General features: G+C 41.9%; 13 protein-coding genes and 1 long non-coding RNA gene across 17 annotated transcripts in view; 9 read left to right on the forward strand and 5 right to left on the reverse strand.

The window, feature by feature from the left end:
* Positions 1-22,364: 22,364 nt before the first annotated feature.
* Positions 22,365-26,899, forward strand: LOC4352633 (TATA-binding protein 2-like). Its single transcript, XM_015763030.2, has 9 exons — positions 22,365-22,666; positions 23,702-23,789; positions 24,375-24,446; positions 25,386-25,436; positions 25,505-25,549; positions 25,651-25,743; positions 25,830-25,931; positions 26,007-26,080; positions 26,526-26,899. Coding segments are annotated over exons 1-9 (627 nt in total). The 5' UTR covers positions 22,365-22,565; the 3' UTR covers positions 26,527-26,899.
* Positions 26,900-28,813: 1,914 nt separating this feature from the next.
* LOC4352634 (probable polyamine transporter At3g19553) lies at positions 28,814-30,702 on the forward strand. The gene has a single exon (XM_015762685.3). The coding sequence runs from the start codon at positions 28,982-28,984 to the stop codon at positions 30,470-30,472; it is 1,491 nt and encodes a 496-aa protein (XP_015618171.1). The 5' UTR covers positions 28,814-28,981; the 3' UTR covers positions 30,473-30,702.
* A 5,684-nt stretch (positions 30,703-36,386) lies between these two features.
* Positions 36,387-38,289, forward strand: LOC4352635 (uncharacterized). The gene is made up of 2 exons (XM_015765230.3): positions 36,387-36,550; positions 36,911-38,289. Exon 2 carries the CDS (start codon positions 36,990-36,992, stop codon positions 38,013-38,015), a length of 1,026 nt encoding a protein of 341 aa, XP_015620716.1. The 5' UTR covers positions 36,387-36,550; positions 36,911-36,989; the 3' UTR covers positions 38,016-38,289.
* A 795-nt stretch (positions 38,290-39,084) lies between these two features.
* On the forward strand, positions 39,085-45,972 carry LOC4352636 (uncharacterized). Of its 4 annotated transcripts, XM_066306293.1 has the most exons (6): positions 39,085-39,200; positions 39,284-41,175; positions 41,256-41,359; positions 41,967-42,078; positions 44,840-45,028; positions 45,154-45,972. In XM_066306293.1, exons 5-6 carry the CDS (start codon positions 44,939-44,941, stop codon positions 45,661-45,663), a joined length of 600 nt encoding a protein of 199 aa, XP_066162390.1. In that variant the 5' UTR covers positions 39,085-39,200; positions 39,284-41,175; positions 41,256-41,359; positions 41,967-42,078; positions 44,840-44,938; the 3' UTR covers positions 45,664-45,972. The 4 variants fall into 4 exon arrangements, with proteins under 4 accessions (XP_066162390.1, XP_025877933.1, XP_015620722.1 ...); XM_026022148.2 differs by lacking the exons at positions 39,085-39,200; positions 41,967-42,078 and having other exon boundaries at positions 39,295-41,175; XM_015765236.3 differs by lacking the exons at positions 39,085-39,200; positions 39,284-41,175; positions 41,256-41,359; positions 41,967-42,078 and adding an exon at positions 43,864-44,577.
* Positions 45,973-51,952: 5,980 nt separating this feature from the next.
* On the forward strand, positions 51,953-55,985 carry LOC4352637 (probable E3 ubiquitin-protein ligase XERICO). The gene is made up of 3 exons (NM_001423593.1): positions 51,953-52,227; positions 54,907-55,112; positions 55,203-55,985. Exons 1-3 carry the CDS (start codon positions 52,084-52,086, stop codon positions 55,627-55,629), a joined length of 777 nt encoding a protein of 258 aa, NP_001410522.1. The 5' UTR covers positions 51,953-52,083; the 3' UTR covers positions 55,630-55,985.
* A 1,584-nt stretch (positions 55,986-57,569) lies between these two features.
* On the forward strand, positions 57,570-60,931 carry LOC4352638 (probable protein phosphatase 2C 78). The gene is made up of 4 exons (NM_001423594.1): positions 57,570-58,004; positions 58,620-58,987; positions 59,854-60,090; positions 60,171-60,931. The coding sequence occupies exons 1-4, from the start codon at positions 57,725-57,727 to the stop codon at positions 60,462-60,464; spliced, it is 1,179 nt and encodes a 392-aa protein (NP_001410523.1). The 5' UTR covers positions 57,570-57,724; the 3' UTR covers positions 60,465-60,931.
* A 1,039-nt stretch (positions 60,932-61,970) lies between these two features.
* On the reverse strand, positions 61,971-63,812 carry LOC112937478 (classical arabinogalactan protein 9). Its single transcript, XM_026022252.2, has 2 exons — positions 63,117-63,812; positions 61,971-62,362 (listed from the first exon to the last, which is right to left on the reverse strand). Exons 1-2 carry the CDS (start codon positions 63,750-63,752, stop codon positions 62,267-62,269), a joined length of 732 nt encoding a protein of 243 aa, XP_025878037.1. The 5' UTR covers positions 63,753-63,812; the 3' UTR covers positions 61,971-62,266.
* A 14,710-nt stretch (positions 63,813-78,522) lies between these two features.
* Positions 78,523-81,273, reverse strand: LOC4352639 (uncharacterized). The gene is made up of 3 exons (XM_015763112.3): positions 80,694-81,273; positions 79,957-80,304; positions 78,523-79,830 (listed from the first exon to the last, which is right to left on the reverse strand). The coding sequence occupies exons 1-3, from the start codon at positions 81,132-81,134 to the stop codon at positions 79,204-79,206; spliced, it is 1,416 nt and encodes a 471-aa protein (XP_015618598.1). The 5' UTR covers positions 81,135-81,273; the 3' UTR covers positions 78,523-79,203.
* Positions 81,274-99,947: 18,674 nt separating this feature from the next.
* Positions 99,948-106,258, reverse strand: LOC107276283 (serine carboxypeptidase-like 3). Its single transcript, XM_066306107.1, has 9 exons — positions 105,649-106,258; positions 104,868-104,970; positions 104,694-104,731; positions 102,681-102,782; positions 102,449-102,532; positions 101,313-101,434; positions 100,641-100,754; positions 100,457-100,502; positions 99,948-100,161 (listed from the first exon to the last, which is right to left on the reverse strand). The coding sequence occupies exons 1-9, from the start codon at positions 106,213-106,215 to the stop codon at positions 100,078-100,080; spliced, it is 1,260 nt and encodes a 419-aa protein (XP_066162204.1). The 5' UTR covers positions 106,216-106,258; the 3' UTR covers positions 99,948-100,077.
* Positions 106,259-111,355: 5,097 nt separating this feature from the next.
* On the reverse strand, positions 111,356-115,219 carry LOC4352640 (metal transporter Nramp6-like). The gene is made up of 4 exons (NM_001423595.1): positions 114,463-115,219; positions 113,066-113,202; positions 112,329-112,978; positions 111,356-111,811 (listed from the first exon to the last, which is right to left on the reverse strand). Exons 1-4 carry the CDS (start codon positions 115,089-115,091, stop codon positions 111,602-111,604), a joined length of 1,626 nt encoding a protein of 541 aa, NP_001410524.1. The 5' UTR covers positions 115,092-115,219; the 3' UTR covers positions 111,356-111,601.
* Positions 115,220-129,269: 14,050 nt separating this feature from the next.
* LOC4352641 (uncharacterized) lies at positions 129,270-133,287 on the forward strand. Its single transcript, NM_001423596.1, has 6 exons — positions 129,270-129,625; positions 130,320-130,525; positions 131,458-131,737; positions 132,082-132,189; positions 132,352-132,605; positions 132,688-133,287. The coding sequence occupies exons 1-6, from the start codon at positions 129,383-129,385 to the stop codon at positions 132,776-132,778; spliced, it is 1,182 nt and encodes a 393-aa protein (NP_001410525.1). The 5' UTR covers positions 129,270-129,382; the 3' UTR covers positions 132,779-133,287.
* An 862-nt stretch (positions 133,288-134,149) lies between these two features.
* Positions 134,150-136,361, forward strand: LOC4352642 (cyclin-A3-2-like). The gene is made up of 7 exons (NM_001423598.1): positions 134,150-134,574; positions 134,653-134,885; positions 134,989-135,141; positions 135,260-135,293; positions 135,404-135,553; positions 135,640-135,774; positions 135,862-136,361. The coding sequence occupies exons 1-7, from the start codon at positions 134,194-134,196 to the stop codon at positions 135,931-135,933; spliced, it is 1,158 nt and encodes a 385-aa protein (NP_001410527.1). The 5' UTR covers positions 134,150-134,193; the 3' UTR covers positions 135,934-136,361.
* A 656-nt stretch (positions 136,362-137,017) lies between these two features.
* On the reverse strand, positions 137,018-138,049 carry LOC4352643 (zinc finger protein 7). The gene has a single exon (NM_001423599.1). It carries the CDS (start codon positions 137,986-137,988, stop codon positions 137,401-137,403), a length of 588 nt encoding a protein of 195 aa, NP_001410528.1. The 5' UTR covers positions 137,989-138,049; the 3' UTR covers positions 137,018-137,400.
* Positions 138,050-140,534: 2,485 nt separating this feature from the next.
* LOC107279789 (uncharacterized) overlaps positions 140,535-141,947 on the forward strand; it is a 1,939-nt gene continuing 526 nt past the window's right edge. The window contains exons 1-2 of the long non-coding RNA XR_003239907.2: positions 140,535-141,486; positions 141,589-141,947. The exon at positions 141,589-141,947 is cut by the window's right edge and continues 526 nt beyond it. This is a non-coding gene — a long non-coding RNA (uncharacterized lncRNA). The remainder of the gene's footprint in view (positions 141,487-141,588) is intronic.

Below are 141,947 nucleotides of genomic sequence, written 5' to 3' on the forward strand. Positions count from 1 at the left end.
CGATACCCTGTATAAGTACCCGACACATTAACTGGATCTAAACAACACATTAACTGCTTTTGCATTCTGCTGCTGCTGCTGCTCTAGCATACACAGGCCTGTCAGAGGAGGAATCAACCAACGACAGCTTCAAGAACCAGGATCTGTTTGATGTTGTTGCGTCCTGTGTGAAACAAACCGCTGATGCTGGTCAGCAGCAGCCGAGTTTCAGTTACCCAGCAGCTAGTACTCCTATTTCAGTACTACAAGTTCTGCGTCCCAGGGATCCTAACCTCAACTTCACTGGTACACTATTTAATTAGCGATGAAGTGTTTATATATTAATTATACAGTTTCAAAATGCATGCCAATATGACCACTGGTATTTGCAAATTAATAAGCTATCGGTTAAACTTGAAAAAGTTTGACGCCACTTATTCATATCAGCTAGCTAGCTCACGCAGTAGTTCTATTAACTCATAATCTGTCAGTCCCTAAATATTTGACGCCGTTGATTTTTTTTAAATATGTTTGACCGTTCATCTTATTCAAAAAGTTTAAGTAATTATTAATTCTTTTCTTATCATTTGATTCATTGTTAAATATACTTTTATGTATACATATAGTTTTACATATTTCACAAAAGTTTTTGAATAAAACAAACGGTCAAACATGTTTAGAAAAGATCAGCGGCGTCGAATATTTAGGGACGGAGGGAGTACGTGTGTATATGTCGGCATGCACACTGGCTAACGCCCATTAATTTCCACCTCCATGACTCCATTTGATCCATGTATTAGCTGTGCTGGTGGGTGAAGGCTCAAGGAAGCGCAAAGATGAGCCAAATGGATGTGGAGCTCATCATTTGGGAAAGGAAAATATGGAGAAAGACCAACCCTCCAAAGACATGGCAACATGCGTCCACTGCTCCAAAGTATATACGGCAAAATCGACTAACGGTACATCTCATCTCAGGAGGCACCTCACAAGCAAGTGCCTCAAGAGAAAAGGGCTCACTGAGGAACTTGCTAAGCTCACCAGTACAAAGAAGGCCCGTAAAATTCGTTAGTGATATATGCGACTTAAATATATTAATTGCAGTTTCAAATTTAAGTAAGGCAAGGGTATGGTATGCTCGAATTGTACTGTCGGTGCTAATATCTGTATTTTTTTTATTTTTAAGGGAGTGGTACTCCGTATTCTTGTGCGTGAGTGTGCTTGTTGCACCTATTTGTGCTTGCGATGTTCAATGTAAGTTTAATAACATTGTTGTTCTCTTTATCTTTAATTTTATTCCGGGCCGTCGATAAGGGTGTTCAAGCTGGAACAGGGCCCAAAAAATTAGGACCCCAAATTTCTTATATTTTAATCTACTAGCAAAAATGCCCGTTCGTTGCAACGGGTGAATAAATTCTAATGATAATATACGTTTTTCATGCATAATCATGTCAATGATAATGTTTGTATTTTAATGAGCGGCTTTTTTTTTATAAACGACGCATTTCTTTCTAACAGTTTCTTCCTAGCATGTTTTTTTGATTTTTTTTACTGACGACAAATACCATAGTTTTCTCCCTTTTTTGCTTTTCTTTTCTCACGCGTTTTTTGCTTTTTTTTAATGTTCTTTTTTTGCTTTTTTTCCCAATACATGAGAATATAAAACGAAATAAAAGCCGTGTAATAGATGGCAAAAAATCGATGGATCCTATCCGACTCAAGCGTCCATCAATTAAGCGTTTTTTTCTGACAGTTTTTTCTAGAGCGATTTATTTTTTAATAGACGGTGTTTTTTCTTGCGCGGTTTTTTCAAATCATTTTTTAGAAATGGCGCATTTTTTCTTACATTTTTTTTCCTTGCATGCTTTTTTGAAAAAATTTACCGATGATGGAAATAGTATTTCTCGCACGTTTTTTTAATGGAAGATGGAAAAAACCTTTTTAGCATTTTTTTGCGTTTTTTTCTCACGCATTATTTTGAACCGTTTTTATTTTTCTCGTGCATTTTCTCTTTTTAAATAGTTAGATTAGATTATAGATAGAGAAGAGATATATACTGATTAGAAATCGGAATTTGTTTCGCCCTTTCCATTTTTTTCTCGCGTGTATTTTTTATTTTGTACGAACCAGCTTTTTATTTTTTACGAACCATTTTTTCGCCACTTTCTTAGGAAATCGGACGAATTTTTTTAGATGTTTTTTCAGATTTTTTCGCCTTTATAGGAATCAGACTTTATTCTTCTGTTTTTAAAGGAATCGGATCTAGCCTTTATTTTTCACCACTTTTTTTTTGCCTTTTATAGGAATCGGATCTGTGGTTTTTTTCGCCACTTAGGAGAAACAAAATTTTATTGTTATTGTTTTTCTCTTTTTCCCTTTTTTTTCTTTTTTTTGCAGTTTTTCTTTTTCTTTTTATGCACCTTTATGCCCTTGTTCTCCTCCTTTTATTATTTTTTCTTCAAAAAAAAACCTCAAGTATCTTATTACAAGATTATAGGGACTCAAATGTAAATATAAAAATTACAGGGACTCACATAGAAAAGTACAAACCCAAAAATTAAAATCATATAAAAATGGAATGCTCTCGACCGGTAGGTTCCGTTTTTGCAAACAGATCTTCAATCCGGCACATCAATTTTTTTCACCAAGATGAATGGGATATCACGGTATAGATTGAAACCGAGAGGAGTGTGCCTAGGATCTCGGACTCAAACCGAGACCGAGAGGAGGGGTGTGTTTTATTTTCCGTTTTTAAGAGGGAATTGGATCTAGAGTTGGACTTTTTTTTTCTCTGAGAGGGAGCCAGACTTTTTTTTGATTTTTTTCGCTATTTATTTTGTTTTCACGGGAGTCGGACCTGAGATGAGAGGGAGTCGGACATTTTTTTTATTTTTTTCGCTATTTATTTTGTTTTGACGGGAGTCGGACATTTTTTTTGCCATTTTTTTTTGACGGACGAAGGAAACTCTTATTTTTCTTAAGTAGTAGAGATAGAGATATATAAGTACCGTGTCAAATATAATATGATTCGACTTTTTTTTTACCTTGTCACATATATTTTTTTTTTTGGGAATCCGACAGATTTGTTTTTCTTTTTTTTTTTTGCTCTTTTTTTACCACGTCCACGCGGATTCTTTTTTTTCTGGCCGGTCTTTTTTTTCACCTTGTTTTTTTTTCGCTCGTTTTTTAGGAATCGGACAGATTCCTTTTTTATTTCTTTCGCTCTTCTTTTTACCGTGGAATCAGATTCGTTTTTCTTTTCCTTTTTTTCGCCCTTTTTTGATCGGACGTTCTTTTCTTTTTTTTTTTGTTCGGATTTTTTCCCGTTTTGTTTTGGATCGGACAGATTTTTTTCGTCCGGTTTTTTTTATGGACGACGGAAGCACCTATTATTTTTTAAGTAGTAGAGATAGAGATTATATTGTGTTTTAATATATTTAAAAACCTATCATATTGTTTCATTTTTTAAATTAACATTTTGGACATGATTTCTGTTGGAATTAATAGATGGGCTAAGGCCCATTCGAAAATTAATTCTTTGGAAAATCACAAAAGCTCACTTCATGGGATGGCATGCATGTGGAGTTTAGTACCACCTTACTTATTCTAGGAAATGGGGACCTCCTTAAAAGGGAGGATGCCCTCCTAGCCATTTGAAGCATGTGTGGTGGAGAGAAGAGGGGAAACACACACGCTCGCTCGCCTGGCCTGGCAAGGCAGGCGGTACGCGTCGAATGGTCCGCAAAATTGGCTCCTCACCCTTGAGCAGATACAGCCTCCTTTTGCAGTTTTATTCCGAAAAAATACGGATTTGTTTTGTTTTGGAAACATTCCGAAAAATCCAGTGCGTGAAAACGGCGTGGTGTCCGGATAACTTACGGCCAGTTCGGTTACGCGGGCGCCCTGATCAAGCGACCTATCTCTATATAAACCGAGCCGTCGCCTTCACGCAACACACGCGAAATCAATCTAGGGTTTGCCTCCTACTCTGTACTGCGCCGTCGCTCGTAGACTACTCCATCCCGCTCGCCGGCGTACACCGGCGATCGGGAGAGCAGGTCTCCGGAACCTCTGTCTTCGACGTCCTGAACCGGGAGAAGGCGGCAATAAGGTTTTTGGGAAGCTTTTCGCGCGACTACTCCTTGTTCGTCCGCGACGGCTCGCCTTCCTCTCCGCTCGCATGCTGCGCGCCTTCGTCGACGCCCGCAACCGCGAGTAGTTCCTGACGAGCAACCGGTCTTTCCGCCACCTCGGTACGTGTTCGACATGTTGCGCATATTTGATCTGTTCATGTTTTACTGCTTAGTTTACATGTGTAGATATAATGATGCGTTCAATCTAGTTTACATCTGCAATGTCATGATTTATTTATGGAATAAATTAAATCATTATGTGCTTATAATTTCAACAATCCAAAAACCTTATTTTAGGCGCTGTGATTTTACTATGGCTGGTTTTGCCGATGCACTGAGGCCAGATAAATTCACCGGTATGCACTTTAAGAGATGGCAGATCAGGGTCACTCTGTGGCTGACGGCTATGAAATGCTTATGGGTAAGTACTGGCAAACCTGAAGGAATTCTTACCGCTGATCAGCAGAAGCAATTTGATGAAGCCACTACTCTCTTTGTGGGATGCAATCTCAGCGTTCTTGGCGATTGTCTGGTCGAGGTGTATATGCATATGACCGACGCTAAGGAGTTATGGAATGCACTGAATACTAAATTCGGTGCTACTGATGCTAGTAATGATCTGTATATCATGGAGCAATTTCATAACTACAAGATGGCTGACAACCATTCTGTAGTCGAACATACTCATGAGATACAATTCATGGCTAAGGAACTGCTCCAGCCTTCACGCAAATACGCAGCCGCACAAAACAGCCAAGCGAGAGCACGGCAAATTTCTGCTCGCCTGCATGTATATATGTGATCATCAGCCTGGCCAGAAGCTTGTCGACTATAGCACATTTCCACTTGCAACCAGCTGCACGAGTCTTCACCTCTCTGATCTCTATGTGCATGCTAACGCAAATAGTACTAATTAACGCAAAAACCTTCCTTGACTATGGTTAAGCTCAGCTAATCCATAATATTTCCATTCCAAGATAAATGCTAAGCCTCCCTAGCACATCCGTGCGCACACATTTAATCGGCTCTCAAACTAACCACTCCAAATCATGACAGCTAAACTAAGTAATCTGGCTTACCCAAATAAAACAAACTAATAGCCAAATTGTGCTACAAACATAAGGCATCAAATAGTATCAGCTTGAGTGAAGATACTTCTACATGTTTGTTTCCTCTAAGATTTAATCTGCTGATTAATGATGTGGCAAATATCATATTCTCATGGTCTTAGGTAGTAATTATATAATGCTTTTGCTAAAATGAAAATACAGTCTATGTTGATTTCTTCGCAAAAGTAACAGGATATATATTCAGTAACTGGAGTAATGCCCCTCTTGTATTGTATATTATAGGCTGTAATTCAACTATCCATGAAGGCAATGTAACACATCATGAATATGAGGTTTGTAAAGGAAGAGATGTCAGAATATGTACAGGGTGAAGGTGTGTCAAATGGAACTGGCCTGGAGAACAAACTCCAAGAAGAGCTTACAAATTAAGGAGATGCAATCATGACAATCCCCTTCAGGTTGCTATTGGTTCGCAGTCTCTGGTCCATCTGGGTTGATCTGATGACCCACCGCAGGATGCTTCGCATGGACCCGATCTCATGTCCCATGGGATGCCATTGGCACGCCGGCCAGAGCTTCAGCCTTAAGCTTCCGGCTACTGCTCTCCCGGCACAGGCCCAGATGCAGGTGGTACATATATAATCCACTTATTAATTACACACACTAATTAAGTTGATTAACTGTAGATGCATACTATCCAGCAGGAATAGTACTGTAGTAATAATGGGAGAGCTAGAGATGGATGACAGCATCAGCGTACTTCTTCCATCGGCTTCCATGCATGAGCAGCTGATCGATGGTGGCCGAGCTAGCTGCACCACCCGCGCTGCCCAGCAACAGCAATTAACTACTACATGTCTCTCTAGCGACACCGCCCGCTCCCGGCTCCCGTACGTGGTCGTGGACAGTTAATGGCCCCGAGACTTCACCGGCCGTACGTACGTATACATGCATGTGAGCTGACCATCCACCGTAGTCCCTCCGTATTTTAATGTATGACGCCGTTGACTTTTTAATCAACGTTTAACCACTCATCTTACTCCAGGATAGAGTTCAACTCTTACTCTAGTCCTAATACCTATTATACAACTCCAAGTCCTAAACTGTAACCAACTAGGTACTTATTCGACACAAAACTCTAACAAATTTCACCTTGGCGAATATGCCACGCCAACCTGAATTTGTTACTTGCTCGAACCTTCGTATACCCAGACTTGAGTTGGTTCCTTTTCGCCGCTCACGCCGAGCTGCCCCGACAAACCTTCACCATACTCACCATAACAGCATACGGACAACTAGCTCCCCTTTCTTCCCCAACCAGATTGGCCATGGTAGGTATCCCTCTCCCTCGAGCCCATCTAGCCCCTTCTGCCTGTCTCCCCACACTCTGCTCGTGGCAAGAGCACAGCGCCAGTAGCCGAAGATCCCTACTGTGAAACCCTGGATGTACATTGGGTGACGGCTGCCGGAGAAGATTCAGAAGGACATGTCGGCGGCGCCATGGGGAAGAGGGTGCGTACAGCTGCGGCGGGGAGTGTTCTGCAGTGGGGAGGGAGACGTCGAACGCGCAGGATTGGGGAAGGAGATGGAGCCACCCACATTGTGGGGCCCTCTCTCTGACACCCTCGAGGGTATACGTATGATATGTATTCGGTATGGGTAGGGCGGTCTGTGTGGGGAGTAGTTGCGTATTTGCTATGAAATATATAAAATTATATGTATACATAAAAGTATATTTAACGATGTATACATAAAAAATTGAATGTAGAGATGGATGATTTTGTGTAATATGTGAACTCACTTGGTATAAATATCTAGTAGTAAGAGATGGATTTACAATAATTTTATTATTAATTTTGTGGACATATCTAGGCGGTTTGGTGGCTGCCACCCCCACGAAATGTATTTGCTGGCTAAAGTAGTGGGAGAAATCATGTTTCGTGACAGCTATTGCCATCACGAAAAGATTTTCCTTACAGTAAACACATTACTCTCAGTAAATTAGCCAAAACAAGGAATAGCCTTTTGGTGACTGCCATACAATCACTAAATAACTTGTGACGGCTTGCCCTCGCCAAATATTGGATTTCGTGACCAATCAAGTGTGACAGGTGTTTCGTGACGGCATGATGCCGCCAAAGTTCTTGGTGACGGCGGCATTATGACTTTTAGTGACAGTAAGGGGCAGTCACCAAAGATCTAATCTCTAGTAGTGCCACTTAACCGTGTTCGTGTGCCATTACTGGAGATATCTAATCTCTAGAACTATAAGCTTAATTTGCATCGATCCTCCGTAATGCGCATGCATGCCCTCTCTTTTTTAAGCTGCAGGGGCACACGTCTCTCTCTCTCTCTCTCTCTCTCTCTCTTCCTGTTGTTTTTTTTTCTTCTCAACCCGATATCGATTTACCTTTTTCCAACCATATTTTGTGGATAGGTCCATGTTTTCTCAATATACTTAACAAGGCTAAGGTGGTGTTTGGATCCAGGGACTTAACTTTAGTCAATGTGTATTTAGACACTAATTTAGAGTATTAAATATAGACTATTTACAAAACTAATTACATAAATGAAAACTAATCCGTGAGACAAATTTTTTAAGCCTAATTAATCTATAATTAGAGAATGTTTACTGTAGCATCACATAGGCTAATCATGAATTAATTAGGCTCAATAGATTCGTCTCACGAATTAGTCCAAGATTATGGATGGGTTTTATTAATAGTCTATGTTCAATATTTATAATTAGTGTCTAAACATCCACGATGTGATAGGGACTTAAAAGTTTTAGTCACATCTAAACAGGTCTAAGATCGTGCCTTGGTTTCCAAGGGTACAAGGGCGCTCGCTCCACCGCGCCTCTCTGCACTCGCGAAAAGCTATATATACTCCATATCCGATCTCGCGAGCTCGAATACGCCATTTAATTAGCTAGGCTGATCGATCCATCCATCCATCCATCGACCGATGGAAGGCAGCAACGGCACTCACTATCCCCAATGCTCAACTGGTACGTCCATGCGTCACTACAATACTAGTTAACCATCTTTTCTTCACTGATGAGTAATATCATGCGTGAAGATGAACATATATGTCGTCTATATATAATCAAGTCAATAGTGTGTGTTCGGATCCTTGTTTTCCCAACTCTCTGATCTCTCGTATTCTACGCACACGCTTTTCAAACTGATAAACGGTGTGTTTTTTTTTAAAAAGTTTCTATACGAAAGTTGCTTAAGAAGGTTATATTGATCCATGTTTTTTTAAAAAAAAATTTGCTGATACTTCACTCATGCAGGGATGGAGACCGGATCGTCGTCCTCACACAATACTTCATCACCTTGCAGCAGCAGCAGCAGCTCAACATCGTCGTCACTCCCGGCGGCGCCACAGCAGCTGAGTCGTAGTCGCCGGAGGCGGGGATGAGGTGTGTATGCGTGCGTGCTAGAGTAGTGTTGCTACTACTACTGCTCCGTTTCAGATTAGAAGACTTTCTAGCATTACCAACATTGATATAAATGTTAATAAATATAGACACGCATATATGTCTAGATTCATTAACATATATATATATATATATATATATATATATATATATATATATATATATATATATATATATATATATATATATATATATATATATGACACTCATATGGGGCACCATGGTGCCCGGGCACCATGGTTTCAAATGCACAAAATTACTCAAATTTTTCAAAATTTTTAAATTGTGAGTATATACCTAGTTATAAGAATTCGATTCATACATATATCTATCAACAAAACAACTCAAATTTAACTTTATTTCACAATTCATGTTTACATACCTAACTAATTATATGTATGGATGCTATATACCTAGAATCAAAATCTAACAAAAACAAGTTCAAATTCAGTTCAAACTTGCTTTGAACTAGTTAGTAAAGTAGTTAATGTTAATACCTAAATAATTGAAAAAGTTTCATACTCATTTGAATTGGTTATATACTCAATTTCAACAATGGTGCCCGGGCACCATGGAGCACCAAACAAATTTACTATATATATATATATATGAACATGGACAACGCTAGAAAGTTTTATAATATGAAACGGTGGAAGTAGTATATACTGTATGCTATACTGTACAACGTACGTCTATATATACGTGCGCGTGTGCGCCGTATACGTATGCATACATGACTTTCATTTGTACTGTATTTGTTTGCCAACTATATATATATATATATATATATATATATATATATATATATATATATATATATATATATATATATATATATATATATATATATATATATATATATATATATATATATATATATATATATATATATATATATATATATATATATATATATATATATATATATATATATATATATATATATATATATATATATATATATATATATATATATATATATATATATATATATATATGTATGTGTGTGTGTGTGTGCATGCAATGCAGGTCACAACATTGGTTCAATTATTGGATCTCGGACCCGACTTCACAGGTAAGCGGTACAACTCAAGCTACTACTCCCTTCGTTTTACAACGTAAATTATTCTAGCATTTTCCACATTCATATTCATATTAATGAATCTAGACATATATATCTATTTAGATTCATTAATATCAATATGAATATAAAAAATACTAAAATGACTTGCGCGGTGAAACGGAGGTAGTATATATATACTTGAATGGTGATGATGTGTTATTGTAGCTAGTTAATATGTACTCCTAAAATATTGTACATACGTAATTACTCCCTCCGTCTTAAAATATAATAACTTCTCCACCAATATTCTCTTTTCAACCAATAACAACCCACCACAATTTATTTTATTTTCCCACCTACCTCCACTACTAATCGAACCACAACCCTCCACTATTCACTTCTACCTATTTTGCTAATAACCGTGTCCAAACTCTAAAACTTCTTATATTCTGGGATGAAGCTAGCGAGTAGTATGTATGTAGCTCAATTATTCTCTTTTATTTAACTTATATAATTAAATATTAATTTTTTGGACTGTAACTAATACGTTCTTGCATGCATGCATATGTACTAGTCCTCCCTGATTCCATGAGATCCATGTTACATGCGATAGAGGACGACGAAGACGACGACGTTACGAGTGGCGGTAACAATAACCCAATTTACAATGAAGCATCAGTCACGGCCGTACGTCGGCCGTCAAGGAGATGGTCAGCCGTATGGGCCCACACTGAATTTGTAGATCCTTCGGAAAATTACGTCAAGTGCAGTTACTGCGCCACGATACTGACGGCTAATTCCAAAGGGGGCACGAGCCACGTCAAGTGCCATGTCATCAGATGCCTGACTAGACTTGGGCGACATAACGAATGTGAAGAACTCATTGCCAAGACCAAAAAAAGAGCGAGAAATTAACGTAAGTCCTGGTGATTCCAATCTCGTGCGAACGAAACGCAAGAATCTTCCACAGCAATAATACGTCTGCACCGTCCTCAATTCTAGCAAAGATCAAGAAGGAAGGAAGAACATGGGTCAAAGCAGAGGCTGCAACCTTACAGGAGTTTGGAATTTTGGGAGATATCGCCTAATTCCTGATTTTTTGCTTTTTTTTCCTTTTACGGGTTATTCTATTGTTTTCGTCGAACCTTTTATATTTCTCGGTATAATTTTTTCTTGCTCTATTAATATACACAAGATAAAGCTTTTGTCTTTCCTTAAAAAAAAAGAAATTCACGTACGTGCATCAATATTTGGCATGGTCGTAGTGCATGTACTCTTACAGTATCTGTCCCTCCATTACATGATAAATTAATCTCGTATAGGATATAACAAATATTATACTACTACGAATTTATCTATGTGCGTAGAACTATAATATATCACATGTTATACTGGTTAACTTATTTTAGGATAGAGAGCAAATATTTATTTTTGTCCTTGTGCGTACTTGCTTGTCATGGATATGAGCTTATATATGAATGTATAGTACGTGTTCATTGGTGGTGATCAGATCTACATCGATCGCTATTGTATATATAATGTAGCTAGTCATATTATTTCCTCTTGGGTTGTGCTTTTATATATAATTAACAAATATATATATATATATATATATATATATATATATATATATATATATATATATATATATATATATATATATATATATGTATGTATGTATGTATGTATGTATGTATGTATGTATGTATGTATGTACGCTTAATTAATACTACATGAACTTAGGCCCATTACTACTTCCTTTTCTTAAAAAATGCTAGCATATAGCTGCATAGGATTAGCGGCAAACAACAACAGATGGATGCACATGTGAAACCCTTTCTCCTGGAGGGAATAGATAGATCAAATAATAGAAGCATCGGTCTAACCTTGTACGCATAACGAACATAAACCAATGGCCTCATCGTTTGGCATATTCATATGCTTATCAGCCAAAATTTAAATTTTCAACGTTAAATTTATAGCTGATTTTAGGATTTTTTTATCGAAGATTATTTTTCAGCCTTTGCTTTTAGATCGCTAAGAACATATATATAAAAGTTTTATTCACAAATTGATTTTCGTTTGTAAATATGCCATTTGGCATATTCAAACGATGAGGCTGCAAGTACGGCCAAGTACGTCACGCATGCATATGCATGGGTTGGGCCAGGACCAAGCGCTAGCGGCGCCCCACATGCATGCAGCAGTGATCGATCAGCCTCCCAATATGCATTTGCATGCGAGGGTTTGATCGATATTGCATGCATATTGGTACGGCACCCGAGACATATTGGTACGCCCCATCTTTTTCTTCGCTTTTTTCTCCCCTCCCTCTCCAGATCCCGACTCCCTCCCGTTTTTTTTTCTTTTTCTTAGCTTTTTTTCTCCCCTTCATTCTCGACGCCCTCCTCGTGTTTTCTTTGCTTTTTCTTCTCCCGTTCCGGTGCCCCCCTATCTATCCGTCTCTTATTTTTTTTCCCATGGAATAAACCTTCATTTTTTTTCTCATTTTTTTAAGAATAATTCAAAACTTGGACACATGATCTCATAGTTCATAGCAAAGCCCTCCTAACCAACTCACCCTACAACACTATGTGTTTTGAGATCATATATTGTTTTTTTTATCTATATATCTGTTCAAATTTTGTGAACCCAAACCCGTTATGTACTGTAGGAATCATATCTTGTTACTACAATTCGGTAGTAACATTATCGAACAAGTGCAGTAACACGACACGTTACTGCGAAATTTACAGGTCGTTGCTATGAAATTTATCGGTCGTTACTGTACTTTTTGCAGTAACATCATGATGAAACTGTAGTAACAGAGAACATATGTTAGTAACGGTAGTACTATAGTACCACTGCTTATGCATTGCTAAATTTTTAAATCTCAATCTTATGTAACATACAAGTTGTTAATATCTATATGAATGTTGGTAATGCTAGAAAGTCTTATAACCTGAAACGGATGTAGTAATTTATAGAAACACCCAGACATGTGTCTATTAACGTATAAAATCTATATGCTTTATAGGTTGATTACATGTTTTCTTGTTTCCATCGTATTATCGTTATGGATGCTTTGCTTAGATTAATTCCCTGCTTTTGATCTATATGCTATGGAGAAAACCGTGTGAGAGAAATCACTAAAATTGATGGGAAATCCTGGATTGGAGACATGCCTAATTCGGTTGAGCCGAATCGGCCGACTCTTCCGCCTCCCTCGCATCTCTCTGTTTCTCTCTTTCTCTAATGACGCCACGCCGGGAACACGGTGACATAGTCTCAGACTGTTTGGCTGGACTTGGAGACATATCGATCGTCGTTCGTCGTCGCTGTTGGGTATGCCGTCGACCTTGTGTCGATGCCATCGTGGGAAACCACCGTCTCGGAGAAAGCCCTAAACCCATGTCGCCGTTGCTGCTGGAGTTAATGTCGAAGCGAGGTGCCGCCACCATTGACCTCCGTGGTGGGAGGATATGGGTCATCGGTTGCCTGCTACTAGATTAACCTCCGCCGAGACAATATGGCCGGATGCAATTTGGTTGTTGTCGTTGAGTTCGCCTCGCCGCCGTCATGAGGATGCGCGGGTTGACGCAGAGCTCCGTCGTATGCCACCGAGCCACCGCCGTCCCAAATTGCCACACGGGAGTGATATCGTAACAATCATATCAAATACTCCCTTAGTAAAAAAAGACGCAATCCTAAGTTTGAACCTGGACACACATATATATACAGGTTTAAACTCAGTATTGGTTTACATTTTTAGGGAGGGAGTACCATACCGTACATACCATGCCAGTTTAACTCAAAGCAAACCATGCATCTTACGGGATATGTGACCCAAATATTCTACTACGGAGTACACTAGAATACCAGACCACAGCTTCAAAATTCGTTGCTACTCGCAATCTGCCACTTTGAGATGCTTGTCAGGAATTAAACACCGGGTGCAGCATCTGCGTTGAGACCCGCCGGTTGATTAGCAGATTCCGGTTATTACCCAAATATATTTTATCTGAAAAATCAAAGATCGATATGATTGAAATACCGCGAGCGATAATTAGTAAACCAAAATAATGCAACGTAACTATATATATATCAGTGGTGTAACTAGAATTTAAAATAAATGTGGTCCATCTATATATAATAGATCAATTAAATGGGTGATCCACTATATAATTTTTATTATATTAACTAGCACATATACTATAGTTTTAACCTCGATTAAATTTTTAGGTGGTCTATGGACCACAGTACCACCTAGTTAGTTACACCACTGATCTATATTTGTATCTATACTAATATAAAAATAAAGAGTTACACCCCTCCATTCCTACTGGCCAAATCACCCGCACCGCATCTAAGAGCAGGGCTAATAAGCCGGTGATTAGCCGGTGGATCTGACGTGGAAGGGAAAAATTCTTCTACAATCGCCTGCTCAGCTCAAGCGCCTAGGCAGACTGACAACCTAAACCCACGTTCAGAGAGGGGAGTAATTAAGAGTGCACACCAGGTTCACAACAAATATAAAAGATTTATTTATTGATATGTATAGCGCTTAATCCATCGGCGATTAATCCATCCATCGCCTGCGCAATCCCCGCCACCCCATGCCCCGGCTCATGCTCCGCCCTATTTAGGCGGCTGTGTTCTTATCTTCAAGTTCCTAACTCCTCTCCCTCATTTTATATGTACACGCTTTTTAAACGACTAAACGATGTGTTTTTTTACTAAAAAAATTCTATACGAAAGTTGCTAAAAAAATCAAATTAATCTATTTTTTTAAAAAAACTAATACTTAATTAATCATGCAATAATGCATGCTCCGTTTTGCGTGTCACTAAGCTCTATACTCCCTCCGTCTCAAAAAAAAAGACAAACCCTAAGTTTCTGTGTCCAACGTTTGACCGTCCGTCTTATTTAAAAAAAATTATAAAAAAATTAAACAGAAAAGTCACGTATAAAGTATTACTATCATATTTTATCATCTAACAACAATGAAAATACTAATTATAAAAAAAATTTCATATAAGACGGACAGTTAAACGTTGGACTTTTTTTGACAGAGGAAGTATATCATTATTGCTGTGCGGCGCACGTTACGGCACGTACCCATCCCCACCGGCAGAGCGTGCAGCTCCTGGAGTACCACGGGATCTCGCGTGAGATTCAGATATATCCGGCTCGAGCAACAGCCAACAGCTAACCAGCCACGCCAATTAAAGCTGCTGCCATTAACAGTGTGAGGTTTTCAAGCTGCTAGTTGATGTAGTATATACCTTTTGAAGAGCTAATTAATTCCTTGTTACCGGCAGCATTTTGACAGCTCATCGAGCCAGTAATCTACATTGATTGTTAATTTGTTCCATGTAGTAATGATTTGAATGATGGTCCTGAGTAATGTAAGGTTGTGCTGTGTTTAATTCACATTAAAATTGCAAGTTTGGTCGAAACTGAAACGATATGTCGGAAAAGTTGAAAATTTGTGTGTGCAGAAAAGTTTTAATGTGATAAAAAAGTTAGAAGTTTAAAAAATTATTTTGGAAGTAAGCACGGCGATAGAATGAGAACATACATTACATATGGCATTCATTTCATATAATAATGCTACTGGATCTCAAACTTGTATATTTCTGATGGTGTGTTTCTCATTTTACTTTTTGCAGCTCAATATTTTTTTCTCCATGCACTCTTATTCTCAGATTGTTTGTCATAAAATTAGTAAAACATCACTCATCCTGTCCAAACATTTGGAAATGAAGCGAACAGATATTAACGGTAGCTGAGGTATGTCGATTACTTTCGCTCTGAATTAACTTGACAGATTCTATAAGGAATTATAAATGCAGCTGTTAATTTGATTTACCTTTGTACATGATTCAAGATTCAAGTGCAGGAGCTGGAAGGTTTTTACCCCTGATCAAGAAGAATATGAACCTTATGGCCAGTGTTCACTGTGGTTTTACATCATGATTCACTTGATTTATGCCAAAGTGTAAATATAAGCCCATCAAATGTGTCGTGTATTTTCCTACGTCGCTCACTGGGATAGGTTCTGAACTTCTGATCATGTCTCTTTAACTACAATTATTTTTGGCATTTATAATTTTTGATAGCCACACTTTAATCATGTAGATAACAAAATTTCTTGGTGATATTGCTAATTTCAGTTGAATTAAGTATAGTAAAGTATGCTAGAGAGAATTATATCTCCCTCACTGCTGACAAAGGGAAGAATTGGTTCAAAAAGAACATGTAGCAGAAGAAGGAAGCATATCTAGAGCAATAAATTTGTCTATCTCTACTTCTATTTGAGGTGAGCTGAAAACAATCTATAATCCCATTTGAATACAATTAGCATATAAATACATGTCATAAACTCATAGTGTTGTGGTATAAGCTTTTGTATTTGAATTCATAATCAACAAGATGATCTGACATGCACATCCTACTACAGGGAGCATAGGACAAGCTTGCAATGAACAAGCTTTCGAAGAAATGCGTCCATTCAATAAGATGATTTTTTTTTCTCTACAGCTAATTCAGGCCGACAACAATGTTGAAATGATTTTTGTAAGCAGGAAATCAATGTCAGCAAGCTGAATTGACAGCCCGCTCCTCCCGTTTACAGAACTCACCAACAAGTAAGAGTATTCATAATTCTTTCTTCTATGTTTAAATTGGAGTTTCGCTCTCTCTCTTATATATGTAACACATGAAAATTTGAAACTATTCCTATGCTGAATGAAAAAGATATCAATGTTATACATGATGCCATTGTATCCTTATATTTACTTTTTCTATGTGCTCGGAAAAATGATCTGTCAATTTTATATTGTTGCGCATTGTTGAGGCACGAAGCCTAAAACAATTTTAAAGTCATTGTTGTTGGCAGGCTTGCCAGGTAAAAAAGATAGAAACCACACGTCATGACTTCAATTTAGTTTGTATAGGCAGTAATAAGTCCCATAAAAGACAATACTAAGAATTTTTTTGGGTAAAAATGCATGTTTTTTCCACATAAAGTTCCCTGTAATAGTAATATGATCGAATTTGATATGGATTTTCACTTGCAACTTTTCTTCTTTTTGCAGCAAACTTATTTGCAAAGCACTCAATTCACTACTTTGCAATTGCTTCACAAGTTAAATTCGTGCTTTGAAATTTATACAACTCATTCATAAATAGCCCACCATCCAGCTGCAATAGTTTCGATGTTGAAATGCTTCAATATAACATTGGAACACTGGGGAAACTTTGATTGGAGGTTGGAAAGTGTGAGGAAAAAATTTTTATGGCATCAACATTTAATCCTACATGTGCTAATGACGGATTAATTAGGCTTAAAAATTCGTCTCGCGGTTTCCATGCAAGCTATAAAATTAGTTTTTTCATTCATGTCCGAAAACATCTTCCGACATCCGGTCAAATATCCGATGTGACATCCATAAATTTTCTTTTCACGAACTAAACATGCCCCTAATCAGGAAAAGGTTAGCGCAAAAGGTATGCGTGTTGTGAAACAAATATGTAGGAGATAAGTCACGGACGAACGACATCACAGATCCGCATGGTGACCTCGGCCTGATGAGACGATCGACGACGACTTTTGATGATGGTGGCGCAACAACGGCGTGCGGGCACCGGGCAGCGGCGCTCCGACTGGCAATCTCCTCTAGCGGCTTGACGATGAGCGTGATAAAAGTAGCAAAGCCGACAGGGGCGAGCGGTAGGGCGTCGCCGACGAGATGATCTCCCAGTTGATAGTGGCTTCTCTCCATCGGGACGGCGCCATCTTGCTTCGTGTTGAGATATCGACCGACGCGGGCGCCGGGCAGAAAGGGGAGAATATGCATGGCAGGCATCACGGACGGATGGTCTGCATACGCAGGCGCGATCCCAGGCCGTCCGGCTCATATGCACGTACATCTGTTGATCTCTTGTTAATTGGTTTAGCACCGGTCTACTTCTGCTGGTCTTGCTAGCTAGTGAAGCATGCATATATATATGCGTACGCATACATGGCCGAATTCACATCACACATCTACCCTCCCAAATGTCAGGCCACCTCTGTACGCACATGCATGCCTGAATCATTTAATTAGCTTGCTAATTAACCTGTTTCCTGCTGCAATCAACCATTAACACACAATATACAAGTGATTATATTTTATAAATATGTACAAAATACCATCAAACATATGCATTGTGATATTAAATTGTAGTGCTGTAAGAGCAAAAAGAAAGATGGAGATATTGCATCTCCTTTTTCGAAAACACACAACAAAGGAGAATGCTTCTAAATTGCCTTCTTTCCCGTCGTGATTGAGGAGCACACTCAACAATAAAATGTTGAAGAAGATGTCTCGCCACCACCAGTGCCTCAGCTTTAAAAAGTTAAGTTGTATGGTAATCTTTTTAAACTTTTATAACCATATAAGCTTCTTCGCTAGTTTTATATGTTTTAAGAAGCTATATATTAATATATCATGATACACTTTTGATGATTTGGTATATTATATTATTTACATTTGCATTGTATATATTACCGTCACTGCGTATGCCCGCCGTGACGCCATCTGCAAGAACGCCGGCATTGCATGTACTCAGGACCGTTGCATGTACACCCGTGCATGGATGGAATTGAATCTCCATCAGCTAGAAGTAGCACAAGGCGGTGGCGGCCAGCCGGACGCGGCAGAGAGATCCATTGCGTGCCCTCAACTTCATCAGCTCGGGCTAATCATGGTAATTAGTAAGCTTAGTTTGTAAACTAATTTACTAATTCATAGATACATCCCGGCACGTATCTATTAAGGTACGCGGTCTATATATGTTTTTATAGATTGATTATATTTTCTCGTTTTTATCATATTATCTAGATGCTTTGCATGCAGTAGATGTGATCCTGCTATTGATCTGGTGGTAAATTAATTTCCTGCTTTTATCTACATGCGTCTATTTTATTTGATGAAAATTAGAGAAAATCGTGTGAGAGAAATCACTAAAATTGATGGGAAACCCTGGACTAGAGACGTATCTAATTCGGTTGGGCCGAATCGGTCGTCTCGCCCACCCTCCCATCTCTCTATTTCTGATGACGCCACGCCAGGAACACAGCGACATATTCTCAGTTCATATAGTCGGACTTGGAGACATGTCCATCGTTCGCCGTCATCACTGTTGGGTGCGCCGTCTCAGAAAAAGCCCTGTTGGGTGAAGATTGACGATGACGGGAGGAGCAGTAGGGCCACGCTGGAGATCAAAACGCGGCGGCGAGCTCGGTATTCACGGCGACGAAGGTCTTCCCGGGGTCTTCGGTTTCGGCGAGATGGCTGCCGGGCTTTCTCTTGTCCTTGCAGAGCCGAGGGAGGTGGTGGCGCGGAGCGGCGACGACCGAGGCGGCAGCTAGGGGCGGCTGGAGCGGCTACCGGCGACGGAGAGAGGGCGCTCGCGGGGAAAAGGTTTCCGGCGACGGCGGAGAGAGGGAGAGGTGGCGCCCGAAAGAGGAGAGGGAGGGGGCTCTATATATAGCCATGGGAGGGAGAGATCGGGCCCAAGACGAACATGGCGACGCCGGGAAAAGCTAAGGTTTTCGCCGGGAAAAAAAAAAGGAATGACTTGATCCGCGAAATTGGAAAGGATTTCCATAGAAACTTTTGGGGATTTATTGGGGAAATTGTAGAGGGGATTGAGAGGATTCCATTCCCGCAACTAATTTGGGATGAGGAGCAACGAGGAGGCCGGATTTGGTGAGAGGTGGTGGCGGCAGTGCACGCGCACGGGCTCTGGACGGCTGGCTGGAGGTTGAAGATGCACTGTAGTGAAAGGGAGAAGAAACAGACTTCCGGCTGGGCTTCTATTCCTCGGCCCGATTGAAGGAGGACTCAGGCTAGACTTTGGAAAGAAAAGGCCGACCAGACAGAGGAAGGAAGGACAGCCAAGGACTGAAAGAGAACTTTTCCTATTTCGGCCCGAAAAGGAAAAGAGGATTTGATTTATTTTTCCAATTAAATTAATCACCGAAATGATATTTGAATTGTTAAAAATAATTCCAATGCTCTAATAATTTCAATAAAAATTCTAAAAATAATTAGACACTCAAAATATATAAAAATAATTAAAACCAGATCATTTAATGATTAATTTATTATTTAAATAATTACTTAAATGTTTCCTAATTTATTAAAATTAGTAATTGAGCTCTGAAAAATCCGAGAAAATTCCAGAGAGTATAATTGATCATGGAGAATTTAATAAAAATTAAATCCAACCATTCTTTACACTTAGAAAATTTTATTTCCCATATTTAACTTCACTTGTAAATTAATAAACATTTAATATAAAATTTATTAATAATTTATTAAATAATTTATAAATCCTGAAACGGAAATTCAGGTTGTGACAAATTCCCCACAATGTGTGTATGTATAGAGTGAGGAAAGGAATAAATTTACCGCAGGTCCCTCAACTTAACAGCGCGATTTTTTGAGATCCCTTAACCATAAAATCAGAAATGTATACCCCTAATCTCACTCAAACCGTTCAAAGAAGGTCCCATGCTAGTATATATGGGTGGTTTCGCTGATGTGGCATCCTAGTCTGCAAAATAAAAAATAAAAAGTTATGAGACCCACATGTAAGTGAGAAGGGAAAAAATGTGGGACCCACATATCTTCTTTCTCTCTTTTTTTTTCTCCTCTCTTCTCCTTTCTTTCCTCTCTCATCTTTTGGTTCTTCTGTTTGCCACAGAAGAGGGGGGAGCGGCAGCGAGCGAGGACGAGCGACCAGAGCAGGCGGGCGAGCGCGTGGCGACCGGCGGAGTGGAGTGGGGTGACAGCGGTAGCGGGCGAGCGCGCATCCAGAGCAGTGTGGCAGCAGCGAGCAGGAGCTGGCGAGTGAGCGCGGGGAGGGGGGTCGGCAGGCTCAGCGTCTCCCCCGGTGGTGAAACACCAAAAACTGTCGCGGCTGCCATTGATGCCATGTCGAGCTCCACCCCGTTGATCTCTTTCTAGGGTAAGTTTCTCGCATAACCTACCGCGTCACAACGTGTTCCCCGTGGTTAGTAGTCTTTACTCTCAACAATGGTGGTGATTCCCTTTCACTTCCATAGTGGTCTTCTTTGGTCGGCCCACTCATTTCACTCTCAAGCTCTCTGAGAAGATTCAAGATGTTTCATATGTGTCCGGATAGCCCAAAGTCTCGATAGTTAGCTCTAGGTCTTCCAGTCAATAGGCAGTTCAAAATGTTGACCTATTTGGGAATCTCCGGATCTATGATTATTTTCAACTCCCCAAAGCATTTCGTCTCTTGCTACGTCCTTCCTCGTCTCTGGGTACCTAGGTATCCACCGCAAGCCTTTCCTCTATAAGGGACAGGCTTACTGAAACTAGCACTAGCAACGCGTCTTGTCCTTAGTCAAATCCAATTCAATAAAGAACAAGAAAATGTAGGTGAACAAAGAAAGAAGGCAACTGCATTTGTCGGGAACACGAGCTTCTTTTCGTGTAGTGTGTTGACCTTTGACCATCGCGTTCCGCGCCAACCAGAGCACCTTCGTCGTCATCGATTTCTTTGTTGGATTCGCACAACCGCGATCTACTTACAGGACATTGTGCCCTCGCTGGATTCCATCGAGTTGCCGTCATGCCATACGCCTGCCTTACGAGCTGACCTCCGGCCTACCTTAGGCACAGCGGTGTCAGGCACCGGAGTCGCGCGCCAAGTTCCTCGGCAACTCTGCCGCTCCAGCGCCCACCCGCCAGCCGGCCACCTCACGCCGTCGTCGCTACTCGAGGCCCCGCCCCGCCGGCACCGGATGAAGATAAGAGAAAGGGGAGAGAGAGATAAGGGAGGCAGAGAGAGGAGGAAGAAGGAAAGGAGAGAGAGCATGACATGTGGGCCCCATAAATTATTGACCCTACATTTTTTTTCTCACTTACACGTGGGTCCTATATATTTATTTATTTTATTTTATTTGTTGACTAGGATGCCACGTTAACAAAATCGGGCGAAAATATAGTCAATACTACCATGTGACCTCCTTTGAACGGTTTAAGTAAGTTTAGGGGTACACATTTCTAGTTTTGTGGTTAAGAGACAAAAAATTATCGTGTTAAGCTAACGAACCTCGGTGAACTTATTTCGTGAGGAAATATGGTGAAACTCATCTAAAAAAAAGACTAACCGTTGTATAACGTGAACATTTTTCTTAAAAAAAGTGGAACACGCCATAATATTAGTTTATTTTATTATTGCCGGCAATAAGCCTATGCTCAATAGTAGTAGTTGTTTACTTGTTTACCATTTGCATGATGATAAGAACGTATTTAACGTTAATTACCTGCTTCACGATGTCCTTGCCCGCCCCCCACCCCTCCTATAGATAAACACATCTTAATTATACCAATCTAAACATGCCGATATCTTAGGACGAATGGAGAAATATACTACTATCATTTTTTTTCCAGGTTTGAAAAGAAAACCTAAAAATAAAAAGAGGTTTAAAAAGAAAACAAAAAAAAACAAAATGCCACACGGCCACCGGCTGCAGCAGGTGACCTCGACCGCCGACCGGCCGCACCCCGTCCACCCATCCGCTGGGCCCCACCCCACCCCACCCATCCGCATCCACATCTCGCCGCGACCTTCTCCCCTCCCCTCCCCTCCTCATCCTCTCCTCGCGATAACCCTAGCTCTCCCCCCCTCTCCCGCTTCCGATTTCCGATCGCTATATAAAAGACCTAGGATTTCGAAATTTTTCCCTCCCCCTCCCCCTTCGCGCGCGCGCTCTCTTCCCGCCCTTTTTTTTTCCTTCTTCTTCACCGGTGGGATTGATTCGTGGGGTGCGGATCTGGTTTTTGGGGGTGTGTATGGCGGCGGCGGAGGCGGCGGCGGAGGCGGCGGCGGCGCTGGAGGGGAGCGAGCCCGTGGACCTGGTCAAGCACCCCTCCGGCATCATCCCCACGCTCCAGTAAGTCCCCCCCGCCCCCGCCCGGATCTGTATGTGCGGGTTCATCGAGCTGGTTGAGTTTGAGGTGGAGCGGTTAACTCGTCGCGCGCTGTTGATTTGGTTTTGTTTTGGGGGCCGGGGATATTATTTGTTGTTGCAAATGATGTGATTGGTGGTAGGTTTAGCTTGGGGGGTTACTACATGTTTGAGGTTCTGATTTGCTTGATTGATGAAAAAGGGGGGCGATCTGAGATCCGCGAGTCCGGTACGAGAAGAAATAGAGGCAGCCGATGTGCTTGTGCTGTGACGGATCCATTGTCCGGTCTTCATAACAACTCTTTTTAGCTGGACAGATGTTTGTTTTCTCATGAATGAATTCATATGGTTGGAGTCTTGGAGAATCAGCTTGTCAGCTGTTCTTTTTTTTAAAAAAAAATTAAGGTTTATAAATAAATAAATAATCAATCAATCAATCATGCATCTAAATTGTAGGATTTAATTCTTTCCCCTCATCACGTATTTCAACCTTAGAGGGAGGTATTGTGTCTGTGGAGAGTTTATGGTGCTCATGTGATACATACAGTTGACAATGGGTCAATGCATGTTTTTAGACAGCATCAAGCTCTGAACAAGTGAACCACATATTTAGGCTTGATCCATGTATAACCCCACTAAGTTTTATACTTGTTTGTACGGGCCAATATGCCCAAACCTGGCTGTTTATTAGCATGCTGTACTTGCTGGTGTGCATCGAAACGTTTTTGGGGTTTGCCTACATTGCTACCAGGCATGTATATTTTGCATGCTGGTGTGCATTGCAGAAAAAGTCGAGCATGCTTATATTGCTGCTTGTCATAGTGTACCTGCTTCCATGTGTTCTCACAAGTGCGCATGCCTGTTTTGCTGCCTTTCTGGGTTGTTTATGTTTCAGCGTTGGGATCATAGCTGGTAGACTGCATGTGTTCCACTCTGTTTTGGCTTATCATGCTTCCTTTGGATACTCTCACCAAGGAAATTGAAGTCCTCATTATGTGTTCTCATCTATTTTGATGGCAGAAACATCGTGTCGACGGTCAATTTGGATTGCAAATTAGACCTCAAAGCTATAGCTTTGCAAGCACGCAATGCAGAATATAATCCAAAGGTATTATGATGGCTTTGGTGTGTTCTTGTGTCTTTGATTTTGCTCGAAAGGATATCTTCTTTGCATGTGAAAATTTTACCTATTTTAATCCTGCTAGCATGTAATATGTAGACAAGTCCATACAATCCTATGGTCTGTTCCTAGGATGATACTTCCTTTGTGTATAACGCAAGTGTGAGTGCAATTTTAGAGGTCGGTATGGATAAATGCATAGCTGGCAGTCCAGTTTTATATTGTAAATCTCAGTTAAGAGAGTGAATACATTCATCACGCTCAGCTTGTCCCATGGATAAGCAAATTGCTTTACAATTAAGATTCTAAAATTGCTCTATTTAGTGCTTATGCACTTTCTAATCTGTGCTGCACGTATCAGATACAGCATGATGTATTGGGGGATTTTGTAATTATATGTAATATCATAATCTAAATCTAGGCTATTATGTTTATTTTAATAATGGATACATTTTGAAAGAAACAGAGATAACTGCACACTGAGGTTATAGCATCTCTATCTACTCCATCCGTTCCAAAATATAAGCACTGTAATATATGTTTTAGTTTGCTAACTCCTCTTTTCACAAACAGCGTTTTGCTGCAGTTATCATGAGAATAAGAGAACCGAAAACTACAGCTCTGATATTTGCATCGGGTAAAATGGTATGGTTCAACCTCTTTGTATAGCTAAGACTGCAAATATTCTGTTTGTTCATCTTCTTATTGACTTGTGAATTGCTTTATCACCTGTCTTTGTTGCTCTTGTAGCTATTATAACGCATATTGATTGATGAACTCTTTTTGCTGATGTGTAACTGCTTTCTATTAGCCTACTATCTTTTTAGTTTTTCTTTGTTTTTTTAACAGCTATCACATCCATACCTGATCCATGCAGCCTGTAGTTCAATGCTGAATCTGTAAATTTAAGTTTGCTCTGATTTTCTGACATGTTTGCTGTTGCATTGCTGTTACATAATAACAGATAAGTAGTGCTCTTTCTGTAAATGTATAGTTTGTCCTTGTTAACTTTTTTATTGTCTTAAAGCATAATCAGAATTGACAATAAATTGAACCTGTCATATTTATTTGTTGATGGATAATCAGCAATGACACATCACATGGACTTCATGTCGCGTCAATATCTTAATTTTAAAAGGCTTGTTTATGAAAATTCACTTGATTTTCCTTTTGGATCAATGTCTTGATCCGAATAAGCTTGTTGAAGGATAATTGGTGGTCAGCATTTTTGGGATAAAATCTTCATTAAAAGTTGCTTTGCTGGTTCTCATCAGGAGGGATAATATCTGTGTTACAGACTTAAAGTAATACATTTTTCTGATAATAAATTCACATTTTAAGCATGAGAACGAAGGAGTTCACAGCCTAGGCTTACTAGTACGCTGTATGGGGCCTGACTATTAGGCAGTGGACTTAAGAAGGGGTTGTCTTGGGTTTGATGCACCGATTTGCTGCGTCTTTGCTTCTTTTTTATAAAAATCAAATTTGCTTGTTAACCAAAATTTCTCTGTGGGCACCATGACCTGCTAGCATTTGTGGTGGAATTAAAAGCATGTTTATAAATCTTTTGTTGTCCTTTACCAGGTATGTACTGGGGCAAAGAGCGAACAACAATCAAAGCTTGCAGCAAGAAAGGTATGGGGAGTATTTATTTTATTTCATTTTATTTTGCTACGTGAAGTCTAACACTTTTTTATTGCCAGTATGCTCGTATTATCCAAAAGCTTGGCTTTGCTGCTAAGTTTAAGGTAACTATTTCAGGCTTGATTAATTTTCATCTGTGCAAATGCCTACCATTTTCATTCTGTAAGATTGTACCTAAATGTTTAACTCATTTGCACTATACCAGGACTTCAAGATTCAGAACATTGTTGGTTCTTGTGATGTTAAATTTCCAATCAGGCTGGAGGGACTTGCATATTCTCATGGTGCTTTCTCAAGTGTAAGTTGAATCCTTGCATGTTTTTTTAGGATATTTCTTTCACATATGTTATGCTATTCTCATGTCTTGTGCCTTTTGTCTTCCAGTATGAGCCTGAACTCTTTCCTGGTCTGATATATCGGATGAAGCAACCGAAGATTGTTCTTCTGATTTTTGTTTCAGGCAAGATTGTTTTGACCGGAGCAAAGGTAAGCAGCCTTTCCTTTTGTATACCCTTGATTGTCTATTCCTTTTTGTATGTCTGAATGTACTTGTCTTTATAGGTGAGGGATGAGACGTATACCGCCTTTGAGAACATATACCCTGTGCTAACAGAGTTCAGAAAAGTCCAGCAATGGTACGTCTTTATTTTGTTGTTTAGGTATGCAGTGTGTGGTAGAAACATCGGAAGTTCGAAGTAAGAATTATACAGTGGATAATTGCACTTGTGTCTTTTGTTATACGTGGGAGTGAACTTTGAGCACACTCCTTACTAAATTGCAATATGTTGAATTTTTTAATATTACAAGCACCTATAAATCTGAACTTTCCAATTTGAATCCAGATGGTCAGCAGAAACTGAAGGAATAAATCATCTCAAGAAAGATTTTAATTTCCACACTACCTTGATCTTAGATAGGATTTGGATACTTGTTTCAGATATGATTCATCACTACCATGTGATGGACTGTTGGCTGCCCTTGCCTACTTACTGTGCTTGACTGCAGTTTACTTCCAATTTAGGAGAACACAATTTTAAATAATAATAATAATGATGGCTCCTTGCACCTTCAAATTTGCAGATAACCTATGGAGGTCACAACTACAACGCTTCCTTGAGGATTTTGCTGCCTTGTAACTGCTAATTTTAATCTGTACATATATGTAGTCTGGAGGGGCGTACAGCATCTTGTAATTTATGTGAGCCCCTGGATGAATGAGCACTGTAGACTTGTAGCTGGGTGAGTATGTTGTTAGTAGTCTCTTGTGGCATGGAGTTCAGTCCAACCGATCTGATGGAGTTTTCGTACGTTTGTAGCCCTTGCCGATCTTTTTCCCTTTTCTTCCCAATAGACATGTTGCTAAACTTTTACTAACTTGTTAACAGACAGACAGAATGATAACATGGACTGTGGATGCTTAGCGTTTGTGGCCGAATAACATGGACTGTTGGGTACTGGAGCTCTTTGACTGTGATTGTGATTGTGATTGCTCTTGGAAACAAAGATTACTTACAATCCCATCCTCTTTTTTATCATAAAATCGCCATGGATGGAGTTACAAGCAATTTTGTTTGATCCATTTTGCTTTAAAAGAATTATTAGTACGCTTGATTATGCAATACTATAGCGTGCTTCAGCTGTAAACAACCAAAGGAATCACCAATCCAATCGAGGAAAAGAAAAACAGATATGAAAGAATCACCAATCGAATCAAGCAAAAGGAAAAAAAAAAACGGAAGCGAAGAAATGAAGAAGCGAGCATCGATTCTCCCATCGGGCACACGCACGGACGTCTCGCTGATGTTGATGCTAAATCCCAAACGTCACACATTTTAATGTATCTTGTGCGTTTTTCCAACTAACAACGTGACAAACGTTAGGTGTACATTATTGCAAAAGGGTGGATATGACGTGGGATTATCATTGACCAATTTTTACTCGAATCTTTTAGACTCGTTTGGTTCTCTATGACTCTATCCTACCAGTAGTGCAAAATTAGCTAGCTCTTGTTTGGTTTGTATCAATATAAAACCAAAAATTAATAGCTAAGCCCCTTGTTATGCGCTCCATTACAAAATAAATTAACTTATGATTAAAGTTTAGATATTACCTACTGCTCACTTTGCTGGCACAACCCACAATGTCATTCCACCTCCTAATGGAATATAGATACACGAATAGATATATGGGACATGCTATCAACATATACCTCGCTCAAGCAAATCAAATCGGTAATGTGGTGCACAACTACGACGGTCCATGAATGATGGACGATATTGGCCACTAGCGAGGTACTACCAAAACAAGGTATCCGCACCCCTCATCGTACTTACGGCGTAGGAATTTTGGAAGGAGAGAAACCAAATAGTGTTCCAACACAACGAACTTTCGACGGTAGCCCTAGTGGCGAAAATCGAGGAGGTCAAAAAACATGAGCCCTAGCAGGAACGAAACGGCTATCCGAACTCATCCCTTAGCTTAATTTTTCTCTACACTTCTTTTCTTTTCGTATTTGCACAACTTTTACTCCTACTAAATTCTATGAAATTGACATACTATAAATATCGATTCGTTAAAAAAAAAGAGTAAAGTGCATTGGCGGTCCTTAAAGTTGTAAGGTTGTGTCATGTAGGTCCTTAAACTCTCAAAATGCATATCTAGGTCCCAGAACTTGTCAAAGTGTATCATCTAGGTCCTAAATTGACACATCCCCTCTAGGATGTTACGTTGTGCTGATGTGGCAATGCCACATGGACGTGACGTGTCCTTCTCTCTTTTTTTCTTTTTCGTTTTCTTCTCATTCTTCTTTTTTTTCCTTTTTTTCTTGCACGGATCACAGAGAAAGGAGAAGAAAGGGGAAAAAGATAAGAAAAAAAAGAAAAAGGAAAAAAATTAAATGGGTCCCATTTGTCAGTCAAAATAATGCCATGTCATGTCCGTGTGGCATGCCACATACACGCCACGTAGGATCCTGAAGGGGTTGTGGTGATTTGGGATCTAGATGACACACTATGACAAGTTCGGAGACTTGGATTTGCATTTTAAGAGTTTAGGGACCTAGATGACATACCGCTACAAGTTTAAGGACCGCCCGTACACTTTACTCTTAAAAAAAATTGCTTATAGTCAGACATTGTTTATTTTATTTGGGAAGGAGTACAATTCCTGCAACCAACCAGCGACAGAGCCGCGCCATGTGCTGCCTTTTGTCAACCATAAAAACTTTAATTTATCAACCATAAAAGAAACAATTAGAAGGCCTATTGGCAAAAATTAATTTAAAGCATCCGACACTGCCACGTGGGCCCACCGACCCGACGCGATTACCCCGCGCGATTCCTCCCATTCCCGCGGGACCAGAAACCCCGTGGGCCCCACCTGTCATTCACTCACCCACCCACCCCCCACAATATCTTCCCCTCCTCCTCACCCACGCCCACGCGACCTCGTCGAACACCTTGTCGCCGTCGCCGTCGCCGTCGCCTCACCGGCGCCCCACCAACCCCCAACCCCCCGCGCGGGCGGCGGCGGCGCCTATGACCGGAGCCTGCGAGGCGGCGCCGGCGCGGCGGCGGGGGCTGACGGTGCTCCCCCTCGTCGCGCTCATCTTCTACGACGTGTCGGGGGGCCCCTTCGGCATCGAGGACTCGGTCCGCGCCGGCGGCGGCGCGCTCCTCCCGATCCTGGGGTTCCTCGTCCTCCCCGTGCTCTGGTCCCTCCCCGAGGCGCTCGTCACCGCCGAGCTCGCCTCCGCGTTCCCCACCAACGCCGGCTACGTCGCCTGGGTCTCCGCCGCGTTCGGCCCCGCCGCGGCGTTCCTCGTCGGGTTCTCCAAGTGGGCGTCGGGGACGCTCGACAACGCGCTCTACCCGGTGCTCTTCCTCGACTACCTCCGCTCCGGCGGGGGGCTCGTGCTCTCCCCGCCGGCCCGCTCCCTCGCCGTGCTCGCGCTCACCGCCGCGCTCACCTACCTCAACTTCCGGGGGCTCCACCTCGTCGGCCTCTCCGCGCTGGCGCTCACCGCGTTCTCGCTCTCCCCGTTCGTCGCGCTCGCCGTGCTCGCCGCCCCCAAGATCCGCCCGTCGCGGTGGCTCGCCGTGAACGTGGCCGCCGTTGAGCCGCGCGCCTACTTCAACTCCATGTTCTGGAACCTCAACTACTGGGACAAGGCGAGCACGCTTGCCGGCGAGGTGGAGGAGCCGAGGAAGACGTTCCCGAAGGCGGTGTTCGGCGCGGTGGGGCTCGTCGTGGGCGCGTACCTCATCCCGCTCCTCGCCGGGACGGGCGCGCTGCCGTCGGAGACGGCGGGGGAGTGGACGGACGGGTTCTTCTCCGTGGTCGGCGACCGGATCGGCGGGCCGTGGCTGCGCGTGTGGATCCAGGCCGCCGCGGCCATGTCCAACATGGGGCTCTTCGAGGCCGAGATGAGCGGCGACTCGTTCCAGCTCCTCGGCATGGCGGAGATGGGCATGATCCCGGCGATCTTCGCGCGCAGGTCGCGCCACGGCACGCCGACGTACAGCATCCTCTGCTCGGCCACCGGCGTCGTCATCCTCTCCTTCATGAGCTTCCAGGAGATCGTCGAGTTCCTCAACTTCCTCTACGGCCTCGGGATGCTCGCCGTGTTCGCCGCCTTCGTCAAGCTCCGCGTCAAGGACCCCGACCTCCCCCGCCCGTACCGGATCCCCGTCGGCGCCGCGGGCGCCGCCGCCATGTGCGTCCCGCCCGTCGTCCTCATCACCACCGTCATGTGCCTCGCCTCCGCCAGGACGCTCGTCGTCAGCGCCGCCGTGGCCGTCGCCGGCGTCGCCATGTACTACGGCGTCGAGCACATGAAGGCCACCGGCTGCGTCGAGTTCTTGACGCCGGTGCCGCCTGACAGCCTCCGTGGATCATCATCATCATCATCCTCATCGGCAGCGTCCGACAACGGCGGCGACGACGACGTCGAGGACGTCTGCGCCCTCCTCCTCGCCGCCGGCGAGCACGCCGGAGAAGGCGTCAGTGTCAGCAAGGAGAATTATTAGTGTACAGTGATTGGAATTTATTACAGTGGCTTCTCTTCAGTTTGAGTAAATATCTACAGAAAATGCAGAAGAATACAGTTTAGTTTTCTGAACTCCTGATGAGCTTTTGTCAGGAAAAAAAACTGTTGTCTTATGTGATCTGAATCCTGAAAACATGGGAGCAAATCTTGCACATGTCAAAGATTAATTTGCCCCCAAAGTGATAAATACAGTTTAGTTTATTAAGTACAGAGATATTCCTGTTTGTGTGATGCAGAATTGCAGAGTAGCAGATCAATCAGAAATGAATTGAGAGACATGGGTTTTGTTGCAGAATTTTCAGTGTCAGCAAGGAGAATTAGTGTACAGTGATTCACATCTGGAAATATCAACAGAAATGCAGAAGAGTACAGTGAGTTTTCTGAACTCCTGATGATCATGTGTTCTTGTCAGGAGATTGTTGTGTTCTGAAACATTGGGAACACATTTTGCAAATATGTCAAAGTGAAAAATACAGGTTAGTTAATTAAGTACAGAGATATTCCTCTGTGTCATGCAAACTGGCAGATCAATCAGAAATTAGTTGAGGAGAAATTGTGGCAATTTAGCGAAGAACATCAACCAATTCTGTTGCAGAGTTACATCACAAATTCATCTTTCAGTAAAGTGTAACAGCTTCAGCTTTCAGAGCTGAGAAGCTGATTCTTTTTACAATTGCAATTAATCTCATCACATTCAAATCAAGAAGCTTGGTCTTTCAGCTTGAAAAATAGTTTCTTCCTTTTTCATGTTCATCTGCAGCAAGTAGCTAGAAAGCCCAATGACACCATCAATCTTGCAGTGCAACTCAAATTCATCTTCAAAGCGCAAAACGGAGCTAATGTTACATTTATCTTGCAGTGCAATTCCTGCTCTTTCGATCCAGTTCATCAAAAAAAAAACTGATAGTTTTTTTTATAGAATTACATAGTACAACGCAGACACTTTTTGATCCAACACATTTCTGAAAACCGACTCAAGATAGCAGCAAGCGGTTAATCACTTCATCAGTAGCAAGCTCACGCCGCAAAATAACAGAGAAGTTCATGATGTGCATCACCCAGCTGGCCGGCCGCCGCCGTCGATCGCCGGTGGCGACGGTGAGGCGGCGGCGGGAGGTTCGCAAAAATTTCCAAAAAGAGCCCTCATTTTCAAGCCTATTTCGAGCGCCCCTCGGGGGTCGGGGGGAAAAAACTGGAACCCCCTGAGGTATTTCGTGCCGTTGGATCACACAAATACACGGTCCTAGATAGCGTTGGTGGAGAGAAGTGGGGTCCACTTGTTTATATCACACTCTCACCCTTCCCATTCCATCCCCCACCACGACCGATTGAGATCCTCTGCAGTCAAATGTACGATACCTTTATCGTTGACATGTGGACTCAGAAATTATCGGGCGCACATGTCAGACTTTGACTACAGAGGATCTTGATCATACCATGAAGAGAGCAAACAATTGGCGAGGCAAAGGCCCCTCTTTTTTTTGTCTTTTTTACCATGGGCATTCTTTTCAGCAGTTTGAAACACAACTTCTCGTTTATTTGTTAGCACATTTCTAAAACTACGTTAATAATGTGTTTATGAAAAAAATATTTTTAATAAATAAATAAATAAATCTTTTTTTAATTTATAATATTTAATATGTTATTAGTTATGCGTTAATGATCCATCCTTTTTCGAGTTAGCTGTAGCCAAACTGCTGATTCCTCTAATCAATGTAGCCCCAAGGCCCCATCAAACTCCCAGTGCAGTTAATTATGCAAAATGCACAATTATTTGCATCTGTTGTTTACAGGTTTTAGTCAATATGCTGTCAGTTTCTGAACTTGTCATGTGTTCTAATCAGTACTAGTAGATTATTGTTATATCTGAAGTTCTGAACCCTGAAACATGGGAGCAAATCTTGTCTTTTGAAATCTTAATTTGACCAAAGTGAAACCTAGTTAGTAAACTACAGAAATAATGCAAGATTCCTCCTGTGATGCAGACTATCAGAGCAATAAGAAATGAAGTAGTAACAAGTACTCTACTAGATGTTATGGCCGTTTCATCAAAGAGCATCAATTTTGTTGTAGATTTTGCGGACTACTTCATCTTTCAGTAAAGTACACCCTACACTAAAAATCCGATTGCAGCCAAATTTACACTGCACGCTTGCTGACCCATACATTGCTGTCAAAATTTAAATTTTAAAACTTAATTTTAGACGTTTTTATTGTAGTTTATTTTGCAGCGTTAGTTTTTAAATCACTAACATAGATACATAATGTAGAAGTTTTATCCGTAAATTATTGTTCTCACCTTCTTCAGTAGCTGTTTCTTGATTCTTCTTTAATTCATGCATCAGAGGTGAACATTAGCTACTTAAAAAAGGATTTTTCTGAGGTTTCAGAGCTTAATGATGCCAAATACATCAGGTGATTAGACAAGAAAGTTAATTGTCTACTCAATCAGAAAGATGTGATATTCAGAAAAGTGTCATCTGCGACTTATTGGTGCATCTGAAAACGATGTTGCCGAATTGCTTTCGGATTTGGGAAGTAAACGCCGGACGTGGGTAAGATGGAGCCTCCAACTTGCTCTCTATTTCTGTTACTGTAAAGAGATCGTGTACTTAGTTTAATTAAGAAATAAATAAATTGCTTGAAGTGATTAAACTAAAAAAGGGTCATTTTACAGTACCTTTACGAGCGATGGCAGTAGGGTAGTATAAATCAAAACTGACCGTTGATTTATACGATAATTTTTACTTTATCCTGTAAATTGTAAGGGTATTTCTGACCATTTATCTATTAGAGAAAGTTATATCGCCGGTGTAGCCGCCGAGAAACCCGGAAGGGTCAACCTCCCATTTGTGCGGCCCGTTGGACGGCGTCGGCATCGCCGAGGATGCTGGCCACATTTCTTGTGTGTGCTCTGCCGGCGAATTACTGCCGCATCGAAGACTGGTCCAGCTGCCGTCTGATAATTTTTGGCCATCGCGGAGACGAATTAACTGGTACTCCATAATAGAACTCCATCACTCATGGTGGCCGGAAGAGCGACGGCCACCATACGGCGACATAGATGCCGATCTCATCACATCCTGCCTTCGCCGCCGCCTTCTCACCGCACATTTCGCGCCCATTCCATCTAATCACCGATAAAGCGTAATATTACTGTGTTTTTTTCTTTACGGTTTTGCCCTCCACGTGGTTTCTACTGCACATACTACTACTGACAGTAGAAGAAGATCAGGTCCATTAGATCGATAAGAGTGGACGGCCAGTATTATTCTAAGGGTACCTTAAAAATATCCCTAAAAAAAGATGCAACATATGAACGAAAAAAAGGGTTGGGCATATTAGCTTATTTGGTCACTTGATTTGCACAATATTGCAGTTTGATACTATTTTTGTTTTCAACTTAATCACTCCCCTAACAATTGAAAATGATGCTACCTCAACTTTTACGAAGGGAGAGTCTTTGTTTCCAACATATAAATAATTCCACCAAAATTTGATTTTTGGGTAGCGGGGATGTACATCGACATCTCTTACTGAGTTGAACTCAGTTTATTTTTTATTAATTTTTGATAAATTTATTATCGTTGTATGAATTTTGTTGTGAGAATTTCTAGATAGACAATATCTTCTGTTGGGGGTAGTGCATTCAAGACGGTGATTGGATTGGAGAAAAGAGGCGGACAACCCAACGTCATCCTATATGCACCAAGAGCTGAAGCGTGACCATATACGACAAAGTTTGCACTCATATAAGGCTGCGTTCTTTCAGGGGAGATAGGAGAGATTGTCCCTCGTTTTTCGCGCGTACGTTTTTCAAACTATTAAATGGTGTGTTTTTCGTAAAAAATTTCTATAGGAAAGTTATTTTAAAAAAAATCATATTAATCCATTTTTAAAGTTTAAAATAGTTAATACTCAATTAATCATGCACTAATGGCTCACCTCGTTTTACGTATCTTTCTAATCTTATCTATTTTCTTCTTCTCAAACACAGCCTAAGTATATATAGCACTTTTTTTTTTCCTTATATAGCATTTAAACAAGGAAACCCTAAACTTACCTTAAGCTGCACGTTAGTTTTGCGCGGGAAGCTGCATATTAATTTATTTTAGCGTAGGAAGCGACACGTAGACCTAATTTTACGTGGGAAGGGTACACCAACTTTTTATTTTTGCACGGGAAACTACATGTTAATTCATTTTAGCATGGGAAGTGACACGTAGACCTAATTTTACGTGGGAATGGTACACATCAACTTTTTATTTTTGCGCGGGAAACTGCATGTTAATTCATTTTAGCGTGGAAAGCCACAAGTTAATACAATAGAATTTCCATGTGAAAACTAATGACTATAATTTAGCTAGTGTTCTATTCCGACACAAACAAATGGGAAATATCCCTATGTTTTAGAATCACATTATGAAATCTCATTTTACAGTTCAATCATCTCACAATGGCTATTAAAAAAATAGACTTTCTCCCTACCAATTACTTTGTCCACTCAATCTCTCTATCTCTCACTATCTCTCTCCTCATCTCTTTAGGAGTAAAGAACCAATCTGTTAGGTAGTGTTTAGTTGAAGGGATGGGATGGGATGAGATGAGACGAACCCACTTTTAGGGGTGTTTGGTTGAGGGGTGAGTGGGATGGGTTGGTCCCTGGAGAGGAATTCTTAGATCCGGGACCAACCGATCCGGAAAAATGTGGCTGACGAACTCGTCCCACCTGGGACGAGCGAACGGCGTGACGACGCCTTCCTACCGCGCTCGCACTGCTCGCCCTCGGGAGCAGCAGCATACGGCTCGTGCGATGGCGACAGCTGCAGGCTCGGCGACGGCGACCATGCAGGGCTCGGCGACGACGACCACGGCGGCGGGGGGCTCAGCGACGGCGACGGCGGATCCAGTGGTGGGGAGGGCGGCGGCGGTGGATCCGGCGATGGGGAGGACTGCGGCGGCGGATTCGGCGACGGGGAGGAGCGGCGGCGGCATGCGAGGAGGAGGTCGAGGGGCGGCAGCAAATCCGGCGATGGGGACTGTGGCGGTTTGCGAGGAGGAGCTCGCGGGGGAGGAGCGGCGGTGGCGTGCGAGGAGGAGGTCTAGGGGCGGCGGCGGATCTGGCGATGGTGCGGCGGCGGATTCGGCGATGGGGAGGAGCTGCGGCGGCTTGCAACGAGGAGCTCGCAGGGGAGGAGCGGCGGCGGCGTGCGAGGAGGAAGTCGAGGGACGGCGGCGGATCCGGCGATGGGAAGGAGCGGCGGCGGCTTTTCCTCTTGCTCTTGCTCGCCGCCGGCTCATCCTCTTGCTCTTCCTCCAGCGATGGGGAGGAATGTGGCGGCAGATCTGGCGATCGGTTGACGGTGATTGCAAACGGCGTCCATCCCTTCCCTCTCTCATCCCTTCAACCAAACAAAAAATTAGGATCGTCCCATCTTACAAACCAAACATGTGAGTGGAATCATCCCAACCCAAAAATCAGGGATGGTTCCATCCCATCCCACTTAGTCCCGAAACCAAACACTACCTTAGTTCTTCTACATTTTACTATCTCCAACTCAAATAAAAGGAGAAATCACACTTATAGAGAGAGAGATAGAGAGTAAAGAACCAAATCTACCATATCTTGTTCATTTAACCATCTTTTACACCCAAACAAAACGGAGAGACCACACTTAACACTTGCATTAGACCACAAGTACTCATCATTAGCCTTAATAAGTCAGTTTTGCATTTCGGCACGTGCGTGTCAGGGGCAGAGGCAAACCTGCCTATCTCCTCTCCTGCCTGTCTCACACACACCTGACGCGTGTGCGTGGGGCCCACCTGTCAGAGAGACATTAGCGCACGAGCCACCGTGACAAACACTGCCTTGTGAGGTCGAGTTCGTCCTCGCGGCCCAGAAAAAAAAAAGAAAAAAAAACCAAAATTTGGGGGAAATATAAACTGCGATTGCGGCGGCCGCAATCCGAAAAAAAAAAGATCCATTTTTTTCTTTTCTTTTCACCCTAATTCTGAGTTCTTGACATCCGGAATCATCACGCTCTTCCCAATCGAGGTTAGTCTCCATCTTGCTGTTCTTCTTCCCCCAAATCCATTCCGTGTTTCGTAATCTAGTTCTATACCCCGTGAAATTCGGGGGCTTTTTTTTTCTGGGTGGTGTTCATCCCGGATTTGGCTGGGGTTTGTCTAAAATTCGAGCTTGGTTTGCTTCCGGTTTCCGATTAGGTTATTACTGTTTAGGTCTGCTTCAGAGATGGGGTTAGGGTTAGATTTGTTCCAACTATTCGGTGAGCTCCTGGATCAGCAGCTTGGGGGATGCGTGTGTTCTTGTGCTGGATTGTGGAGTTCTTGATCCCTGCTAAAGATTGATTGCTTGCTTTCTTTTCTTTTCTTTTTTTTGATCTGGTTTTCGCAGGTTGCCGCTTCGAATCTCGCCGCGCGCCGCGGCGGCTAGGGTTTTGGTCGCCGGTGAGCTGCTGCATTTGGTCTCCAAGATGCAGCCGCCGGTGGCGAAGAAGGTGGCTGCTCGCGTGGACACGATGGAGATCAAGTCGCAGATTGCGAAGAAGCTGGGCGCCGAGCGCTCCGAGCACTACTTCCATAGCCTGAAGAAGTTCCTGGGTGGGCAGCTTGGGAAGGAGGAGTTCGACAAGATCTGCGTGGCTACAATGGGGAGGGATAACATCAAGTATCACAATTTTCTCATCAGGTCGATCCTCAGCAATGCCTACTTGGCGACCGCGCCGCCCCCGCCTCCGCCGCCGAGCAGGCAGGCAACCACCGGGAACTCGCAGACGAGCACCGTGTCCGTGTCCAACGGGGCCGTGGCCAACCATGGCGTGATGGCGGGTGTGATGAGAGGGCCGGCGTTGGCTACCCGGGAGGCGAGGTTCGAGAGGCCGAGCCCGCTCGGGAAGTCGCCGCTTGGTCATCAGGGCACCGGGGAGTTTGTGTCGGCTGGGAGCAAGGCGCCGTTGGAGGTTGTGTCTGTGGAGGATGGCGAGGAGGTTAACCAGGCCGGGGGCAGTCCAGTGTATGCGCAGAGCAGAAGCCCGATTAGGGCTCCTTTGGGTGTTTCGTTTGGAGATCCGAAGGCTCAGAATTCTCGGCCTTCGATTCCTCATCCTTCGTTGATATGCTACAAAAATGGTGAATTGCCAGAAGCTCAGCGCTTGTTGAAGCTACTTGAGAATAAGCTGCAAGCTGAAGGTCTTAGCTTGACTCAGGAGTGTGCTGATGTGCTCAACTCTGGGCTGAATGCATACTTAAGTCGGCTGCTGAAGTCTTGTATGGGCGTGGCGAAATCAAGGGGAAAGAGAGTGATGATGAACTATCCAAATGTGACTACTGTTGCTGTTATAAATGGCGTGCAGTATCAACGCTCTACAGGTTCAGCTGACTATTCCTACCAAGCTTCATTGCTAGATCTTGAGACAGCTGTAGTGTGTAATCCCCAGTTACTGGGAGGTAACTCCTCTCGGGTACGTGACAAGATTTCTGCTCATCTGTTAAACGGATGAATGAGGGTGGCTAGTTATCTCGGATTCTTTTAGTGAATCTTATGTTGACCAGTGTAGGCAACCTGTCGCAGTGTTGCATTGCCATTCATTCTGCTGTAGAAAGCTACAGTTTAGTTAGGTTCAGGCGGAGGGAGAGTTAGTGTCATAGGGCTGGGTGGTACACCCATGGCTTTTGGTGGTCAGGATGATACATCTTAGGGTACATGATAGTGAACTTCCATTACTTGTGATTAATCACAACAATAATGAAAAATTCTGGCAATGCCTTTGATCCTGTCGTCGCTTACAGGTAAATGCTACAGTTTACCTTTACCTGTATGGAGAATTCGGTCTTGTTGCCTGGATTTTACTGGTCAATGTTACAGTTTACCTTTACCTGTATGGAGAATTTGGTTTTGTTGTCTGGATTTTACTGGTCAATGTTACAGTTTACCTTTACCTGTATGGAGAATTCGGTTGTGTTGCCTGGATTTGTTGTTGTTCCTCTACCGAAGGCATATTTCTTCTCAACTGTTTTACCATGTGTTGCCATAATCTTTGATTTGTCACTGCTCTGCCCGCAGAGCATCGTTCTTGTTCCCGGTTTATTGTGTTGATCCTTCAGAGTTTGGTTTGGTATCTGAACTTTTTACATGATCTATGTCACCCAGCAATGCAGCATATCTCCCAACAAGATTTGGTGTTCTGCATCTTCAGTGTCTGACATCTCTATGTTCCATGGGGATTCACATTTTTTATGCAGCTCCTTCTGTGTTCTTCTGAATATATATGTATTCTGGTGCTGTCTGATTTAATCTGGTACAACAGCACATATTACCTGATACAGTCAGTTATCCCTCTTATCAAGAATGGGGTAGATCATAAGAGTTCAAGCGCATCTTCAAGACTGGCCTTCTCTCCAGGTCAAAGAAGAATTGCTGAAATTTTTCGCTGGTAAGGTTGGTACAGACTGCCGAGATTCAGAAACCTCTGAAGAATTGGAGGATTATATTATATGATCTCATACTGTCATACATGTATCTTATCTGATATCTCTGAAGAACAGGGCTCACTTTCTGTCAATCACAAATTCACAATCCATGCTGGGTTGGTTGCATGCAAAATTGAAATGCAAAGTCAGAACCCTGAAAGATTGTGACATGGAATGAAACTCTTTGAGGGAAAATTTGGAAGAAACAACCTGATGTAAATCCTTCTTTTTTTTTCAGTCAACAATTCATCAGTTCTTCTCGATACGAATTTGACCTGAACTGTTCGTTTGTTTGCAGGCAATCATGTCCAAACGACATGTAGTACCAACAGGACTACAGGAGTATAGTATCAGTCTTTCTTTTTCAAACTTACACGCATTTCTTTCATCAACGATGAGCATGGCAGCTAACTTTTTTTTTTTTTTCAGTTAAAAGCGCTTTTATTCAGCTCCATGAAAAGACATGATAAATACTAGGCCCTGAGAAAAACGACGATGACAAAGCTGCGTAGTGTACTTCTTGTTGCAAAAATAACACTGAAACAAAGCACTTTATCACACGTACGTCCATGGGTCCTCCATCAGACACGCAAAGACCTGTCCATGCTGCTTCCATGCACATCCAAAAATTGAAGTTCAGCTAAGATTCAAAACCAAAATTTCCTGTATGGAAAAACTCGGAATCACAGGCAATCTTTTTTGCTTACTAGTTAGAAGAAGATTCAAATGCACCTATTTTTCTTGAGAAGAAAACTCAGATCATATGCATTTCTTTGTCAGAAAATACTCAGATTCAGAGGCTCTGATGAATCAGAACGACAAGAAAAAAAATTAAGATTCAATATCAATTTTTTTAATTAAAGAAAAACTCAGATTCAGAGGCAAAATTTTCTGAAAAGAAAACTCGGCTTCAGTTGCATTTTCTTCTGAAAAGAGCTCAGATTCAGAGGCTCTGATGAGTCAGAAACTCAGAAAAAATTCAGAGGCTCTATGCTTTTGTTTTTTCTTCAAACAAAACTCGGGTTCAGAAGACATTTCCCTTCTTTAAACAAAACCTCATACCCAGAGGCTCTGATAAATTCAGAACAGTAACAAAAATTCAGACAAGAACAAGAGGCCTGGATGATGAGGCGCATCCTTCGAAGCTACAGAAGCTTAGGGTTAGTGACTGTGTGTGCGTGTGTGAGGTCATCACCACGCCTCGCCTTTTGAGAAGAAGAGGAGGAGGAAGAAGAAAAGATTTCCACCATGCAATTGCAAAGTAGCAGCAGCCACTGTCTGTCCTGTGTCCACTGATCACTTCTCCTTTCGGTGCTCGTCTCGGCTCGCCGGCCGGCAACGGCCGGCGAGCGTGCATGGCGGGGCGCTGTCGGCTCCGGCTGGCTCCGGCCTCGAGGAAAGCCGAGCACAAAAAAGTTCAGGTCCTATCCTAGTCTCATTATCTAATCCTGTTCTTCAGTTTTGATTAGTTTTGATGTAGTATATGCATGAGCTTTTTCATGGTTTCAGTGTGATGTGTAATTAGTCATGTGCTCATGTGATGTATGGAGCTGATTAATTATGGTGTTAGTTTATGGTTTATGGATTAGTATGGTGTTTGATTATTCAGGATGTATATGCAGAGAAGGTCAACATGGCATAACAGGAAGATTTTAAGCACACATCATCTTGTTCAGTTAAATATTCAGTCTGATCTGCAGCTGATTTTATTATGGTATTAGTTTGTGGATTAGCATGATGTTAATTAGTCAGGTTGTATATGCAGAGAAGGTCAACAGGCATAACAAAAAGAAAATTCAGAACAAACTCTCACACACAGACACACACCATCTTGTTCAGTTTGATCTGCAGCTGATTAAATATGTCATTGAAATTAGCATGATGTTAATTGGTCAGGTTACATATATACATAGTCAAACAAGCATAACAAAACCATTTTATGCAGAACAAACTCATGCCCACACCATCTAATTCAGAGATGGGAAAAGGCTCACACAAGCACTCATCATCACCATCCACAAAAAATTACTTCACTTTGTAGTGGACTAGACTAGATCAGTGCATTGTTCATCATCTTCTTTTAGGTGTTGACAAATAGGTGAGGGCTCACACTGACCACCCTTATGTGATCATCATGATGATGGTGGTGGTGGCATCAGCAAAGCTCTCTTTTCTGAATTTTTCTTTCAGGTTAGTGGACATTCTTCTGTTCCTCCTCCAATTTCTTTTACATCCTACGATTAACTAGCTGTTAGAGCTGCACTGCACAGGGTTCCAGGTAGCCGAAATGATGAGCAAGGCTGCAACTTTGAGGATGCAGTGTGTGTGGGGAGACAGAATGGAGGCTGCGACCTGAATTTTTACAGACACCGATGTAATGTACTTTTCCTCCCCCCTCTGAAAAGTTCAGCACTGAATTTTAGCTAGCCCCGTGCGAGTTCATCTGCATGCTTTGCTTACTCCCCTGATTACTTTATCATTGCAATAGCTATCAGGTTAATTCTTGTGTTTGTTTATCTGCTCGGTGCTAGTAAGTAGCTTTTTTTATAAAAAAAAACTTCACTGATCAGTCGATGCTCCTGCATGCATGCTGCTGTTGGTTAAAATTTGAGAGCTACCCTGACAAATCATTCAGGCCAAAATGGCATCAACTTTAGAGTAACAGCATGAACAGGTTTTGTCAGGCAGCCATCAGACATCAGAGATGACAATTGCTGTCTGTTACTATCACTTATTAACAGCAAGCATCATCTAATCCTGGAAAATTTCTGACGAGAGCTTGAAATGGATAAAACCAGATTGGAAACTTGAAACTTTTCTGAACAAGAATCATCTAGTTATAACCATGAATCTAGAAACAGAATAGAACAGATCAACAGAACCCCCTTCTTTTTTCAGTACAGAGTATGCTTTTGAGATGCACAAGAACACTCTCTGCTACTCTGACTACTGATTATACTGCATTGTGTGTGTCACCACAGATCAATTTGCTTTTCCTGAAGAAAACAATCGATGAGCTGTCCTGAAAATCATGGAGTAATTGGAAGAAGAGAGGCTAAAACCTCCTGACAAAAGTGTCTTTTCTCACCATGGGTGAGAGCTTGCTCCCTCTCTCTTTAGCACTTTCTCCTCTATCTACAAAGCTTCTACTGTTCCAATTCCTCACCTTTTACTAATCTTTTATCCACAAAAGATGCACACTACATTACTATTACTAATTTACTACTACTGCTAGAGCTAAATTTTAGGTTTGCATTGAGCTAGTACTAATCAGTGAGTGTACTTGTTAATTCTAAAGGCACTAGTAACAATCATAACAATAGTGAGTAGAGTAGTAGTAATTGTTAATGGTAAAATAGTGATGATAATAATAAATTAATAATAATCATCCTTGCAAAAAGCCATTGCAGTAGGAAGAAGACTGAAAGAAAGAAAGAAAAGAAAGCCGAGAAAGCAGGAGTGCTTCTCTCTCTCTAGATGTGGGGCCCACCTCGCCGTACGGATGCGCCTCCCTGCGCCGGCAAAGCGTGCGCCATTGTCTTGTCCCTTGGACTATCATCCATCACCCTTTGCTTAGGCTTTCTTATTAGTGCACTAATCACTTAAAAAATGATCTCTTCTTCTTTTCAAGTCTCCATTATTGTAAGCAATTCGTCCCTGCACAATACAGCTCTCTTCCTCAGCTCTTGAAGCTGTGGACTTAGCTCCATCGTTTGCTTTTCAACTTTTTTTTTTCGCTGGGACGGCAAAGAATACCGACCTATGTATATTAAGGCTTTTCAGCTTATCAGCCGCAACTAAAATTTAAATTTGAAAACTTGATTTTAGGTTGATTTTGATGATTTTTTTCATCGTAGTTTATTTTTCAGAATTGATTTTTAAGTTTCAGCATTCATTTTTAAGTTGCGAAGAACGTATACATAAAGGTTTTATGAACAGTTTTTTTTTTATCACTAATAGGTATTACGTCTTATAGTCAGCTGTTTGCTGCAATGGCACACTAGTAGCATCAGTGTTGAGTAATTTGGTCAGTGAAGCAAAATTAATTAAGCACCGGTGATTAAACTATGCAGACCCCACATAGTTTGTGCTTGTGTCAGGATCAGAGTTCAGACATGCATGCTTAGCTGATGCTTCCTCTCAAAGGGATGTGTCTGCATCATCAGCCTTTGCTTCTCCTCTTTTCTCTGCTTGCTTGGTTTTCCTGCAATGCAAACATATACCACAGCAACTGCTGTTAACAACAAACAACAGTGCTCTGATTTGTCAGGATGGGCCAACAATGAGACAAGAACCTGCCCTTCTTATCTCCCTCCTCAAAGATATGTTGTGCTCTTGGATGCATCCATTTGGATAGATATTAGATCCCTGCATCCATATGCATATATGCAGGCATTGCAAAGGGAAATTAGCATATGTTGCAATGCTGTGGCAATAATTCATTGTACAGGAGGACACTCATCTCATCTCATCTCATCTCATCTCATCTCTCCCCTCATCATCATCAGGTACATTTCACACATGGAAATGCACCTTTGCTTGTTTTCAGTGACAACACTGACAGCTCCATCTTACTAGGTACTACTGCTCCAGTTAGTTGCAACCTGACTTGCGCATACATTTCAGAAGAAAAAAAAAAGAACTAAACTGATTCATTCAGTAAAGAATTGCACAACTGCACAAGGCATTGGTAGATGGTACTACTCCTACATGTGTGCAATGCATTTGCCTGCATTTGTGCAATGATCATGCATGCTAAGGGCCCCTTTGAAACGCAGGATAGAAAAAACACAGGAATAGGAAAAACGTAGGAATTGAAGTTGTATTTTTTTCCAATCCTACAGGAATTGAAAACACAGGAAATGGAGAGAAGAGCCCTTTGATTATACCACAGGATACACTCAACAAAGGAAAGTTTCACAAGAGGTCTAACCTCTTGCTTATTTTCCTATGGAATTGATCATAGGAATGCAATCCTATGAAAGTTTTCCTATCCTCTTCCTATGAATCAAAGGGCTCTATAGGAAAAAATCCTTAGGAAAATGAATCCTCCAAAATTCCTTTGCTAATCCTCCATTTCAAAGGGGCCCTAACTTGTTTAGTGTGTTAAGCATTGCATCCATCACACACAAAGTGCCACTGCTTCAACTTTGAAATGTACTTAAAAAAAAAACCTTTGAAATGTACGACTACTCCTCCTTGTGGGGGCCCACACAAGAGAGAATAGAGAAGAAGATTAAACTAGAGTCCTGCAGGGTTGTCTGCTCTGGGAGGGGCACCTCATGCAAACTGACTAGTGCCATTGCCCCAGGCCTCTGGGCCTCTTGCTTGGCATGCCAAAAAGGAGGAGGGTCCAAGGTAAAAATATACCCTCTACCTAGTGTCTAGTGACCATTGCCAGTGTTTATAAATCACCACCTCCCCTGTAACTCCCATTTCCAGCTTCACACATTCACCAGCCTCACTCTCACAACTCATACTCCTCCTTCTGAACCTATCTTGTTTGTCCTCTGGAAGTTGAGTAGAGGAAGAGAGGAACAGACAACAGAAACAAGCAAGCATCTTGGTGGTTGTTTTGGATACATATACAAGGTTAGTTAGTTGGTTAGTTACTTGTTCTTTGTGGTAGAATTAGCATCCTTGTCTGAAATGTTGTTTGTGTCACTCAGAGATTGTTCTGATGACATCATCATGTTTCTTGATCTGAGCTCCTGCTCTCAAAGTTCAGTTTTTTGTTCATCTTGCTACTAGCTCTTTTGATGTAATTTATCATTTCTGAAGTCTGAACCATTAGGATCAATGAAAATGAAGTTTTTTTTAAAGTACTTAATGGTATCTTTGCTTCACATTTCAGCAGGGTGCAAGTGCAAGAATTGGTGATCTGAATCCTGAATCAAAGTTGAGGGAATCACTAGGATCAATCAATCAATTCCAAGAGGCTTAGCTGAAGCAGATGATGAGGATGGACAAGCTTGTGAGGCAATGTGACATGGAGGTGATGAAGATGGCCATGCTCAAGCATGAGGAGACCTTCAGGCAGCAGGTAAATCTCACTGAAATTAATCCTATCAACTACTTACTACTAGTAGTTAATTACTGGCCATTGCAAATTTCTTGAATCCTACATATGAACTACTTCTAATTAAGTTTCAATTAATTATTAATCAGGTTCATGAGCTGCATCGCCTGTACCGAATTCAGAGGCAGCTGATGAGCGACCTGACCATGGCCGAGCTGAGCTCCGGCCACCGCCGCCGGCAGCCTCGCCGGAGCAGCAAGCAACCTCGCCGCGCGCTGAACCTGCAGCTCCCCGCCGACGAGTACATCGTCAGCGCCGACGCCGCCGACGACAACGACGACACGGCCGAGCTGGACCTCACTCTCGCCGTCGGCGGCGGCCGCAGCTCCCGCAAGTGCAACGCCGCCATTGCCGCCGCCGCCGCCGCCGCAGGTGGCTCCTCCCCCTTCGCCTCCGACTGCTCCGGCAGCGGCCTCTCGTCGTCGCCGTCGTCGGCCGAGTACTCCGACGGCGCCGCCATGTTCCTCCACGCGCCGCCGCCCATGCCGCCGCCGTGCCAGCGTGCAATGGCGTTCGACCTCGCCATGGGCGACGCCATGAAGCAGCAGCAGTCGCCATGGCTGGTTCAGTGCCAGTATCTCAGCCTCAGGATGACATGAACAGCAAGAGCAAGCTCAAGCTCAAGCTCAAGCTGTCCATGATCACACTGTGCTACTACTACTCTAGCTTAATTATCTTGTGTTTGTAGAAGAAGAAGAGAAGAAGAACAAGAAGAAGCTAGCCACTAGCTTAATCATTTCCTCTCCCACTGTTAATTAATCAATTATTTGTTCTAGCTAGGTGATCAGTGCAGTTTGGGCAGGGGGGATTAAGTCCTAATCCTGAATTCCTGATCCCAAAGTGTCCATTGATCATCATTTGATCGATCTTGGCTAATTAATGAGTGCATGCTGATTGATTTGTGTCTATTCCTACTAGATCATGGCATGTTCATGATTTGCAATGCAATATTGGAGCATTATTGATTGCACAGTTGCATGCATGCATGGATGAATGAATGAATGCAAAGGTAACCTGGAAAAAGGGAGTTGCAGTGAAAAGGTAAATAATCAGGCAGTGAAACTGAGGGAGTAGTAGAAAGAAAGCATAGGTAGCTACTACATGGAAATTGAAGTGAAAAGAGGTTGCATTCTTTGCAGTGCAAAAGGTTGCAGCTGATGGCCAGTAGGCATGCTGTCCCCAGAAGTTCAGATCAGTTCAGAATTTAAATATCAATGATTTTTTTTTTTAAAAAAAGAAGAATTAAGAGAAGTAGAACAAATGGCACCATTAGGAAAAAAGGATATTCCTTTTTTTTATCTATGATGATTGACTCTTGAAGGGAACATTCTGCATGCCAACAAGATAGAGTTTCAGGCAAGAAAAGGGGATCATTGCAACTAAAAAACAACACCAAAAAAAAAAAGTTTCAGAAGATGCAAATGGATAAAATGAAGCTGTTGTCACACGTTGTTGCTTTGGCTTCAGTAATTCAAGACCAAGATATCTTTGGAAGCTGTGGACAAGAGGATAAAATTAAAATAGTTGACCTGTACTGGATACATATCTGGATTCATTTGTCTTTCTTTATGGAAATAGATTCATCCATCTTTTGCAAAAGCAAGTCATCAGAGGCAAACAAAAGAATTCTTTAAAGGGAGAAATTGCAAGGTATGTTCAGAAATTGTGGAAGCATTTGCAAAGAAGTTTCAAAGGAGAGTAGTAAGGAGCAGGCAACCACTACCTGAAGAAATATCTCAAGTGATTAATACAGACAAGTGCAAGTGTGCAACTAGCAGGTGATCCATCGTTATCTTGAATCGAACACAAACCAAATTTAAACAAAGAAAAAATATATATAACCAACGATTCCTTGTACCGAAATCCTGAATCTGACAGAAGAAGACAATGTTGTGCAGTACGTATGTGAAAATCCCCGGCATGATTCCCGGCTGCATCCCAATAAGAAAACCGTGACAGCAGCAGCTAGCAGCTAGCTACCGATCGATCGATGGCGATCGATAGCTATAGATATCTCGATCTCTATGAAAAATAATGAAATGGATGGCCATGGAATGGTACAAAATATCGTACTTCAAGCATCAGTAGCTGCTACCCAGTACATGTACTGTCTTTCTCTCTCTCAGTCTGTTGTGTTCTGAGTTCGATGCATTAAAAAGAAAACAAAACTAAACAGTAGTGTTGGTGCTATTTTCTCCATCACTAGTATAATTTATAGCGGCTGGAAGAGCTATAAACTGTCTTGATTAATCCGATGTATGACATGGAGTACACAGTATGCTCATTGTCTGATCAACCAGAGCACAAGCAGGAACTGTGTTGGCACTGTTCTGTTCATGTGCAGATACCTCGTGGAAGAACATGCCACCTCAAAGAGGCAAAGACAATCCTTTGTGAATTTCATGGACTGTGTAATGTGTGATGTGATATTGGGTCATTTTTATAGTGGTGTCAAAATCTAGATAAATTTTGATATTATTACTTTTTCTTTTTAGTAAGATACAGCTCATATGAAATACTCTCTATGTTTGGTTCTCTACCAGTATGCTTGATATGGTGAAGAAAGTTACAGTGTGTTGCGAAATTGAGCACTGTGGCATTACAAATGACTTGGCTCCAATCCAAACCAGTCACACTAATACTAGTTTAGTTGCCAAATACTACTATTAATTGGTAAGACATATTTTGGTATAATCAAAGGCTCAATACACTTTGATACCAACCAGATGGAACAATATAAGAAGGCATATTTGTTTTTAGAGACAAAAATCAGGAAGATGTATTGCCAAAAAAAAGAGGAAAAGAAAATCTATAATTTCATTCTGCAGCATTCAGATTTACCCTAGGCCCAGCCCAACTACATGCTACGCGAGGAATTGTAGCCCATGGACCGCACTAATTGCCGGGCCTAGCCCATGACAGACACAAAAAGGAAAAGCCCAAGAGGTCGTGTTCGTAAGACGACGTGAGCACGACGTCACGTCTCACTCACCTTGACCTCCCAATTTTTTTTTACTTTCTACCTTCCACTAATTAAAACCTCCGTTGATTTGGGGTGCATCGTAACTGTGGTGTGAACGACACAAAAGAGAGTGGGAGAGGATAAAAAGTGAATATTCTCGTGGAAATTCTAGATCATGTTTTTACCCAACTTTTTTTCCCATTAATTTACTTTTCACAAAGGTCATAGCAAAAGATACCAGCATTACATATTACATTCGTCATAAACTATAATAGACTTTTTTTTAGAAACACAAAACAAACGCGGACATTTATAACGCGCATAGATCAGAGCATGTACAACGGTATTTAATAACAGACTATCTTCGTTGTCATGCAAACAAATTTGGTGTCGTGGAAGAAGAAGATGAAAGAAAAGGGAAACATGATGGATACTCATGATAACAACTCAAAGTAGATTCTTAGCATTTACTATTAAAGGAAATTTTGTTGCAAGGTGTGGACAAAAGAAAAAAATGGTAATAAAAAAAATATTTTGGTACATTAAGTTTGAGAGTTATTATTGCCTTTACTATTGTAGGAAGTAGTATGTTCTTCCTCTATATTAAAACATAGCAAAATTTGGTTAGATGAGACGTATCTAGGCATGTCCAGATTCGTATTACTAGAATATATATATATATACATCCCATTAAAATAAAAGTTGCTATATTTTGGGACGAAGGGAGTATTAACTAAGAGCTCACATCGGCTCCATCTTTATATATGTCTTGCAAATTTTCATATATACAGGCAAAGACAATGGTATCATCGTTATCACTGACACATCCACGAAGATAATGGTTATAAAGATAGAAGGTGAATATTTTCTAAACCATGGTCTTAAATAAAAAAGAAGTATGCGACCTTAGCATGCTTGCATATCATTATATCACGGTGGGATATGCAAATTCAACTACTCAATCTACCTTGAGTCTTTGACTAATAGACCTATTAAGTCGCTGGAGGTTTTTTTTTTATTAAAGATAAATGATACTCCCTCCATATATTTTTGATAGTCATATTTCTAAATCTAAAAATTTATTTTTAATAGGCATATTTCAATCCAACAACTTATCATCTTAATGACTTTCTTGGATTTAATGCGTGACTCTCCATCTTCCACACAAGATTGGCTACATGGGCATCGAAAAATGTAAATATTAATGAATCGCTTGTTTACAATGAATGACTAGTAACATTTTTAAATGGATGATAAGTAGAATCACTTATTCTTGATCTGTGTGCCAAGATAAAATATGACTATCAAAATTAGGGCATATTTAGATCCATTTGGAATAGCAAATGGCAAATGGCAAAAGTTTTGGTGGCAAAAGTTTTGGCATTGCAAAAGTACTAGTTGGTGTTTAGATGCATGTTAAAGTTTTGCTATTCTAGCACTAAAGTGAGAGAGAGTGGTCCTAAAGCACTTTTTGGCACAATTTGCTACTATGAACTAGCAAATGCCAAATACCAAATTGCCAACTTTTACTACTAGTGTTTAGATCCAAAATGACAAAAATTACTACAAAATGGTAAAACTTTTACCATTTTAGAGGATCTAAACAGGGCCTATGGAGTACTATCAAAGGTCAGGTTATCAACAATTTTGTTGTCATTGTTGACTCGAGAGAAGCAGAGGAAAAATGCTGCCGTATCGATGGTAATTTTTGCAGTCAACCTCGATTTCATCGATCATCGGATCGGGAAAAAGGAAAGAAGTAAAGACTGCTCCTTTTATTTTCGTTTGGAGTCATTCTTTCCAATTTCTAGGACCTCTGTGTAATTTGTTCATTTTAAGGGTCTTTCTATAAATTGTATCGTATGTCTATCTAATCTCATCGCTCTTTCTATGAGAAATGTGATTTTCGCTGATGTATGTTATAGGAGTACTATGTAATCTTTTATATTGGATAAATGCATGAGTTTAAAAGGAAAGAGAAGCAAGCAAAAAGAATGCTGCCGTACAGTACAGGTGCCACTGCCACGTGTGTCGGTGATCCGGACAAAATCAGTTGCAACAAAATGCCACGTGTACAACGATGCGTGGCACGTGTCACTGACGAGTGGGCCCAACCGCGGTGATAGCGTGACCCTAGTCCATCAACGCCTTTTTTTTATTAGTGCCTGGCTCAGCGATTAGGGCCATTCTGACACTTGTTTAAAATGTGCTAATTAACTCCTCGCTAATGACGTTTTTGGTAGTAAATCACGTCAAATTCTTGGACGGTTAGCGTACTTCGCATTCACGCGCCTCTCGTGTTGAATTTTTTTTCTTTTACAACCGAAACTGATGCAGTGACAGTAAACTGTGGAAGAAACGGAGTGTCAGTTTCACATCACATGTGGAGTGCTTAATTAGTTGTTTTATACTATGTACTACTCCCTCCGTTTTATAATATAAAACTTCTTAACATTACCCATACATACATATATACATATATATATATATATATATATATATATATATATATATATATATATATATATATATATATATATATATATATATATATATATATATATATATATATATATATATATATATATATATATATATATATATATATATATATATATATATATATATATATATATGTTAATAAATATAGACACACTTATATATTTAGAGTAATTAATATATATATTAATGCGGGTAATGCTAAAAGTTTATATATTATGAAACAGAGGAAGTACTCAAATTATGCCATGTTGCTGTAATCTCACTTGATAGTTACTCGAAGTTTGGCCATATGCTTAGCTACTTTGAGCTGATCTTTATAATACTCAATGTACATTTGGCAACATTTAATTTGGTCTTCCAGAGTTGGTTCTGGATTAATGACCTTGCAGGTCACCAAAAGGCGCACTAATTTCCATCATGTCTAAAGTGATCAACTTGGAGATATGGCCATCATCAAGCCCCCACATATGATCCACGCAGAATAAAATTGTTCTACATACCAATAATTTTCATTCAGATTTAGTTCCATTTTGATTCTGATTTAGTGCGCCTAAGTTTGTTTACACAGCTAAATACGGAGACATGTCGACACTATATCTCAAATAACCGTTTCTTCATCACTGAAGTAGTGTGAAAAGATTGCGTTTTTAAAGATTGCAATTTTTTTCCTCTCCTGTTTTGTGCCCTTGATATTATGTCGTTTTCATCAGTAGTTTAGAGCAAGTTTAATAGTATATCCAACTATTGGCTTCAATTCATCTATAGCCAACCTAATAGCTCATTCATACAATATTTACATACTACACTATTAATACCTGGTCCTACTTGTTATACACACCCTGCGTCTTGAAGTCCGTATTACAGCTGGCTATAAATTTATAGCCCGCTGCTATTCTCTCTTCTTATTTATCTTATTAAAATATGTTTGCAGTTGGCTTATAGCCAGGTATTGTACCTGCTTTTAGAGCACCCATAATGGTAAAATAAGATGCTCTCTATAAAACATGTACATCTCAGCAATAGATTAGATTAATAGTAAACCACCTCAATAGTATGTCTACATGTGTATCTATAGCTCTCTAATCCATTGCCTCGTTTTTATCTATAGACTATCTCTAGGTTAGTATATAGCTTTGTTCTCTCTCTTCATTTAGTCTCTTCCAAGTAGGATAATATGCTGACATGGATATCTTATGGATATCTTATAGAGAGCCTATAAATAACCATTGCGGGCGCCCTTATCACGCTTCTAGCTTCATTTAAGCCGTCCAAAACCCTTAACTGCGATGGCGCACAACACAACAAATCATCTTTTCGAGGATTTTGCGAAGAATCGATACAAAAAAGCAACGTTGACGTGAGCGAGAAAATTCAGAAACTTTCAGAGGAAAAAAGAAGAAGAAAGGTTTCAACTTTCAAGAGGTAGTAGTAGTAGTAGTGCAGAGATATCTGAAGAAAAGTGCAGAGAAAAAAGAAGCAGCCGAGGTAATATAAAAGTTGGAGAGAAACAGGTGAAGCTGCAATATTTCGCCACATCTTCTTCTTCTTCTTCTCCATGCCGATCGCCTCCAAGCTCGTCTACTTCCAGCGCCGCCGCCCATCGCCGGCGCCGCCGGAGCCGGAGCCGGAGCCTCCCGACCCTCGCCGCAGGCCCTGCCGAGCCGGAGCCGGAGCCTCCGCCGCACGCCGCCGCAAGCCGGTGAGCTAGCTTTCTGCCGTTTCTTGGCTAAGGCTGCGAACTTATTATTATTATTTTATTATTTATTTTTACGGCTTCTCGAGTGAGGAGAAGTTTTCGGAGGAGGATTTCGTCTCCAGTGTTTAGTTGGATTTCAGCTTAGGAGTAGCTAGTGAGAATCATGGTGTGGTTCATGGTTTTGTGGCGTTGTGGCCAAGTGCTGGCGATTTGGGTGAGGTTCCAAAGAAAGTAAGAAACGATTTTAGAAGGGAGGGTTTAGATTGAGATTTGATTGCTGATTTGGAAGGGGAAATGGATGGTTTTAGAGATTTGCCTAGGAAGGAGACACCAGGGGAGTTCCAATCTGGTACTTGGATCAGCAATCAGCTTGTAAGAACTAAAGAAGTGGAGAATTTCATCTTTTGTTTTGTAGGGCTCACCCCAGTGAAGATTTGTGTTGGAAGCTTTGGTAGAGTGATTAGTTGTGGTCAGTTGAGATGAACTGAGGCGTGCATCAGTGAATCAGATCATCTGCACTTTCATATGCATGCCCTTGTCAGATCTATGGCAAGTTAGTAACCAAATGTTTGGCTCTCATAGAAAAAAAAGAGAAAATTCGATCCATAGCACAAGAAAAAAAGCGGTACCAAAAAATAGCACACAATTTTTTCGCTTTCGACGAGAAGCACAGGCCACCGTTTTTCCTTCGTACCATAGCACTTCCGTCGCATCCTGAGGTAACGGTGTTAGATCTGAGTGGAGAAAAATGTCATTGGACTCATTTGCCCTTCATCTCTTCTCCCTTATTCCCTATTTCCTCAGCTATTTCCCGTTCATTCTCTTTTGATGGTTCCTTTGCTGTGGAGCTTGGATACCAAGTGCGTCGTTGTCAACACGTTCGCAGCCTTGGAGGCCGCCTATTTGGACTTGAAGTGTCCTCCGGTGGGCTCAAGGTTGTTAGCCATGGCCTTCGTCCAGCGACCGTGGCGGACCGGCGGTGCTACCGACAGAGGTGGGTGCCTGGCTGGACGCCTTCGCCGATGGCGCCGTCGTGTACGTCAACTTAGCGACGCAGCAGTCACTGTCGCCGGCGCAGGTGGCGTGCGTGGCTGAGGCGCTGACGCGGAGCTCGGCGGCGCTCGTGTGGGCCGCGGACAGCGTCACCGCCGCAGCGCTGCCGAAAGGGTTCGAGGCGGCGACAATGGCGTGGGGACGGGCCTGGTCATCCGCGGGTGGGCGCCGCAGGTGGCGATCCCGCGCCACCGCGCCGTGGGGTGGTCCCTGATGCACTGCGGCACGAACACGATGCTGGAGGCGACGTCGGCGGGCGTCGCGATGCTCACGTGGCCCATGGTCGCCGACCACTTCGTGAACAAGATTTTGCTGGTGGAGGCCGGCGTGGCGATGCACCTGGCGGAGGGCGCGGACGCCGTGCCTGACTCTGGGCAGATGGCGAAGGCGATCGCCGCCGTGGTCGGCGACAAGGGGAAGCCCTTCAGGGAGCGTGCAGTGGCGCTTGCCCGCATGGCTGCAGCGGCGGTAGCAGAGGGTGGGACTTCGTATAGGGACTTGGAAAGAGGGAGGAAATGGGGAATAAGGGAGAAGAGACGAAGGGCAAATGAGTCCAACGATATTTTTCTCCACTTCGATCTAACGCCGTTACCTCATAATGTGACGGAAGTGCTACGGGTCGAAGGAAAAACGGTGGCCTGTGCTTCTCGCCGAAAGCGAAAAATTTATGTGCTATTTTTTGGTACCGCTTTCTCTTCTGTGCTATAGATCGAATTTTCTCAAAAAAAAAAATGTCAAGTCTGGTTCTCGCAAAATCTAAGTTATGTGTTAGTAAATTTGGTCGTTGATGAGATCTATGATTATGAGTGTAAATGATGGGTTCGGTGATCTTTTGTTCTTCAAGAAACATTAATGTGTTTGCTGGTGTTCTGGGGAATTCATCAGCTGGTACAGTGGTACTAGTAGAAAGTTTGACAATCCTTTTCAAACTAGGTAGAGTACATCTGTACATGTGCTGTAACTCGTGAAGGGTATTTACTACAACCATGATAAGAAGGTACTCGTGGAATACTAGTAGCATATACCGAAATCTTTTTCTGAGAGGTTCAACTAATTTCAATGTAGATTTATGGTTAAATGACAAAGACAGTTCTTTGGTTGGTATCTCAAATTTAGTAGCCCAATTAAGCCTGTAGTACTTTACATTCATACTAGTACTAATTAGATGTTAATTGCTGGTAAACTGCTATTTCAAAACCTTTTATGGAAATTCCCATTGTTTAGTAGCAATCGTTTCTGACTAACTAATGCTTGTCTTCGCGCCAAAATTATGGACTAGATTTCCCATTACTAAACATATACAGTCAGAACATAGTTCTAGTGTTTTAGCAGGTTAAGTATCAGCCCTCGTAGTAGCCTGCTGAACCAGTGTTCTAGTTTTGTGGTGTGCAGACAACTGTGAAGTGTGCTCATGCACCAAATAATCATATGGACACTATCTCTTTTTACTGAACACTATTGCTTTCATGTGCCCCTTGCTTATCTGCACTCTTTCTTAGTATGCAACAATATCATTTTCACGGCAGAAATAAGTATGGTTTTCCATGTTTCTTCATGTATTGATGATTGTTGTGAAATCTTCTTCAGCAATTATCCACTGTTTCTAACATTTGTCATTGATGAAACTAGGGTCAGGAACATGTTCCAGGAAGCAAAAGAGATACCTCAAAGGGTGTCGCATCTGCTGGAAACATAACAGGACAAGCAGGCAGCACGGGCTCCAGCTCAAGGCTAAACCGCAGCGTATCAGATCATGGCCGGCTTCCTGATTCCGTTCAGCAGGCTAGGGAACGGCTACTTCAGAGGCTTAACAGCGTGGACTTATCAGGAAGAAGGTCCGCATCAACTTTTTCGCACTCCCTCCTCCAGCTTAGAACTTAAGCTACAGAGAATCTACATTTACAAATTCCATCCCATTGTTGCAGGCAAAATACATCGTTGTCATCAGAAACCATTCATGGTGGAGTAGCCCCGGGCGTCTCCACCACCGCAGATAGCATATTCAGCAGTCTAACCAGTTGCTTCCACACTGACGTATCGATCGCTCCCTGCAAACTCCAAGAGAGCACAGCTGAAACCTTCAACACCGCAGATAAGCATACGTTCATCGCGCATTGTTCTGAACCGGCTCCTACACAAGAAGTAGCAAGCTGCAGAGTAACAGATGATGACGAACTCGCGGGACCTTCAACGGAGTGCTCTATATGCCTGGAGAGATGTGGGGATGCAGATGGGCTCCTCGAGCTGCGGTGCAAGCACATCTTCCACTCGGCCTGCCTCGAGCGATGGCTGCGCTCTCGCAGCGACTGCCCCTACTGCAGGGCCAGCGTGCTCCTAACAGCAGAAGGATGAGAATTTGAGGATGAAACTAAACCCAGCTCTGTAGAACCTCTCTTTAAGCCCTTAACTTTGTCACTGCTCACATGCTCTTCTTCCAGTACCAAGTTTTTTCCCCCCTTTGCTGATGAGGCTGTGAAATCTGTGATACTTTTGTCACTGTGTGAGGCTTCAGAAAGTTAGCATCTTACTGTACCATGAATGTGTCTTGAACCTGACTGGGTTGTTTGCAACTGGATCATGCTCTCTCCATGCATATAGAGTGAGAGCTGAGCTGCTACCTGTTTTTCCATGGAAGCTTTTGTTTGCTCTTCCATGTTGTGCAATCTGAAAGTGAGTGATTGCTTTTGCTCTCGTCTTGCTGATGCCAATCCAGCTGAGCATTGCAGTTTGTTATGTGTCGCGTTCATTCGTTTTTGTTCCTTCTGCAAGTATGTTGTTCGTCATCTGGAAAATTGGAATTCAGACTTCAGACTTTCAGAGGCAGAATCGATACTTGACGAAATTCAGTGAGCAAAGATCTCTGTCCTGATCACACAAGTCACATTCTCAACGAACTTTCTATATAACCTATTCGACATCTCTATCACCCGTACTTGTCTCCAGATTCTGTAGATAAGTATAAATACGTACATACAAGACCAGATTCCGTAGATAAGTATAAATACATAGTACATACAAGACAGTATTCACGTAGAATACAGAAAAATATATATAATGCAAACCTTAGTGTAAACATGAAAACTACTGTACAATAATAAAAAAAATGAATGTCTAACATTTATCCACGTCATTCTTAGTACATGAACATATCCTATGCACACAATTTTTCCGTGCACACCTTGTACACACCAACTAGCAAATATCGTAGAAAATAAAAAAAAATTGGACACATACAGTTAAACGTTTCATATATTCTAAAAACTTCCCCCTAAGCACCCTTCTGTCTCATATTATATGATTTTTTTTTCAAGTTAAACGTTTGACTAAGTTTATAGAAAAAAATATATAATAACCCTTTCGACATAAAACAAATATATTTTGAAAATAGATTAAATATTAATTGTTAATGAAACTAATTTAATATTATAGATATTGCTAATATTTTTATAAATTGGATCAAATTTAAGTAAATTTGACTAAAAAAGTCAAAATAGCTTATAACATAAAGGTAGTAAAACTTTTACTTTTGGGTGTGTTTAGTTCACGCTAAAATTGGAAGTTTGATTGAAATTGGAATGATATGACGGAAAAGTTGAAAGTTTATTTGTATAAAACTTTTACTCATGGTCAAATCCGAAAGTAAAAAAAAATTCACTCAGAATGGCATGGCTAAATCTTATATATCTACTCCCTCCATTCCAAATTGATCTACATATAGTTTTTTTTTGAGGTTATTTCTAAATGATCTACATATTTGTGTTCATTCATTAGGTCTATTCGTTATTTTTGCATTGGAGTAAATGGATATTGATACATGCATACAAGCATTTATAACCCACATGCAATATCTTGATTTGCTATTGGCTAGAAAATAGTGGGGATGGTGCATGTATTGAGTTTGTTGCTAGAGTAAATATAGTATGAGAGAGTATATCTATGAAATATGTAGATCAATTTGAAATAGAGGAAATATTTTTTAATATTTTCTCGGGCGTAGCCGCGTAGTAGAGAGCTGGGTACGTGTAGTACACTGTACTTGCTGGCTAGCTTGACCGGCGGTCGCCGCCAACCCGACCGCCACGGCGACTCGTCTCCCCACTCCACGTGGGCCCCACCACCGCATGGCCGGTGCGTTGACCTGTCAGTCTCCCAGGGCCCCACCATCCACACTGTCGTCGCGATACGACAACGTGGGCCGTCCACGTGTCCCATCGAGAGCCAATCGGACGGTCAATCGTCGTCTCAAGCCTCTTAATTGGGCGCCTTTTCATTAAAAAAACAGAAAAAAACGGGGAAAAAAAAAGCGAAGCTTTCGAGCTCCTAACAATAGGAGCAAAAGAGACAGCAACGACAGCGCAGTTTTGGTGCGAATTTCGGAGGAAATTCGGTGGGAATTTTCGGGAGGTGGAGGAAGAGAGGGAACGCGGCGATCTTTGCGGCGACGACGATGCTGCTGCGGTGGCTGGCGCGGCCGGCGGAGAGGTGCCTGGGGCGAGGCGGCGGCGGCGGCGGAGGGGGAGGAGGGGATGGGTTGCTGTGGCACGCGGAGCTGAAGCCGCACGCGAGCGGGGAGTACTCCATCGCGGTGGCGCAGGCGAACGCGGAGCTGGAGGACCAGGGGCAGGTGGTGACCTCGCCGGCGGCGACCTTCGTCGGCGTCTACGACGGCCACGGTGGCCCCGAGGCGTCCCGCTTCATCTCCTCCCGCCTCTTCCCCCACCTCCACAGTTTAGTGCCTCGATAACGAGATTATTTTCGCTTGTTAGCGTGTGGATTTGATCTAGAATAGAACCAATCAGTTCGTAATAATGTCTTGGTAGGTTTAAGATTTTTCATTTCTGACAAAAAAAACAATGCGTTCTTTTTGTTTGGCGTAATATTTATTTTTTCTTTCCTTATATGAGTTTGCTTAACTTGACCGTTCAGTTTTCTGCGTCTTTTTAGTCAGGTTTAGCGTAGAATTCGGTGGATTTGTTGATTACTTAATTAATGTAGTTTATACTCCTCTTTGTGTAGTTGCAATTTAATAACCTGTTTGTCGAAATAACAATCCTTTGTTTTGTCCAGTTCTATTGATACCTGGATAGTGTTCTATTGTGATGATTATATATTTTTGCTTGATATACCACTTGCTCATTTAGAACTTTGCATATGCTTTATCTTTTGATAGCTCCAGCTGGTACTTGGTAGACTCTAGATTGTGTTGTCTATTATTGATGAGATGAATTTTGTGGTTTACTACTTATTCTGACCAAAGATGTCATCATAATTCAATCAAGTTATGTGCTCACCATTAACTTAAGATGTACTAACGATGCCATGCTCTGAATTAATTGGATCAGGGTTTGCATCTGAGCAAGGTGGCATGTCCACCGATGCAATCAAGAGGGCATTCCATGCCACGGAGGAGGAGTTCTTGCACATGGTCAAGCGATCCTGGCTCAAGCAGCCACAGATTGCCTCGGTTGGTTCATGCTGCCTCGTCGGAGCAATCACCGATAACGTTCTATATGTCGCCAATTTAGGGGACTCGAGGGCCGTCCTTGGCCGTAGGGGGCCTGATGGTCGGGAGGTAGTGGCTGAGAGACTATCCAATGACCACAATGTTGCAGAGGAGGAGGTCAGAAAGGAGCTCACTGAGCAGCATCCTGATGATTCACGTATAGTCATCTATACCCGAGGAGTTTGGAGGATTAAGGGCATCATTCAGGTATGTACCGTTCAACCCTGTTAGTCGGTATATTTGTCGTATGTGGCATACTATTTGGAGTCATGTGTAGCACCGCCAAGTGATCTGGATTGTACTATTAAGCTTCATGCAGAAGCTAAGGCGCAACAAACATGTTGCAGGTTTCTGACGTTAAGTTTCAGAAACATAGTAATTCAAATTTACCTCCTGTTATTTCAGATGATTATGAACAAGCAAAACATAAGTGAGACCAGATAGTAGTTTTAAGGGAATATAATGAAATTTGATTTAGCTGTTTATCATCGCAACTCATAATGGCTGCTTTTAAATACACCCTGAAATTGATGGGCAATCCAAAGTTCTAGCAAAGTTACATATTTATGTCCTTGCATCTCATTTGCTGGCTTTATACCGTGATGTGCAGAATTTGTTACTCGGATAAAGGCAATATTCCTCTTTCCTAGATAAAATTCGGACATCACTTTCATTTCATGTTCAATGTACATTGATGCATCTGTTCTCGAAATCGTGACTTAGGTTCTAATATTCTTTTGTAAAGCACTTCTTGCATCCGATAAAAACATAGGAATATATCCTGTTCTAAAAAGCCAGTAAGTAGGATTGCTTGTGCAGTGTGGCTAACCCTTATGCTAAGCCATGCTCGTGTAAAGTTTCTCCTTTTTGTATTTTCTTAAGCCTCACGGTAATCGATCTTGCGGAATATTAGATTACATAAAAAGAATGACACTGGCTACTTGCATCCATAATCATCAGTATGCTTTACCACGTTTCCCAAAACTTTCAACAGTTACACTCACTATCTGCTTTCTTGCATCTGAGATGTGAGATGCTGTTTAACATATGGACACTGTTTGTTTCATTCTCAGGTTTCCAGATCAATTGGAGATGTATACCTGAAGAAGCCTGAATTTGCTAGAGACCCTATATTCCGGCAATATGTTTGTTCCATTCCATTGAAGCGACCTGTCATGACGGCTGAACCATCGATCAAAGAACATCAGTTGAGGCAGCAAGACTTATTCTTGATATTTGCATCGGATGGTCTGTGGGAGCAGCTAACTGATAAAGCAGCGGTTGATATCGTCTTCAAGAATCCCAGAGCAGTAAGCTATGGTTTACTCCAATCTCACGACTAACTGTATATACAAAATCTGATGCATTTGTGTGAACTTGTGTTTGATAGGGGATAGCGAAGCGATTGGTGCGAGCAGCGCTGACTGAAGCGGCGAGGAAACGAGAGATGAGATACACTGATATCAAACATATAGAGAGAGGCAGCAGGCGGAATTTCCACGACGATATCACAGTCGTTGTGGTCTATCTTGACCATCACAAGCATGGTGTGCGGCCTAATTTGGGTAACAGAAACAGTTTCCGGTTCACCAATGCGCCGGTTGACATCTTCTCCGGCAGCTCAGAAGAGGTGGATCACCACCCTCTCAGGCTGAATCTTGCAATGGATGGTGCTGTGGGTTAGGTTTGTGTTTTTGCATAAAAAACCAAATATAGTCAAAAGAAAAGTGACAAAAAGGGTGAATTCTCTTTTCTGTCACATAGATTGAGCCAAACACAACTTTCACCAAGATATCAAAATATGGGATGCATTTAGAGGTTTGAGGTTTTGCTTTTCATTTTTTACATAGTGGGTTTGTATAAAGTTGTCCTAGACTCCAAACGAATGTCTCTTCTCCAAGCAAGTTGATGTTTCTGGAGAAAGAGTCTCATTCCTTTTGGAGATTATTGTGGCCTTGTGGGGGATCAATCATCAAAGACTGATCCTCAAAACAGAAAAAGGAAAATCTAAAGATTGTTCCTAAATCCTCATGGATCCTTTGCATATCTAACAAGCTAAGGATTGTTTTTTCTTTGATCCTGAAGATGTGTAGAACACTGTGAATGGATTCAAGATTCCAAAAATATATAAATACAACCTGAGATTGCTTGGCTTTTGTGTGTGTGCAGTACAGCAGTAGCAGTAGCATGGGGCTTGTCAGTTGTCACCAAAAGAAGCGCTTTTCCAGCCTTTGTGACTTTCTCTTTTATCAGGCTTGGTGTTTTCTTCTTGTTTCACTGCTTGCTAGGCAGCTACTCCTGCTATAATGCTAGAGTAGACAGGAGAGCACTGCCGATATTGTAATCTTCTGTGAAGTTCGAAGACCCAACGGTTGTATCTACTAGACATGATCAGACAAGAGCAACATTATTTTCTGAAGATCATCAGTACTCAGGTTCTCATGTTCCATGTAAACATATGCATATACATCTAGCTCAAAATATTGGAATAACAGGTTTATCATAATGTTTCCAGTTTCCATATAATAGGACAGGTCAGTGGTCACCACTAACTACAATCAGGAGCCAAGCAGAGTGTGATTGTGACTTGGGGGTGTCATTATCTGGTTCCAGTATTGTCAGCATCCTAGAGATCCTTATGCATTTGTCCATGTAGAAATTCCTTCCAAACATTCCAACAAGAACTCTCACAAGGCATTGCATATATCATGTGTGTAGTAGTTTTCAACTTTTCATGGTCCAGTCCTCCACAGATGCTACAGCAGCAACATCTATAGCTTACTCCTACTGCAAGAAAACAAAATTGCCAACTGTAATCAATCACATTAACACCCCTCTTCTTCCACTGTTGCAGAGGACAAAAGAAATTAAATACCCCTGTCTGCAAGTGCAAATCCAGAGGCTGTTTTGGTAACACCACTACTCCCTACTGTACTCTCACTTGTTCTTCATTGAACAAAGCTACTGTAATTTCACCTAATCCTTGCCTAAATAAAAGTCTTGGGCAGTGTTCACTCCATTTTACAGTATCAAAAATGAGAAGCAAAGGAGAGCAGCATCCCTGAACACTCACATGGAGGAGTCAACCAGAGGTCACCGACAATTACTGTTAGTTCGAGCGGGCCCCACTTGTCAGTGACAACCCCTCATGAAAAGAAGGTTTACAGCAATTGCAGCAGAATGTGGATCATTGATAAGCAATAGTGGTACTACTAATCATCATCATATGGATAGGTAAACAATGTGCTGCAGATCAATGCAGGTAATACTCCAAAACACAATACTACTGTAGCAAGTATTAATACTACTAGCATACAAGCTCAGGCAAAAGTAGCCGCAGCAGTTGCACTAATAATACTGACACTATCAAAGCGTCTCTCTCAAACTCTACACCTCTCTCTCTCTCTCTCTACAGAAGCAATGATCGGTAGTGACACTGTGACAGTAACAGCGGCAGTGGCTCTCTGACAGGTGGCCCCCACCGGCTCAGACGAAGGCCGGGCCCACCGTCAGCCACAGCAGCAGCATCAGCAGCAGGGCCGCGCCTCCTCCCACCGCGCTGTACCCTCGCGCCGCGTCGCTCTGCACAAATGGGGGCCCACGTTTCAGTCAGAGAGAGCGCAAGCAATTATTATTATTACTGTAATAAATCAGTCTCATAATAATACTGCATGCAATAAATCAGCCGCGTAAAATAAAAAAGTACAGTACGTCCCTACATTACAAAATATACTAAAACCTAAAAAAACATAATTATTGATCACACTAATAAATACTTCTCCAACTAAAAATATAATAATTTTCGAGTGAACGGCCATATCACCGAAAATTGTTATGTTTTGGGAGGAGTATAGTATAATGCACGTATCTAATAGAATTAAATATCTTGAGTAGATGATTCAATAAATAATACTTTAATAGAGAAAGCAAGCATTAAAAAAATGACTTATATTTTATTATATTTTGGAATGAATAGTATAAATGAACCAGAGAAAAAACTACGTATTTGGCCTCTGGGTGGGCTCCACGTGTCATCGTAATGGCGAGTGTATGGTGGGCCCACGAACCATCGAGAGGGTGGGTGCGTGTTCCGCGGGCTCAGGTGGGCCCGGGCCCCCGTCTCTTTTGACCGGAAGCGCTGACACGTGGGACCCACCCCCACCCCCGCCGCGCTTTGATGTTCGTGCGGACGCGAGGTGCTCGCCATCAAATCCGGCCTACCGCTCCGGGGTTTGGAATCCGACGGCCCAGATCGACTCGCGGTATCAAACCGACGGTCCAGATTGGCTCGTAGCAGAGCCGTACGTAGAGGGAGAGTGGAGTGGAGGATACGTACCGACATATCGGCGGCGGAGGGGCCGGGGCCGGGGGCGAAGGCGGCGGTGGTCGCCGGCGAGGCGGCGGCGAGGGGGGAGCCTGCCGGGGAGATGCGCTTCTTCTTCGGCTTCTTGGTCGCCGGCGCGGGCGCCGGGACGTCGTCGGACGGCGCGGGCGCCGCGGCGATGACGGGAGCCGGCGCGAGGGGCGCCGGTGTCGGCGGCGGCGACGACGACAATGCCGGCGCCGGGGCGAGCGCTACCGGCGGCGCGGCCACCGGCGGGGGCAATGTGGGCGGCGGCGCGCCGAGCACCGGGGCCGGCGCCGGGGGAGACGGCGACACCGTCGTCGGCGCCGGCGCGGCGGCGGGAGGCGGCAATGCGGGCGACGGGGAGGTGGCCGCGGCGGGCGGAGGCGACGTCGTCGGCGCCGGGGAGGTCGCCGGGGAGGTGAGCTTGTTGCCGGAGTGGGACGGGGACGCGGCGGGGGAGGTGGAGATGTGGCGGTGGCGGTTCTTGGAAGAAGACGAAGGTGCGGAGGCGGCCGGTGAGTGCGCCGCGCCGGAGCTGGGCGCGCCGGCCGGAGACGACTGGGAGGTCACCGCGGAGGCGGCGGCGAGGAGGAGCACCGGGAGGAGGAGGTGGCGAGCCGCCATTGGCAATGGCAGTGAGATTTCAGTGTGGAGGAGTGAAGGAGGAGAGAGCAAAGCTGAGCTGAAGTGAAGAAGTGAAGGAGAGCAATAAAAACACTGGCTAGTGAGTGGTGGAGAACTGAGAGAGAAGAAGCACACTGACCAGTGGGGCCCACTGGCAGCAGCAGCTAGCCTCTGTGTCAGCCACTCGCTGGCTCACTGTGTGTGGGCCACACCAAGGCTGAGTCTCTCACTTCCTTTTTTTTTTTTCCTTACAGTGGCTTTGCAGTTCATTGTCTGGTGAAATTAATTTTTTCTTCTGCTAGAAAAGAATGCAGGTGGCCAGGAGAGAAGGGAGATTTTATTCAGGGTTTATATTTTCGACGAAAGCCCATTCAGAACTGCGAATTTTTTTACTGTAGATGTGAGACTAATTTTTTACAGGAGAGTAGATTCTAAGTGAAATTTCAAATGGTTTTTGAGAATTCGAATTTGAAACAGTAAGCTTTGATAAAAAGATTAGCGAAAAATGTTATACACTTACACCACTGGGTACGAAATCTAGCACTCGATCAAAAAAGGTGAAATCTAGATTGTTTAGCACTAGATTGAGATGATGCTATTAACGGCTTGCTTTGGCTTTAACCTTTTTTTCCTTTAGTTACTTTGTTCTTGTTTAAGTTGATGGTAACACTTAAGTGCCGAGGAGGCAAGGAATGTTGGAGGTGAGGTGAAGTCGGTGAAAAGGGGAATTTTTTTTTATTTATAATTTTTTTTATTAAAAGTTTTACAAAAATAATTTTCCATTTTGAAAATTGACGGAAGTAGTCGCCTACCGCCCTCTGGGAAAATCGCCCTCTCAGAGGGCGGCGAAAATGACGTGGCAGACGGCCGTTCACTCTCGGGCGACGGCCGTCAACGAAATTTGCAGGCGGCCCCCTTGCCGCCCTCCGCTAGGGCGATTTTATACTGTGCGGGGGGCCGCCTGCAAATGGGCGGCGAGGGGGGCATGGAATTTTGCAGGCGGCCCCCTTGCCGCCCTCCGCTAGGGCGATTTTGTACTGTGGGGGGGGGCGCTTGCAAATGGGCGGCGAGGGGGCATGGAATTTTGCAGGCGGCCCCCTTGCCGCCCTGGGGGAGGGCGATTTTTGCCTCCCCCCTATAAAGCCCAGTCCCTCCTCTGTGAAATTTCATTATATTCACTAAAAATCCAAAAAAAACGAAAGAGAGAGAGGGGAGGGCAGCAGAAGGGGAGCGGCGAAGCCCTGCTGGTTCGCTCAATTCATCACAGGTATGCTCCCATACATCTTTTGCATTTGTACTAATATGTTATGTTTGAGTATATATGTTGCGTTTTAGTTTTAGTTCCATATATTTTAGCACATCTGTAGCACACAGCACATATGTGTAGATCCAGAGCATAGAATATAATAGTATGAATTGAGACATAGACAGTAGTGTTAATTGTAAGATGTAGTTTAGTTTGATCTGGAGAATGTAACGTAATTTTAGAAATTTAGAGAACAATATTGTAGAGAATGTAACTTAGGGCGTAGTACAGAAATGCGAGGTTAACGCAGTTATTGTTTTCATCAGGCACAATGTCAAGTAAGGTCACATTTCAGATAGTTCACGGTGAAGGAAATATTAGATTTGGTCCAGATGGTGTTGATCTGTCAGATTTTGTAATGACATCTAAGGGCATCGATAGGCCTGCGGAGAGAACATTTCAGTCAATTTATAGTTGGTTGTTGAGAGGATTTAGAATAGACCAAGAAGTCTACACAATGTCAGTGTCAGTTGTAGTGAGTCGTGCAACAGAAGGTTATTTTTGGGAACTAATGCCGATGGACAGCACTGATGCTTGGAGACGGTATGTGGAAATGGCTTTTGAACGGTCATGGCCCCTCGTTATATTTGTGTCGGTACAAGAGAAAGATATAAATGTTTCAATGCAAACCGAAGATGTAGAGGGTCCTATCAATGCAGGGGATGTTGTTGGACCATCGATGCAAAATGAGGAAAATCAACCAAGGGAGGAGCAGGCTATGGGCATGGCGGATGAGGGGGAGAGAGTCGGTATAATTGTTGATGAAATGGAGAGGGAAGATTCGGATAATGAGGAAGCGGACAACGACGCATCATCCGATGAGGAAGGTGATGTAATGGCCACTGATTGGGCAAATGAGGACTTCTCTGGACTTGTTATATCAGAGGGTGATCATGTACCCTGGGAGTATAAGGAGAACGAGGTAATTGAGGGTGTGTCACGCCCAGAAATTCCCGAATAGAATTCCAAGCAGAATGTGCATTAAAATCCCCGTCCAGGACCAGCCGGGGTACACAAACGACAATGTTGACATACAAATCCACGTCTTACAAACATCATAAAGTCTTACATAAATGCAGCGGAAGAAAAGAAAGACAACAGGAGCTAAGCCTTGACTAAACTTTGACTAAACTGCAGCGGGAACACCACTCCACAGGCATCCTCGACGGCACGGACGAAGCCTACTCCTCAGAGAAACCTTCATCTGACCCGAACTCGAACTCTGGGGTTGGGAAAAGTAGAGCAAGACTGAGTACTACCCACTGTACTCAGCAAGTCATACCGGAATAGGGGTATGATGCAGGGAAATCATCAAAGAAGAGCTGAAGTGGTTCATTTGCATAAAGCGAGCATTTATAAACAGAGATTGAAAGATTTAAACAGTTGTAACAATTAATTAATATTAACTATCCACTGTCCAACGCTAACCCACGTTGCGACAGGCCCAACCATCCACCTAAACTATCCAAATTAAAGGATTACACTAAGGTGAAACTAATCACGGTGAATCTGGTTGACCGCCCATAACCGCGGGTACGGCTATTCGAATAGTTTTACTCTGATCAGAGGTGTACAACTGTACCCACAAGACACAGCCCCACGACACGTTTCCGTGCGCCGACATGTCACCACGACATACCGGAAAGAGGCCGTGACAGGACCATTCGCATAACCCCCTCTAACCAAGCACACCACACCTCAGGTTTCACCCCCACTCCTCGCAAGGCAGCGGGCAGTCCCCTCTCGTGCCTAGGTGAATCCGGAAGCCGCATAGGCCGTCGCAGGGCCCATCCAAACTCCATCACGCCCACCCTTGCCTGGATGCGTCGGCTAGAGGAAAGCTACACTACAAGCCCAGCCGTTGCCCACGCTGGCTTGTGGTAAGTACGATAAGTTCTTCCAGGGCATCCCACGAACCGGTCCTTAACTGCCATGGGTGCGACCAGCAAAACCATGCACCCACAGCCCACCATGTGATTCATTTTAATTAACCAACACCAGAGCGGTGGTACTAATCCAACATTATCATTAGAACCAACAGTCTAAACATTAATATGATTTTCCCCATTGTGAACTAGTTGAACTAAGCATGGCTAAGCAATTCCTAGTCCAAACTCTAATCATGTTATAACCCCAAGCTAACAAAGGAGCATGATATCCAAAAACATGGCTGTAACAATAGGTAACCATCCCATAGTAATATTATAAAACAATGCAATATTTGAAAGAAAACAATAGAGCATTTGCACTATAGGATCAACATGTTCAAGTGACAAGCATGACTTGCCTTGCTCTGCTGCTGGAGGAACCTCGGCGACTATCTCAAAGTACACCGGAGCGTCGGAGGAATCGGAATCTAGCGACATACAAAGCAAACATTGCAAACAGGCTATAAGACTACTGAAACAGGGAACAAAACCATTTTTAATGTATTCTACACATTTTTCTTGATTTACTGAGACTTGAATGGGCTTAAACGGAGCTCGGATGAATTAGTTATGAATTTTAGAAGATTCACTGTGTTTATTACTATAAAAGAAAAACCTTAAATCATTTATTGCGCAATATATTCCAGGGCTGACGTCAGCACGGAGGGGGGGGGGGGTGCGGCGCCGACAAGAGGGGCCCGCATGTCAGCGGCGCACGGGTGGCCGGTCTACCGTGGACCGGGACCACGCGGGTGATCCACCGCCGGTCCACGGGATCGACGGCCCGGATCGGCCCGGGGCCGATCGGACGGTGCGGCGGCGGCCAGGCTAGGCTCGGCTCGGCACAAAACCGGCCGACCGGTCACGGCGACGGCGCGCGCACGCGCACGCGCGTTGCCGACGACGGCAACCGCCGGCGGAGACGGCGGCGCCGAAGGGCGGTGATGCTAAAGCGACGACTAACGGGCGACGGCGCTAAAGCGGCGGCTAGGAGGGAGAGGGAGGGGAAAAGTGGGGAGGGAGTGCCTCACCGAGGGTGGCTGGCGCGGAGGAAGACGATGGCGAACGGCGACGGCAAGCCACGGGAGGACGACGTCGGCGGGCGGACGAGCTTCGGGGTGCCCTAAGGAAGGAGAAGAGAGGGATTAGAGAGAGGGAGATGGACCACGGCGACCGGAAACCATGGCCGAAGGCGGCGGTGGAGGTGGTGCTCACCCGAATGCGAGGGAACGAGGGCTCCGGCGACGAACCTCGACGGAGGAGGGGTGGACGGGGTGGATCTCGGCCACGCGAACCCGACGGCGGCGACGGCGCGGCCTGGCGGCGACCCTAACGGCGGCTAGCGGCGGCCGGAGTAGCGGAAAAGGCGGCGGCAAGGGGTTGCACGGCGCGGGAGCGATGGGAGGCTCGAGAGAGTGCGGCGAAATGGGGAAAAAGTGAGAGGGGACGACGGCGATGCTTAAATAGGGGGAGAGGGAACCGGACGTGGCCGGGAGAGGCGGGAATCGCCGGCCGACGTGGGGAGTGGGGGAGGAGAGAGAGGCGGGATTCGAAAATCGAATCCCGGCCATCTCGGGCGCGGGCGCGAGCAGGAGAGGGAGAGGAGTGGGCGCGGGAGACGCGGCGCACGCGCGGGCGTGGTCGACGTGGCCCGGAGGAGGCGGAGACGAGGGCGCGGCGGCGCGGGCGAGATCGGCGGGAGGTGGGGGAAGGACCCGACAGGTGGGCCCCACCTGTCGGCGACCCCGAGAGAGGAGGCGGCGGGGCGGCCTGGCTGGGCCTCGGCCTGCGGCCGGCCCAGCAAGGAGGAGGGGAGGAAGGAGGGAATGGGCCGGCGGCCCATTCGAAAAAAAGGAGGAAAAAGAGAGGAAAAAGAAAAGGAAAAAGGAAAAAGGATTTTCCCTGGAATTAAAATATTGCTTGCTCAATTTTAATTGGTTAAAATTATTTCTAGAGCTCTGAAAATTCCACTAAAAATCCTGTTAATGAATTTCGACATGTAGAACTCAAGAAAAAATTCCACATGTCAAATCCGATTATTATTTGCATTACTTTCTTAGGGTTTTCTCCTGATTTCACCTGCATTTTCTTAGGGTCATTTATAAAAATTACAATTTTGGCTTGGGAGGAAAACTTCGGGGTGTGACAGGGTGCAAGGTATGCTCATAAGGATGAGATGAAGGAGGCGGTGAAGCATTGGGCAGTTTCCTTGCAGAGAGAGTTTAGGGTGGTCAAGTCAACAAATTATGTGTATGAAGTGAGGTGCATGAAGGAAGATTGTCCGTGGCGTGTCCATGCATATAAGGGTAAATGGAATGATTATTGGAAAGTTAGCATTGTGACCGAGCACAAGTGCTACTTACAAGGGGTGGAGAAGTATCACCGAAACATCACTTCAGCTTTTGTGGCAAGTGAGATGTACAACAGTGTTGTTGGTAACATTGGCTTTGAACCAAAATCAATTATTAGGCACATCGAGAACAAATTCAAGTACACCATAAGCTATGCAAAGGCCTGGAGAGCCAAACAAAAGATCATTGAGATGAGGTATGGCACATTTGAAGCTTCTTATGATAATTTGCCTCGTTTGTTAGCCACCATTGCCCAGAGGAATAATAATACGTACTATGACCTACATACATTTACATCGGTTGATGATCGAACAAAGAGTGTGCTGCAAAGAGTCTTTTTCTCATTGGGTGCTTGCATCAATGCTTTTGTGCATTGTCGACCTGTTCTATGCATAGATGGAACTTTTATGACAGGTAAATACCGAGGTTAGATATTGACAGCAATTGGGTGTGATGGGAACAACCAGGTTCTACCTATGGCTTTTGCATTTGTAGAGAGTGAGAACACTGAAAGCTGGTACTGGTTCCTAGAGAGAGTGCACATTGCAGTGGTGCGTATGAGGCCCAACGTTTGCCTTATACATAATCGTCATGCGGGTATGTTGCGGGCTATTGACTACTTGCAGAACGGTTGGGATGAGAAGGGACTTCCAGCTAAGTGGCCTGATGTTCGGAGTCGGTGGTGCATGCGTCACATGGGTGCAAATTTCTACAAGCAATTCAAGAACAAGCATCTTATGGAGCTCTTTAAGAGGCTCTGTGCACAGAATCAAGAGAAGAAATTTAATGAGTTGTGGGACAAGTTGGATGAGTTGACAACGAAGCAAACAGATGAGCAATCTCGCAGACCACTAGTTGAAGGTGACGAGCCTCCCATACCTCTTGGTGCATTACATGATGACCCACCAACAATGAGAAGGAGGTCAGGGTCGTCCATCAGAAATTTCACTCAGTGGATTGAGAATGAGCCTAAGGAGAAGTGGTCTCTATTGTTCGACACCGATGGATCTCGGTATGGCATAATGACAACCAATTTGGCAGAGGTTTACAACTGGGTAATGCGAGGAGTTCGGGTACTTCCATTGGTTGCTATTGTTGAATTCATCCTTCACGGCACGCAAGCGTACTTTAGGGATCGATACAAGAAAATTGGTCCGTCCATGGCCGATAACAACATAGTGTTTGGCAACGTAGTGACAAAGTACATGGAAGATAAAATCAAAAAGGCACGGAGACATCGAGTTGTTGCTGAAGGCACACAAGTGCATCGGTATGAAATAATGTGTGTTGATAGGAGCAGGCGTGGTATCTATCGCAAGCAAGCCATGCAGGAATGTGTCTTGAAGGCGGATGGTGGATGTACCTGCAGTTGTATGAAGCCGAAGCTTCATCACCTTCCTTGCTCACACGTTCTTGTTGCTGCCGGTGATTGTGGCATATCTCCCAATGTGTACGTCTCAAATTATTTCAGGAAAGAAGCAATCTTTCATACATGGAGTGAGGAGATATATGGGTTCGGGATCTCAGGATCTTACACAACGCTGAGTGCCCAAGTTTTTTATATTCTAGATCCATCTAAGTTAAGGGTGAAAAAGGGTCGACGCCAAACTAGACGCATCAGAAATGATATGGATGAGTCAGAAGCAGGTGGGAGGACTTTACGCTGCAGCAAGTGTGATCTGCGCGGCCATACTTACAAGAAATGCCCGAAGAATGCAGAAGTTCCAAGCGGCGCAGATGCTAGTCAATCTGGACAGGCAAGTGATGGTAGGCGACCACCTGGTGAAGGAACAACAAGCAGGCGCGCAAGGCCAAGGCGTCGTCGCGCAGCAGGCGATTCCATGGTGTAACAATGCTTTCGATTTAGGAAATAAAATGTTGTTGTGATGTAATGAGTGTTCGGACTAAATACTTCTATCGTGTAATTTCAATTCAATGTTGTTGTAATGAGTACCTCCGACTATTGTTGTACTAGTAGTATTGCGAACTATTCGGTGTTGTATCATAATGTTATCGTGATGAGTGTTCGGACTAAACACTTTTGTTTGTTTGTACTCTTGTTTAATATGTGTTAGTAATTCGCTTATGAACATTTATTACTTATGTTGAACTAATTATTTATATGTTTCTGATCAACCTATTTGATGCAGGTATGGCGTACGACACACCGGCGCTGTTGAACCGTGGGATTGACAGGAACCACCGCTCGTTCCTGTCAGCAGTCGAGGGTGCACAGCTCGGCACCTTCCGTCCACGCACGTCGCAGTGGAGCTGGGGTTCTGCCGTGCTAGCAGCCACGTACCGTGCCCTCTGTGAGGCGTGCACGAAGACTGACGCGGGAGCGATCATCGCTGGCTGCCCTATGTTGCTTCAGCTTTGGGCAGCCGAGAGGTTTGCCATAGGTCGACCAGTGGTGGACAGCGCACCCTACGGGGTTGGTCGCAGCGCGCAGTGGCCAGAGGACGGTCCCACGATGGGGACTTACTGGTGTCGACGTGGGGTTAGTGCAACTTCGCTGCGTTATAAGTTTATCAGTCGTCTTCTTTTTTTTCTTCACATAACATGTCTAATTCCGATCATGTTTATTGCAGCGTCGTTACGCTCACGTCCAGGTGAGACGTGGTTACCCGGACTTCGTGTTCGAGTTTGACCGTCTCCAGCCGAGCGACGTCATCTGGGAGCCGTACACAGAAGAGGCCGTCGCTGCGAGAGCACCGCTAGGACTTTCGTCCTTGTGCACACGCGACCAGGCTTACTGGCTCACCATCCTGCCGATGGTGTTCGACATTTTCGTTGAGCCTCACTGCCCGCAGCGTGTGATGAGACAGTTCGGACTTAGGCAGGTGTTTCCGGGCAACGTGCAGCCGACCGTCCTCCCTGCCGACCACTCGTGAGTTCGGATTGTTCATTTCTAAATTTTTAGGCGAATTACTTCATCGAGCCATATAATTTACCTCTCTTCACAGGTTGACTCGACGGGGACAGCTAGCAGGCGCACTTTGGGCTCCACGTGTACAGCAGTACGTTGACGACTGGGTGTTAGCTACAGAGGAGGTGATCAACGAGCTCTTCCCACACACGGAGGAGAACTACCGTGACTACCTTCGCTGGTACCTTCCTCGCACTCGTGCGCGTGTGACCTTCACTCCAGACGCCCCAGAGCCGCACGTTGTCGCTGTCACGGACGCGTATCCCACGCACCGTGACCGAGACTACTTCGTGGCGGTACGTCCAATTTGTATTACTTCTTACAATTATTTCATTTATCTTGCATAATATAGGACAACTACTGAATTTTTTATTTCCATCTTGCATAGGCTGATGCCGCACGGGATATCAGTGCCGATATCACCGCAGTCCAAGTGAGGTTGAACAGAGGTTTGCACTTGACTGACGTTGAGCAGAGGGTGACCTTCGACCGGATGCAGGAGAAGATGCGTGCGGTCATGCGCGTCTTCTCCTGTCGCAGCGCCGTGGACGTCGTACCTCCAGCTGGTCCGGTACAACCACGGCCTCGCGCGCCTACCGTCGGAGCAGGACCTCGACCTACGGCACCTGTTTCGCACGGTACTGCTCAGCCCAGAGGTTTCTTAAGTTTTGTTTCTGTTTTTCTACGAAAACATCACCCCGTCGTAACTTGATGTTCCATCCTCGCAGGACCTCGTTTGCCTTCGAGCGCCCCAAGCTTCGGAGCAGTGCGACCTACAGCACCGGTTTCGCACGGTACAGTTCAGCCCAGATATTAGTTCATTTTTGTTTCAGCTTTTGCACGAATATGTCACCATGTTTTAACTGCACGTTTCCTCATCGCAGGACCTCGTCTGCCTTCGAGCGCGTTCGCAGGCACGACCGGCGCTTCCGCGAGCTCCACAGGGGCGTTCGCCACCTCTTCGGGCGCGTTCGCCAGCTCTTCCTCTCACGGAGCGTCGATCCCTCGCCCACACGGTACTTTACTTTTTATTACTACTGTTAAATACTTGTACGAAACTGATGGTCCTTGTCCAGCAGGATTTGCAGCCGGGATCTTCGGTACTGGGGCCTCTTCGTCTCACGCCGGTAGGACTGGTCCTACTAGCCAGTTCTACGACGACGACTTGCACGGTGCACACCACCACGACGTACTAGGCTCCTCTCAGCTTGGAGGAGCTCCAGAGGCGCACACTCAGGAGCAGCCAGAGGTCACACCTGTACAGGCAGGACGGGTTGGCCGTGCCGTACCCCCGGACCGACTCACGTACTCCCAGGGGCACATTAGGGCGCAGGGTAGGAGGGACAGGGGTAAGAGGCCTCGTCAGTAGTGTTCTACCTCTTCAGTCCTTATGTGACCGTTTCTTTTGGCTTACAAACTTGTAAAGCAGTACTACTTTTGCTATTACTACTGCAGTACTACTTGTGTTTGTCTCGTCTACATAGTTCTTTTCATTCATATGGTGCTAGAACAACTTATGCTCACGACAACACACTTTCGGCGCTTCACGGTAGTGTCAGATCCAGTAGCGCGCACAGTCCACAACAGCACACATGAAAAGCGGCAGCTCGAGTTATCACTATCAACTTTCGGCGCTGCCTGTTGACATAAAGTGAATCACGCCCACGCGTGATCGTCTTGTCACATCTAATGAATAATGTATCTCATTGAGTTCACATATATTGCAGTGAAAATGACGCTATATAATTGACAATCTGAAGGCAACCTCTTCATATCTTCTTTCCCACTAGCACACCACACACGAAAATGGAAGCCTATTCATTGGTAATACGTAATCTAGATTTGAGATTATGTAGAACATTCTTCACTACAATTTTACATTTTGGCAGCAAACCAAATATGATCAAATGCAATTTTACCTTACCAAATATTTGGTAGTGCCAAAACTTGCTTATATTTTGGCACTAACAAAATATTTGTACGGTAACAATCCAAATATGCCCTAAAAAATAATAAAATTGTATTTTACCAGTCTTGGAGATTTTAATCTTGTATAGTTTTCAATATAAAAAGATTTGATAACTATTGATATTTATACAAAAATATAGAGCACAGTATAAAATCGCCCTCCCCCAGGGCGGCAAGGGGGCCGCCTGCAAAATTCCATGCCCCCTCGCCGCCCATTTGCAGGCGGCCCCCCCCACAGTACAAAATCGCCCTAGCGGAGGGCGGCAAGGGTGCCGCCTGCAAAATTCCATGCCCCCTCGCCGCCCATTTGCAGGCGGCGCCCTAGCGGAGGGCGGCAAGGGGGCCGCCTGCAAATTTCGTTGACGGCCGTCGCCCGAGAGCGAACGGCCGGCTGCCACGTCATTTTCGCCGCCCTCTGGGAGGGCGATTTTTAAAAATCGCCCTCCCAGAGGGCGGTAGGCGACTACTTCCGTCAATTTTCAAAATGGAAAATTATTTTTGTAAAACTTTTAATAAAAAAAATTCGTGAAAAGGGTAGCTTAGGTAGCTGTGCTTTTTGTAAGGCCCAAAGTACAGTGTGAGTTTCCTGGCCCATGTAGGATAGGCCTTTGCACTTTGGAAGCCCAATGTTGCACTTCTTGCTTCAAGACTGGCCCAATATTACTGCCCTCTTTGCTAGTCCATTACTCTACACACTCTCTCTCTCTCTCTCTCTCTCTCTCTCTCTGTGTGTCTTGTCTCTGTGTAGTGTGTGTGTGTGTGTTTGTGTTATCTAGTTGCAAAGGAGTCTTCGAATTTTCTCTTTGTTTTCATTCCGTTCATATTTTCCTATGTTTTGTGGGTTTCTTTTTTCATTTTATCGCATTCTGTTACTGTTTGCAAGTGAAGAAGGCTTCAGTCAAGTAAATACAGAAATGCACTGCGCAATGCAAAAGATGCAGAAAACACAAATGAAACAGGTGTTTCTTTCTAAGCTGAAGATGAACAAACACAAGCCTGACATTCTTTTTTTCTGAAGTAAACTTTTCAAAACCAAATTTCTGAAGAAACCACATCTTCACTGTCTTCCCAGTGATGATGTCATGGGCATTGGGCCGTAGGCCAATGCCTATAGATAGCCCATACCAATTAAGTTAGAGATAATATTGTTAGTTAGTTAGAGATAATATAAGATTAAGTCCTTACTTAAAGATCAAGTTGGTACCATCTATATAAGAATGGGATTGTGTCTATTATGAATTAAGCAATGAATATCAATTAGTCTAATCTCTCCCTCCCAAACAATGTTCTTCTCCCTAGCCTAAATCTACATCCCTTCTCTAGGAGCTGATGCTGCCCGGCTATTCTCCCGACGATGTTTATCTCGTCATGGCCTCGGGTCATGACAGATGATTCCTTCAGTGGACTCTGAACACTGAAACAGTACAGCACTACACTACAGCTCATCAGAAAAAACATTGGACCGGATAGGAATGTCATAGGATCCAGTTCCCAAACATTTGTTCAAGATGGCCTCCAGCTATCACTCATATCAGTGGATGCATGGCGTCATCTGCAAGAACAGTAGGTAGAGCCATCCTTTTCCATGGTAGAGTGTAGACTACTATAGTAGTAGCACTTGCTACATTGGATACTGCTACAACTCTAGTGCTATCCAGTTGCACAAGAATCTGTTCTTCCTCCTACTACCACCAAATTCCTCAGTATTTGATCCGTTTTGTTCATTGTTCAGTTTACATCATCACCAATTATTTTGTCTAAAGTGCCTTCCATTTTGCAACCCTTCCACTTGTCAACCATTGTCGCGAGAATAGGGTTTAATGTTCTTGGGTGACTTTCTGTAATCCCGTCCCCTTCTGCTTTTCTCTTTCACCTGTACAGACTTTTACTCCTCTTAATACAAAGATGCGCTCCTTGCGTATTCCCGAAAAACTTGTCAACCAACACTCACGTCGAGACTCAACTATAGGTTAGAACTAAGACATTCGCTCTGATAGTCTGATACCATGTTAGGTTTTATCGGTCAATAGATATAGGCTTTGATGCCATGTTAGGTTTTATTGGTTGATAAACTCGTTATCCAAATGCTTAATATGAGGAAAGATGCTATCGACCACGCTTCAGAAAGGGTATTAATCCTATTTGCAGCAAATGCTAATTAAGGGACATAGATTTTGAGCTTCTTTTCTAGCTAGGCTGGTGAAGCTGAAACTGCAGGACGCCATGATAATCTTCTGAATCTTCTCGCACGTCCTCCATAATAACACCTTCAGAGACATTCCTGCACTCTGTAAACACCAACCTTTCTGCATAAACACTTTACACCAAGTGCCTGCAGAAACTCAGCTGCACTCTCACTCATCAGTTTACCATCTTTATTCCTTCTTACCCTACAGCATTTCTTGATCCGATGGAGCCCTGACCGACTGTTCCTGCCACAGTAATCCCAGATCATCTCTGAATAAGTAAAAAAATTTCTTACTCTTGTCAGCAGCATGCAGCAAGCCACTTCACTTCAGTTGGACTCCCAGCCTTTGAGATGCCATGCCATGGCATGGAATGGAATATCATGTGTTGCTGATCAAACAAAGTACCTTGCAATTGCACTAGAGGAGTAAAGGTGGCAACTTTTCCTTTTTTCTTGTGAGGGCAACTTTTCCCTCTGAACTTTTTGATCAAGACTTCACCTTTAGCTCACCCAAGTCAAAAGAGAGAGCAATATGCAATGCCCTACACACACACACACACACACACACACACACACATCTCCTCTCTCCATAATTGATTGTGTGTTTTGCTGTTCAAAGTCCAAGTCTAAAAGTGCTCTCTGCTCTTAACAACCTTGGAGTGCTCCAGTGACAGCAGTGTGTGTGTGTGCGTGTGGTCCTGATCGATCTCTGAACTTTTAAAACACACAAATGCAGCAAACGGTTTTCAGAAGGAGAAAAAGCTGCAGAAACTCGCTGGATTCATGTGTGTTTGATTGATTTCAGCAATGCATTGGGAGATCTTTTGCGCAATTTTTCTTCGGTTTCTGGAGACGTAGGGTCCGGTTTGGAACCATGTGTGAAAATGAAGGATCAATTAAACGGCTTGCAATAATTTTGCTCTTGCTGGATAGTAGCTGAGTAGGGTTGAGCTTGTTCTTGCATGCTTTTCTTGTGTAGCCTTTTGTGTGTAGGAGGCGGCTTCATTGTCAAACTAGGCTAAGGTAGTGATGCTTGAGGGCATGTTCAGTTTGCTTTGTTCCATTCTAGTATGGTTGTATGAACTTTTCTAGGCTTCCTTTGGAATGTGTGGCTTTCTTGGTATTCAATTCCAGCATGTGTAATGAGAAAACGGGATAATAGGAAAAATATGTGATTTTAATGAGAACGCAAGTGTAAAACAAATATTTAAAAGAAAGAAAAATACAGGAAGGGCCATTTGAATAGACCGAAAAAAATATACGAATTAGAGCAGAGATAAAACTCCTGCAAAAAAAAAGAAAAAGAGCAGAGATAAAACAAAATGTAGGTTTTCATGAGGTTGGTCCTCATGTCAAATCGAAATTGTATTGTCTTGTGCCATTTCACATGAATTTCATAGGATTGTTGAAGTCCCAATCTTTTTGTCTCAAAGAACCAAATAGGAAATTTTTCAATAGGAGTCATACCCTACAAATTTCCTATGTTTTCCATACAAATCGAAGGGGCCTTGAATGGTTCAAAACTCCAACAAGTGCTACAAACTTCTGCAAAGCTCCAATCTACAAGAATTTGACCAGAGAGGACAGGTCAGAAGGGTCTGAGAAGGTTCAGACTTGAGGCAGGGCAGTGATAATTTTTTTTTAAACTAGAGACATTGATCTCTTCTTCCCAAGAAGAACACACAGCCCTAAGAATAAAACTATTCCAACTCACAGGAGGAAAGAGAGTGTTGCAAAGATCATCAATGGATTCAATGCTAATGGCATCAGAGTGGTGGCACCCATTGTGCTGATGAAAGTCTGAACGCTTCTCAGGGAATGGAGCACAAAAAGATAGTATCATAGTGGCAAAGCTAATTACACCTCATAAGAAAGAAGAGAAATACATGTATTCATCACAGCACCTGAGGCTGAAGCACATGGGGACCATGCCATCATATTAATGAATCATACTCCCCAGCATATACAGCATACTAAAGCTGAATGCAAGCAGTGGCAAAAGCTAACATTGATGTTGCATTATACAACTAACAATATTACCATTCAAAAGCTAACATCATTTGCTTTAGCATGCAGGAGTGTGGGGGCAAATTGAGTCCATAAGCCACAAAAAGAAACAATTCATTCCATGATATTCATTAGAAGTTCTGGCTTACATCAACTTCTGTAGAATACAACCACCATCTCATACTAAATAAAGAGAGATGTGAAGGAAGGACAGGGAAAAAAACAACCAGAGACCCATCATGATAACCCTAAACAAAGAGCAACAGCAATTCAGAACTCTTAATCTTTCACCTAAAGTTAGTTTTGACCGGAGACTATCACCAACCAAAAGCACACTGGACTGCTAAAATCAGAATAAAATCACTCTCAATTGCCAGAGAAGAAACCCTTCTTCCTCGCTGGGCTCCGATAAATTAGTATCGCTATAAGAGAAAGAACAGCACCACCACCATGATCCCTTACCATGTGGTTGGGTGCAGGATGAGAAACACCCCTCCTGGTTCTTCCACAAGGCACCGACAAAAAAAAACGCCAGAAGTTACTAACAACTACCTACTACCATATATCTGAATAAGATAGGTAAGGGTTCTTCACAATAGGCCTCCTCAGGGATATGGAAGACCATGTGAATTCCTTAAGCTTCCTATTTACAGGACATTTGGAATTTGCAAAGCTCCAAATCATCCTCCCTTGGCTCTTTCTTGCTACCCTACAACCATCAAAATGAGTCAGTAGCACTGGCACTGCAAGAAGCAACTATGAACAGACAGCAAATCACTTGAAATCTCGCTGCAGTGCTCCGCTCCACGCGACGTTGTCGTCTGCCTTCTCCAACGCGGCCACCTTAGCACTATGGCATTGGAGAAGACCAACCTTGCTCTTCTCGCCATGAGGAAGCTCGACGGTCTCGCTGATGGATCCAGACTTGATGTCGGTGGGCGGGATGAAGCAATCGATGGAGAGGCCAGGGACATTGAACGCGACCTCCTCGATGCTCCATGCCTCCTCCATGCGAGTCTTGGTGTGGCTCATGGCAACCTCTCCGAAACGGAAGAGGGTCACAGCGGAGCGACCAGCGTGCGCAACCATTATACCCTCCACCGGGCGGTAGTCCTCAATGAACGAATTGATGGTGGTCTCCCAGTAAACTGCGTCCCCTCCGGTGGTGGACTGAATCCTGGTGAGGTGAGAATCCTCAAGATGCACAAGGAGGCCAGTCTTCTGGCTGAAATACCCAAAGAGAACATGCCGGATGATCTCCGCAAGCCCCTCGCTGCGCGCCCTTAGCGTCTCAGGGTCCGCGCACAGCTTCAGGATGAAGCAATCCTCCCCATTCACCTTCCTCTCGCCAATGCACCGCGCACCGGCAAACATGCTCGCCGCGGTCAGAGGATCCAAGCCCTGAAGATACAATATGAACCAACAACAATTTCAGTTAGACTACCACCTTCTTCCACCATATACACACAATGGCACATTTCAGACGACATCAAACTACAAGACATGGCAGGCTCCCCGGTGTGCTACCTGGAGTGCGCGGCGGAGAGGGCGGACGGGGCCCTTGGCGGAATGCGCGCCGAGCCACGGCGTGTGGCGCCACACGAGCTTGCCATTGCAGCCGGCGTGCACCTTGCTCCCGCCGACGGCGAGCTCAATGTACCACATCTCCGGGGCCATCTGCCACAGCACGAACCGGCCGGACTCCGTGGCGCGCGCCGCCATGCGGTTCCTCACCACGCGGCCGCCGGTCTCGAACTCCGTCGCCACCATCCTCACCTTGCCCATGGCGTACGAGTTCCTCACCGATGACAGCAGCTTCTGCCCCCCGGAGGCAGCCAGATACTGCTGCAGAATGTACTGCGCCGACGAGGTCTCCTGCAAGAACACATCGTAATGGTAAAACTTACAGCTACAACAAAATACTTTTTACAACTACATCAAAGAGTTGCTGATTTCTTTTTTCTTTCAGTAAATGGGTAACTGAAAGTGAAATGGTAGAACACTACATGAGGAATAAACCGTTTGTACAGTGGATATGAGAAAATGTATCACATCCAAACATCACATCAAGAACCAGTTCTTCTTCTTTCTTTTTCTTTTTTTTTTCATATTGTTTCTTCCTAACGAACCAGCAGGTTTTTCTAGAAGAAGAAATAATTGAATAGGTGGCGACTTTAGAAATTAATTAATCCAAGAACTCAAAATCCACAAAAAAAAATTCACCGAAATTTTCACTCGAGAGGATTTCACCCAAGAGCACTTACAATGGGGGTGTCCTTGATGCTGAGGTGGGGGAGCGGCTCGCCGGCGGCGACGTGCACCGGCGCGAGCGGCGCGCCCATGACGCCGAGCAGCAGCCTCAGGTCGTTCCGCCTCGCCGCGCCGCCGCCACCACCCGCCGCGACCACCGCCGCGCCGGCCGTCGACGGCGCGCGCGACAGCTGGCCGCGCACCCACCGCCCCCACCCTTCCCTCCTCGCCGCCGCCGCCGACGACGACGATCTCCCGCCGTCTCCCGACTCCGGATCCGGGCCCTCCATGAGCGGCGCCAGCATCTCCCCCCCACCACCACCTCCCGCGTACCGCAGCGCCGCGGCCACCTCTGCCGCGGCGGCCGCCTGCGACCGGCGGCGAGCGCGCGCCGGCGAGAGGCCGCGGGCGACCTCCTCCCGGAGCGCGGAGAAGAAGCCCTGCTTCTTGTCCATGGGAGGGACCTGTTTGTAAATACGAGAAAACAAAGGGGCCCTCGCGCGCGTGAAGAACCGTGAGGGGGGGAGGACCTGAATGTAAATGTAAGAGAAGCCGAGGGGGCTACGCGGGAAATGGCAGTGGAGCGAGGAGTGTGTGAAGCGAGGAGACTGCGGTGGGCTTATACGGTTGCCAGTGTGCTGCAGTGATTCTGGTCACCTCCCATGGTGAACTCACCCCCCTTTTATAAATGGTCCTACACTATTTTTGGTATTTTACCTAGCACTGTAATTTTTCTTTTTCACCTTCTTCTACTCTTGGGGTGAAAAGAGTCGATGTCGATTAATCGGTAATGACGGAATTTATGCGGTCGGGGAACGAGTAATGTTGACGATATCAACGGTACATAATGGGTTGCTCACTGAACCTGTATTAATAGTCGTACTGAATTGTCTTATTTTACGACCCTAGCTTAGATTAGATAGGGTATTGTTTGGAGTGGTTGTGGTTTCTAGTTTGACTTTGATTGAATGCGCGGAAGGATTCTGGAGGGGGTTAAATCTTGAATTATGAGAATTTTAATTAGACATGCAACCGTACAAGAAATGTAGGGTTTGCTTAAGCTTCAGAACACGCTTCTTCGATTGGATAATAAGACACACAACTCAATCAATGTTTTGTCATGTCATTCTGTTCTACTATATAAATTATATTTTGGATAAAACCAAAAGGATGACAGTGTATATATGACATTAGTATACATATTAAAATGAAGAATCCAACCTACTCTTAAAAGAAAAACTAAACCTATTAATCTTTATGTTGAGACACATTTTTTTATAACGATCCTCATAATCAACCATACTATTTTAACACCTAACGTCTGTAGACAGTGTTCTAATGGCGGTTAGAATTTTCCAAATTATGAATTGTAAAACGAAAAGTAACATCTAATTAGCTTCTGGTTGTGTTTTATTGTCCTAACTGTGTTATGTATAAAATCAAAACAATGACATGTAGATATGATGTTGCTTTACATAATACTAGAATAGAACCTAACCTATTAAAAGCAAAACTAAACCTATTAACCTTTATGCTGAGACACATTTTTCAAATCAATCCTTACATAAAAAAACTATATATATAAATATTTTTTATTATTTTAACACCAACTACTGTAGATAGTGATGTAAGGGCAGCTTAGAATTTTCCAATATATGAATTGTAAAACAAAAGGTAAATAAAAGAAAATGACAAAGGTGATGGAGCCAAAGCCTACCCATCACCCTAGTGAGGTGAGCATAGCACACTAGCCAGACCTGCCACCGTGGGCCCCACACTGGGGCTCGCCGTCCCATGACGGCGCCGTTAGCGAAGCTTCTGATGCCGGGCGGACGGAAAAGCCACCAATTAACGCCGTTAGCTTAGCGGCAGCACGTGACACGCACGCAGGGCTCACCTGGACCGGACAGGGTCTCTTTTGCTCCCTGTTTCCAGCTTCCACTTGTGAAATCCGTACTTAGATTAGATTAGATTAGATTCAAAGCACTTTAATTAGCTTTCATAAGTGCCTCTAATTAGCTTTGCTTAGCTTTGATCACTCAAAGCTAAAAAGAGGCCACACCCTGGTCTTCTTTACCCCTTCTACCAATTATGGTGTTTCATGAAGCAGATTTACAGATTTATATAGTGTGAAGATGCTGTTCGGGTTCTCTTTGCAAATTATCGAGAAAAAAGAAATCACCAAATTAGGCTGTCCATGAAGAGGCAAAGTCAAGTTAAACAAGAATCTAACCGTACCTAACACTCTCAAGGTGGTGTTAATATATGCGACATAATTAACAATGAATAACGTGCTTACGTATAGAAAATCATAGGTGTGCTTCTTAGAAGCTAGGATTTCACTCCCGACCGTTGGAGGACAGCAAGAATATTTTTTTAGTTGCTTCGAAATGTGCACAAATATGTATAAATAGATTTTTAACCATTACGAGGCTGACACGTGGGTTCAGGTTAACGGGGGCTGGGTAGAACTAAACTGATGAACTCACCAACCAGCTGAACTCTAATAATTTTGACGGATTTTGTCCGTACCCTCTAGCGCGAAAATATTGTGTAGATTTAGTATATTTGATGCTACTCGTGGTGTCTAGCGTGGGGTTAATTATGTATTTAGCTATTGTTTGGTGGTTAATTATTTCATGAGTCATTACTTAGCCAATGAAACTATCTCCATCAAGGAGGGGGACTTGGCGTGCGTGCAAGCTAGGTTGATTAATAATTAGTAGTACTTGGTTTGGTTGGTGATGCTAATTGATCATCAATGCACGCTCAAGGGCATGATCATAAGAGAGTGTGTTAGTAGGGTCACATGATAATTAAGCAGAGCATGCACAAGCTGGTCAGTTAATTTTTTGGATCTCTAGCTAGCTAGCTAGTTTAATCTGTTAGTAGCTTACTAGACATAAGATCATATAGGTACGTAGAATTGATTATGTTATATATTAGCAGCAGGATGTAGGCATATTTTTTGGGGGGAAAGTTAATTAAATTTAATTTGGGGTGGACTTCAATTCGCACGACTGAAAAGAGACAAGCATCACTGTGCACGATCTCTAAATTTCGATCGGCTAATTAATTGTTTTTTTAATGCAGTAAGGTTGACCCCTCGAAATTATTAAGTTGGATGCTGTCTGAGAAATAATTAAAGTATTGGGCAGTGTTTTTCTCGTGTGTTTTATTTACTTCTAGAACTGAAGACAATAAGAGCAAGTTTAATAGTATAGCCAGCTACTAGCTCCAATTCATATATAGCCAATCTAATAGCTTATTCATACAATAGTTATGTACTACACTATTAATACCTGGTCCCACCTGTCATACACACATTGTGTCTTGGAGTCCGTGCTACAGCTGGCTACAAATCTGTAGCCCGCTGCTCTTCTCTCTCCTTATTTATCTTCTTAAAATATATTCTCCTTATTTATCTTCTTAAAATATATTTGTAGTTGGCTTATAGCCTACTATTGTACCTGCTCTAAGTGAGTACGTTATATAAGAAATTAGCCGAGTCGTGCCATATGCAGCAGGATATACCTATATATAATACCTTAGAGAGAAGAGTTAATTATATCATGTTTATTGCTGAAAATGATGCTGGGTTAATTAATTAATTGATGAGATATGGGGTTACTGTAACAAGAATATATACGAGAGCAAACTAACAATAATACTCCATCTAAGCATACGTTTTATCCAAATATCATACTAGTAGTATTATTTATCGTTCTATCATATAATTACTTTCCATATCAATTCCAAATAATTGATATAGACTAGCTATTCGAGGGGGTCAAACAGCACGTACTACCCACTCTGCAGACACACTTTAGAGATGGCCTTCCATCTTAACATGGACTGCAGATACACAAAAAAAATGATACATACTCTTAACTGGATAGCACAAGAACATATAAAACCGAGCAATTGGGATCCATTCATAACTGCAATTGGGATCCATTCATAACTGATGGACGACGCTGGCAAACTGCACCATAGGACACCTAGGAAAGGAATTCGCACCCTACTACTCCTAACGTCTTGGGAGATCGATATGGAATTAAGGAGAGGTACCAAAGGGTGTTCTAGCATAAAGAGCTCTTGACTTTAGTTCTCGCTGCAAAAATCAAGGAGGCTAAAACCTGGACCCTAGCATGAGCGGAACGCCTAGCGCAGATCTTACCTTCGTTTCCTTTTTTTCCTTGTAAAGTTCCGTTTTTAGCAGTTTTTTCTCATGTCATATTCAATGAAATTGGTGCACTTTAGGTACTCAAGAAAAATATTTAAATACTCTGATGTCAATTAATGTTTACTCTGCTGCATTAATTTATGTCTTCCTCAATTCCCTTTTGGCTTCTTAAGCCACTAGTTAAATACTCGTGTTTCGCTATAGATTAAAATAAATTATACATGTGTGTTAATATTAATTGCTTGAAATAAATCGTATGTAGGAGGACTATTTTGTAGTATTAATAAAGCAGTTGGTAATACAATGCTCTATACATTAGAGTTAATTGCTAGGGTGACAACCATTATCTTCTTTTGAAATGATATATAGATATTGATTTAATATCCTATTTATATAGTTCACTTCGTAAGTTAAGATGCCAATTTTGTGAAAAGAAACTGACTGGACACCATTCGCCCATATGACAATAAATTAAGGGTTAAATCGCGATGAAAACCACCCATCCATTGAAACTACAAAATCATATAACGCCATCTGATGGGTATGTTTTAGTAATGTCCACCCATACAATTGTGTGGGCACTCCAACAATTGCGTGAATTCACAAGAAAATTGGCATCAAGTGTCAATTAATAACCATCCATTTGGCATAGTTGTATGTAGCACCTATGATATATCATAATCATCCTAGCTTGCTTAATTGATTAGCTTTCTTTCATCCCCAGCTGTACTCTCTCTCTCTCTCTCTCTCTCTCTCTCTCTCTCTCTCTATATATATATATATATATATATATATATATATATATATATATATATATATATATATATATATATATATATAGACACACGCACACACACACACACTCCTACATATAGATTTTGATCACTGTCACACCATTGATTACCAACAATGACACTGAGCATATATTTAGCAGCAGCAGTGATGCTCAAGTGTAGTGTTGGGAGGGAGGCCACTTTCAGCTAGCTAAGCTAATCTTCCAGTTGGAGAGCCGGCCGGCTAGCTAGCTGGCACAAACAATGGTTAATCTCTTAATTAATTACCATGACAGCTAGCTCCATTAACCTCAGTGCACACGCGAATTAATTAATGTGTGTGTGACCTCCAAAAATATTTGGTATATTAATAACAACAAAAAGTTGTATACCAAACTTAATAGTATATATATATGGCTTCATGAATGCTGATTGGACCATGCATGGCTGGCCCTGCATTTTATTGTTAACATATATAAACTCCTAACTATTGTGGGCACATGCGTGCAAGCAAGCTAAACCACCACACATTTATAATTAAGCTAACCGTTAGGAATTATAATTTCGCAAAAATAACATGGAATAGTGCTGGCTTTTCCAGATTTCCATGGCCATGGAATTATAATTTCCCTTAATTTCCAGTTATAAATGTCCCTTCATATACGAGGAATATTAATTTGGTCTTGGACGAAGCCCGGTCTAATTAAATAAACATTTAATTTGGGATATATATATATATATATATATATATATATATATATATATATATATATATATATATATATATATATATATATATATAGTAAATTTGTTTGGTGCTCCATGGTGCCCGGGCACCATTGTTGAAATTGAGTATATATCCAATTCAAATGAGTATGAAACTTTTTCAATTACTTAGGTATTAACATTAACTACTTTACTAACTAGTTTAAAGCAAGTTTGAACTGAATTTGAACTTGTTTTTGTTAGATTTTGATTCTAGGTATATAGCATCCATACATATAATTAGTTAGGTATGTAATCATGGATTGTGAAATAAAGTTAAATTTGAGTTGTTTTGTTGATAAGTATAGGTATGAATCAAATTATTATAACTAGGTATATACTCACAATTTGAAAATTTTGAAAAATTTGAGTGATTTTGTGCATTAGATACCATGGTGCCCGGGCACCATGGTGCCCCATATGAGTGTCCTATATATATATATATGTATGTTGCGCAGCAAACTGCATCACTGCAACAAATTTAATCTGATCAGGTTGTTGAAAAGCAGGTATATATACATATCCATCACTAATTAATCCACATGTATAAATTATACTACCTAAATTAAAATTTCAAGTTACATGTGTACGGGGTGCAATTTTTATTAGCAAATTATTAATGAAACTTTGCAGGTGGGGTCACGTACAAGCTAGAATGACGGCATATGACGATGCATGTCACTGTTCAAGAAAAGGAACAGCTTAATTAATTAATTGAACTTGTACCCTAATTGCTACAAAATCCAACCACCATTATCGGCCTTGGTACGGGGTTACGGACGCTTAGGTTTTAAGGTGCCTGCTGGCTGTACTGTTAACTAACTCTGTACAGCATGCACAACTCAGGGTTAATTTACAAACTTTACAACTTATTTTCTCCGTTCCATAAAAAATCAATCTAGTAATGTATGTAACACATCATAATTCAATAAATTAGAACATGTTTTTGTCCAGATTTATTATACTAGATTCTTTTTTTATAGGATGAGGATTACAAATTAAGGGGCCACACACCCAGCTACAGTAGTCCTCATGAGATCTGCCTCACCTAATGCAGAGATGGCCAATGTCCTCCTAGCCTAGTAGCTTAGTTTTCTGCTGAATTTTATGAGGGCAATTAAGGTTTTAACTAGACATGGATGATCTCTTCGGGTTATACTGTACTTCTTTGATTTCACCATCAATGTTCGTTACTGCAATGTATCCCTCTCCCCAAATACTGTACTTTAAATGTTACGCTTATAAACATTTATAAGTTGTCTAGCAGGAATTAAAAACTACTTTTCAAATATGTTTCATAATATAAGGCGTGCGTGCATGCATGCATACAATTAATTACTCCTTCCATCCCTAAATATAAGGGATTTTGGTCATATGCGACATATCTCTTCCTGTCCAGATTCGTTGTACTAGAATGTGCCGCATCTGACCAAAATCCCTTATATTTAGGGACAGAGGGAGTAGTATCTTTATCTCCCCTAAATTATTGTTTTCTAAATCATACATTCTCAAGATCTCTAATTCTATTGGATGCATGTATTGTATTAGTTTAGGTTATTCAAATCATGATGTGATAATAATTGTTTCTTAGTCTTTAGGTTATGGTCTTATAGGTGGTTATGCCTAATATTTTAGGAATGGAGGGAGTATTGAATAAAAAGACTATTGTGTCTCTCATTAAATAAGGACCTCCATTCCTAAATACTTATAAATATTACTTTCTACCCTATTTAGTGGATCCAAAATAAAATTAAAGGGATGACTCATCTTCTTCCTCCTTTAGCCCCTCCTATTCTCCCTCCCTTTCTCCCTTCATTCTATCATTTTATCAATATCGATCTAACACCCACGCCAGATCCCCTGCGAGTAGAATAAAAGATATTGCGCACCTCTCATTAAATAAGGCTAGATGGTTTGGGAAACAGAGAGAGTGGTTGGTGATAGAAATACACTAGCTAGTAGTAGTACTCATCTAAAAATGCTTTTCATATTTACGTACAAAATTTAAATCCTACAAATGTATATTTGGAAACTGATGCAACAAAAAATTGTGACTTGTGAGTATATATGAACTATAGGGCCGTAAAATTGTAGCTTTATATTACACAATCCTTTAATTGGGACAGTATTATACTACTCCAGAAAAAATAACTTAAATGATTAACTAAACGTGACACGTTTAAAATTACCAGAAAAAATAATTATCAGATCTGACACATGCAGTTAGCACCACAACAGTAGGAGTATTAATTTGGTTAGATTAACTCAATTAGTTAATGCGTGCGTGATCCTTACTTAAATGCGGTTGCTCCCCTGGTTGGTCAAAGAGTCTGCAGCAGCAGCACATACAGCTAGCAATGGTCGGTGCAGAAAAGTAAAATCTGGTTTATAGTCAATCAATTTGCACGGTTAATTAATCATCTACTACTAGCATCTCTGAACATTTTAGTCAGAAACAGCGAGGCAAATGTACATGTACTACGTGCAAGCTAGCTAGGGTGGCAGAAGGACTGAAAAAATAATTTTAACAGCAACACATTCTCTTTTCTTTGGGGGTCCAACCATAATATAACGTGTGTGTGTGTTTTCAGTTAAATATTGCTTTCCAATCCAATGGTCCAGATCTGTCGTTCTATGATGTCTATTGGAGGCTTTACTCATTACACACATGTATATATTTAAGTTCACTGAATTTTGCTATTGATCAAGTCAAAATATTACATATCCTGCATCCAAAAAAGCTAGCCCAAGTGCGGATTTAGGGCTCGGTGAGACACCGAATGGTTACCCGGGCTCGCAGGGCCCAAACATTGAATATATATATATATATATATATATATATATATATATATATATATATATATATATATATATATATATATATATATATATATATATATATATATATATATATATATATATATATATATATATATATATATATATATATATATATATATATATATATATATGGGGGCACCATGGTGCCCGGGCAACATGGTATCAAATACACAAAATCATTCAAATTTTTCAAAATTTTCAAATTCTGAGTATATACCTAGTTATAATAACTCGATTCATACCTATACCTATCAACAAAACAACTCAAATTTAACTTTATTTCACAATCCATGATTACATACCTAACTAATTATATGTATGGATGCTATATACCTAGAATCAAAATCTAACAAAAACAAGTTCAAATTCAGTTCAAACTTGCTTTGAACTAGTTAGTAAAGTAGCTAATGTTAATATCTAAGTAATTGAAAAAATTTCATACTCATTTGAATTAGGTATATACTCAATTTCAACAATGGTGCCCGGGCACCATGGAGCACCAAACAAATTTACTATATATATATATATAAATATATATATATATATATATATATATATATATATATATATATATATATATATATATATATATATATATATATATATATATATATATATTCAATGTTTGGAAATAATCATGAGAGATGAAATTAGATAAAGTTCTCATGAGATTTACTAGAACTCAGGCCCGGGCTATGGTCTAAATTGCTCAGGACCTGGATCTGTTCGTGTTAAAAGTTACTTCTTTCACTTTTTTTTTCATATATGACGCTGCTGAGTTTTTGACAAACTTTTGACTATTTGTCTTATTCAATTTTTTTATAAATAATCATGTTAAAGAACATTTGATAATAAATCAAGTCACGATAAAATAACTAATAATTACATAATTTTTTTTGATAAGGTGAGTGATCACACGTATCTTAAAAAAATTTATGGTGTTATACATTGGAAACGAATGAAGTAATTCTTTTTGAAAGGAGACACACACCAACATGCTCCCTCATGCATATATAGGGGCCTCAGCCCTCATGCATGGTCGGCTGCATGCACTCTGCAAAAGTACTTTTATGTATATATATAACCAAGATTATATTGTTCATACACGGGAGGTTTGTTAATTCGTTAGCATATGGACACTACATGCAGGAGGACCATGGAAAATCGTCTCTCTATCTGTCTCACTCTACCAACCGTCCGGCTAGGGGCGGATTCAACGTGGGTGCAGGAGGACTCAAGTCAAGTCCCCCGCACTCACCGGATCTATGGATACCCCCTTCAATTTTTTCGTCATGGTTGATAAGATAGAAGATGCTAAAAATCTCTTAATAGCATTTTAATATAGTTTAATACTGAGATGATGTGTTTATACCGGTGTACTCTGGTATGTTGAGGGACGTACTCTAGTATGTTGAGTCCCTCAAACTTTTTATTTCTGGATCCGCGCCCCTGCGTCGGCTGAATATATAGTTAAAAAATGTGTTGGGCTTCTTGAATAAGATTGCTACACGTACTACCCTCGAGATTAATAGGACCATATCACATGCATTGCAAAGCAGATCAATGTAATGTAATGTACGTCGTTGCAAATATGTATAGCCGACGAAATTAATTATTAGATCGATCATGATCTGTATGCATGTACATGTGTACATGTCTGCACATATATGTTCATGCAGGACAGGGACAAATCAAGCTAGCTAGCTAGCTATCGACACGATCGAACCACTCAATTGGTAGCACGTAGTAGTATTAATTTACGTGTGTCATGTGATGTATGCATGCATGCATGCATGAATGATTGTGATTTTATACCTATGAACGATTTGTCGTATGTATGTATGTACTTACGAATATGTAAGTTTTGTTTTTAATCTTAAAATTCTAAGCACTTAGTATCTTAAAATGCAAGGTATTTACTTGTCGGTCAGCGGACGAAATAATTATCCTCGGCGGTTTTCATGCTATATTTGGTGGTTTTTAACCACCAAGGACATTCTGTTTTCTTTTCTTGTAGAGGGAAGTTATCCCACGTATAAAGAACAATCTCTACATAAACTTTAATAGAAAAAATATAAGAGTATTAGAGTTATTGGGATTCGTGTATTAAAGATAATCTATTATATACATCACCTCTTAATAATTTATGGATAGATGATATAAATAAAATTCAAGTATACAACACTACTCCATAACAGATTTTTCCTTACAACTAAAATCAATTTTTCGCAGACGGCTGGATGGCCCGCGTGCACCCAGGTGTTTACGAAAATCACATTTCCCATGCGGCCGGCGCAACCGCATGCGAAAATCTCATTTTTCACATGCGGTCACCTATACCTAGGTCGCTCCCGCCGCCATCGTTCTCAGCGTCCTTCACGCCAGATCCGTTGTCGCCGACTCCCTGCCATTCTAGCCCAGTGTCGGTCACTCCTGCCCATCGTCGGTTGTCGACCCTCCCGCCGCTCCAGCTACGTTACCATCCGCGTGCACGAGAGGGATAGGGAAAGGACGAGTGAGAGAGAGAGAGAGAGGAGGGAGGAGAGGATAAGAGAGGATAGGTGGAGGAATTAATGGAGAGGAATTGGTTTTTATACTTAGTTCACAATGATTTTTGCAAACTGAATCTCTATAAGGAGGGCAGGAAGCATATATGAAAATCTGATTTTCGCAATTCTCATATGTGGCCGTTTGAAGACCCTGGGATAGCGATTTTTATAGGCAAAAAAAACAGTTATGGTTTGCTTACAATCTAAAGGGCATCTCGTTCAGAAAAATCAATAAAAACTTGCTCTCAGTTTACCCATAGCTGCTACTCCACAGGCATTACCAAGCTAACTAAAATCGTGTCGGTCTGAAAATCAATTAATCAATGAGCTTGGACACAATGAATTAATTAACCAGCGGCCACTGGAGACCGGTCCACTCTACGTACCTATCGATGGCTTTCTTGGTCCATCCGTAGACTCGATTGATCCTAGGGTACAAATTAATGTCAATCGTTTGCTTCTCTCTCCCCAATAAATTACCACCGGAAAATTGGTATAATTACCAATCGATTCAATGGGGGTTAATCCGGCCAATTAATCCATACTCGGGGGATACGTGAGCGAGGTAGATATATAGCATGCATTTCTTGATGAACGACAAGACCGGTGGCTTAATTAATCTGTACTATAGCTGTGGGTAAAGTACTGTGGTTGAAAATTAATGACGCGATGTATTGCTAATGGAGTACTCCCTCCATTCCAAAATATAAGACACAACCATTCTTAACCTAAAAATCAAGAAACAATTATTATTATCTCTTGGTTTGGATCACCCTAATAAATATAATGCATGCATCTAATAAAATTAGAAATATTGAGGGTGGAGGATTTAAAAAAGTAATAATTTAATGGAGAAGATGTCCTAATTAATTGTATGCATGCATACATGCCTTATATTATGGAATATAAAAAAAGTAGTTGTGTCTTATATTATGGAACGGAGGGAGTACTATCTATCCCCGAAAGTTACTAATGCCATATTTGAAAAGTTTGAAATTATAAGAAACAACTTATGCGTATATAGCTGGATGGTAAAAGTCTCTAAAAATGTTGGGTTTCTCGATCGGTCTCTTGTTTATTTTATAGATATTAAAATTACGAATTCTTAAACCTAAGTGAGAATCCAATTTCTGTGAAGCTAGAAACTCTAGAATAAACTGCAACCGTTATATATAGTAGATGATTCCCCACGCTTTACTGTGAGAATTACCAAGCAATTCTCAATATTATTTTTACAATCAAGTTAGCAGTAAAAAGAAAAAAAATAAAACATCAGTGTTTATCAGTCAAATGATACTCGTGCTTTAGTGTGAAACATATTGATAAGTATATGTTAAATATTTTAAAAGTGATAGATATATTTGTTAAAATATTGTGCAAAAATGATACGAGGGGTGATGATTAGATATGCTTGTATTTTCATTTGTAGAATTAAATAAATTGTAGATCATGTTTTATATATGCTTGCACGAGGTTAACTATATAATTATAGCTAGTGGGTGATGATGTGGTATGGTTGTATGCATGTTTAGCTTTAAATTTTATAGAAAGGATAAGCTATATGAAACAGAGCCTAATTAAATTACTGTTACGTACTCTGTTGAACGGTTGTCAAAATATTGTTGATGACTGGGGGAGTACTGGTGTACTAGTGTACTACTACTTCATGTGCCCTATGTCTACCACCCCATCCCATAGCCTAATTAATCCCTTTGACAATTAAATATACTAAATTAGGAACCAATAAATCACCCATACAATTAGGTATTGATATAATTATACTATGTTTGCTGTTAATTAGAGTAGATATATAGCATCCAAGAATATATGTAGTCAAACATTAAAAATCTTAAATCATTAACAGATCCTATAACTCCATTTCAATTTACATGGGTATTCTAGCATTTAATTTTTTTTTCACAATACTTGTCATGCTCATTTTCTAAAGTATTTTTAGAGGTGACTTTCACTGTCTACCTTTAGAGCAAAGGATAATAATGTGCTATAAATCTACTATAACCTTATTTCGAGGAGAGATGTAATAAAAAATAAAGGGTGTTAGCTCTCATACAAGAGTTAGCTTAACACATGCTCTAAGACTACAAATACATCAAAGTGAGTGAAAGAGGTAGGAGAAGAAAAATTGAAACCAACCTTATATATAGCTAATCTATTATACTATATATGTTAGCTTTAAGATGAACGAATAGTTGACAATGAGCTCTACTATTAGAAACTTGCTCTTATCAGTGAGGCATAATATAGTACTAATACTTTAGAGAAGAACTTTTTATGCTTGCTTTATAAAAATCGATTGCGATGTAATTAATGAGGGTAAGGGTAATTTGCCACACTTACTTATTTGGTGTGATTTTGCTAGAAGCCTAGAATGACAAATAGTAAACCATGAAAAGAAGGAAATATAAAAATACTTTTACTATGTGAAAATGTCACTATTAGATTTGCTATTAAAGATACTTTCATATTACTTACTCCATCCGTCCCAAAATATAAGTATTTTTAGCATAGTGACAAGTCAAACATTTTTAACTTTGACTATTAATAGCAAATAAATAAAAAAGATCAATCAGGTAAAATTGACATTAGTAGATTTATCGTTAGATAAACTATCACAATATGCAACTCTTTTTATTTAAAACATCTTACTTTTATAGATATTAATGATCAAATTAGCATCTCAGAGAACGTGTTAGACTTTAAAAATGCTTATATTTTGATACGGAGGAAGTATATTCTCAATAATATTTATAAATATACAGTTTGAAAAAAATATCGATAAAACATGTGTATTGGAGACTATTATGCATGCACTGATAAGAGCAAGTCTAAAACTATTAGTTTATCTTAAAACCAACGTCAAAATTAAAACACAAGTAAGGTAGCAGCTTAAAACGCCAATAGTATGCATCTGAACAGTGACCTCAGTGACATTTTTCAGATGTGCCCCTGCCCCCTATATTTGAGACAAGAAACCGTGTACCTCGACAGATTAGAACCCCACCCTCATGGGCTCAGGACTCCTATAGGCCAGCTTAGTTTCGATGATCTATTGGCTTCACCACTGCATCCACTCACAAACCATTACATTTGCCGTGCAAAATTAGCAAGAAAATTAAGCATGCATGTGCAGTAGTACCCTGGACTCTGTTCTTGTGGTTGTACATTCATACATATATTATCAGTACTGGCTTTAGCTATAGGGTGTACCTCCAACAAATAATAGTACATGAAATCAATCAATCAATTAATTCATGCATGCATATTTAGATCGATCAACAGTGTTCATGTACTAGCTAGCTAGAGTACTTCCTATACAACTGATCATATGCTGCTATGTCAAGCTTTAGATCGATCGATCTCTATTGTTACTAATTAATTACTTCCTCATTACAAAAAAGTTACACCTATTATTTTTGTCGCTAAGATCAAAGAGAAATTAACTCAGGTTGCATGTAACGAAAATTAAGGAATGTATATGCACACATGCAACTAATACTCCCTCCGTCCAGAAAGGAGGACGTTCTAGGTTAGTTAGGAAAAATTAGTGTTATGTGAAAATGACCATTTTGCCCTCAATTTATAGGATTGGGGCTAATCATTTGAATGCTTAGTAAGTATTAAGATGACTCATCGGATTCTGATCAAACATTTAATTTACCTCTATTTAAATCTTATATGTATAGAGACTACAAATAGAAACAACTTATTTAGAAAAACTTAAATATGAAATAAGTCTAACTAATCATGTGGATGGATGGAATATAATTATTAAAGAATATCAATCGATCGATCTCTCTTGTTATTAGCTAGTTAATTATATATAATAATTGTAGGAGCTAGCTGATCGATCATCAGAGGGAGCTAATAGCATTGAAAAATATCTAAGCTACTGTGTGCAGTACATGTATCCAGTATCGTACCTAAGATATCTATTTCGGTACGTACTGTTGGTAATTTTAATATCATGCATGATTCGCAGAAGTGTAAGTACATACGTACAGCTTAGCTTAGCTGTTCCAGTTATTATTATTATTATTATTATTATTATTATTATTATTATTATTATTATTATTATTATTATTATTATTATTATTATTATTATTATACGGAATACGCGCACACATACAACACGGTTACAACACGGTCACACCACGGTTGTTGTGTCTCCTCTTAAAGAGACGGAGACTAGCGACACATCTCTAGTCTCACTAAATTCCTAAATTCCTAGAAAGCTCACTCATATGTGCACAAAATTTTGGCACATGTTCTAACTTTTCTATTTATTTGGCTCCCTTTTTTTATAATGGAATTTATCCCGATCTTTGCTCAAAATATTATGGCCAAATAATATAGAGCTAGATTGCAGGATGAATGTTTGCGACTTACATAACTACGGCTTGATTGGAAAAATAAAACTAAATAGTATGCTCCCTCAATGACAGATATTTCCATCTAAGGTTGGCAGGAGTATGCTTCCAAGTTATAGTTATATGTAGTGCTTGTCTTTCTCAAATCAGAAAAGCAGAATATCTCCAAAATCATAGGTTGATCTTTGTCAATCGAATGTCGCTCCGTTTGGTATTACAATATGTTGTATGGCAAATCTTGTTTGGTGCAATGCAAACGGTAATACTATAATTAATATATAGAGAGAATGATACGTCTTGATAACATATTTTGCCTAACTACAATTTCTGCAAAACAGATTGCAACAATCATGCATGACTTTATTTTACATCAACTTAAAAAAAAAGGCACAACACACTATAATTAACAAGGTATGGTAACCACATATTGCCAGAGATAATTAATTAGCTTTTGGTAAAATTCATATAAAACTTTTTTAAAAACAACAATAACTACATCCCGTTATGCTTTTCTTTATATATAAAAAAAACATGTTATGCATCCTCAAATTGTTGGCTAGCTAGCTTTTCCTCCATCATGGATGATGAAACGACACTTTGGATGCATGTTACATGGTACACATGCTTGGAGTGGAAGCAAGCCAAGTTAAAGAAAGAAAAAAAAAGGGAGATCTCATCTCTATATGATCATCAATCTAGTACTACGACCTGTATGCAAATAAAAATAGTACTAGCAGCACATCTCTCCAACAAGATCATGTCCCTGAAAAATGCAGAAAAGGATGATATCGAGCATATGATATGCATCGCATGGTGACATGACATATAGCTTTGGACAACTTTGGTCGATCGATATCGACATAGATGAGCTTTTTACATGATCACTTTTTTCATCGATCATGCATCAGGTTGCATCATCTCATCTTAAAAAAAAAAAAGGAGATTTGGAGGGAGATTGACATCCCTCCAAATACTATTTTAAGAAGAGATATGAGCGTGTTGGGGATTGAAAACGAGATGTCGGGATTAAAGCCACTACACTTGACGTGCATCTCGCATCATCTCATCTCGATGTGATCAGTCGTACTAAGTACTTGCATAGTTGCATGCAAGCTCTCACTGTAAGCAAACAAATCTAGTGATTGTGTACTGATGTACTTTTGCAAGGTTAACTTGCAAACTTGCCGGGTTAATTTATGGCAGGGAGTAGTGTGGTCGGTTCTGTTTGCTAGGAGTATATGTGTAGTGCCGTGCGTGCATATATGATGAATGCAGGGGTAATTTATTTGCAGACGCGTGTACTATGCACGACAACATCATCGATAATAATACAGAGGCGTCACTAGGACGTGTAAGGATGTGTTTGAGAGGGGGGATGAGAAGATATACAAAATTAGGTGAAACACGTACTAACGTATGATAATTGATATTAAATATTTTATATTTGAAAAATAGTTTAATATGTTTTTTAAGCAAACTTTTTGTTAAATTTTCTTTAAAAAATACTTCGTTTATCAGTTCGGAAAGCGTGCTCGTCAAAAGAGATAGAGTTTTCCTCTTGTTGTGCTGCTGCCGAATACAGTCTAAGTTATTTTTTTATCATGTAGTTAGTAGAGATAAATCATAAGGACGAGTGTTGCAACATAGTGGGTTATTTGGGAGGTTTCTTAAAATAAATAGCTCAATTTTATCATCCTCTCTCATTTTCTCTGTCAATTATTCGGCCACTCTTTCTCCCTCTTGAAGCATGTGCATATATATATATAGAGAAGCTGTTCTAGCTTGTCTGAGAACTCGTCTCCCTCTGTCCCTATCCTCGACTTCTCGCAACAGCGGATCGGATTGTCTGGTGACCCTAGGTGGCTTGATTGGGATCGTCGGATGGATGCACGATAAAATGTGATATTTTTATGAACTAATAAAATTATTCATCGCAAACACTTGATATAATAAGATTTAATTTATCTAAACTCTAAATCTTTTTTTACTTCACCATAAGTTAAAAAAAAAGAAATATGGCTTGAAATGATCGCTATGAATTACAGTATAAGTCACATTTTTTACATAGTGTACATGTGAACAGTGCCTACATATACATATCTAGCTCATCAGTCAGCACACTCTTCCAAAAACTACAGTAGGATTTGACAGCCTCAGCGTTTGCCTTATAGCTTATACGCCGTCGTCAAGATGTGAATTTTAAAATTTGGTTTTGATGATTTTTTTAATATAGTTCCCTTTTCAGTATTAAATTTTAACTCATGGAAAATATATATGTAAAAATTTCTACTCATAAATTATTTTTTAGTTACCAATAAGTCGTTACTGCTTGTAAACAAAAGATTGACCTCAGATGAGAGGAGGAGCTGGACCAGCAATGACGTTGTCTAGCATCTTTAATGGTGGAAAAAAAAGCTCAAGCTCGTGAGCTCAGCTCGGGCTTGGCGTGAGCTTGGTTGGCTTGGCTCGGCTCGTAAGCCAAACGAGCCAAGCCTAAGTCTCCTTTTTAGCTTAAATGAGCCGAGCCCAAACTGGCTCACGAGCTGCTTGTTTTGGCTTGCGAGCCTATACCGTCGTGTGTTTATATTGATTATTTTACTTTTTATGGAGTTATTATTTGTCAACTTGAAATTTATCATTAAGATTTTGAAGAATTAAATATATAAACTTATTTAAATTTTACATGTTGATGATTTATTCCTGCTTTTTTTTAATAATTACAAAATATATATGAATATGTATATCAACCGGAAGGCTTGCAAGCTGGCTCGAGCCAGGAAACGAGCCGAGCTGAGCTCTAGTTTTAGCTTGTTTCTCTAACTAAGACGAGTCAAACCAAGCCTAATTTATTGCGAGCCACTGCAAGCCGAGCCTCGTTTCCACCCCTAAGCATCGTCACTTGCTGCCATGTGTGCCGTATGCCATGTCCTTTCTCTTTTTCTTTTTTCCATCGCACCATTCGTAAACTGGACCCTCCAATTCCTCGATGTGTGCTCATGGCCCAGGACTCTTTGGAATCCAAGCAGGAAATTAATTAAGCCCAATAGTTACATCACCGAGCAGAAACCCAGCCCAAGTAACTGGGCCGAATCCAGCCCAAACGTCACGCTCTGGGATTCTGGCCCAGATTACAGCCCAGGCTTGTAGCTTACCTGGAGCTCATATTTTCTCTCAAAAAAGGAAAAAAGAAACTAGAGTTCATATGGTTGGAATTCTATGATATGCTACCGCTTGCCAAATTATTGCTCGGTCGAATTTTAATAATTATTTTATTTCCTTTTATACAAAGATGTTATAGTATATGTTCTCGCAAAAAAAAATATATGTTAGAGTACATGATTAATTAGGGCCGAAAATGATCTAATTGTTATAATAAAATATAGTTAATTAGTTTTTATCTTATACTTAGGCCGTGTTTAGTTCCACAGCCAATTTTTTTAAGTGTACGGACACACATTTTAAGTATTAAACATAGACTAATAACAAAACAAACTACAGATTCTGCCTGTAAACTGCGAGACAGACATACTGCGCCCATGTATGACAATAATCAACTTAAAAACAGACAAACAATGTTTCTTAAAACATTTTCATTTCCATTATCGAAAGAAACCACTAATGGCCCTACATCGAACCAACTGAGGAGATCGTTTTCAAAAAAAAAAAAGGAAATGACATTATTGGTTATGTTTAAGCATTCAACAATTGATGCGCAAGATTCATTAATTGGTTCGGACTAAATTTTTTACTATAAGGAGGGAAACTATGCAGTGGAAACTAAAAATTTATTACTGTAGGATAAGAAAATTGATGTTTGATGTTTGTCCACGTCATAATAAATAAAACTTTTACAATATCATTATATGTGTGGAACTTTTGATAGTAGTCATTACTCATCAAAGCGGTTCATTAGAAATCCAACGCTTGAACATGGCGAGACTTCTCTCTGGTTCAAACTCTGGTACTGTGTGGCTACCACCCTGCGATTAAATTGAATAACATATGATGATATTTGAAATATCTATAATGCATTATATACAATTTATTGATCGATTTGGAAATACAAATTTTGGAGCGGCTTTCAAATTAAATTAGTAAGACAAGATATCTCCAAACCCCCTGGAGCACCACAAGTGCTATATGCGACATGACCATTAATTTGGAATACATTTTGAGATGCCATCGATCAGATGTTGCAAACCTTAAGGAATAGCAGTATATATGAACCAAATCAAAAGGTAATTAAATAGATATATTAGATGGATTGTTACGTACCTTTACAGTAGCGAAAGTCATGTTGTTCATATACGTTATGGTGAACCTGCAATAGTTATATATATTTCCAAATATTAAGTGCAGGATCATACATTAACTGAAGGCACTGGCCAAACTCAATATAATTAAGGCATGAACAAACTATATAGTGCTATATCCATGTAATATAATGAATCTTAATTACCCTGCTGACTGGCCATCGACGTGCCAAGCCCTCCAGTCATCTACAACAGAGAAGTTGAGTGATCTCACCCAGGCTTGTGTGCCCAAAAATGGTATCATTGCATCATGGTCACCACTGTTTACATAAACATTATATGAAAATACGAAAGGTTAATCAATTAGAAAACTGAACATTCAACCACACTATAAATTAACAGTAGAATCACCCTAACCATATGAAAGGTACACAGGTAAACTAGAGCAGGCATATTTATCTGATTTTGGCAAAGAACCACCTTGACGAATTTTTTTTTTGGCACGCGGGGTATAATTTTCTTTTTCTTTTTAGAAGGGGGTCAGGGTAGAGAGGGATGCAGGGGAGTGCCAAAAGGATAAGATAATTAGGCAGAGCTTATTTTTTAAAAAACATATTGAAAGTACAACCAATCTTTTTTTTGAATTTATAGTTCGTTTCAAAAGGATGATTTGCTTTCTAAGATATTATTAATTTGTTTCCATTTTCTGATCAACTATCCTTTGTGTTTGGCACATTAATTTGTACCTTTTTGGCCATATATTGTAACAAAACTTTCATAAATAGTTTTTGATTGATCGGTAATAATTAATGCAACAACACACTTTCATATATATGTATACAAAATTAAAATGTGTATTAAAAAGTACGCAATACTACCTGTATACCAAGGCACGGTAACCTTTTGTTGTAACATTGTGATGAAACTTTATGTTGCTTTTGATGTCCATCGAGTAAGGCAGATCTCCATTGTGGCACCTTAACCACTCATCGACACTTCCCTAATTATTTGTTAGCATAAAGAGATAAAATAAGTAGGTAGAATTAACATTAATGCAAAATGTATCCTGGCGAATAGTAAGTTGTATATGAAATTTTACCATCTTTATCCCAAGAGCTTCTCGTGTGATGTTGTTGTTAGCCCAAAAATATATTAAATAATTGCCATATGTCTGTTGCTGGAAGAAATTAGGAATTAATGGATATTCATATACAACTTTTGGTGGCAGTGGCACATAACTATACTAAATGGAAATGAAGTGATATACAAGTGTTTATGTATGTTCGGAGAACAAGGGCGCATGCAATGTTAGAGCAGTCCCAATACCAGACTGCATCACCTAGTCACTGGTATTAATATTAGGCTTAGCTCACCCAATGCACAATGTTTAAAATGGTCCAAATAATGTAATTTCATCCTCTCATTTTTTTTTCTTCTTCAAATAGCTCTTTCTTTTCAATTGATGCTTAGACTCTATTCTCTGCTCTATTAGTTCATACGAGGCAAAGCTTTTGCCCTCTTTTCAAAAATGCTTAATTATACTCTATATCCACGACCCAACGAGCTTGGCTCTCGTGAAAGACCTACATCATGCCCCTCTCTCTCTCTCTCTCTCTCTCTCATTGACATACCCTTTTCTTTATCCTTATATCCCCATGCATGGCCTTTTAGCCTCAGATTATGATTCATAAATTACAAGGGATGTTTGATAAGTTAACAATAATGCACTCTATATAACAATTATCTAGCCACTTGTAGTGATATGAATGAAGCCAATACATAAGGCTGACTTACAATACATTCTCTTGGAGGAAATGGTGGAATCTTTCGTTTTTCCTGGATCGATCCATCTATATCACTATCGTAAATACAATAGTTGTACAAGATATGTCCGCCAGAACTTTCGCCAAGCAGCTGCAGATCGAGTAAGTAACATCAATTTACTAAGGGCTATATATATTTCAAAATATTTTTGGCATATGCATTATATATAGAAAGAAATATTGGAACATACTTCGTTAAACCTATCCAAAGCTTGACGGCAAATAGCATTCTTGGGGTTGCTATAATCCTCTCCTTGGCAGTGCTCCATTATCGTCTTAATTAAGATCAATCACATGTAGGCACATTGAGACAGCAGTCAGCATAGGTTCAGTTAATTTCTAGTGAGGTCATCTTTGATTAATTAGTGTGAGGCTTATTAGCGAGATTAATTGGAATAGCGTGTTAAAGAATTATTTGATTACCTCGTACAACTGATCTGAAATGATCCCAACTCCATGAGCATACGGCACTCTCGAATCGAAGTCAATGCTTTCACCTGTAACCGGATTACCTACTAGATAGCCCTGCTTGTTATCACAAAATACAAATTGATGACCATATATACAAAAATAAAATTTATCACGAAGGATCACACTATATAACTACATACTACCTTTATGATGAAATCATGTTTGATATGTGTGATGAATAATAGGCAAAATGGGTTATTGTTTAGACTAATGTGGATCAAGATAGTGATCAGAACTTGTTTCCGAAAGATGTTTCTTTTTATTTGATGTGCATGTGAAGCTAGGAAGCGAATTATAAGCAATCATAATGAGTTACAAGGGAACGGGAGACTAGGATGCGGTTTCCGAGATCAGAGTCGGTCAAGAGATGTCATTAGATGGCCATGCTCTAGCTTGTTGTATGAAGATAGAAGACATGGAACGGGTGTGTGTTCTACGCAATTGGCTCCGTGCTATTCTGACATGGTGGAGTTGGATCGGTTAGTGGGTCGGTAGTTTAGTTTGTGATGAGTATGAGCTTATGAGTTCATATGGGTTAATTGGGCCAAGTTCTTTTGGTTATCGGATTGTCTTATAAAACTTATAAGGAGACAAAGAGATATGACGGGAAACAGAAGAGAATAAATTCGTTTTTTTTAAATGTATATGGCCTTGTTGAACTTTAGAAATGGTATTTGACCTATTCATCTTATTAAAAGATACGTATTATTTATTTTGTTGTGACTTACGTTGACATTAAGAGTACTTAAAACATAATGTGTATTTTTTTACTAAATTTTATATTAAGACCATGGTGAAATGATACATCTAAAAGTCCATATAACAAATAACATCTTATGCTTTAAATGAAGGGAGTAGTAATTAAAAAAATGACATGACTTAGGATGCGTCGCAAGCCAGCATACAGTACAGAACAGTGCACACGGAAAACGGAACGGTCCATTAGCACGTAATTAATTAAGTATTAGCTTTTTTTAAGAAAAATAGATCAATATGATTTTTTAAGCAACTTTTATATAGAAACTTTTAGCAAAAAATCGCACCGTTTAGCAATTTGAAAAGCGTGCGCGCGGAAAACGAGAGGGGGAAGTTGGGAGCAGGCTCTCCCGAACACAGCCTTAGTTATATTGCCATTAGCATATATAGAAAAAAAAACCTACATATGATATGCGGGATTTCTATATATTGATGTTTATTAGGAGGTGGTGATGCTTGAATCTTAGGTGGTGTTTGGATCTAGGGACTTAACTTTAGTCTCTGTATTTAGACACTAATTTAGAGTATTAAATATAGACTACTTACAAAACTAATTACATAAATGAAAGCTAATTTGCGAGACAAATTTTTTAAGCCTAATTAATCTATAATTAGAGAATGTTTACTGTAGCATCACATAGGCTAATCATGTATTAATTAGGCTCAATAGATTCGTCTCGCGAATTAGTCCAAGATTATGGATGGGTTTTATTAATAGTCTACGTTTAATATTTATAATTAGTATCCAAATATCCAATGTGATAGCTCATCTAAACAGGGTCTTAGGCTAACTAGTCCTCTAACTTAGGATATAATAGTATAAGTAAGACTCTGGGTCTTTCTCATATTGCCACTAGCAAATTAACTATCGACAACAACGGCACATATATACTCCCTCCATCCTAAAATATTTGACGCCGTTGATTTTTTTAAAAATATTTGACCGTTCGTCTTATTAAAAAAATTTAAGTAATAATTAATTATTTTCCTATCATTTGATTTATTGTTAAATATACTTTTATGTATATATATAGTTTTACACATTTCACAAAAGTTTCTGAATAAGATAAACGATCAAACATGTTTAAAAAAATCAACGGCGTCAAACATTTAGGAAAGGAGGAGGGAGTATATTAGAACATAAGAAGTGGATAATAATGTACCTAAATAAATAGTATTGTGGTGACCATATAGTATTGGTGTACGTACCTTGAGATCAACAATTGGCCTCACCCCAGCTTCGATATCTGAATACGTACACACCACATGATCGTGTCAGAAAAAATGTAAGCGCGCAGATTAATTAAGCTTAATTTGCACACTAAACTAACAAAAATCTCCTAGTTGCACGTAATTAATGGTGCAATTAAGTAAATAATTAACCTTCAGAGATCTTCTGCGCGAGAAATGGGACGATCTTCCCTGCGTAGGAGTCACCTCCAATGTAGAAAGGATTTGCGAGATACTCCGGATGATCACTAATCCACTATATATTAATCACACCAATTAAGCAGGTTAATCATCTCAACTCGATTGACTAAATCAAAATTAATTACTATTCCCACCATTTCATCGTAGTCCAAGTCAATTTAACTTTTTTTTTCAAACTTATTTAGATTTGACTAAATTATAGAAAAAAATTAATAACATATAGAACACCAAATTAGTTTCATTAAATATAACACTGGATAAATATTTTTATAATATATTTGTTTTTATTAAAAATACTACTATTCTCTTTATAAGTTTAGTTAAATTTAAATAAGTTTTTCCTAACAAAATTAAATAAGTTTGAATTGAAAAAAATCAAAGAGACGTCTACCAGAAGACTACTACTACCTCCGATCTAATAAAAATTACATTATATTTATAGAGAATTGAGGACAAATTCGTAGAATTAATAAATGACCACAATAACCTTATTTAATTAAAAGGAATTTTGAGACAACAAGTTAGAGAAGTGATTGGAAGGAATGGAGATTAGAAGGAAATATATTTTGATGTAATCAATTTGCTGGGTTCCACATTAGTAGAAATATAATTTTTGAATAAAGATTTAAATGTAGAAATACAATTTTTATGTGACAGATGTAGTAGTACTAATATATATGATATATATGATATCACATGTTGTGTATAGTATACGTATAGATTAATTAATTACCTTCGCGAGGAAGTGCTTGAGCTGCAGCGAGGCGGAGACGTCGCCGACGAGGTAGCCGTCGGGGTGGCGGGAGAAGCTCCAGCCGGCGCCGACCGGCGAGTCGACGAAGAGGACGCTCGCCGCCTTGGTCCAGCCGTGGGGGTGGTACCTCAGCCGCGGGAGCTCGCCGGCGTCGTAGGGGCGGTGGTGCTCCAAGGCCAGCCTCACCGGGCCGACCTCGAAGAAGACGCCGCTGAGCACGCTGCAGCGGGCGCCGCCGGTGAGCCAGAGGAGGAGCGGGTCGCGGCGCGGGTCGCCGGACTCGGACTCGACGAAGTAGTAGAAGAGCTCCGCGCCGTGCTCCTCCTCGTCGACGGCGACGTAGCCCGTCTCGAGGCGGAACGGGAGCTCGCCGTCGTAGCCCGGGAGCGTGGTGACGACGTGGTGATGGCTCGCCGTGGCGGCGGCGGCGGCGGCGGCGGAGGTGGGGGTGGAGTGATCGAGAGGGCAGGTTGGGAGAGCGGAGAGGATGGAGAGGAGGAGGTGGTGGAGACGGAGGCGCGGGGACATGGCGGTGGATGCCGGCATGTCGCCGGTACTGTGCTCCGGTGGACGGTGGTCACTGTGTGATTAGTCTGATTATCCATGGAAATGGAAGTAAAATATGTAGTGGTCGTCGGCTTAGGTTTTAGGTAATGTAAAAAATAGGACTGCTACTGCCGTCAACATTAAAATCATGTCAATTCTGAACCATTCCATCGTGTTGAGATTTACGCACAATAAACTCCCCCGTCCTCCATATTTTTTTTCTGAGGGGACTACGGATCGGTAGTCCGATCCAAATGTGTAAAAATCGGGCGCGTCACACATGCGTGCAAAATGACTTTAAACTAATTTTCTCTTAAATTACTTATCCAAATCTTGATTTGATTGCACCATTAAATTTGTTGCAATTAAATCTTCAAAACAAGACCACACATTGATATATTCCGGCGAAATTTTTTTTAGCTTATTATTGAATTTTTTAAATGTTGCACGATGTTCCACCAAATATATCGAAAATGTTTCAATCATTTAAATCAAGCGTTGTTTCACCTTATATAAAAACAATGTTTCAGCAAATAGCGAAAGAATATTTCAATTCCCTACAGCATTAGATCTATACATAGTGAAACATTGTGAGTACACTAGGTGAAACATTTTTGGTGGAATAAAAAATGAAACGAATTCTCTAATAGAGGGTTTCCAAAATATGTGGGTGATTTGTTGCAAAAGAATGTTTCGTTCATTGCAACATTAGATCTATACATAGTGAAACATTGTGAGTACACTAGGTAAAACATTTTTTTGCAACAAAAAATAAAACGAATTCCCTTAATAGAGGGTTTCTAAAATATGTGGATGATTTGTTGCAACATCGTGCGTGGTGGGGACACGTGGCAGTGTGGCAGGGAAAACGTGGTGGGGCCCCTAGGGGCGTGCGCACGCGCGTCAGGGCGGCGGCCAATTTTTGCTGCGCCCTCCCGAGTGCTCGATAACGAGCATTCTCGTTTTTTTTTTCTTCCCTCGTTTATGCCACCAGGCCACCACCATTGCCCCAGTGGTGTCACGGCAAGCCCCACCAGACCTCCCCCGCCCCTCCTCCTTCTCAAGCTAGCGGCGCCGAGATGTCCAGGCACACCGTCTTTGATCCATATTTCCGACGGCTCCCCATCGCCACCCCCACCTCCTCGCTCCGCCTCCTCCCACAACCATCCCTCTAATTTAAAGAACTACCTCCCCTCACCTCATCCCACCCACCTCCCTTCCCTTGCCCGTCCCTACCCTGAACCCTAAAACCTAACTTGCCGAACCATTGTCAATAGCCAAAGTTTGACTGGGGTCATTGGATGTAGAGTAGGAGACCTAGCATGAAGCAAACCCTACAATGTCATAATTGCAAAAAAAAAAAAGGTTAATTGGATCCATGCCATTATTATTTTCACGGTTTTGAAAAATACCACTACTATTTAACTATTTGAAATCATGCCATTACAATTTAATAGGTATTTGAGATGCGCCACTATATACCCTTTCATTGCACTTAGAAAATATTTTTGACAAAATTGTCCATATCTTCCTCCTGCACCCCGAAGAGCATCTCCAACAGAATCTCAATTTGGCTCTTCAAGTTAAAATTTGGCCAACGTAGAGAAAAAACAAGCTCCAATAGACTCTCTATCTGGATGGTCAAATTGCTCCACCGCTGGCCGAATGTAGCCAGCCTCCTCCACTGGCCAAAGGTGGGTCCCACCACCACTCCTAACCCCATCCTTCCTCTCTCTGCCGTCCACCCACTAGCGCATCGGCCGGGGGCGAACTGGAGGGCACGCCGACCATAAGCGCGCTGCCGACGTCTGGGCCACCACCCGTCGCGGTGTCGTCATCTAGGCCACCGTCCGCCACGACTGTCATCTTCGTCGCTGCCGCACCACGGTCATGGACGAGCCGTTGCCGCCGCGCGGACGTCGAGCGAGAGCGCGTCCTCGACGTCCTCATCGACCTCTGACGAGGAAGGATAGGGAGCACCTTCGGGCGGTGGCGGCGGCGACAGCGAGGGCTGAGGAGGCGGAGGGGGTGGCGAGGAAGGACAGAGAGCACCTCCGGGCGGCGGTGCTTGGAGGAGGTGGTGGTGGTGGTGGCGGCGGCGAGGGCCGAGGCGGAGGCGGAGACGGACGAGGGCATAGGGGAGGGGCCGGGGACAGGAAGAGGTGGCGAGCGGAGTGGCCCGATGAGCGGAGCATCGCAGCGGCGGTGGGGGCACAAGCCTTGGCACCATGGGCGGCGGCCACGCTGCCCCTCCTCCGCCGCCACGGGGGACTACCTCACCGCCGTGCTCTCACCCATGCTCGTGTAGATTCTCGGGAAAAGGGGAGAAAATGAGGAAGAAAGAGATGAGGCTGACATACGGGTCCCACTGCCATACACTCAAAATAGAGAGGATGAATGGAGAGACTATTGGAGTAAATAACAAATTTGACATGTTAATTAAATCGAGAATTAACCAAATAGATATTTGGAGAGTCAGATTTAGAGAGACTGTTGGAGATGCTCTCCTCTCCCATTCATCTTTTCCCATCGATGGAGCTAGACCCGGATGACGCAGGAACATTTCTTCGTCCCGATCTCCTCCGTCGGGCATCAACTTGGCGTAGGAGACGTTAGCCCCAAGCGGCAATCAAGGCGAGGAGGACGCTCACCGTGGGCTCGGCCGACAGAGATGGTTTCCCGGGTATTGGTAGTGAGGCCGGACCAAAACCATCAGCGGAGGTGGTAGCCACGCCACCAAATGAGGAAGCCTTCCTCCCACAACTGACGAGGCTGGAAACCATCTCCCACCACACCACCTTCGCACCTCCTCTTGGCCCGTTTGGTTGGGGAGAGTTTTTAGGAGGGATTGGAAGTTTAGAGGGATGAGGCTATTAAATATTTTGTTTGGTTAGGAGACATGGAAATTTTGGTGGGATGGGGATGGGGAATTAAGGAATGAACTCCCTCCTTTTCAATACCTGGGTAGGGGGTCCTTTACTTCGCCTAAACAAATCTCAGCCATCCGTTTTCATTAATAACCTAATCTCTAACTAAACTCCCTATCAATTTCCACCACCTCTACTAAACAAGGTACTGGGATGAAAAATCAAATTCTCATCTTAATCTCACCATCAATTCCCTCGTGTAAACACCCAATCCCATTCCCTCAAGTTGCCAAACAAGCCGTCTATTCTTTCAATCAATCTCTTCACAGTTCCGCTGCACGCCAACTGTTTGTGAAAATGCTCACCAAAGCAAGGATCCCTCAATTCCCAGGTGTTGTTGCACAATGCCCGTCAACTCCTCCAGCGCTGCTGCTGCATGCTCCCCGTGGCCGAGCTTGACGATGCAGGCACCAGCTCTGCTTTTGTGCCTGGGCCTTTGTGAGCCTCTGTCTCCGCGTACCTTTTCGTGCCACCGGGCCTCTCAACCGGAGAAGCATCAGGAACAAGATCAGGCCTGTTTAGGGGAGCTTAATATTCTGAAAAGCATTAGTAGCCAGCTTCTAAGAATTTAAAAAAATTGGGTTTGGCTTCTAGTTTATTTTCTGAATTCTATAGCTTATCAGGATCTGAAAAAAAAAACTGGACTGTTTGAGGGAGTTTCTGATTCTGAGAGAAGCTGCAGCAGCTAAAAGCTCCCCCAAACAGGCCCTTAGAGAGAGATGGTAGGAGTGGAAAGAGAAGGGGAAGAAGGAACACGGCATGGGCAGTTTGGTCCAAAAGAAATTTTTAGTGCGGTGATAGGAAATTTAGTGGCACATATTAAATAACCCATTAAATTGTAGTGGCATGATTTCAAATAGTTAAATATTAGTGGTATTTTTTAAAATCACCAAAATAATAATGGCACGATCCAATTAACCCAAAAAATTTAACGCCAAATTTCTATGGAATATGATTAATTTAGCGGTTTCTTTTTTTTTTAGTTAAATTTAGCAGTTTCGATAAAACAGTAGATCTAATCCTGGTTAGCCTCGCACCATTACTGAGACGGGAGGTTGCCGTCGCCAACGTAAGCCGTTGTTAGCGAAGGGAACGACGCTGATGAGTATGTTCCATTGTACGGACAATGCGGGTTCTTTTAGCAAATTACCAGTCGCCACTCCCATCAATGATAGCGACCACAATGACGAACTGAAATTCCTATTTGGCGCACACGCGTCAGTACACCATGTCGAGCACACATTTCGGGCCACCAGACCACGTGTCGTGTTACCCTTTTTGAGTGATTTTTGGCTCACCTGGCCCACTAGTCCACGTGTCGTGTTTCCTTTTTTTCGACCCAACGTGGCCATGTGTTTTCATTCCTTTTTTTTTCATTTTCCAACATTTTAATGCTCTTGGTTTTAAAACCTAAACTTTCAACTCAAATTTAAAAACTTTCAAACCAAATTTTAATACTTCAACTCAAATTTTAAAAACTTTTGACTCCAATTTCAAAACTTTAACTCAAAATTCAAAACTTTTGAATCAAATACAAAAACTTTCAACTCAAATTTATAAATTTTCAAATCAGATTTACTTTCAACTCAATTTTTAAAACTTTATCTCAAAAATTTTTAAAAAGTCTACCCAATATTAAAAAATTAAAGTTAAATTATGAAAGTTTTCAAGTCAAATTTGAAATTTTCAATTTAAATTTTGAAACTTTTAATTTCAAATTTAAAACTTTCAACTTAAATTTTAAAACTTTTTGATTCCACTATTTATTTATTATTTGTTTGTAACTAATCACGCTAAACTAGTCGCACTTAGGCGCTAACCGCCCTGCTTAGCGAGGGGGGCGCGGCCCGGGGACGCGTTTGTACATTTCCAGGTCGCGGCCCACCAGATATCCGCGAGAGTTCAAGACGATGGGTACTTTGGTCCAGATGGAAGCGTGGGCCGGCCCATCTGTAATTATTGGGCCCATTTGCATTAGTTGCAAGGTACGTCAGGCCCACTGTTATTGTTGGGCTCTGATGCTTGTAAAACAGACGCCTGTCTGTTCATCTCCGACCGACCGACAGCAAATTAAAATCAATACAAAATCAGCTTGATTTGGGATTATCGCATTTCAGACAAGTATATGCATCACAAATTCACGATGTGAAGATAGAAATGTTCTCCACGTCCAAAGAAAAGCAACCAAAAAAAACAGAAGAAAAGAGAGCAAGTTTGCCAACGACATTGATCATCATTTCATTAATCTCTCTTTGTATTTCCTTTGCTTCAGGACGACACAGTCAGGGTGTTACAACAAATGAAATGAAGATTACATCAGTTGCACTTCTTCTCAAACAGCTAACCCTTTTGGAAGTCACTGTACAGTGAGTATCTCCTCCAATCCCCAAGTCCATATTTCTCTATACGTTTGAGATGTTATGATGGTGTTTAAAACGGCCAAATTTTGGTTATCTTTGTCATGAAAAACTCTTGCGTATAGTTGTGATGATCTGATTTGGCAGCTCGGTACCCCGCAGGATGAGATACAATACAAAAGAAGCATAAGCAAGTACTGCCACGCAGAGAATTGAGCCAGATAATAGGCCTCTTATTTCTGAAGAGAAGAAATCCAGCAAGAGATAGCCATTGATCGTGATCAATAGTGTCGCCACTGTCCAGGTCACAGCCTGCATAAATTTGACACAACTGAGTGAGAACAGAACATCATCGGCTTTACACCTCAACAATGGCAAATCAAAGCAAGAATGTCACTAGAGCAGTAATACGCCATCATTTAACTAATAAGTCAAATAGTTCGTAGGCATGCTGGTTTGAAGATATAAAATGTTCAATGCAGATCCTAAAAGAACCCAGACAGATACAGGTGGGAATCTGGGATATGTCCTACAGCATTGCTGATTTAGTATCTATCATGTTCAATGCAAATCCTAAATGCAGGGATGGCTTTTTCTCAAGGCTTTGCAGTGGCAGTGGCATCTTGCAGCGAAGTGTGCAATCATGAGCAGACAGAAACACAAGTAGGATCTATAATTTCCGTAATAGAACACCAAATTAATTGACTACCACAATTATTTATGGCTGGATTATGCTGTCAATGGAAGATATAGCCATCTCATGAAATGAAGGATGCAGAATGCTTGAAGAACAGGACAGGCATTATATCACAGATCAATGACGACTTACTTGAGTATTTCGACCTATTTTAAATACCCCCATAACTTTCTCCTTGGAAACCAAAGTTATCAGCGGAATCAGGGCAAAAGGGATCTGAATTGATTGAAGCACATTTAGCCACTCGTTTAGAACATCCAGCGAATCCGATTTATCGAAGAAGAGTGCGACAATTATCGTTGGCACAATCGCAAAGCTTCGGGTGATGAGTGACCTGATCCATTTTTTCAACTTCAAGTTCAAAAATCCACCCATTATAAACTGTCCAGCATATGTTCCCGTTATGGTACTACTCTGCCCCGCAGCTAATAGTCCAATTCCCCAAATGTAGAGGATAGGGAAAAACCCTCCACCAAACTTCTCCTGTAGATACTGTCCAGCATTTTCAAGGCCAATATTACCAGCTTCTTTTGTGCCATAAAATCCTTTCGCAAAAACAGTTGTTACAAAGAGATTTATCATGAAGGACACAGCCAAGGCGATGGTTGACTCTATTGAATAGTATCTCAACGCTTCACGGACTTGGTGTTCCTTGTTTGGGTCTATTTTTCTCGACTGAACAAGCGCTGAATGGAGAAACACATTGTGTGGCATGATAACACATCCAACAACCCCAACTGCTTGTCTTATTGTCCTGGAGCTCAATTTTGGGACCAAAATACCTGCAGACAAAATTATGCGTAATCAATGGGTCAAGAGTGTGGGACAATTTTGTAGTGTCAAAAGCTGCCGATCGGTAGGATCTTTACCTATGAACAGGTTCTTCATGTTTGGCTTGGTATCAGTAAACATCCATGCAAAGGAGACAGCCATAGTCGCAATTAGAATCGCAAATACAGCTTCTAATTTCCTCACCCCGTAGTTTTCAAGAGACAAAAAAATGAAACTGAAAAAAAAAAAAGAAACATCTCGTAAGTGACGGTCCAAACAAAGATAGTTCCACAATTTTCATGACTTTGAATACTAATTTTGAAACAGACCTAACTTAGCACCGTGCAAAGCACAAGGCAGAAATCCTCACAGAAACTAGCAAGTGATTAATATTCTAATCCAATTAGTAGTTTTTAGTGCTAGTGAACATGTGAGCACTTGTACAGACTTCTGAATCATATCATTAATCAAAGCAAGGGTCTAGAACGAGATATATAAAATAACTCTTGATGGACAACAACAGAACATGTCCTACTTTTATCAGAACCAAAAGTCCCGTCAAAGAATTGCATAAGCACAAGCAGTGAGTACGGAGTTAAATTAAAATACAGTCTATAGCTGTCAGCAGCATCAATCCATCATGAAAAGGTCAGCACAGTAACTTGGTACTTTATATTCCTTCAGGACAAACCCAAAACTATCATAAGCCTCTCCTGACAAAATTAAGTTAAATTGACCAAAAACATCACATCATTGAGTAATCAGCAGCTTGGAATTGTGAAAATGAAAAATTCGGAGGTACAGGTTCCGTGATTATCCATATTTGGAACTTGGGCATTAATTTTTCATTTCTCATGAATTCGCAGCCAAAACAGATCTGAGACTGTGTTCATGTAAAATGAATTGGGGCGAAAGCTAAAATTCCTCAAGCATTCAACCATCCTACGTTATAGGGTACCATGAATATGAAGTCTATCAATATACAGTACAGTTATCTCCAACACAGTGATCGTACGCCGCCAATTTTAAGAGAAGTGAACAATCCTCGAAATTATGAAATTAATAAAGGAAGTACTGTGGTTTACAGCGAAATGAGAAGAACTGAACCAACGCCCAAAAAAGTGAAGCTACAAATTAAACGAAAACAACGAATCAGCAGCCTATAACAGTCACAGCAAAACCTCCCCCAAATCCAGCTCATGATCTAACATCACACCCAAACTCTTTAGTAGCAAGTAGCAACAACACATTTCTTTTTTTTTCTCAAATATACTAAGTATCAAGAACTTAAAGCAGCAGCATTTTTTTTTCTTTTGGAAGCATCTCAAGTTAAGTTGGTGATAGGGAAAAAGAAAAGCAAACTTCTAATCTTTTGGAACTATGGTGTGTGATCTAGACCTCGTCAATCACAATCACCAAAGCCATGCGAAAGATCCAAACCAATCAGGAATCGAAACCGACCCAACAAAAAAGAAAAAAAATTCACAAGACTGACCAATCCAAGGCGGTGATGACGACGCCGGCCCAGAGAGGGAGGAAGCCGCGGCTGAGGATCTTGATGGCGATGGCGCTGCCGATCACCTCCTGGATGTCGGCCCCGACCATGGCGACCTCGGCCATGAGCCACAGCGCGCGGCGCGCCCAGGAGGGGTACTCGTCGCGGCAGAGCTCGGCGAGGTGCCTCCCCGTGGCGACGCCCACCCTGGCGGCGAGCAGCTGGACGAGGAGGCCCATGGAGGTCGCCCACAGGAGCAGCCACAGCAGCGTGTCCCCGGCCACCGCCCCGGCCTGCAGGTCCCCCTCGAGGTTCCCCGGGTCGAGGAACGCGATGCTCATGAGGAACCCCGGCCCCGTGAACAGCCACAGCTTCCTCCACGAGAAGGGCGGGATCCCCGAGGCGGCGGTGGAGGTGGCGAGCCCGGACTCCTCCTCGTCGTCGTCGGCGTCGGGGAAGTCCGAGATCGAGACGATGACCTTCTCGGTCGCCTCGTAGGCGCGCTCCTCGAGGTCGTCGTCATCCTCCTCGTTGGAGGGGGTGGAAGGGAGGAGGGAGTGGGCCTCGTCGTCGGCGGGGGTGGCGGCGGAGGAGGCGGTGGCGGTGGCGGCGGCGGGGAGGGGGGCCATGGATTTGGAGATGGGTGGGTGACGAGGCGGGTGGGTGGGGAGGGGGGTGGGGCACGTGACGTGCCACACACCGCCTCGTCTTCCCGGGGATGGGGCTTGTGTTTGTGTGATGAGTGTGACGCGCAAACAGTCTCTTGTCTCTTTTACGGGCCTTTTATAAGGGATGGTGGGTACCACCACTCAACCGGAAAAACCTCCTCTCACTTGTACTACTGCCGTACAGAGACGGCAACGGGACCCAATCACTGATTCCCCACGGTGAATTCATATTTAGGGATGGGGATGGTTGATATCTATCATTTATGGGAAATTTAATGATTCAAAACTCATCACCATCGGGACCCATTCCCATCTTCCATGGTGACATGTATTCATTGGAGTTAGGGACCAATTCTAAAATTTATCCGTCATTTGACCCATAGAATTGAAGCCCAATGAACAAGTATATATATATCTTCTAACCCTAGTCAACCCTCCCCAAATCCCAATCCCCATCTATTCTCCTTCTGCACGACTCCACTAGGCAACACCACCTCCACTCCACAGCACCGCACACTCGCCCGCCTCATCTTCTTGGGTAGGGGTGGGCATTCGGTCTGACCGAAATTTTCGATCTCGATCTTTGGTCTTTGAAAAGTGAAAACAGAATTTCAACGCAAAAAATGTTAGAACCGACAAATTCGGTCTCGATCTTTTCGGTCTTGGTCTCGGTCTGACCGAAATTCAGCATTATTTTCATATGTGCAAAGAAATAATGGAAATTTTCAACACAAAAATCACAAAAAAGAAAATCCGTAAGCAAGTATGAGTAAAGACTCTTATTAGATTGCATGCCTAGAAGAAGTAGGGATGTGAAAGTTATAGTTTAATCCTATTGAACTTAGTGGACTGTAGGTTACATTTAGGCATTTTCTGTTAATTCGGTATATTCGGTTAACCAAAGAGACTAACCGAATTGACCGAACAAAATTCGGTCTTTCACTGCCTAGTACCGAATTGATGACCGAATTTCTCGTCTCGGTCTCAGTCTTTTCGGTTCGATCTTTTTCTGTCCACCCGTATTCGTGGGGATAGGCTTTTGTGAGTGTGACGTGCAAACAGTCTCTCGTCTCTTTTACGGCCTTTTATATGGGATGGTGGGTACCACTCAACGTATCTAGAGTACACATCAAGCCACTCAAAATAAGAGAAAACTAAGTGCCCGTTTGACACATTTTTAGCTCTCAACTCCAACTTCCCTATAGTTAGAGATGTGTTTCAATTTTTGAGCGGAGGTAGCAGAGTTGCTCCACAAAATCATACTACGAGGGTTGAGCTGGGTTTTTCCCGCTCCACTCCACCCTAAAAGACCTACTATCCTTTATTTTTTTTTCATGTGTTTACGCGATATGTCATTGAACTACCCCTTCTCCTCTCGTTCTATCTCTCTTCCCCACAATTCATCCTCCCTTGACCAGCTAGGGCTAGCGGTTCGGCAGCGACTAGCCTTAGCTGAGCGATGACAACGTCGGCAAGACCACAGAACACCAACTAGGTGTTTGACGAAATAGCGATACAGGATATGGTGGCGTGGAACTGACCAATCTAGTAAACCACTTTCATGCCCACCTTCAGCTCCTATAGGAGCTAGCTCCTATTGGAGTTGGACTTTAGAGTTGGGAGTTGAAGTTTGGAGCCCTACCAAACGGGACCCTAAGTTAGGGCATGTTTAGCACAACTCCAACTCTAGTGCTCTACCTCTCGTGGAGCTGAAGCATAGCCAAACGGTTTCAGTTCCACTTAAAATGAGAGCGGAACTGGGTAGAGCACCCTCACAAAATGAACTAGAGAGGTGGAGTTGGGTTTAGACAGCTCCATAACTCCACTCTATACTCAGCTCCTGGAGTTAAATTTAGGAGTTGGAGCTCTACCAAACAGGCCCTTAGAGGAGTTGGTTTCCTATTCGACTCCTTGTCCGTTTCATAGGGGTAGTACTCCTCCGATATTCAGGAAACTTCTAAGAATTCTAGTTTTTTCTAGAATCATAAGCTTCTCTAAATAATCTAGTTTTTTTCTATGTTTTACGTCTTAAGAAAATGTAGCTGTAGAATCTAGAAAATAAACTATAAGATAGAAAACCCAACTTTTATAGATTTTTAGAAGTTGGCTAGCAACCACCTGCTTCTCAAATCAAAAGCTCCCCAAACATGCTCCTCAGCTGAAAACCATGGAAAATTGTACCATGCTATAAAACTTTTATACATGCGTTCTTAATATTAAAGCGAATATATAAACAAACTACCATAGGAAAACCTTAAAATCATCTCTAGTAAAATTTAAATTCAGAGTTACGTCTGATAAGTGTTGATGCAAAAAACACACACTGGTCTAGGAGATCTGCTTAGCTCCAATGCAGGTCCAAAGGTTGATGAGATACGGGCGTACCAGTCAGTTTGATCATGCAACTGATAAGATAGGTAAACAACAGATAAAACAGCCAATCACCTGACAAGCCGATGGAGTAATTCCAACCGATAGCCGATATTAGCCGATGCCGATTTCAGCCGATGCCGATAGGGTTTTGAGCAATCGGTTATATGTCCAATGTAGATAATGATATAATGACAATCGGCTGGTAATAAAATATAACAATAATATAATCCAATAAAAACCAATCGACTAATAATAATAATATTAATATGATAGGATAAGTACTGATCCGATGGTTAAAGCATACATCGGCTAAAAGTTCGATGTCATAAAATCCAATCGATTTAGATAAACAGTGAAACCTTTGTTGCAATCGGCTAAATCCAACTTGTTTGTAATCTTTGTAAGCTGATGCAATGTCCAGATAACTTATCGGCTAGCACCCCGATAAAACACTAGCATGAACCTATCAGCTTAGTAAGATTTATATTATCAACAACAATCTAGTAGGTCGGACCTAACCGATGCAGCACGAGATTATATATGATAATATAGTACTCGATGAGCCGATAGATCCGTCTAATGTGATGGATATAATAAATCTATTTATAATAGAATTGTGATTGTAGAGATATATTGGCTAAGACAGAAGATCAGACTTAACCGAGACAGTCCCAACTAAACCGATGCGTCTCTAAACACAATGCAATTAGAGATAGAATTGAGATATCATGTAGGCAAATATATCAACCAAACCAGAGCGATCTAAGATATCGAAGCGATGCAGCCTTGAACAACACCAATGTAGCTGATAGATATACTAGGGCCGACGGAACGTAGGACTTACCCCTTCGCCAGAGATCGAACTGAACCGATGCAGCCCCGCGTCAGGTGCCAAATTCCGCCGGTTAATAAGTAAAACATCAGAAAAGAAGGTGGCGATGCGCTGAGAGTAGTATTGATTGAGAGATACTCCCTCCGTCCCTAAATGTTTGACGCCGTTGACTTTTTTAAATATGTTTGACCGTTCGTCTTATTCAAAAACTTTTGCGAAATATATATACATAAAATTATATTTAACAATGAATCAAATGATAGGAAAAGAATTAATAATTACTTATTTTTTTGAATAAGACGAACGATCAAACATGTTTAAAAAAGTCAACGGCGTCAAACATTTAGGGACGGAGGGAGTAAATTACAATGACCCCGGGTGTATATATTTATACCCATGGGTAGATACTAGACCTTGTGGGACAAAAAAAAAGAAACTTTACTAAAGATAACAGGAAAACATAAAGTCCTTATCGGACACTAAACACACTTTTCTAAAGATAAAAGGAAACTAACAAACTATTCCTAACTAATAGATAAACTGTCATGTCGCATCCTCGTTAAACTCGGTCGCTTATGGATAACCTTCCTTTAGTAGATTAATTTCCTTAACCGAATATAGCAGAAATCCGACTATTGGCGACTTGATAACTTCCATCGGCCGATTTTAGGACTCTGAAACCGATACTGACTCTAAGTCGATGATTACTCCGGACTTACCAAATTTTATCGTTAACAATAAGCTAACAAGAATTAAAAAAACAATGCATATGTAGATTGTTTTCTCGGTCCTTAATTTTCAGCTTTATGACCATGTTCTTTTTAGAATTTTTTCCCTGCATTCTTGCCACTGGTTATTTGCTCCATGCTTCTAAATATATGATTTCTAAAATAACCTTTTTTCTATTGCATTGACTAAACCGCTCATTCCAAGCTATTTGTGAAGATGATTTTTTTAAAATGTTATTTTTATCGTGGTAATCAAATACAATTCACGTTAATGGTCCGGAGAAAATGATAACTCAAACATGGTGGATTTACATGGTTTGATGAATTTTCTTTTTGTTAATTCTGACTTTCTGAGTTATTTTGACGGACAAGTCAACGATTTAAGGCAAAGTTGTACGGAGTGGTAGCGAAATCGATGGCGATAATAATGAAAATGACTACTGATGTACTGCTAAGCAAGAAAATGGGATGTATGGAAAAAAAATTGTATTGGATGGAGTTGGACTAACATAGAGTTTCACCACTTGTGCTGGAGCTTTTGTGGATGCTTTGTAAAAGAAAAAAGTATGGAATGATATCTATTGCCCTTTTATATTAGTTATCCATCGCTTTTGATAAAACATATGGCAAAAGATCATATTAATTAGATGGGAGAGGGGGAGCTTGGAATAAAGCCACAAAGATTAAGATTCGTACTAGGATATCTCATGGACATATACGCATTTACAATTCAATTTGTCGTTACATGATATTTAGTCTTAATTAATGAATATCTAAAATTGTCCCCCTCGCCCCAACATGACAGTCTTACACGGTGGTTTAGGGTCCGTTTGAAAATGTGATGAATGACACATGAAATTAAGGTTAATTATGGAGATTATTCTCTGGAACGAACGGATCGATGGATTAAACATTAGAAATTTCAAAAAAATGATTCATATTTGATAAAAAATAGTTCTCAGAGAAATCATATTGTCTAGAAACTTGGAAAGTGTGTGCTGGTGATAATTTTGTGATCATAGCTAGTAACTATAGAAGAACGGGCCATAAGCTAAGCCATATCACTTAAATAAGCTAGTATATATATCACTTAAATAATAAACTTATATAAGCTACATCACTTATATAAGTTCGGTTCAAGTCTCTTATAAATTTAAGCTAGATCACTTAAATAATAAACTAAAGGGATAACCATACGCGATAAAAACTGACTGGTTGTAGTTTCAAAATTCTAAAAACAAATGTGCCATTTGGTGCGTGTGGTATTTTGTAATCCGTATGACTCCTATTAATTATTGAACGTAAAGTTAAAAATAAGATTCTTATATCCAAATTAAAAACTCATTAATAAGACCTTTATCTTTGAGGAATAGGTAAAAGATAGTATTAAGCAAATATCTATCTAGATTCGTTATACGGATGTGTCACATCCAACCAAAATTCCTTATATATAGAAACGGAGGGAGTAATTTGTTTATTATTTTAATTTAACATGAAGAACTTGTATAAATAATTCATTGTGGATTTAGTTTAGTTATTTTTACTCAAGCTGAATTGAGTTATGATTTAATTTGTAATGCATATAGCTGTACTTCAATTAAGAAAAAAAGGAGTATTTGTAAAGAGCATCGCACTTTACTTGTAATAGAAATATTTTAGTTTTCTTTCAATCATGGGCTTGATGGCCCATTCGCCAGCCGGTTTTCTAAAGACCAACTACGGACATAACTCTAATCCAAAAAAGTCTCTCATTTTGTTTCGGCCATCAATCGATCAGTCCAGAGAGATCCATCAGCCTTTCTTTCCCTACTTCTCTGGTGGTCTCATCTCTTGATAGTTTTTGTTTTTTCTCTGTGCTTGTGCTTACTCTCAGTCTCTCACTGCTCTTTCCACAATTTTGCCACGTGTCGTGCAAATAAAGGAGAGTAGAAGAGTCAATCAGCTGGCCAGAAATCAGCCAGCTTAAGATTGATTGATAAGAACAAGTAAACAACTTACTCCCTCCGTTCCGAAAATAATCTCCTCCTAGGACAATATATGTGGACACCCTCTATATCCATATACATCGGTCCCCTCTAGGTTGGTTCTTTTTGGGATGGAGGGAGTATAAACTGATAGATTTAATTGGGTAATTGATCCATTTAAATCAATTAATTCAAATAAATTCCAAGGCTCATTATGCTAGGAATTCATGTGTATTCATTCTTTTATGGGATATCAATGGGATGAAGAGTTTTGAGAATTAATCCATTTGATTAGGGAATTGGTAACTTATATCAATTAGTCCTAATTGATGGATGGTTGATGGTTGTGTAGTGGAGGATGGTTCATGGCTAGTTGATGACAATTAGTTGCTCTATTCCTCTTCCTATTCCATTGGTAACTTACATCAATTACTCTTAATTGATTGTTGGTTGATGGTTGTGTAGTGGAGGATGGTTCATGGCTAGTTGATGACAATTAGTTGCTCTATTCCTCTTTCTATTCCATGACTCTTACTCTTCATCTTCCATTCCTCTTATAAAATAAGAATGGATTTGATCTCCCGCGAGAATAGTGAGACACACTTTCATCCATTTTCCAACGCTGTTGCTGCTACGGTAATCCCATCCCGACGAGTGTGTGCACACGAGTTGGGAGAGTAGGCCTCCGAAACCACGTGCTGCTGCGACGTTTGCACGGACGGGCGGGCTATCAGGTTTTTGGGGAGCGCAACGCGCGACTACTCATTGTTCGTCAACATCTACTTCACCTTCACCAATATATCGAACACTGGAGACAACGGCAACACTGGATACAAGGAGAAGGAGGCTCCCGTCAACACCAACGGAGGCAATACTGCCTCAAACTCCAGCGGAGGACCATTCTTGGGGTATAACCTTCTTACATTATTTCAATTAGAAGTTTTACTGTTAATGTTCATCGCAATGTCAACATTGTGTTATTATGTGATTGTTGATACTTATTCTATATTAAGCATGCTCATGTTGATTACATTCACCACTATCACTAGATCAAATCTCATTGTAAATATCATGTTTATTATCTTGTTATTTTGGATTAAAATATGCCGAATTATGACCAAAGTTCCAACAATCCAAAAACCTGATAGGTCATTTTCGGTAGTTGGCTTTGCTGCAACACTGAAACCACATGCTTTTGATGGTTCTAATTATAAGAGATGGAAAGCACGTGCACTACTGTGGTTGACAGCGATGCAATGCTTCTATGTTTCACGGGGCAAACGAAGTGAACCGCCTCTCTCTCTTGAGGAGGAGGCTAAGTTCGAGGCTTCGGATTGCCTGTTCCGTGGAGCATTGATCAGTGTACTCGCTGACAATATAGTGGACGTGTACATGCACATGCCTTCAGGGAAGGACATGTGGGATGCACTTGAGGCCAAGTTCGGAGTTTCCGACGCCGGCAGCGAGCTGTATGTCATGGAGATGTTATATGACTACAAGATGGTCGATGACCGTTCTGTAGTGGAACAGGCTCATGAGATTTAGATGCTGGCAAAGAAACTTGAGAACAACAACTGTGAGTTGCCGGACAAGTTTGTGGCGGGTGGCATTATTGCCAAATTGCCACCTTCTTGGTTGGACTTTGCTACTTCTCTAAAACACAAGAGGCAAGAGTTCAGTGTTACTGATCTCATTGGCTCTTTGGGTGTTGAGGAGAAGGCGAGAGCAAAGGACAACCGGGGCAAAAATATCGAGGGAGGTTCTAGCACCAATTTGGTGCAACAGAAGAACCCTCACGCATCCCACAACAACAACAACAACAAGAAAGTCAAGCCTGATGTCAAACCAAAGGCTACAACCAATTTTAAGAAGAAAGGCAAGGGAAAGGCCAAGGGCGACTGCTTTGTGTGCGGTAAGCCTGGGCATTGGGCGAAGAATTGTCCTGATCGCAAGGACAAGAAGTCTGCCAACATGGTTATTAGCGAGAGCGGAGGAACATCGGGGTACGGTAATTTTTTACCTACAGTTCTCTCTGTTTTTCATTCACCTGATTGGTGGGTTGATACTGGTACTAATATTCATGTGTGTGCTGATATTTCCCTGTTTTCTTCTTATCAGGTCGGGAGAGGTTCCTCCTTGTTGATGGGAAACGAGTCGCTTGCGGTTGTTCATGGTGTTGGTACGGTCGATCTGAAGTTTACTTCGGGAAAGACCGTGCAGCTGAAGAACGTGCAGCATGTCCCTTCAATAAAGAAGAATCTAGTTAGCGGCTCTCTACTGTGTAGAGATGGTTTTAGACTTGTGTTTGAATCCAATAAATGTGTCGTATCTAAATATGGAACTTTTATTGGAAAAGGTTATGATAGCGGAGGTCTGTTCCGTTTTTCTTTGGATGACATGTGTAATAATAATAATAATGTTGTGAACCATATTAGCGAGAACGATGAGTCCAATGTGTGGCATTCGCGACTTTGTCATGTGAATTTCGGTTGTATGACGCGGTTGGCTAACATGAGTTTAATTCCAAAATTCACTTTGGTCAAAGGTTCCAAGTGCCATACTTGTGTTCAATCGAAACAACCTCGCAAGCCTCACAAGGCATCTGAGGCGAGAAATTTGGCACCACTAGAACTAGTTCATTCCGATCTGTGCGAAATGAACGGCGTGTTGACTAATGGGGGAAAGAAATATTTCATGACACTGATAGATGATTGCACTAGATATTGCTATGTGTAACTATTGAAAACAAAGGATGAGGCATTGCATTACTTTAAGATCTATAAAGCTGAGGTAGAAAACCAACTTGAAAGGAAAATCAAACGGTTGAGGTCTGATAGGGGTGGAGAGTATTTTTCCAATGAGTTTACGTCCTTTTGCGAAGAGTTTGGAATTATTCATGAGAGAACACCTCCCTATTCACCCCAATCAAATGGGGTAGCCGAAAGAAAGAACCGCACTCTAACTGAGATGGTGAATGCCATGTTAGACACTGCGGGACTTTCCAAGGAATGGTGGGGTGAGGCAATTTTTACTGCTTGTCATGTCCTGAATAAAATTCCAGTGAAGCATAAGGAAGTAACACCATTCGAAGAATGGGAAAGGAAGAAATTAAATCTCTCATACCTACGCACATGGGGCTGCTTGGCCAAGGTAAATGTACCTATAGCCAAAAAGCGTAAACTTGGACCAAAGACCGTAGACTGTGTGTTCCTTGGTTATGCTATCCACAGTGTGGGCTATAGGTCCTTAATAGTAAACTCTGGAGTACCCGACATGCGTGTTGGTACAATTACTGAGTACAGAGATGCCACATTTTTTGAGAATGAATTTCCCATGAAAAATACACCTAGCACGTCTAGTCAAGAACCTGTTTTACCCCATGAGCACTTTGCACCGATAAAACACAATGATCAAACGCCTGAGGAAAATCCTGAGGAGGATAACATTGTAGCAACTCGAAAGAGTAAGAGACAAAGGACTGCAAAGTCTTTTGGAGATGACTACATTGTATACCTCGTGGATGACACTCCAAGAACCATAGAAGAGGCATATTCATCTCCTGACGCTGACTATTGGAAGGAAGCGGTACGTAGTGAGATGGACTCAATTATGTCTAATGGTACTTGGGAAGTCGTTGAGCGTCCATATGGGTGCAAGCCTGTAGGATGCAAATGGGTTTTCAAGAAAAAGCTTAGGCCTGATGGTACAATTGAAAAGTATAAGGCAAGGCTTGTGGCCAAGGATTATACCCAAAAAGAAGGCGATGATTTTTTCGACACCTACTCACCAGTTGCCCGCTTGACCACGATTCGAGTACTACTTGCTTTGGCAGCCTCTCATGGTCTTCTCGTCCATCAGATGGATGTTAAGACAACTTTCCTAAATGGAGAGCTAGAAGAGGAGATATATATGAATCAACCAGACGGATATGTACTAAAAGGTCAGGAGGGAATGGTGTGTAAACTGTTGAAATCCTTATATGGCCTTAAGAAAGCACCTAAGCAATGGCATGAGAAGTTTGACACAACACTTACATCTACTGGCTTTATTGTGAACGAAGCTGACAAATGTGTGTACTATCGCTATGGTGGGGGAGAGGGAGTGATCTTGTGTTTATATGTCGGTGACATATTGATTTTTGGAACCAGCCTCAATGTGATTGAGGAGGTTAAGGACTTTTTGTCCAAAAGCTTTGAAATGAAGGATTTGGGAGTGGCTGATGTTGTTCTTAACATTAAGCTACTGAGAGGAGATGAGGGTGGGATTACACTTGTGCAATCTCACTATGTGGACAAGGTTTTGAGTCGCTTTGGTTATAGTGACTGCAAGCCAGCTCCAACTCCTTATGACTCCAGTGTGCTATTAAGGAAAAACCGAAGAATAGCAAGGGATCAATTGAGATACTCCCAAATCATTGGTTCATTGATGTACTTGGCTAGTGCAACGAGGCCTGACATCTCATTTGCTGTGAGCAAGCTGAGCCGGTTTGTTTCAAATCCGGGAGATGATCATTGGCAAGCTCTGGAAAGGGTCATGCGCTATCTAAAGGGTACAATGAGCTATGAAATTCACTATACTGGTTACCCAAAAGTACTGGAAGGGTATAGTGACTCAAACTGGATATCTGATGCTGATGAGATAAAGGCCACAAGTAGATATGTGTTCACACTTGGAGGTGGCGCTGTTTCCTGGAAGTCTTGCAAGCAGACCATCTTAACGAGGTCAACAATGGAAGCAGAACTCACAGCACTAGATACTGCCACAGTTGAGGCCGAGTGGCTTCGTGAACTCCTGATGGATTTGCCGGTGGTTGAAAAACCAGTGCCAGCTATCCTAATGAACTGTGATAATCAAATAGTGATTATTAAGGTGAACAGTTCGAAAGACAACATGAAGTCATCTAGGCATGTAAAGAGAAGACTGAAATCTGTCAGAAAGCAGAAAAACTCCAGAGTGATAGCACTGGACTATGTCCAGACAGCTAAAAATCTGGCAGATCAGTTTACCAAGGGGCTACCACGTAATGTGATAGACAATGCATCGAGGGAAATGGGCTTGAGACCCACTTAGAGTTGCACAATAGTGGAAACCTGTCCATTGTGATCGGAGATCCCGTGAATTTGGATGGCGAAACAAACTATTGTGTAACCGAGAGAAGAGACCCTTAAATGGGCTCATTTTCATGATGTACTTCTCTTCTATTCTGTATGGTAGGATGGCTTATGCTTCAATGTGTTCCGAGTGGCTTTCATTAAGCAGCGATGTTGACCTGCAGAACATCTTAGAAGTCACAGTCTATGAGATTTGAGTGATCTCTAGATACTCATGAAAGGCCTGGAGTATGACTTATAAGCTCCAACCCGAGGGAATACTAACGGTTGCCTAGTATCAGTTATGGAATTGAGTGAAACCTAACTGCACAAGACTGACAATTCAAGGCATAGTCCATTGTTCAGTTGTGGTCAGGTGTAGCTCCTTTTCTAGGTGAAAGTTCAACTTAACAGTCTTCACCGAAACACTGGTATATAAAAGCTGCTATGGAATAGAGAGCATTCTCATGAGCCTTGAAATTTGGTGTGGATTGATAGATTTAATTGGGTAATTGATCCATTTAAAACAATTAAATCAAATAAATTCCAAGGCTCATTATGCTAGGAATTCATGTGTATTCATTCTTTTATGGTATATCAATGGGATGAAGAGTTTTGAGAATTAATCCATTTGATTAGGGAATTGGTAACTTATATCAATTAGTCCTAATTGATGGATGGTTGATGGTTGTGTAGTGGAGGATGGTTCATGGCTAGTTGATGACAATTAGTTGCTCTATTCCTCTTCCTATTCCATTGGTAACTTACATCAATTACTCTTAATTGATTGTTGGTTGATGGTTGTGTAGTGGAGGATGGTTCATGGCTAGTTGATGACAATTAGTTGCTCTATTCCTCTTTCTATTCCATGACTCTTACTCTTCATCTTCCATTCCTCTTATAAAATGAGAATGGATTTGATCTCCCGCGAGAATAGTGAGACACACTTTCATCCATTTTCCAACGCTGTTGCTGCTACGGTAATCCCATCCCGACGAGTGTGTGCACACGCGTTGGGAGAGTAGGCCTCCGAAACTACGCGCTGCTGCGACGTTTGCACGGACGGGCGGGCTATCAGGTTTTTGGGGAGCGCAACGCGCGACTACTCACTGTTCGTCAACATCTACTTCATCTTCACCAATATGTCGAACACTGGAGACAACGGCAACACTGGATACAAGGAGAAGGAGGCTCCCGTCAACACCAACGGAGGCAATACTGCCTCAAACTCCAGCGGAGGACCATTCTTGGGGTATAACCTTCTTACATTATTTCAATTAGAAGTTTTACTGTTAATGTTCATCGCAATGTCAACATTGTGTTATTATGTGATTGTTGATGCTTATTCTACATTAAGCATGCTCATGTTGATTACATTCACCACTATCACTGGATCAAATCCCATTGTAAATATCATATTTATTATTTTGTTATTTTGGATTAAAATATGCCGAATTATGACCAAAGTTCCAACATAAACTACCCCTTCCATCTAAAAAAGACCAATCCTACATATGAACTTGGACGCACATGTGTGTTTAGGCTCGTAGATAGAAATTCATTTTTTTTACAGAGTAGTAAGTATCTGAATAAAAAAAGCATGGTGTATCATGTAAATCCATCGACATCACCACACCATGGACACTGGACAAGGTTTCTTTGTTGGAGATAACCTAATGATTCCCTTGTCCAATGTTTGAACAACCAAGCATCCATCTTATCCCTGTTCACGTTGATTGTACCTCTGGAATTGGGGATGGACGGTTGAGGTGAACCGGAGGAGCACAGTGAGCATCCTGTGCCTGCCAAAAGGCCAAAAACAATACTGTACAATCAAAATGACCAAAGAGATGATACTTGATGGACACTTGGACGGTGCTCAATTAACAAAAGAAAAACAACAGACACATGCCATTTTAGAATATAATTGAGCTTTGCATGAAAATTATAGATATATGATTTATATATCTATGTCGGTCTTGATTACGTATATATAAATATTTTTTTACTGTATCTCACGATATTCGACCAATCTTAAAGGTTACCGCATTTAAAAAAGATACATCAAGAGTGTAAAACCATCCAGCTTTGCAGCAAGAATAAAATACTCTATCACTACATTATAGGAAAATTACCTATTTATTATACCGTGCGTCTTTTTATCGGTCACGTAGCAGAAAAAGGCCGAAGCAAGCATCACTCGATTCTTAAACTAAGTGCATGGATTGAAAAGTTTGAGTATAATTTTCCTTTAGCAGAGAAAGGATTTATGGACAAAGGTAGCCACTGACCATTCTAACTTAGGCACGACAAACCTTGAAAACCATGTTCTATAATCCATGATTACTCAGCAAAATTTGACCAAATTTAACACTGGAAATTCAACTAAAATACCACAAAGCTAAAACGTGCTGAACCGGTACACTAATAAATTAATATATATATTTTCCTTCTTTGGACCAAAACGAGTTTGTGATGATATTTCCTTTTTCTTATGGGGAGATCGCAGCCAAGATTACGTGCAGCTGAACAAGTCCAGGTACACTTAAACGCCGCCACCTTCTAGTCGTATTTTTTTTTCAGAATTCAATTCATACTTATCAGCTAAAATTTAAAATTTCAATATTAAATTTAGAGTTGATTTTAAAGTTTTTTTATCGAAGTTTATTTTTCAATCTTTGCTTTTAGATTTCTAAAGATACATATATAAAAAAAGTTTTATTCACAAATTATTTTCGTTTGTAAATATGGGTCTGTTTGGGGAGCTTCTAGCTGCAGCAGTTTCTTACATAATCATAAGCTCCTCATATAGTTCAACTTTTGGTCCAGATTATAAAAAGATGTAGTTATTAGAATCCAAAAAATGAACTGGAAGTCAAAAGCTGATAAACCCAGCTTTTTTAAATTATCAGAAGCTGGCTTTCAATCAGCTGTTTCTCAGAATCTTAAGCTCTCCAAACAAATTCAAAGAATAAACGAAACAATATTGCCGTAAAACGAACCCAAACAAATCTTTGCCAAAATATCAACGGGCGGGCGTACGACGTCACACGTGCACCCACGCGCCGTGGGGCCCACATGGAAGTGAGAGAGACAGAGACAGCGTGGGTCCAGCTAAGCGCAGTCACGCGCATCGCCTCCTCACCCCTGCCAGCGAGGCGCCCACCACCAACCCACATACCCAACCCCCGCGAGGGGGGAAAGGAAGGAGAAAGCCTCCCGCCCCCCTCGCCGCCGGCGAACGCGACGGCGGGCGCGTCACCACATGCCGATATCCTCCGGCATACTCGCGCCGACGCGGGGGGCCTCCTCGTCGTCGTCCGCGGTGGGGAGGAAGCTCCTCCTCCTCGGGGCTCGTCATCCTCCCTCGTCCGTGGCGGTGGCGGGTCGTGGCGTCTGGCGAAGGGGGCTTGCCGGGGTCGGGGTGGCGGCGGCGGCGGCGTCGTCGTCTTCGCCCGACGAGCTTCACGCGCGCGGGAGGCCCCTCCGCGGCGGCGCCTACGAGGAGGTGAGCGAGCGAGCACAGCCGAGGGGGTTAAACTCCATGTTCCTCCTCCATGTTATACGAAACAGAAGAATCGAGGCGAAAGTATGAAACGATAGCTTTCAGCCTTTTGCAAATACTCGATTGAGCAGCAGTAGGTGGTATGTATGATTTGCGTTAGTTGGTGTGGGATTTGGATTGGAGCGAAGTGATGGGGGATTGGAAGGATTTGAACCGTATATAGATCTGTTCATTTAGAGATGTAAATGTTCCTAAAGTCGGCAACACAAAAGTAAACGATACTAGCGTCGATGCGCAAAGCTGCAACTTTATCTTTCTCATTGGATAGTTTGTCATGCTGGGTACTAATCTTGGCACACAGTTTGTCTTAACCCTTGAGCAGTATAAAGCTTCCTAAAAGTGCATCCGAGTGCTAATATGGTTAACTTTTTTGAGTATGCATACACATTATTTAGCCTCTCATAGTTGGATGGCAGTGATGGAGAAGTAATTCAGCATGCTTGAGCAACAACAAAAGTTAGAATGTCTCTCCTCACAAGTGTGAGGATGTTATTTAGCTTTCACCAACAAAGAATATATGCTTGTCATCCCCCTACTGTCAAACTTATCTAGATGAGAGCATTAGCATCTTTTGGTCCTATTTGAATTTCTGTATTGTCACTTTTCATTATCGTGATGCTCCTGTGTTTGCTTGTAGAGATCTGCCCTTTGGAACTTGATAAAAGACATAGAACCTTTGGATCTAAGCATAATCCAAAAAGATGTTCCTTCTGAAACTGTGGATGCAATGAAGAGGACTGTTTCAGGCATGTTGGGCCTTCTTCCATCCGATCAGTTCCATGTGGTCATAGAGTCCCTTTGGAATCCTTTCTTCAAGCTGTTGGCATCTTCAATAATGACAGGGTATGCTTTTCTGCCCGAAACTTAGCTTTCATGTTCATCCACTGTATTGATTATTGTTGATTCTAGTTGGTCAAAAGAAGTCAGATTTAAGCATGATCACCTTTTGAAATGTGCACAGGAAAGTAGCAAATGACTTAGCGTGTAGTTTTAGGTCAATGCATTAAGATAAATAATTATGTAGCGTGGCCAGCTATTGGTGGCCAGCTGTAGCATAGCTCTTGTCTATCATCTATATGCATGAAATACAAATGCTATTTCCCTATGCTGAGTTCGTCAGGACAATCGCAGCACTTTCGTTCATGTATGTGGTATGTCAAAGCATGTCTTGAGGGTGTGAATTGTGAACTCCAAACCTTTTCCTACAGCATTTCTGCCAATGAGATTTTAGTGTACAGTGTCTAGTAGTTTTGGTTTTCCTCGAGCATATAGTCCAAGTGTACACCCTTGTCTGGTCTACCTGGAAATTGTTACCCATACAATCTACCACTATTGCTTCAGCACTCACATAGTCACATCCCATTTTTCTTTGGAACTAGCTATTCTTCCACCCCTGTTAATTGCTCTTAAAGGGTGCATTCCTTTTCATAATTTCACGAAGGAGATGACAGATATAAGTTGCTTGGTATCAGCTTGGTGTTCATTCAAATTAAACTTGATTCCTCAAAATTTCAGATTGAATTGCTAACCTTCTTCCTCACAAAAAAGTAAGAAGAAATAAATATTAACCTTTTTGATGGCATCAAATTCCTTTTCACCCATAATTGTTGGTATGGTGAAATAGAATGCTTTCACTTAACTTAGAAGAAAGGCCAGACCATTTACATATTTTTTTATTTTATTTTTCTCATTGGCATTTAGCATAAACACTTGATGGGGTGATTTGCATGTGCCAAGGAAAATTAATTTCTAATGTCACTTTGCCTTTGTTCCAGGTATACTTTATTCAATGCTCAGTACAGACTCTCCCTTGAAAGAACGCTGGAGTTTTCTGAAGAAGAAACTGAATGCAAGAAAAGAGATAGCTGTGAAGAAATTCACAGTGTTGGAAGGCCTTCTATGTTTCTCAGCTTACCAGAAGATGTAGGCTTGACAATCGAATCAGAAATGGCAGATGAAAAATTATGTGGAAATATGGATGGACTAGGTAGCTTAAGTATTGAAGCAAAAAAACTCATTCTCGGTATGCAATCTCGCTTGGATTCCATGGAAAAGGTAATAACCATCTCTTACAGTCTTACCTGATTGGATGATCATAGATGATTGGTAGTGATGGCCATATGTATATTGACTGCCCTGCATATATCTGCCAATCTTGTCATACCTATTATGCACAGTGAAAATTTCATGGCTCGTTAATTTCACACTTTTTTCTGTATCAAGAATCTCTGCTTAGTGCAAGCTTGGCTAGTGTAATATTAGAGGTCAACTTCACCTTCCCTTTGAACTGTAGGTTAATCCCATTGGTATTCTTTAACATCTTTGCAGGTTTAAGCTTTCACTTGAAAACTACCAATTCAGAATTTGATTGTATTCTTATATTATTTTTAACCTTGCAGGAGCTACATGAACTTAAGAAGAAAAATTCTTCCCAACAAATGCAGCAATTTGCTGGAGAAGAGAAAAACGAGCTGCTGTATTACTTGAGATCGCTGTCACCTGAGAAGGTTGTTCTGTTTCTGGCCTTTTGAGTTCCGCAACTAATATATTTCCTCTTGTTGGATGCCATGTGAACAAAAACAGCAAATAGCAATCAAAGCAAGATGAAGTTTCCCAGTTTCCTGGGGCACCTTTTTGTTTCAATTTGAGCTAATAACCATTTTGAACAGGTTGTTGAACTCTCGGAGTCTTCCTGCCCTGGTGTGGAAGAAGCTGTTTACTCCGTGGTACATGGTCTGCTAGCAACTCTCTCCCCCAAAATGCATACGAATCGCTCTCCGACCTCAGAGAACATGGCGGGTGGAGCTGTAAATTTTGGGATGGAGGAGGACGATGAATTCACTGAGCTCGTGGAGGACGTGTCCCTCCCATTTCAGCCCCTGATATCTATTCCTCGCGACCGTCTTGCCCGTCTATTATTCTGGTAATAATAGCAGTTCCTTACCTGTGCTGCCTACCGATACTTGACAACGTTCTGACCTTGTGATTCCGCGATGGCTGTTCAGGTGCATGATGCTGGGCCATTACATCCGAGGTCAGGAGTGCCGGCTTGAGCTGATGCACCTCCTGGCAGTCTCCAGTGATGCACATTCATGATCTCCCCTAGTCTGGTAGCAACAGCAAATGCTCTGCAAAGCTTCTGTCAGCTGAACGAACTACTTCTGCATGACAAAGACGGAAACAGGAAACTCTCAAGCATCATGCGAATCGATCCAATTTGGATGCTGCAACATTAGTATGGGGATACATAGGAGAGGGAGAAGAGGAGCAAACCCATGGATGGCCAAGGTAGAGGTCAGGTCATGGTCCCTGCAGTAGCTCGAACCAGGTTGGGTTGCTCAGTAGCGTCAGATTTCCATATAGGATTAACCATTTCATCATGGTTAAATGTGCTTTTCACCTTCTTGTTAGTTTGTGTTGTGCTATGTGTACAAATCCTGGAGTTAGTATACAGTATTTCCTCACCGATGTACTGGTATTTTGGTTGTAGCAACGTTGGTGTTGCATCCTGTATATATAACATTATACTAGTAGTATGTATGTAAAACTCTTATATTTCCTTGTGTAAAAAGATCTCTTAATTTTTCCATTCTATTTCCTTTTGTAAAAGAATCTCTTTTTTTTTCCTTTGTAAAAGTTGAGTTCGTCTACCTCAGAAAAAAAATGTTGGATTCTTCTGGGCTGTGTGGGTTGGAATTCCTGGGGAATTTAACTATTTGTCACTTTTAGGTTCGTCACTTATCCAAATGCTCCTCATTTGTGCTTAAAAATTTGCCACTGAAAAGAGGTAATTTTTTAACTATTTGCCACTTTTGTCTACGTGATGTGTCCGCGTGAAAAGTAACGTGGGCCCCACCTGTGAGCCACTCCCCTCTCCTTCTACCTACGACCGCCGTATATGTATCGAAGTCTAAAAGTACTTATATTTTAGGACGGAGTATGTCAAAGTTCCAAAATACTTAATACTTATATTTTAGGACGGAGGGAGTAAAAGTGATAAATATTTAAGAAATTACCACTCTCAAGTAGAAAATTATTAAACGTGGACCTAAGAGAGTCATTTGGATAAGTAAAATCTTAAAAGTGACAAATAGTTAAATTCCATGGAATTCCCAATGCCTAATACAGTAGTACAGTACTACAGTAATAACCTGCAAAATCATTTACTACTAGCTCTGTAAAAAAAGGTTTTGGCGCCGAGTCATGGGTAATTTGAGTTTTAAACCCTACCTCATCGAGCCCCAGATCCCGCCCGCGATCCCCAGATTCCCCCAAAAATCCAAAATCCAAAACCCCAAAAAAAAGCGAAACACGATTCCACGAAACCCTCGTCCCCCTCCTCGTGAGATCGGATTCGATTCATCTCGTAGGCGCGTCTCCCCTCCTTTCGAATTCTCCATTTCGCGCTCTTCTCTCCCATTCCCCCAATCTACTTAACCTCCTCCTCCTCCTCGAGCTCCGAATCCCAAAACCCTAGCCCCACCCGCCGCCGCACGCCGGAGGAGGAGGAGATGGCTGACAAGGAGAACTCCACCCCGGCCTCCGCGGCGCGGCTCACCCGCTCGTCTGCGGCGGCTGGGGCGCAGGCCAAGCGTTCGGCCGCCGCGGGCGTCGCCGACGGTGGCGCGCCGCCGGCGAAGAGGAAGCGCGTCGCGCTCAGCGACCTCCCGACCCTCTCCAACGCCGTCGTCGTCGCCCCCCGCCAGCCGCACCACCCCGTCGTCATCAAGCCGTCGTCCAAGCAGCCCGAGCCCGCCGCGGAGGCGGCGGCGCCCAGCGGCGGCGGCGGCGGCTCCCCCGTGTCATCCGCGTCGACGTCGACGGCGTCGCCCTCCTCCGGTTGGGACCCGCAGTACGCCTCCGACATCTACACCTACCTCCGATCCATGGAGGTACGCGCTTCGATCTGCATTCGAATGGATTAGGTTTGGTTTGGTTTGGGATCTGACGACGATGGTGGGTGGGCGCAGGTGGAGGCGCGGAGGCAGTCGGCGGCGGACTACATCGAGGCGGTGCAGGTGGACGTGACGGCGAACATGCGGGCCATCCTCGTGGACTGGCTGGTGGAGGTCGCCGACGAGTACAAGCTCGTCGCCGACACGCTCTACCTCGCCGTCTCCTACCTCGACCGCTACCTCTCCGCCCACCCGCTCAGGCGCAACAGGCTGCAGCTCCTCGGCGTCGGCGCCATGCTCATCGCTGCGTAAGCCGCCGCCGCCGCCATTTTCTTCCTCTAGTCTCCTCACATTGCATCAGAGATTGGGGGATTGAGTTTGGTTGTTGGATGGTGGTGGTGGTGGTTGCAGGAAGTACGAGGAGATTAGCCCTCCTCATGTGGAGGATTTCTGCTACATCACTGATAATACGTACACTAGGCAGGAGGTTGTCAAGATGGAGAGCGACATACTCAAGCTTCTCGAGTTCGAGATGGGCAATCCTACCATCAAGACATTCCTCAGGTGGGCATACTGACCCCCCCAAATGATCATAATCCTCTGCAAATGCTTGCTCCCAATCTGAATTCGTGGCTGAATGACTCATTTTGTGCATTTCCCCTTTGTTCCACTTAAATTTCAGGCGGTTCACGAGATCTTGCCAGGAAGACAAAAAGGTAAGCATCAATCCGTGTGATTCATCATATTAGTCATTTAATTCTTGCTCTTTTGCTTCTGTGGGTGCATAAATTGGTGTATCTGACGGATTCTTGTATACTCGTTGCAGCGCTCCAGCTTGTTATTGGAGTTCATGGGGAGTTATCTTGCTGAGCTTAGTCTACTTGACTACGGCTGTCTCCGGTTCTTGCCATCGGTGGTTGCTGCCTCAGTGGTGTTTGTTGCTAAACTGAACATTGATCCGTACACCAATCCTTGGGTAAGAACTAAAAACTATTCCCCTGTATAAAGTGCTGCTGTGGATCTATACCTGAAGGCTAAAAACTGTACTGCATGTGGTTCTAGAGCAAGAAGATGCAGAAGTTGACAGGATACAAGGTGTCTGAACTGAAGGATTGCATCTTGGCCATTCATGACTTGCAGCTCAGAAAAAAATGTTCAAACTTAACTGCAATTCGCGACAAGTACAAGCAACACAAGGTTTGTGCACGTCCTGCATCATGTAGTCTTAATCAGATTATTGTCATAATTGTAGCGTTGGTCTAATTCTGCAATTATTTGGAACAGTTCAAGTGTGTCTCAACATTGCTTCCCCCTGTTGATATCCCTGCGTCATACCTCCAAGATTTAACAGAGTAGCTGTTTTTGGTCTGCAACTTTGCGATGTTAACAGTCTGAGCTTGTCTCGAGCTCCCGGAGATAAAGGAAGAATTACAGTTGCAGGGCAGCTTCTCAGCTAAGTTAGAGTGCTCTAAGCATTTAGATGCTGAATGGTTTTAAAGCCTGAGCCTTAGGGGGAGATTTCAGAGTCTATTTAGGAGCCACTGAATCGCTAGCAGGCTAACAGGCATTCTCCTGTTTTTGTAAAATTGTAGTTCTGTATTATAACTTACAACATGGTGTCTTGGTTTGTTGGGAGAAAAACTTGTAATGTTTGATATGCTGGTCCATTCCCTTTGTTAATCTTTTTTTATGAAATTGTCGGTTACAGTCTCAGTACCTTCTTTTCCCTATTTAAGGGTAGAATCACAAATGGACTTGAATAACACTGGTGACTTGAACAGTTATGCTCGACAAGTTGACACCTCTTGTGCTATTTACCGTGACAATTTTGTATCAACATATTTTGTTCAATCTAACATATAGATGCATGCGCCTTTGCTAATGAATCATCAGAAATATTTGATGCGGTTGGCTTATGAAGACTACTGTGTTGAGGGACTTGGTGTGGTACTGTGGTGTATTCACAAACTTGATTTTCTTTCAGGGCAACTAATGCAGCAGAAATGACCTCCTACTTTTGTTTCTGTCTTATAAGTGATGCCTACATTTGTGTTACGTGCAATACAGTAGCCTAGAGTAGTTCAGATGCCATTTCTAATTTTCTACTTATAAATATGTGCAACTTGAAACTTGAAAGGTACATAAAGTTTTCTCCTTTCGCCCCACCCTTTCCATCATGAAGTTTTTCTACATAAGCTGCACTACCTTTTCTTTTCCAAAACTTTTCTTAGCAATGTGTTTCATATGAGTGAAAATTGATAATCTTTCACCTTCACTACCATTTCCATAAAAAAAAGAGGAACTGTACTGTCCTTTCCAACCTTAAATTACCTTCCTCTTAGCTTTTGGTGCGTTGGAATTTCATAGGATTTTGCTGGAATTTAAAATTAGTCAGTTCATTTCCTGTAGGAATTGGACAAGATCGCCACTGTTCTGAATGTTTTTTTTTTTGGAACTTCAGCTACATGTTGGGAAATAAAAATTGAGAACACTTGCAATATAACTGAATTACTGATAAAGACGGGATATATTCTTCGTGTAAGAATTGCTGCGGAATGCATGTCTTTCTTCACAGTTGAATCAACTATGATCATGCTAATAAGTTTCTAGCTATAAAATTAGTGCAGTAACTTGTCTCTGAATTTTTTTTTCAATAATTCTGCCAAGAATTCCAAATGAACAACAATACCTTCGAAGTTCAGTACCACCATATGATTTTGATCTGATGGTGAGCTGAACCTATTGATTACTTCAAACTCATTTATTCAGAAGGACAAGCTTGAGGAGGGACTTATGTACTGGTCAGAGTTGTACATCAACCTATCAAAGCCTGAGATTTAAGTCTATCTTACTCTGTTCTGATGGTTGGTCTGAAGGCTGTGATCTCAATCTGAAGCTCCCTGGCCATGTCGAATTCGGCACCTCCTCATAAGCAATCGGTGGCCAGCTGATGCTGCCTTCATGAAACCTTGGTGCTGTCCTGATCTGTGCTTGCTGGCTTGCCTTCTGAATCACTGAGCTCTGGTTTACTCTCAGGGAGTGCACAAAGGCAGCATGTGCCTCAAGAGGCAGCCCCATCATCATCCTCTGCGCATGGTAGGAGCGTTTTGCGGCGCTCCGCTCTCGCTTGTGAGCGTTCTGATGGCCGCCCAGAGCCTGCGAGCTGAAGAACTTCCTCATGCAGAAGTTACATGAGAACACCTTGTGTGGTGCAGAAGAAGGCTTGGGAGCCTCAGACTCCGAGCAGTTTGCTGCTTCTGTTTCTTCTGCTTCGGCTGTTGCTTCTTCTGGTGATCCCTGTGTGGCAAGAGTGAGGCTCAGCCATGTCGCGCCGTCATCATCTTGCTCGCTGGTAAGCTGCTGCTGCTCTGAGCTCTCTTTGTTCACCGACGACTCGTCTGCCTGCTCCATCTCCTACCATGTAAGTGGTTCAAGCTTTCTGGCTCTCAGGTTTGCAACTCATGTATGGTGCATCTTCTTTCAGTTTTCAGATGGCTTTTATAAAGGATGACGAGGTAGGAGAAGGCAGAGGGGAATTTTTTTTTTCGGGAGGTAATAATTGAGGCTTGTGGAGGGTCTTTGTGAGGAATCAGGAGGTAAAAGAGTTTTGTCTGGAGTTAGTGGATCTCTCTTTTAGTTGCTTATCTCTCCTTCCTTTCTTGCCTGGCCCTTGCATACATTGTAGTGGTGCTATGCTACCCTGGTTGTACATATCCCAGGGGCAAGGCACAATGCATATGCTTCTGTCATCTTTTCCTGTACACATCTCACTAGTTGATGTGTGTACCCCTGCTCTTTTTCCTAAAAGAAAACAAGAATCATGATACAAGGCATGAAATTTCCATGACAAGCTTTCTTCCATTGGCTGGTATGCCTCATACAGGCGCCGTTTGACTATTCGTCAGGGGGTTTGATGAAAGCGATTTCCCATTAACAAAGTCATGAATCTTGTTAGGATTTTTGGTCTAGTCTAATCAGGCAAGCCCACAGCTTCTGGCTCTAGAATGATGGTTAGGTTAGGCCATAAGAAGCAATCCTACAATACTTTCTTTGTATGTGCTCCTGTTGAACATCCTGGGGATAGATGCTACTGTAATAGTAGCTATATAAAATATTCAGTTTTTTTTTTTACCATGTACCGTAGACCATAGTTCACCTTTTCTGAAATTAGTTAACTTGCACAAAAAGCATGATGGTTAGGTCAGAATTCACAATAAGCAGCACATATAGGCACCAGCAGTAATAGTAATTAGTTAATTACATCACTGTTCTTTTTGGAGTACTATTATTTTCAAAGATAGTGATGGAAAGAAGAAGACATGCATCCTTCTTGTTACTTCTATTGATATTATAACAATCCGATCTGAGAAGTGACAAGTGAGAACTAACAACTAAAGTGGAGTGGTGAGGCGAATAGAATTGTTTTATGCGTCGTGTTATCCTTTCAAGAGCCAATAATGGAGTTATATACTGCAGATATATTGTGGCCATCTGCTGTTAACTTGTTAGGCATCAATTTTTTTTTTCTTTTTTGCTTTAGTGGGAGACTTGCTGTCATAAGCGTACTGGAGGAGGACCGCCCTGTACTTTTTAGGTAGCCTTTTGCTGGGAGATGGAAGCTGAGTTCTTGCCATCTTAGCTTTCCTTTGTTTTGTGCAAGTGTGATGATGATGATGTTAGCATTGGGGAGGATGGATGCTTTTTATTGGTGATGGATAGAGCTTACATTTGATACTAGTCAACTTGATCAAGATAGAAAAGGAGAGGCACCTAGCTTCCTTCCACATAGTTAACCATATCTGCAGGGGGCAGTACCCAACATGTGTCGCTTTCATCAAGATATGCAGATCTATGCAATTTCTCAGGGACCCATTGGTATCTAGTTCTTTAATTTGTTTTTGTGCAAACCTCTTTCTGTTCATATTTGATCATTACTAGGGGGAGGTCTTTGTCTTTGCTTCTGATCACTTCTTTTCTCTGGCCTAAACAGGAACACATCAATTGTTTGCCCTGTTACAAGTGCTATGCTGATGTCACTTCAGGTACCAACTAGCCCTCAATAATGTAAATCTTGTTGTAAGATGAGCTCAAATCCAGCTCCTGCATTCATTGGCTCACAGTTGAGAGTTCAGTAATCTGAATGTGAAAGTGGGAAAAATCCTATTTGTTCAGATATACCTTTCTTCAGAGGGAGGGCAACTGCATTAGTTCTCCCAAACTGATTAGACATGTACTGGTATCCATCCCATGTGATAAATGAGCAAACCTTTTTCACAACAGTTAGTAAATGAGGAGGATTAGTCATACATATCCCCTTGTCCAAAAGGTAAATAAAATTTCTTCTCTGGGATTTTTCCCTGTGATAATCACTGTTGTCTGCCATTTCATATTACTGGATTGGTGACTCATCAGACATTGCACTGCACTGATGACAGCTGATTGCAGATAGTCATATAAAAAGGGGCTTGATCTTTGGATCATGTTTGGCCACAATAGCACCTATAGGATCCTAAATGATACTTTCTTTTGTATTGTCTAGAAAGGAGAAAAAGTTTACATCTTTTGGCGACATGCATGCTTAGTGCTGACAAAGTACAGAGAATGGTTGACAAGAGTGCAATAAAATTTTGGACTCGATCAGGCCTGCCTCCACAATCACCCCTAACTCAATCTTATGTCCATATTAGCCGCCTGCCTTTTCGTGTGACACTGACCTCTCCTCCTCGAAGGTGCAGTTGTTGGGATTCTCAAGGATCTGAAAAACGTTGGACAGTAATTTTCAGTAGCAGTTACAGTGCTTATTACAGGTGTTGTCACCAAACTGGGGAGCTCTCTTGGCCCTTTTCTCATGCAGATGAAAGCAGATTGTGATACCATTTTTCTTGTGCAGATTTCTTGGCTTATCTAAACTCTGGATCTCTGCATGCTGACGAGGTTAGCAAGTTGCTCAAGTAACTGAGCATGGAGATGAAGACCGACAAAGTATGCTTCAGAGAAAAGGTTCTTTGAAAAATCTGTCTTTTTTTCGTACGAGTCTGCACAACTTTCTTTTACTCCCTTTATGTTCTAAAGTTCTTCATAACCACTTTATCATACATCCCAAGAAAAAATAAACTTACATACTGATGACTGCCTTGAAAAAACTCACATACTGAATAATATTTACAAGTATATTAGTATGCATTCTAGATTAGTCCTGTTACTAAACATGGCCACTTAAAAACTTTTTTGACAAGAACATGTCAATTAGCAGTTACAAACTTAGCTAGCTCGTGAGTTCTCAGAAGCTCTTTTGGGCTCAAAGCCCATAGCTCTATCTAATAAGAAGCTCATAAGGCTCAAAGCCTGTAAATCTATCGAAGATGCAATCTTAGGTTTGTTTGCTGGGCGCCTGGGCCGTTAGGCAAAACTTTGCAGCTTCAGAACTTGATGATAGCATACTTGGAGTTAAATGGCCAGTATATATACTCTACAAATTATGAGATGGATGATTCGAATGGAGGACTTTGGTATTTCACAGCTGATTCAAGCGGAGTTTAGTAATCGAGTTGGCACATGTGAGCTAATATATTCATAGAGAAACAATCTGTCCTCAAGGGTTATGATTGACATAAAGCATGTCTCAACCTATGAACTCGGAGCATGCATGCTTGTGTTATACAGAAGTTCATCATTCTTGCAAAAATTTGGTTGCTGATTCCACTGGCCCTTTTCTGGCATTCAGCAAATGGAGTGTTTGATTGACAAGTTGATCACTTTGGATAGGGAAAAAAAAGTTCAGGGGAGATAAGACAGTTCAGTAAGCAACAAAAACTGTCGGTGTCCTATCAACTGCTATCTTCATCATTGAGATGGATTTTATACAGTGCACTATGATCATGCAGTATAATCTCTATCGTCATCCAAAAGGTATCTATCTTGCTTCAAGTGTTCTCAACAATCATTGTGCAACATTGCATCATCACCATGCAAATACAAATTTCAAAAGTTTTGGTTTTGGATTTTCTTCAGAGATTTGCGTCCAAACCATGAGACATTCAGATAGAAGCAGAGACCATACTCCTGACGAACTCCCTTGGCCGTGGGAGACGGTGGTGTAGCCGTACCCGAGGACGTCCACGGCGAGCAGCCGGGGGCCTCCCCGCCATCGCGGCGTCGCACGCCGTGAAGCGCTCCCCCGCGCCGCGGCGTGCGTCGACGCGAGCAGCGCCCGCCGCGCGGCCCAGCCGCAGCGACACCAGCGGCGCCCTGGCCGCGGCGGCGCGGCGAGCGGTGCAGCGGCGGCCTCTTGAGCAGGTGGAGGTGGCCGAGCACCGGCTGGCTCGGCGCTGCGTCGCCATCACGCCTCCTCGTCCGAGGAAGGATGGCAA

This window comes from Oryza sativa, chromosome 12 (assembly GCF_034140825.1).
Source record: "Oryza sativa Japonica Group chromosome 12, ASM3414082v1".
Lineage (NCBI taxonomy): Eukaryota > Viridiplantae > Streptophyta > Magnoliopsida > Poales > Poaceae > Oryza > Oryza sativa.

What these genes read in the sequence shown, in the direction of transcription:
- LOC4352633 (XM_015763030.2), top strand. Translation starts at nt 22,566, where the DNA reads ATGGCGGCGGCGGAGGCGGCGGCGGAGGCGGCGGCGGCGCTGGAGGGG. An exon ending in TATTTGCATCGGGTAAAATG is followed by an intron (nt 24,447 to 25,385) that starts GTATGGTTCAAC and finishes GTCCTTTACCAG; the next exon opens with GTATGTACTGGGGCAAAGAG. An exon ending in CTCATGGTGCTTTCTCAAGT is followed by an intron (nt 25,744 to 25,829) that starts GTAAGTTGAATC and finishes TTTGTCTTCCAG; the next exon opens with TATGAGCCTGAACTCTTTCC.
- LOC4352634 (XM_015762685.3), top strand. Translation starts at nt 28,982, where the DNA reads ATGACCGGAGCCTGCGAGGCGGCGCCGGCGCGGCGGCGGGGGCTGACG.
- LOC4352635 (XM_015765230.3), top strand. Translation starts at nt 36,990, where the DNA reads ATGCAGCCGCCGGTGGCGAAGAAGGTGGCTGCTCGCGTGGACACGATG.
- LOC4352636 (XM_066306293.1), top strand. Translation starts at nt 44,939, where the DNA reads ATGATGAGGATGGACAAGCTTGTGAGGCAATGTGACATGGAGGTGATG. An exon ending in AGGAGACCTTCAGGCAGCAG is followed by an intron (nt 45,029 to 45,153) that starts GTAAATCTCACT and finishes ATTATTAATCAG; the next exon opens with GTTCATGAGCTGCATCGCCT.
- LOC4352637 (NM_001423593.1), top strand. Translation starts at nt 52,084, where the DNA reads ATGCCGATCGCCTCCAAGCTCGTCTACTTCCAGCGCCGCCGCCCATCG. An exon ending in CCGCACGCCGCCGCAAGCCG is followed by an intron (nt 52,228 to 54,906) that starts GTGAGCTAGCTT and finishes TGATGAAACTAG; the next exon opens with GGTCAGGAACATGTTCCAGG. An exon ending in GTGGACTTATCAGGAAGAAG is followed by an intron (nt 55,113 to 55,202) that starts GTCCGCATCAAC and finishes CCATTGTTGCAG; the next exon opens with GCAAAATACATCGTTGTCAT.
- LOC4352638 (NM_001423594.1), top strand. Translation starts at nt 57,725, where the DNA reads ATGCTGCTGCGGTGGCTGGCGCGGCCGGCGGAGAGGTGCCTGGGGCGA. An exon ending in CCTCTTCCCCCACCTCCACA is followed by an intron (nt 58,005 to 58,619) that starts GTTTAGTGCCTC and finishes TAATTGGATCAG; the next exon opens with GGTTTGCATCTGAGCAAGGT. An exon ending in GGATTAAGGGCATCATTCAG is followed by an intron (nt 58,988 to 59,853) that starts GTATGTACCGTT and finishes TTTCATTCTCAG; the next exon opens with GTTTCCAGATCAATTGGAGA.
- LOC112937478 (XM_026022252.2), bottom strand. Translation starts at nt 63,752, where the DNA reads ATGGCGGCTCGCCACCTCCTCCTCCCGGTGCTCCTCCTCGCCGCCGCC. An exon ending in CCTCCGCCGCCGATATGTCG is followed by an intron (nt 62,363 to 63,116) that starts GTACGTATCCTC and finishes CCATTTGTGCAG; the next exon opens with AGCGACGCGGCGCGAGGGTA.
- LOC4352639 (XM_015763112.3), bottom strand. Translation starts at nt 81,134, where the DNA reads ATGGACAAGAAGCAGGGCTTCTTCTCCGCGCTCCGGGAGGAGGTCGCC. An exon ending in GCATCAAGGACACCCCCATT is followed by an intron (nt 80,305 to 80,693) that starts GTAAGTGCTCTT and finishes GTGTTCTTGCAG; the next exon opens with GAGACCTCGTCGGCGCAGTA. An exon ending in CTCTCCGCCGCGCACTCCAG is followed by an intron (nt 79,831 to 79,956) that starts GTAGCACACCGG and finishes TTGTATCTTCAG; the next exon opens with GGCTTGGATCCTCTGACCGC.
- LOC107276283 (XM_066306107.1), bottom strand. Translation starts at nt 106,215, where the DNA reads ATGCCGGCATCCACCGCCATGTCCCCGCGCCTCCGTCTCCACCACCTC. An exon ending in GTCGATGGCCAGTCAGCAGG is followed by an intron (nt 100,503 to 100,640) that starts GTAATTAAGATT and finishes TAACTATTGCAG; the next exon opens with GTTCACCATAACGTATATGA. An exon ending in TGACTTTCGCTACTGTAAAG is followed by an intron (nt 100,162 to 100,456) that starts GTACGTAACAAT and finishes ATTTAATCGCAG; the next exon opens with GGTGGTAGCCACACAGTACC.
- LOC4352640 (NM_001423595.1), bottom strand. Translation starts at nt 115,091, where the DNA reads ATGGCCCCCCTCCCCGCCGCCGCCACCGCCACCGCCTCCTCCGCCGCC. An exon ending in CATGAAGAACCTGTTCATAG is followed by an intron (nt 112,979 to 113,065) that starts GTAAAGATCCTA and finishes TTTTGTCTGCAG; the next exon opens with GTATTTTGGTCCCAAAATTG. An exon ending in AAATAGGTCGAAATACTCAA is followed by an intron (nt 111,812 to 112,328) that starts GTAAGTCGTCAT and finishes AAATTTATGCAG; the next exon opens with GCTGTGACCTGGACAGTGGC.
- LOC4352641 (NM_001423596.1), top strand. Translation starts at nt 129,383, where the DNA reads ATGCCGATATCCTCCGGCATACTCGCGCCGACGCGGGGGGCCTCCTCG. An exon ending in GCGGCGGCGCCTACGAGGAG is followed by an intron (nt 129,626 to 130,319) that starts GTGAGCGAGCGA and finishes GTTTGCTTGTAG; the next exon opens with AGATCTGCCCTTTGGAACTT. An exon ending in CTTGCCCGTCTATTATTCTG is followed by an intron (nt 132,606 to 132,687) that starts GTAATAATAGCA and finishes ATGGCTGTTCAG; the next exon opens with GTGCATGATGCTGGGCCATT.
- LOC4352642 (NM_001423598.1), top strand. Translation starts at nt 134,194, where the DNA reads ATGGCTGACAAGGAGAACTCCACCCCGGCCTCCGCGGCGCGGCTCACC. An exon ending in ACCATCAAGACATTCCTCAG is followed by an intron (nt 135,142 to 135,259) that starts GTGGGCATACTG and finishes CTTAAATTTCAG; the next exon opens with GCGGTTCACGAGATCTTGCC. An exon ending in ATCCGTACACCAATCCTTGG is followed by an intron (nt 135,554 to 135,639) that starts GTAAGAACTAAA and finishes ATGTGGTTCTAG; the next exon opens with AGCAAGAAGATGCAGAAGTT.
- LOC4352643 (NM_001423599.1), bottom strand. Translation starts at nt 137,988, where the DNA reads ATGGAGCAGGCAGACGAGTCGTCGGTGAACAAAGAGAGCTCAGAGCAG.